Source organism: Cyrtonyx montezumae, unplaced genomic scaffold (assembly GCF_038088225.1).
Source record: "Cyrtonyx montezumae isolate F1298 unplaced genomic scaffold, pur_monq_1.0 scaffold_8, whole genome shotgun sequence".
NCBI lineage: Eukaryota > Metazoa > Chordata > Aves > Galliformes > Odontophoridae > Cyrtonyx > Cyrtonyx montezumae.
Window position 1 is genome coordinate 72,997,214 of NW_027072089.1, and position 144,179 is coordinate 73,141,392.

At 34.6% G+C, this 144,179-nt stretch overlaps 1 protein-coding gene across 3 annotated transcripts; it reads right to left on the bottom strand.

The window, feature by feature from the left end:
- Window positions 1–46,443: 46,443 nt before the first annotated feature.
- On the bottom strand, window positions 46,444–97,247 carry CDH10 (cadherin 10). Of its 3 annotated transcripts, XM_065751968.1 has the most exons (12): window positions 97,017–97,247; window positions 79,789–80,083; window positions 73,503–73,622; window positions 72,672–72,839; window positions 64,494–64,681; window positions 61,884–62,137; window positions 58,677–58,813; window positions 57,099–57,220; window positions 50,401–50,509; window positions 49,642–49,662; window positions 48,250–48,501; window positions 46,444–47,475 (listed from the first exon to the last, which is right to left on the bottom strand). In XM_065751968.1, exons 1-12 carry the CDS (start codon window positions 97,245–97,247, stop codon window positions 46,982–46,984), a joined length of 2,391 nt encoding a protein of 796 aa, XP_065608040.1. In that variant the 3' UTR covers window positions 46,444–46,981. The 3 variants fall into 3 exon arrangements, with proteins under 3 accessions (XP_065608040.1, XP_065608041.1, XP_065608039.1); XM_065751969.1 differs by lacking the exon at window positions 49,642–49,662 and having other exon boundaries at window positions 46,444–47,469; XM_065751967.1 differs by lacking the exon at window positions 49,642–49,662.
- Between the last annotated feature and the right edge of the window lie 46,932 nt (window positions 97,248–144,179).

The following is a 144,179-nucleotide window of genomic DNA, read 5'->3' on the forward strand; positions in this document are numbered from 1 at the left end:
AGGAAAATAAAGATATATACATATTTGTGCAAATCCCCTCTTCTAAGGTTGCAAGGAATTTCAAGTCAAAACCAAAGCAAAGAAACAGAAAAACACTTTTTTTTCTGAATGTTGAAATAATTCCAAATTATTGTCTAGTCTACTAAAACTAACTGAATAATCTATTCACAACAGTTTAAAGTTATGTATCAGAACTGCATTTGAATGCTTTTCAGTTAGATGCCAGTCATGACAGAGTGTAACAGAAGAAAAAAAAATTGATCAAGCATCCAAAGAGATTAGCTGGACTAAAGGAAAAAATAGCTTCCTATTATAGTTTTCTTGATTTATACTAGGAATATTCCCTGAAATTGAATGCATGTCAGACAGTGTCTGTGTTTGTCAGAATTTTGATCAATGTTGTAGATTCTTGCTAGTAATCTTGATCAATGTTGTAGATTCTTGCTAGTAATCTTTGTTACCATTGTATTTGTTTGGTTTACTTCACATTCATAATATTTACGTAAGTGACAAAGTATCTGAAAGTTGTCAGTAAGTAATACACTGGTTTTTTTTTTTTGTTTTCTTTTTTTTTAATAATCTTACTAGGAACAATCAAAATGGATTATGTTATACTTACAAACACTTGTTTAATAGAATGCCAGAGAAGGAATTATTCTTGAACGATCAAAAAATAAAATCTCATTCTAATGGAATAAGATTCAAATGTATTTTGAAGGATGAAGAGTATATTGACGGAAATTACATGTCTAATTTGTTCGTGCAGATGCCATATGCAAACTGCATGATATGTATCTTTGAATGACAATGTTATGTTGCTTCTACTGCTTTAACTCGCAGATAAGAAAATAAAAGAAACCTCTACTTTGCTTTCATTTTTTCATGTACTGTATTTTTCCTTTATCTGTTCAAAGACGAAAAAGACAAAAAGGGCACGTAGTCTCTGAACCCCTTGAGCAGAATAAATTTTCATGATAGACATTGATTTTATTTATTTATTTAGGTCTTTTAGACTAACTGAAAACAAAACTCAGATTCTTATTTGAAAGCTAACTAAATTAATATTGATTTTAAAAATGTGTGAGTCTAGACCTTAAAATGAATACATCAGTATTTCATTACTGAGAGCAAAGTAAATCTAAACTTCTAGTTTAATGTAAGAAACAGCTTCTAATGAATAAAAACTTCCAAACTGTATGTTTTACCACTTCAATCTATGAAAATATTTTCTGACTGGCAACTGCATACAGGCTGATTTTCTAAAAATATACAGATTTTTAGATCTCAAGTTTGCTGGGTTTATGTTCTTCTGTTTGGTTTGTTTGTTTCTATTTTTAAATCAAAAGCGGTAACAGAACATGAAACATTATTTTAAAGTTTTCCAGATATCTAGGCCGCAACAGCTTAAAACCAAACACTCATATATCCTACAAGCACACTTGAAAATGCTCTTCTATATATCCGTAATAGTGTAGACTAAAAAAGACATCAGATCTTAAATGTTCCTCCTACAGCTGTAATTGAGCTATACTAGAGCTATAGTCCAACCACAGAGCTTTCATATTTTTCTTTAATATTTTACCATCTGCATCGTCATTTTGAAAATATATATATTAAAAAAAGTCAGGGGTAAATATAATATATCCTATTGTGTTGTAGGGTACTAGTAGACAAGCTCAAAAATGCAATTAATCATTTTTAAATACCTCTGTGGTTGGAAATTTCAGGAAAAAAAAAAAAAGATTACTTCATATAACATTTATACTTAGAATTACATTCTCCTGTTGATACAGGAGTAAAGGGAGAAAAAAAACTTCTGTCCTCATCTTCCAATTACATGATACAGAGGCTGAGGAGAGCCCTTGTAGGCATATTCATCATCTGTTGAACTGATACTTTGCTAAAGGGACAAATGATATTTTTCAAACTATCAGTAGATTTTTTAGATTTTTTTTCAGAAGTACTAATAATTTAAAGTTCAGTTAAATGGAAAGTGTCACTTTCATTTGACTTAATGCTACTGATAATGAAAAGATTTACTTGACTCCATTGTTTTCTTGGGATCCTCAGTTCTCAACAAGAACATAGCTATTACACTGTGAACTGATTGTAACCTTTTACATTATCTGTATACCTTTAAGGGAGGTATGAGCAAAATGCACTGTGCATTCATCTGCCAGCTAGCTCTGAGCAAAATGTAATTATACCTGCTTCAGTTAATGGTTGCTAATGAAATGGTCTAATTTCTGCCTTAGAGAGTTTATGTCATGACAACTTGTTGCAACTCTACTTGAATTTATCCCTCCTAACTTCTATATGCAGTATGTAATTTTAAACACGCCATCTATAAAAGGAAAACTCTCTAAGAAAGAGGGTAAAATACCTTTTTTGATGAAGCCTAGTGCTTTCCAGTGAAAAGCAGGGAAGTACAATCACGTATCACAAAAGGTTGCCTTGTTTGTATTGATTCTTATAAATGAAAATACCTCCTTTGTGATTTATTATTTCATTTTCAGGTAATTCTTGCTGACAAACTTTTTTTTTTTTTTGTCTTGTTCATTTATTTTTTAGTATCTTTCAAAGTAAAACTTGTAATGCAAACAGGACATATGAACATGTCTTGATAAGGTCACATACAAGAAATGTTTATTTTACAGACAGTAGCTGAAGGCTTAAAATAGTTTTAAAATAACCTTTCTCAAAAGCAAGTCAAAAAAATGTCTTAATTAAAACAAATGGACAATGTTCAGTGCTTTGATAGTGCAACTGCAAATGTGTTTTAAACAGTTCTTAGCATATATTATCATATATCGAAAAAGGAAAACTTAGAAAAGCAAACAATTTGGAAGTGGTTTACACTGTCTGGGGAGATGAATACAGCATACAAAAGCAAAACTGTAATAATTGTTCTACAAAATTTTATTTTCAAGAAATTGTTAGCACAGATTGATAGCATGTGAGATAGATGGCATGTGAGAGAAGTCAGATGTGAACTGTAATTTAGATAAACAGCCCACGAACTGTGATCATAAAACAGGAGAAAACTTCTAATGAAACCAAGAGATATGACGTGAAAGTAAGGAAATTATGTTTTAAGATACAGTCAATGCTTTTGTTAAAAAAAGAGCCAAACTATTACAAATCACTTAGATATTTATGCTTGCAGAAGTAGACAGACAGAATATACTTTATAAGAAATAATTTTATCTACTACTCCTGAACAGAATCACTCTAAGTTTCTTGTGTGTGTGCAAGTGAAACATGAACCACCTTTTAAATGTTCGAGGCACAATTAGTCTTGGAGAGGGACAAAAGGTACCATTTACACTTCATGTACTGAATAAATATTATTGTCATTATTAATGAATATTCAGGTTCAATAGAGAATTACTTTTTAATATGGTGGTTATAAGGATACTGTTCCATTTAATAAACAGCTTTTACTTCGATGGCTATAATTTTAGCTAATATCCTGTGATTAGCTTATGAAGTAATTAATATACCTACATGCTTAAAAGGCATTCATTAAGTATAACAGGAATGGAATGATGATAAGCCACTAGTAATATTTCAACCTTCTGTGAATGTGAAACTGTAACAATTGTCAAAGTAGATAGTAATTGCTATCTAGCTAAGATTTAGTCAAAATCAAATGGAAAAAGTAATGCTGCTTTCTAATTTTTAAAAATTCTAAGTTTGAGGAATAGTTCTAAAATATTCTGACAGGCAAATCTAAAAGAAAACATTCTGTAAAAAAATGTCTGAAGTTTGTATTTTTCAAAGTGAATTTAGCTTAATTATTAAAAGGTTCATGAACTTAACCTCTCTCAAGGTGTAAAAACATGCTGGCATAGATAATTACTTTACTTCACAATATTGTATTAGAATTAGATTTCAGATTCTAATCCAAGGGGTCAATAACTTCATTTTCAACTGGGAGAAGTCTTTATCTCTGAATTTCAGTGAAGAATGCAAATCAATTTGTAATTATAATGGTAAAGAACTACAAAGTGAGAAGTGATGGAAACTGGGGTAAGCATACTCATTTGGTTTACTTAACACAATGATTACTTTGATTACTTAGTATTACTTGTTCAGGAACAGAACAAGGTTTAAAAACCTCTAAGGATGGCTGACAGAGAGGTAAGAGTAGTCTGTTTTGCCATCTAGCATGGAAAAATGGGAATATGCTTAACATGTTGCAGTTAAAGTAGGGGTTATATATTAAGAAACTATTTCTAACACTCTTCTAGTGATTAAAAGAAGTATGCACAGGTGCCTGTGGTATTTAAGATCCACATTTGAGACCTTGGAAAACTCTAGTCTTTTCTACTGTATACACTTCCTGTGAAACCTCATATAAACAAAACAAAACACAGTGTAATCGTCAAAAGCAGAAAAATAGATATGATCTATGTATAATTCATTTTTGAAACTCATTTATTACGTGTACTACTTGTTATATGTGCAGATATTACTGAAAAAGGTACATATAAGTATTTAATGAGAATCAGTAATTTCAGCAAATTACATGAAATACAACGGGTTCTTCTGCCAGAACATACCTGATGACTTTGTAGAAGAACTTGTTCTTATATGCTGAGAAAACCATTCATAATCCTAAATATATTTACTCTGGTACTGTTTTGCCAGACATTTTGATTACACCAAGTGGGGAGGGATTGTGATGACACGAAGCTGTGAAGAAGTGTTCTTCTTCCGGAGGGTAGAAAGGCATTACAGTGGGATCTGGATAGAATGGATCAGTGGGCCGAGGTAAACCGTATGAATCCAATATTGCCAAGTGTTGAGTCCTGCATTTTGGTCACAACAACCTCAGGCAACACTACAGGCTTGGGGAGGAGTGGCTGAAAAGCTGCCTGACAGAAAGGGACCTTGGTGCGCTGATGGACAGTCGGCTGAATATGAGCCAGCAGTGCGCCCAGGTGGCCAAGAAGGCCAATGGCATCCTGGCCTGTATCAGGAATGGTATGGTAAATAGGACTAGGGAAGTAATCCTCCACCTGTACTTGACACTGGTGAGGCTCCACCTCGAGTACTGTGTACAGTTTTGGGCACCTCAATACAGAAGGGACACTGAGTTGCTGGAGCACATGAAAAGAAGGGCAACAAGTTTTGTGAAAGGCTTGGAGAATATGCCCTATGAGGAGAGACTGAAGAAACTGGGGTTGTTTAGTCTGGGGCTGAGAGCCAATAAGTCTGGGCCTTATTCCTCTCTTCATATACCTGAAAGGTAATTGCAGTGAGAGTGGGGTTGGTCTCTTCTCACTGGTGACAAGTGACAAGGGGAAATGGCCTCAAGTTGTGCCAGGGGAGGTTTAGTTTGGATATCAGGAAAAACTTCTTTACAAAAAGGATTGCTAAGCACTGGAATAGGCTCTTCTGAATGTGTCTCATCGTCTCTGAATGTGTTTAAAAATTGTCTGAATGTGGTGCCCAGGGGCATGATTTAGCAGTGGGTTGTTAGAGTTAGGGTAGTATGGTTAGGTTGAGGTTGGACTTGATCTTGAAGGTGTTTTCCAATCTGAGCAATTATATGATTCTGTGATTTAGATCATTAACAATCACATCCATCTTCTGGGCCATCTTAACCTGGATATTTTTCAGTGGCCTGATATACAGGGTAGTCATTCAGACACTGCTGTTGACAAAACAGAGGAGATAGTGAGTTGTGTGCACAGGAAGAATGGGTAACCATGGGTGAAAAACACTGGTAAGTTCTCAAGCTGGCTTCATAATCAAATAGAATATGCATTGTAAATAAATTCTAAGTCCCTAGCCAAATAAATTCTAAGTCCCTAACCTTACATAGAACAATAGTTAACAGTACCTGTAAGGAATACAGTTTCTTATTAATTTCAGAAGAAACATATGCCTATAGCATGAAATGAATACTATTCACTATTTTCATTGTCTCATAATCTCTGTTGCCTAGAAAAATGAATTATATGTGTGCAATATAGATAGCCTCCAAAAGATAATGTCTCTTGATTTTTCCTGCTATTATCTATTAACAGGAATGCTTCATTTTTCTCGTCAGTTACAGAATTATAAGTTATTTCACTGATTTATCTGTTCAGCAGTTCTACCTGATCCCATTCCATAAAAATGAGCATTGCATTTCTTTATGTCAGATTATATGAATAGTACAAGTTATAAATTGTAAACCTGATACAGAGGCTGAAACTTTTTACTAAGTGAATCCTTGTTTACTGTCTTATTTATATAATTAATTAATTAATTTTAAAATTTAATATTAAGTAATAAATTTTAAAATGTATACATTTATATATACATTGGTATAGGTGGATTTTATTTTGTGAATACCAGATTGAATTTTTTTTCATGGCATTGTAGAAATCTTAAAATTTGAATGATTCAGTGTCTTTGGAACATATATTTTTTTAAGAATTTCGCATTCTGAAAATAGTTTTTGTACAGCTTTCATTGATCTACTGCTCGTGGGCACCCTTGTTCATTTTGGGAGTTCAGCCATTTCAAATCCATTTTGAAGTTGGCTGATTATGGGACATAATTCCATGTTCAGTCAGGCCTTTATGTTTAAACCAGCTTTATAGCACTAAGCCATTGGCACAAATCACATGAATGTTAGTCATCTATAACAAGCTTTAACAATCGCATTGTTGCACAGCTACAGTTCGTGCACTTCTATTGTTGGGCACTGAGAGCAGAACATTTCGTATTGTACAAAAATTTCATTCTTCTTTCATACACCATTGTTATTCACTATAATTCTATTCATTGCTAGAAGTTCTTATTGAGCAGCACTGAATTAAAATTACTTAATGGTATGATACTGATTACAATATTCTGTCCTCTATATTCTTGATTTAACTTTTTTTTGTTGTTTGTGTGAGTGTGTGTGTGTGTGTGTGTGTGCACGCTATCAAAGTTCTTCTGAGTGGAGACAGTGTCTCATTCCTTTACCCTTGAATGAAGTACAAGAGCAGAGCATTGTTATGTGCTGATAAGGCATTTTTTTGTGTGTGTGAATTATTCTTAGGAGATGCCTACTGACATAAAGGGAGCATGTAATCAACATCCTATTTTTTTTTCCATATAAGAAATCACAGAACACACCATATTAAGGTTTAGCTATGCAAGCTAAAATCTTTGACTGATAACAAAATCTTGTGAAATATAATTATGTTTTAAAAACATCACTGAAATGAGAGTAAATGACATTAAAATTGTAAGATATTCCTGGGAATCCAAATTTTAACGTGTCAGTGGTACAGTAAGAAACAGAGCTACTCTGAGAACTGCTCCATTATTTGGGTCAAATATTATTTGAAAACCAAAACAAAACAAAACCTTTAAATGATAGAGTAATGTAAGCAAACAGATAATTATAATGGTCAGTGATCATAAACTGAATGTGCCATTCAGCATGAGTGTAAATAAACAGTAGTTATCTCACTGTTTTCTAGTGCTTGGGTTGTCTTTTTCTTCTTGTTAATAGAACATCCAAAAGATTTAAAAGGGAGCTTCAGGAACAGCTATGCAGAGGATTTATTTGACTTTGTCATGTCATTTATAGTACACCTCTTATAAACTATAAAAAGAACAGGAAGAGTACAGTACCAATTTTTAATCATGTTATCTCTAAAAATTAAAAAAATGCCATTAATTGCTCAAATTTCAGTGTAGAAATCTCAACTCTTGACATACAAGAAAATTTGCAGGGTTAGTTGAAGGACTTTGAAAGAAACATTGATCATTTATGTTCTTTTAGTGGGAGTAAAGGGAATTAGAGGAGTATGTAATGGAACAGCAAAACCCTAAAAGCAATGAAGTAAGAAAATGAGTTCCAACAGTATCTGCTGTTCATATAAGTTCAAAATAACATTAAGGGTACAAGAAGAATGTTACATTGTTTGAACCAGGAGCATAGTGAATCCTGTAAGAAGAAAAGTGCTGGAGGCATGAACTAATTGCAGAAATTTTTCCTGGCTATGGTATATATGAGGATTGTAGAAAAATATTTATCAATTTATCACAATATTTGATTTGATTCAACCAGAAAATTATAAATACTTGAACTACTAAATAATACTGATTTTAATTATATTTCAGCAGTTATTCTCAACTCTGCTTTGTCTGTTCTTCTCTTATGTGCTTAAGGAAAACTGAAATAGAAAGGTAAATGTATCTCAGAGATGATTTTGTAAAAGAAAATAAAACATTCTAAAATTCTTCAAGATAGTATGCAGTTGGAATGTAGAGGAAATAAAACTTAATATTATAAATTTGTTATAGATTTGTTACCTATCTCAAGATAGTGATAGATAGATATTAGTTTTTTGATTGTATTAAAAGATGGAATTTTGAACAGTGGAATTTGGGAGAAAGGTCAATATCTTTAAAAAATTTAACCATATTCTGTACAATATTCTGAGCACTCTGCTTTGCTTATCTAGTTTCATATAGTTTCTGTGCACTGTTGCTATTGATGTTACCTTTTTTGAAAAAAATTCACCCCTGCTATGGACTGAATTGCAAAGGAAACATGTACTTGTCTTTAGTTTCAAGTTCACCAATAAAACTTGAGATAGTTTGATTATAAATAAAAAATAAATAATATTTACCCATACCATTCAGTATAGAGATAAAAAAAATTGATGCTTAATGATATGTAAACACAGATGTGCAGCCCTCCATGCCTACCTCAGTCATCTCAAGTCTTTGATCTGTTGGATAGGGCACTGATAACTAAGGCACAAAAGATTTTAAACTGTATAGAGAAATAAACATAGTAAATTATTGTTTTTTAACCCAGCAATTTAACATGCTATTCTATCTTTTTGGACTTTATTTTGTTTTCTAGTGAATAGAGGTAAATGAGCAATCGAACAATTCATAAAAATATCTTGATCATCATGGTTTCCTTCATCTTCAAAATACGATGTTGGAAATGTTTCCATTCCACACATTCAAAACAGTCACAAGAGATTTATTCTACCTCATATTTTTTAAAAAAAGGAAAATCAACAAGCAACACATTTTTTGATAGAGGAAGGGATTTCAGAATGTATGAAATACCTTTTTAACCTGCCTCAGCAGTTTCATGAATTTAGCATATCTTTGCAGCCTTCTATGTCTTTCCTGACTGCATTTGATATCTTTGTTGATATCTGTTGAATAGGTGATGAAAAAATGCAAAATTCTTTTTATAAATTCTGATTAGAATGATTGGTGTTTTTGATTAATCTGTACAGAAGTGATATTTTTTATGTACTCTAGAAGCCTTTTGATTCTCTGCTATATTTTTTAGTCCAGGCTTTACAAACAAGCAGCAGAGGGTAATTGCTTTAAAGGCTACTGCCTTGGAGTTATTCTAACCAACAAGCTGGCTTCGTTTAAAGAAAACTGGTTTGTTAAAGGGAAATTGTCAGCAAATTGATTAGTTTCAGTGATGATTCTGAGCACGTTTCTTATCAAACAGATAAAGAACGCAGAAAGGAAATAAATGGGACTATTTTATTTTCAGTCATGTTCAGCAGCTGAATAGCTGAGGAAGACTCTCTGCATCCAGATCTAGGGATAGGTAGAAATCTCTACAATAGTGTGAACACCAGTGCATACACTGCAGAACAGGAAGGCCTTTATCCTGAAAGGGTCTCACACTTCTGTTGGACAAAAAAGAATAAAAATACTGCATCTCTCACTAGCAACCCATCAAGCAACTACTCAGCCAGAATTATCCCATTAATCTTGTGAATTCATTCACTAGGTTTCCAGGTAAAAGTAGTTTGGATGTCCCAAAGTGGTGATGTATATGTTGAAAGTCTGATATCTTAGTTTTTTGAGGGCACTTCCTTACCAACCCATGCTTAGTTATTTTTAATACTTCTAAATAACTTATTTTTCCCCTGCACATTTCCTATTCTGTCTTGTAGCTAGCTTCACTATTAGTTCTCTTCCTTATTTATCTCCTTGTTAGACCTCCTGTTAATCTGAGATCTGCAGAACAGCATACACCAAACACGTCATTAGCTGAGCAAGTGAAACATCTCAATCCCAGAATAATATTCTGACAGAAAAAGTGTAATTTACATTGACTCATCATATAGTGAGTAGTTAAATTAAGTGTATGATAAGTGAGCAAGAGATATTTCAGCAGGAAATGCAGCTGACAGGGGGAGGTGAAACAATCTTTGAAAGGAAGTTACAATCTATTATCCACTCATCTCAATTTTTCCATAATCTGAAACTGTAGGATCCAATTTATAGCTGAGGTTACTGTTTTCCATCACAGTGTTACTATAAAAATGAGTGATTCCATTTAGTTTGACAGATTTGTCCAAAATTATTTTGGGGGGGACCATTGGAACCTGCATGAAATGTGAAACGTACACTTTTTCTTTGTCTGTTACATGAAACTTTTTCATTCTAGACTATGGAAATAGCTTAATGATTATACAAGGGGTGTGCTGAAAGTAATGACTCCTATTTTATTGTGTTGGCTCACAATGTCAGAGGCAGATGTTAGTGGTATGGCAACAGAGGTTGAACCTTCCTATAAGTATTCTGTTATGTTTTGTTGCTGTGTGACACACACAGCAGAGGGGCAGTCTGACAAAATGACATCTGACGTGAAAGTGGATATGAATCAAAGAGGTGTCATTTACTTTCTCCATGTGGAAAAAAGTTGCACCCACTGACATTCATGGACCCTTGCCAAACATTTACAGTCACTAAACAGTGGATGTAACCAGAGTGAGGTGGTGAGTGCCATGTTTCAGAAGTAGGAAAAGGAGCATGAAAGATGTAAAACATTCTGAATGGCCATGTAGGTTTTTATGAGCATGGTATGCAGGTTCTTGTTCATTGCTGCCAAAAATGCATAGCTAACTATAGTGACTATATTGAGAAATAATGTTTTGTAAGGAAGAATTTGCCCTATTGAATACTGTAGTGCTCCTTGTATCTCTTGTGGTTTCCATGGAAATAAATAGGAAATATTAGAAAAAGTTACGGAGCAAAGTATTCAACAACTACATCTATTATTTTGTCTTAAAATTTATTTCATATAGTTTCAAGTATTAGTGATTAGAAATTATAAAATACACACTTGTCATTTGTAGTTTTAGATTTAATACACAAAACTCTCAGGCTTTGTAGTTGAAGATACAGTAAATAAAATTTTTGAGGAATAAAAAAGTCAATTCTACTTTTTTCATATTCTGATCTGAGTTTGTAGTGAGTTGACCCTATTTTGATCTTTGATAACTGAGCATGAAATCATATTAGGTCACCTATCCCAGCTATGTCTCCTTTGAGCCTCTTGCTCATCCTCAACTAGTAGTGGTGAAGAGAGAAAACTGACTGATAGCCTTAATGCTCTGCAAGTACAGAGGTAAGTATATACATAAGTATAGACATAAGACTGGTATATTATTAGCACAGTTTTAATAACGAATGTAAATGATAGTACAATAGTATGTACATGGTACATTACGGATTACTATGAAGAATGTTAATTTCATCTTAGCCAGACCCAGTACAATATCTTAAACTTCTGGGTTGCTAAAACTTCTGACAACTAAACCTGTATCAGTGAAAGTCCTAGATGGGCTCTGGCAGGCAGACATTTGTGAATCTGTTTCATTGAAAGACAGGGCTCTGACAGGAAAATGTTAACTCTGGTTAGTGACTGCATACAGTCCTTTAGATATAAACTGTTAACTAAGTCAGGGACTAAGACTGGGCCTAGTTGTACCAAGACTCCTCTCTGAGGAGTTTAGTAAGCAAGAGAGTCCCTTCTGAGCCTTGTGACCCAAAGAGTGGGCTTCCCCAATGAGCTACTTGACAAACTTGTACCCATAACATAACATATACTTTGGGAGAGATTTTATGTTATGGAAATAAGGATTAAAATTGAAAAATCAGAGCAGGATAATCTCTTGTAGCCACTGAATCCTACTGTTTCACAGAGATGTATATTCAGATAGGGCAGATGGGAACATTTCTAGAAGCATCTGTTCCCCATCATTCTTCTACACAGCAACCCAGATGATGTTGAAAACTTGTATGTAAATCATGCTGACAATTTGTTCAATGTCTTTCATGCTGTGACTGAGGTTCTGGTTTCACCATCTATCAGATAGAGAAGATATTTCAGTCCTGCAAGAATGGCTCCAACTGTTTTGTTGGCCAGCTATGGAATTCATTATATCTGTGTAAAACTTTATCTAACTAGAATTGACCTTTGTATTATAGAAAGAATTATTCCTTTCCCTGATTTTTTTTTTTTGTGAATAGGAACATTAGATATTAAAGGTTATACAGAAAAAGCCCAAATTGCTTTTGGTGATTCTTAGCCTATTTCTTTTCTTGTTTTTGTTTTAGTGACATTAGCAGATATTTCTCTGACCTTGTGTTTTAAAATTACTTTCATCTCAAGGATGTGACATGCAAGGAGGAAATTATGCATGTATTATTGTGTGAGTGTCAGGGTTTTTAGTTTGCAAATGACTGCTATAAAATGTTCATAGACGGAGAAAGTTGATTTATACCACATATCACAATTAAATCTGCGTCTTTCTAGTTTTGTATCTTAAATGAAGTAAAAAGATTTTAATATTGTATTAAGGGGGATAGAAGAAAAAATGTCTAATGTTTCTTTAATTCATTAAGTTCTACAAATAACAAACTAAAACTCTAGCATTTAATAGAATAGCATAATGCTATTATATGTGGTTTAAGTGTCTTCTTTACAGTGAACTAAAAAAAGTACACATTTATGTGGAATTATATCCTACTTCAAGATGATGCAGTAGTACAGATATATTAGGAGGAAAGTACTGCGTAGCTCTTATGCGGCAATTAAGAGAAAACTTGCAGGTTAGAATTATGATATATGTAGACCAAGCAGTGGATGTGATTGAGAGTGGGATACTCATGGTAAATGCTAATGAAAGAATCAGAGAAAGACATTATAAAATGAATATTTACTCCTCCAAGTTTGTGTAATCTTTGTTGTATTAGTATTCTGAATACCTCCCAATAACATTTAGAATTAGAAGAGCAAGGAAACAACACAATGTCCATACATTTTTAATATATCTAATAACATGAATTCTTCTGGTCATATGTATGCATCTGTTATCATTCTGTGGCATTACCTATATGAGGGCAATGAATAATATGTGATCGTAAAAAAAAATAATAATAATGCAAAATCCCTTTTTACTACTTCACAAGTTATTTTTATGACCCCTACTTTTATTCAGCTAATATATAGACATTATAACTTGATGTCTTGCTGAATAACAGCCCATGGCTTACATTGTTCCAGGCTTGTTTAAATCACTTCAGTAGAGATTTACTTTTAGAAATTACTTCAGAATTCCAGTAACACAATGGGAAAACAACTTGCTGTGTATTTTCCTTATTATTATTATTTTTGTATGTTTTTTTTTCCTTCTGTAATACAGCTCAGTTCATGCAGAGAGTTTCACCATTTCCAAGCATAATATGTAAGAACAAGATATGGAATATCATTTTGGGACAGAAGGTTAATGCAATATTATAGCTGTATGACTGACTAATCTATATTATGTGCATTATAAGGAACCACATAATATCAGTACTCTACATACAACTCTGAAAACATTTTTGAATTTAAGAAATCATAAGTTCTAATGCTTCCAGTTCCAATCAAAAATATTACTTCAATCATAATAGTCTCAGTATTCCTAAAATCTAGATTGCAGAGATGTTTGCAAATAAACCATAAGGTGTACTGAATCCATGGAATTAGTAGAGCTATTTAAATGATATTATATATTTCATTTTTGCAAAATGATATAGTATAACATGCAATAAAAACATTATTCCATTGAGGAATGTAGAAAGTGGACTAGGCACATAACATTCTGGACATCTATGTTTTTGAGAACTTAAATTTATGTACTCTAGATTGAACGTTAGTTCTTGGCCCTACAAAAATGAATGCAGTTAAAAACAAACAAACAAACAAACATATTCAGAAACATACAAACAAATGACAAAAAAAAAAAAAAAAAAGATTTCCTGCAGGTAGAGGCTGTTAAATTTTTACTTCATCGTGATACTCAATTTCTCAAAAAAAACCTTATTAATTTTCATTAATTTCTTAGTGAATATATTTTTCCTGTCCTTTTTATAAATACTATTTAAAATAATAAATAGCAGAAATGCATTCTTTCCCACAGCCATGCAACAGTGATATAGCATCTGAAACTACAATGTTAACGTTTAAAATGTGCACAATGAGGTGAAAACTGATTTTGTAGATGCCTCTCTGCATGGGAGAAAATCCATTGTTTGCTATTCACTAATGTGTTTGAAGTATCCAAGCTATATTCTGATTCAGTATATGTTTACATTTGGTATAATTCACTTACTGAAGCGATAGCTACTCAGCTACTTTGTATAATTTACCATTCAGCAGCAAAAGCTGTGCAATACAATTTTTCTGTACATACTATTGTTTATCATTCAATTTAAATAGTTTTTTAAAATTCTTGAATTTGTAAAAAAAAAAAAAAGGTTTTCAGAAAGAGTATCATGGAATTTAATGATAGATATTTAATGTGGAAGCCACTATTGTAGTGATTGCTACAGCTTTCATAGTAGCCAATGGAACATCCTATGTTATGTAAGACAACTAAAAGCTTACATATATCAATTGTCTACAAAAATCTGGAACCCTGAAGCAGACATTTAGTGCCATCTGAATGCACACACAAATGTACAATAACACCATGAAAGAGCACCGTTTATTTTAGTTATTCTACTTCGAATAAAGGATATATTAGTAAGAAATAATTCACTGAAGACATAATTTGTCAGCTTATGAAAACTATCATTTATGTTGCAAAGAAACTGTGTAGGTAAATATTAAGAATACAACAAATATTACTTAATTTTATTGGGTATACAGGTTTGAGCAATAAGTAGGTAGTGATTTTTTCAGCCCCAAGACCTTCATCTTTAAGAGCATAAATTGGAAAAGACACATTCTTTATTTCACTGTTGCTTTTACAAACGAATTGAAGATTTTAAAAAACTAAAATGTAAGGAAATCAATAGCTTCAGGGTTAGTAAATTAGGTCACTGTTAAAATATTTATTAAAGACGCTGAGTACATTTATAAATGTATATAAAAATGGATGTTAAAAAGGATCCAGTAAGCGAGTCCCAGAGAGATCTAGACAGAGAGATCAAAGGATTTGATTTAAAGTAAATAAATAAATTTATTAAAGCTTCTAAAATCTTTTTGGCTGGGTATCTTGAGGAAGCTATTGATAAAGCAGAAGTATTATTTGTTCGACTATTTCTTTTGAGATGTCTTCTGGTAGGTTCTTTTAAGCAGAGCCTTTAATATGTCTGTCATGACTGATGAAAAAGCAACTGCTAAGCATGTACTGATGTTTGAATTTTGAACACATATTGAAAGTTATAAGCTCACATGTTACACAGCTGTGCACTCACATTATTCACCTCAAAAAGCAGTTTCACAGAGTCTCCCTTGTGCTCCCACAGCTGCCTCTGTTAGGGATCAGTTTGACATTACAGGTTCTTTCCATGTAATATCTACAATTCTTATCAGAAACCTCTTAATTTTTATTAGGCATTCAAATAAAATTTAACTTTATGATTATTTTAATTTTTGTAAAGAGCTGGCATTAAAATGAATAATGAAGCACTAATTACATTCACATAAGAATGATAGTGTCATTATGGAGGATACTACATAATAATATTGTACTATATTATTTAAATTATATTTTTAAAATCAAGTAGTTTTTGGTTCTTGAAATTTGGAATTGAATTTTTACTTGAAGTTGCTATAGCGTGAGTCGTTATATAATTTTGTAAGGAAAAACAACAGAAGAGGTTACTAGAAGGGTGATTTGGGAATATTATATTTTAAATTGCAAGTTACAAATACAAGTATTTGTGAGATTTAAATACTGACTCTACAATGGCTTTTAAAATGGTAGAAATTGAAATGACTCATTTACCATTGCATATGTACACTCATCACAGAGAAGAGTTGTTTACTAACTTTGGGCAACTGGTATTGTTACTGAAAATGTAAACACCATGCTCTCCCAAAACACACATCATATATTTAGAGAGAAGACATTGTTTATTTTCTGCACAAAATGCCAGGTGGAATATTTCTACAAATCAAGCACATCTCCTTCTGCTCATTCAAGTTTTTTATACATGCAGCACTACATTGCTCCATCTTGTTAATAAGGAAGAAACAAGCTCCTATTGCCTACATATTCATAATGTTAAGCAAGCATGAAACTCCATCCTCTTTTGGCTGCACTCCCTGGCCATCTGCACTTGCATGAGGTTGTATGGTGATTTCATGGAGCCCACAAAGGTCATTTGTGGAGTGTTCAACATATGTATTTTAAGCAAAGTGGTATTTATTATTCATATTTCAGGGTAAACTTTAAGAAAATACTTAGTTAAATTCATATAGATAAAGAATAAGACTATTTTATATTAAGAAATTCTGTGTTCAGATTCAGAGTGAAGGATAGATAGAATGATTCAGACAAGAAGAACAAACAGTTCTGTCATAACAGAATTACATAATGAAAAATTATTTTGAAATTCTAACAACTCACTTCTCATTTGTTTTTGAGCTTTTAATTCATTGCCCTTTGCTAAAATTGTTTAAAATGTTCTGTTTCTTTGTTTTGTTTTGTTTCATTTTAAGTAGTCTTCCTTGAGAAGTTAATTTTATAATCTCAAGTGGTAATTGAACTGTGCTCTCAAGATAGTAATGTTCCTGTCATGTTCATGATTGCTTTATAATCAAATTTTATCTTCAGTTTAGCCTCTGTCAAGACGTTTTTTAGAAGTGTGAAAAGTTGCTTGCTTTTGTTTACTTATTTCTTTTGATCCATGCTCCTGTAGCTCTGACTGTAATCTGTGAAAGCTCTTCAGTTATTTGATTCTATATCTGGCACTGTAAAACTAGGCTATAAAGAATGTAGGATGCAATGAATACTTCTGGAAAGTTTATTGAAGATGTTTACATTTATTTTTAAAATGTATCACTCACAATCAACCTACACAAAAAATTCAGAGTATATTCCAAGCCTGATTTAGACTAGGGAAAACGTGAGAACCCTACTGAATTAGAGGGGTGTTCTGGTAACTGGATGCATAGAAGGTGGAGGTATGGAACGCCTTCTGTCTTCACTGTGGGAACTTCCCCTCGGGACTTCTAGACTGTGGGATTAAGTGAGAGGGTCTGGGGAATGGAAGGCTCCCCTTTGCTGAGGGAAGAGATGGTCCAAGAGTGTCTATGCAACATCAGTTTATGTAAATCCTTGGGCCCTGATGGGATGCATCCATGTGTACTGAGGGAGTTGGCAGAGGTGATTGCTGAATTGCTTTCTATAATCTTTGAGAGGTCTTGGAGAATGGGAGAGGGGTCTGAAGACTGAAGAATAGCCAGTGTCACTTCAATCTTCAAAAAGAGTGAGAAGGAGGATCCAGGTAACTACAAGCCAGTCAGCCTCACCTCCATCCCTGGAAAGGTGATTAAACAGTTTGTCTGGATGGCGTCCCCAGGCAGCTGGAAGAAAAGAGAGTTATCAGGAGTAGTCAGCATTGATTCACCAGGGGGATGTCAGGCTCAACCAACCTGGTGGCCTTCTATGATGTCATTACTGGCTGGGTGGATGGAGGGAGAACAGTGTATGTGATTTTTTTCAGCAAGGTATTTAACACAGTCTCCCATGTCATCCTTATAACAAAGTTGAGGAGGTGTGGAATAAATGAGTGGATGGTGACGCTGGTTGAGAGCTGGCTGACTGGCAGAGCTCAGAGAGTTGTGATCAGTGGTGCAGAATCCAGTTGAAGGACTGTACTTAGTGGTGTTCCCTCAGGGGTCCATTCTGGGTCCAGTCCTGTTCAATCAGTACAGGCTGGGAAATGACCTGCTGGAGAGGAGCTTTAAGGAGATGGACCCTAATGGTTGACAGGTTGGCCATAAGCCAACAGTGTGCCCTGGTGGCTAAGAATGCCAGTGGGATCCTGGGGTGCATTAAAAAGAGTGTGTCCAGCAGGTTGAAGGAGGTGATCTTCCCCCTCTGACTTGGTCAGACCTCACCTGGATTATTGTATCCAGTTCTGGGCTCCCCCATTAAAAAAAGACAGGGATCTCCTCAAAAGAGTTCAGCAGAGGGCTACAAAGATGATAAAGGGCATGAAACACCTCCCTTATGAAGAGAGGCTGAGAGACCTGAGTCTGTTCAGCCTTGAAAAAAAGAAGATTCAGAGAAGAATTTATCCACAACTATAGATATCTAAGGAGCAGGAGGCAAAGGAACAAGACTGGATTCTTCTTAGCAGTGTGTGGCGATAGGACAAGGGGAAATGGCCACAAACTGAAGCATAGGAAGTTCTGCACAAATGTGCATGGGAACAGTGAGGGTGATGGAGCACTGGCACAGGCTGCCCAGAGAGGTGGTGGAGTCTCCTCTGGAGATGTTCAAAACCCACCTGGACACCTGCCTGTGCAACCTGGGCTAGGGAGCCTGCCTTGGCAGGGGGGTTGGACTTGATCTCTAGAGGTCCCTTCCAATCCCTACAATTCTTTGATTCAGATTCTGTAATTTTGGTATGATAATTCCTTTTTATTTGTTTTCCTGTCATTCTATATCTTTAAAAATGTTATAACTACAATGCTATTTAGTATTTAACGCCTTGATCTTGCATCTAAACAGGATGCAGGAGTGCTTCTTATTCTGCAGAACATTCATGTCTGGGCTTAAATATGATAGGTCTGAATTCTTCTTCAGTCCAAATCCATTACATTCAAATTACTTCATATTTTTGTCGTGACATTACATTCTTCTCTGTAACGGTTTTCATTACTTGAAACTATTTATACAAATATATTCCTTCAGTAACATTGTTTTTAATTTCAATAATACATTTATCCATAGATGTGACTGCCAAAATCTTTATTTCAGTTTGTTTTATTGTCCTGATCAAGGAAATTAAAGCAATTAGGAAATCATTGCATGTAGTCAGCAGTTTGTTGTAACTGGGTGGCCAAGAGTAGGATTTCCATCACTTGTTCTTTTCCTAGAATATTAATAAGAGAGTTTTGGGGGAGCTGTGATACTTTCAGCCAAATATAGGGCATAAATGATGTAGAGCTAGTTCTGATACAACACAGGGAGTCAAGAATGTTTTTTTATTATTATTGCAATAATAACCAGATTGTGACTTCTTTACCTGACTAAATAAAAGGAAAGGAAAATAATTTATTTGAGACTTAAACCTATTGATACATTTAGTAGATAATGGAACATGTTTGCAGTATTTCTATTCGTCAGAGTTTTTGTATTTTTTTTCATTAACATTTCCCTCGGGAAAGCTTGAAAAAAGAGATACTCCAAAGGAACATTTCTCTGATTATTAGAAGTAAACCTATGCACTTGAAACAATGTTATACAGACCTTGCTAACATTGAAGTTCATTTTATTTTCAAGAACAGCTCTGAAGGTGGGATAAATACATGCATCAACATGGATTGAAATCTATGAAATAATGTTATCTGAGTCTTATTGCTAAAGGACTGGAATATAATGAACACTTGAGGATTTTTCTCTTGATTGGGAAATGAATTCCTACCATCAGGAGGTGTGAAAACTGGATGAAACCTCCTCCTCCTCAAGTTGTTCCAGCTTAAGAGATTGCATATGGTTGAAGAATTCTGTTTGAGAAATATGAGAATAGTTAAGGTAGAAATCATTATAGGGTATGTTAGTTCTATGGGTTCAGTTTCTCTGAAAAATGAGCAGAACAACTTGTATCTAGAAATTGTGTACTTTTGACATAGAGAAAGATAATTAAACTTCAGTTTTTTCTAAGTTCTGTTTAGAACAGCTTATAATTAGCATCTTGTGGTAGAGCTCTATTATCAGAAATCTTTGCTGGTTTTCTAAAGCAATAAGACCAGTGATATCACTATGTCTGCCTTCTATATTTCACTTCCCATCTGTAGTTTTTGAGCTCATTCAGCACTTATAACATAATGCCTCAAAGACTCAAAAGTCTTAGAATTAATATATTTTAGAAACTGGAAGACCATTGGAATCACAGAAACATATAAACACCAAGGTTGGAAAAGACCTACAAGATCATTCAGTCCAACAGTCCACTTTCCACCAATAGTTCTCACTAAAACATATCCCCTCAACACAATGTCTAAATGTTCCTTGAACACCTCTGGGGTTGGTGAGTCTGCCACCTCCCTGGGAAGCCCATTCCAGCACCTTACCACTCTTTTTGAGAAGTAGTATTTTCTAACATCCAGTCTGAATCTTCTGTGGCACAACTTGAGGCCAATCCCTCTAGTCCTATCACTATGACACAAGATTAAAGGCTATAACTCCCTGCCTTCAGGTAGTTATAGAGATCTGCAAGGTATCCCTTAGCCTCTCCAGACTGAACAGCTTCCCCAGCCATTCCTCATAAGGCCTATGCTCCAGACCCCTCTCCAGCTTTGTTGCCCTTCTCTGAACAGGCTCCATGGCCTTGATGTTTTTTCTTGCAGTGAGGGGCCCAAAACTCTTCATAGTACTCAAGGTGTGGCCTCACCAGTGCTGAGTAGAGAATAGATGTATTCATATGTGACCTCAAGAACTGTGCTTTGCCTGTTGCTTTGTGTATCTGTTGCACTAAGGTTATAAGTCTGACAGATGGCTCACTGGAAGAAACTCGTTGAGATACAAGGTTCAGAAAGGAACCCCTTGTTTTCTAAATTCATTCTCAGAGTAGTCTGAGTACATCTAGACTCAGTCCAAGTCCGAGACTTGGGGAAGGTCTGATGTCTGAAGGATTGTGTGTAGCTGGTTATCACAGGCAACATTTTCCTTTCAGAGCCCTCTCGTAGACTTTCACTGAAACAGATTCATAAATGTCCGTGTGACAGAGCTCCCCAGGACATTCACTGTAACAAGTTTGTACAGCCAAAAATAAATGATTTTTTTTGAGGAGACAGATAACAGATATGGAATTGCCTTCTGATAAATGAACTAGTTATGTTAGCACTAACATCTCAAGGCTAGCCAGTAATTAATTAATAAATCACTCTGGTATCATCCACAGAGTAGCAGAGATGTGATATCTTACTGCGAGGGGCATTCCTGCTGACTAGGTCAGAAGGATGGATCAGATCTGTTCATAAAGCCCAAGATGATGGAGTGTCTCCTCTCAACAAAATGTTAGAGGGCCTCTTGACAAGGTGGGACTGAATCATCTGTGCTGATAGGTACCTTAACACGGTTTGTTGTGTTAACCGGGTTTGTTGTGTTAACCGTGGAGTGAGAGGGATTGACAGCGAGGCACTCAAGCCAACATTAGACACAGAGGTAAGGTTGCTCTCCCATCCTTACTGAAACATCTTTATTGGAATAGCATAGGGCTGTGAGGCTCCTGCCTCACACCAATCATCATTCAGCCCCCACAGTCCCTAGTCCTTAGGCAAGATGTTAAGATCTCTAGTCTGCTTTGTGCTTTGGCCAGCAAGCAAGTTGCTCAACTCTAGCCTTTTTTCAAGCCCAGTGCAAGATAACCACATTGAATAAATCACATTCTTGCTTAAGCTGCAACTTTCTGCTGATTTGTGTTCATTCTATATTTTGACACAGTGTCATGGTTTTATGATTTTTGTTATCAGTAGTCCACACCATAACATCACGTAGTGCACTGGGAGTTAAGGAGTTAATGTTGCAGTTCTATGGATACACCTTTGCTTCATTCACACTTCCAAGTCAGACAGCATTTTGCCAGACCGTCCCTCTGCTGCCTTCAGTTGCATGGCAACAACATGTAATAGAATAAATCTACGCCATACAATCATTATTCACCTCCAATTCCATGGGCCCACGTAATAAAGTAATAAGGATTTGACTTCTCTTGTAAATTAGGCTTCATAATTTATTGCCCTTGAAAAATATTGTTTATTGTTAGGAAAGAAAAAAGCACTGCACAGCAGAGTAGCTTGTCTGCCATTTGAATTCTGTAGCAATGAAAGTTTAAAAGAGAAATAACTTCAGTTTCATGTGTGATTTTGTATTTCTGGTCCACCAACTAAGACTTTCAGTAGCATTTAGTAATGTTATGATTTTAATTATGTTATGATTTTAATAGACAGCAGCTGATGCTGTAATAAACCCAAATTTTTAGAAATATCTACCATTTTATCATTACATATGATTCTTCCTTTTGAAAGTGACCAGAGAAGAGCAAGATCAAGAGCTAATATATAGGATGTAGCTTCCTTTCATCATGAAATAATTTGTATGTCTGTTTACTGACAACATGCCATATTTTTCTGTTATCCTCATTCTACAATTGCCATACTCATCATATGGATGTTTTCGCCAACATGGTTGCAGGACGTAAACTATGATTGTTTTTGCCTCTGCTCTTTTCTTTAGATAAGAAGTGTTTCAAAGGAGAGCATGAAGGATGTCCCATCTGTATAATTGAGTGCTTTTGAAGGAGAAACTTTATAACTATGTATTCACTAGATAGTCACCTGTTTAAACTCTAGAGACACAAGAAGCAGATTGCTACCCATCTGCTCAGAAAAGATAAAGTCAACAGGGAGACTTCATACTGCTCGACACTCTATTAACAGCTTTTACCAAGTAGTGTTGCAAAAGGAATTCCTTTCATGAAGGGTCAGAGTGCTACAGGCCTATCTGGGTTTTTCAGCCTGCCCAGATCCTGGACTTCAGGAGAAGAAGGTTGTCTCAAACTTCTTGAAGCTGCATGTAAACTGCAGCTAACAACAGGATCTCAACTCTTAAAAGGCTAATTTATAATCTGAGATTTTTGCAAAAATCAGGGTCTGTGAGAAAAAAATAAAATAAAAAAAAATTGAAGACCTGAAGATTACGTCACTAATTTTTGGACATATTCAAGATATGAGCTATCAAATAAAAATAAAAAAAGACTAAAGGACTACTTTGTTCTTTCAGATAATCTTTAGATTCCTGTACCATGAATGAAGAGCCAATATAACATTTCTGTGCTGTACTCCAGAAGAGTAGCTTCCTCTCCACAATCTAATAACTTATGCACCATTATGTGCCCTTCCCTTTGAAAAACAACACACAGAAATTAAGTCTATGTGAGGCTTTTCTTGTCCTTTCTGCCAATTTTTTTATTTATTATTTTTGTATGTTTGTGGAGTTGTTATTGAAACTATTTAGACAAATAAATCTAACATTAAAACTTTCAAAACTCAACTGTGAGCTTCTTGAAGAGCACTAGTTCCATCTTAATATTTATAAGACACAGTTAAGGCTAAGCTTTCTTTTTCATAATTATTTCACTTGAATTCCATTGTGTTGAGGCTGTAGCTCTGAGAGAAACATTTAAATGCTGCCACAGTACAGATAACACATTAATAAAGAATTACTTGATCTGCATTCTTGGAAAGCCAGAGGATGAATATTCTTGAACTCTATATATACTTTATAAATGTGGGAAATGTTCTTCTAAAGTCTAATTTTAGATTGCTCACTGAATAACCTGGATTATTAAATTTTTCTAATGATTACTACTATTTTTTTTCTCATTCTTAATTTTTCATGAATCTTGTTTTCAAATGCCTGCTTTTTTTTTCCTCTAAATCTCTCTGAATCTGTACTTCTTAACAGAAATTAGTGCTGCATTTGAGACTGGGCAAAATTTTACAGTATTTATTTTTATTATGAGTAAAACATGGATAATTTTAAAGGAAATTGTTTTAAGATTAATAGCCAAAGCTGTCTTGTAGCACAAATATTCAACATCCACTAGGCTGCTATACTGCTGTTCTTTATTATATGAAGTAACCATTGACATCTCTCCACTGCTCCTTATAGTGCACGTTGTAACAGCTTGTTCTGTAGTCAAGCAAATATTTAAAACTTCATCATCTTATAAACATATTCTATATATCTGATTAAAATGCAGTAACCATTACAGAAGTGCTGTATATATCTTACTAGTATTACAGTAACCATTAGGAAGATATTCTATATATCTTCTTAATATAGCAATGACCATTAAGCTATTTTAATATTAATAAAAGTATATAAAGTTGTCACTTTAATATACAACTCTAGTATCTTTTGTATGCACCGTACATTTATTGTAATGCTACAATAAAAAAGAAAATATTGGTCAATAAATACGGCAGACTTTTATGTAACATGAGGAATAGTTTGAAGGAATTCTTACAATTCAACATAAACCTGTATAAAGATGCATGCTGAGTTTAGGTAAATATAAACAGAATCCAGATTAATTAATCTGTGAGAGTATTTGCATAGTTATTTAATGGATTTTTTTATTCCCAGGCTCTACATTTAATCTAAGATTTTTTGCATTAATTCTTCTTGACTGTCAGGGTGATGAGACACTGGAACAGAATGCCCAGAGAGACTGTGGATGCCCCCACCCTGGGGTTCAAAGGCCAGGCTGAATGGGGCTTTGTGCAGCCTAGTGGAAGGTGTCCTTCCCATGGCAGGCTATGTTAGAACAAGACAATCTCTAAGGTCACTTCCACTCCAAACTATTCTATGATTCTGTGACTCTACGACTGGAACTTACACTGATACCATCTTTGAGCAGCTAGAAACAGCTGTATGTTAAAAACAAGGAGAATTGAAAAAAAAATCTTATGAGAAAATGTCCTTTCCACCAAATTGTGATTTTATGACTTTGTACCTCTATATCAAAACTGAACTAATTTTACAATTCTCTACATCTCGTTGATTTCTACTTCCCATTTCCTACCTCATACATAAGCTATTTTTCTTTTTGTTTTGGAAATCAAGACAGGATCTTTCTTCTTGGTAGAAATACTGAAAACATCCTTTGGTAGACAATTCTTCACACTATAGAGCTTCTCTGAATTCACTGATTTTATTTTTTCTGCAGATTGGAGTATTAATAGATGTATTTTTTTATTATTCTCTGCCTGGATATTCATTTTCATGAAAGCTGTGGAAACAATATCTTTTGAAATAATTTATATTCTGAAGATGCAGCAAAATCTGAACAGCTGATTTGCAAGCTACTCGCAGGGAATTTACATTAAAAAACCTTGCTTCTGTGTCTATATGTGTGTATGTGTGTGTTTATATATGTGTTTATGTGCACAGTTCCCTTGCAAAGTGAGTCTACAGACAAAAATAGCAAGCAAAAGGAATGCTGATTAATGCATTCTTAGGGCTTTGAATAATATACAAGTTCTGTTATTCACATTTTAATGTAGAGCTGTCTACTTAGACCTACACTATAAAAGAATCCTTATTTCAAGAAGAAAATATATATTTATCAATTAACTGATGTGTGGAATCTTCAAAATATGTATACATATTTATATTTATTGCTAAGACAAAGTAAGTCTCTGATTCTTCAATTAACTTGTGAATGAATCTACCTTTGCTAACCTTAATTATCCTATGAGTGGCTCAGTTCCTCCATAATTAAACTCTATTTTCAAAGTTTCCAAAGAATGACAGGTTGTAGCCTGCATAAGTGTTTCTTTGCAGTTTTTTTGCTTGCCAATTTTCAGTACATGTTGAACCATGTTCAACATGGGAACATTTTGTAAACATTGAGCTACAATTTCTATAATAATATTAAAAATTAAAATTTTTCTTTGTGTGCATTGAATGTATTATGATTAAAAATCATTTAAAAATATTAAGAAAAAACTGTAAGTTCATAAGGTATCTTAAATATTAGCAAATGAGTTCCAGAGTGTCACAGACAAATGTTATTTCTATAGTCTGGAGCCATCATCTGAAGTTGCTACTGTGTGCCTGTAACTAGGCCAGTACTAATTCACTTCATTAAGTACTCAGACTCTTAGAATAGACTAAGACTCTTAGAGTTCTTTACCTATATTATCACACTGAATTTAATTCCTAGATTAACTGTTGATATCACATTTATACACTTATAACTATATACTAATATTCACTGGGGGTGCCGCAGATATACAAGTCTCATCAGAGAACTTTACAAATAGTATCTCTGCATAAGAAAATTGTAGGATATATATCCTTCCTTAGACTGTTTTAAAATATTTAGGAAATAGTAAAGCATTTTAGTATATTTAATTACATGTAAATTAAAAGTATATTGACATACAATATATAAAAGCATTTCAGATGTGATGGAAATTATATTCTGATCCTGTAAAGTGTAAAGAACTGTATGAATGGAAATGGTCTAATAATAAATGGGAACATGAAAGGAAACAGAGAATTTGAAAATGGCAAATGGGCTAGTAGAGATCAGCAGTCTCACTGGATTGCTGGTTTTCAGCAATTTTTATGTGCCAGTTTCCTACTTTGCATTAACCTGCAATGTTAACTTATATGAATAAGAGTTCTCATAGCTTTGTTAAAGCCCAAACTTTGTCTTTGGATGCCCTTTTCTCTAGAAAATGATTGATGAAAGATTTCAACTATTCAGATATTGCATACCTAAAATAACTTCTATAGATGCATCCAATGCATCTATGCATCCAAGAGCCGTTGAATATACCATTTTAAGTGATTTTGCACATGGACAATGAATCCAAACATTCTTTTCCATGTAACATTTTGGATGAGATGTGAAGGTGAAGAGAAATTTAGAAGTCTGTCCCATACAGAGAAAGAAAAGGTAACATTATGTCCTGACTACACACCCTATACTTATAGAGATTGGAGAGGAAAAAAAAAAAAGTTGGAAATATCTTACAAGTAATTGTTAGCTACATGGGAGATACAGTCAGTGAATGTTTGATCTAAAATATTAATTTGGTAATAATAATAAGGAGACTGTAATCTTCCCACTCACATACGCTAATATCCTGAGATGTTCTAACTGTTTGAAATATAGCTGTGGCAGAGAAAGAGTAGTATCCATTCTATGAATGAATAGTTTCAGAAATTGTCCGAGAAGATAATAAATGTATCTAATTTTAAAGAGATGCTGAAATGATCCTAAGTAAGATACAAGCCTAGCCTACTTTCTCTCTCACATTTTACTTAGAATACTTTACGCTAGATAATCAGCTAATATTAATCATTCAGGTACTATGAAATACATAGAAGCCCTAGGGGCAGTAGTGTTACATATATCTTACTGTGACAGAACTGGTGCAGAATAGCTTTAAAATGTCTGTATATAGTGTGTATGTCACCTGGATCCACCCTATGAGCATGTGGCAGACTAATCAATCCTTTGAGTTTGCCCCTTCTCTTATTACCAGTGTAGGGACTATGGAATGGAAGCAGGAAGAGATGAGAAATAATGACCTTAAATGTAATGTTAACTTATATGTTAACTTTAGTGGAGAATTCTTCCATTTATATTAGGACTGTCATATTTATAATCATGAATGAAAAAGTATTTTGTTTTTAATGTGAAAAGTACATTGCTCATCAAGCTACATGTGTCATTAATTATGTGTTAGTTTCACCACTCAAACTACTATTCTTTTGCAAGGATATTTGCGGAGAGCTGCATTTTCTCAGCGAGAACTGAGAACTGACAGCAAAAGTTTTTCACTTGCTGTGTAATCCATTTAACGCTTTTTTTATTTTGTTGAGCAGTCTTTTCCTCCATATATGTTAAATCACCCAAAGCATATGGAAATAGATGGTGCCAAAACTGACAGCTGCTTGAAATAATGCACATGAAAACCCCTAATTTTCATGGTGTTATGCTATTTGGCTTGCTTGTTTCATTGCTTCAGTTAATCATCACTCATAGTTACAACATCCAAGTATGTGGTATTTCCCAGGTTTTTTTCCAGATTGAAAACTGAGGCCTTTTCAAGTCACAAGCAGGTCAGTTTTATTTAGTATAGTTATTGTCCAATCATTTTGTGATGTGATCTTCACAGGATAGAATAGTGATCTAACCACTTGTTAGTTTTGTATCCATATATTTCACTTTTAAAATATAATTTGTGTGTATACATTAAGCTGGATTTTAACTTATTTATCCTAAATAGAATAAAAAACTCAGACATGCTACTATGATTTTTATATATTCATAGAATGATAGAATAATAAAATGGTTTGGGCAGGAAGATATCTTGAAAGACCATCTAGTCCATCTGCTCTGCCATGAGTAGGGACAAAGCCCCATCCAACCTGGCCCCATCCAACTTCCAGGTATAGAGCATCCACAACTTCTCTTGGCAACTTGTTCCAGTGCCTCATCATCATTATAGTGAAGAATCTCAATAGAGGAAAATTTCAATGAATTATCAGCTATCATATGTTCAAAGAACAGCTTGATAAAGATACACTTTGGCACATTCAGCTTCAAGTAATTAAAGATTTGAACACTAAACTGGATTCTCAAATTGTTAAAGAGATCGCATGTATTTAAAAAGGGAATAAAATGAATTCTCCCTGAACTAACATGTCTCAATCAGATGAAAATTCAATGCTCTTTTGGCTGTTCTAATTAGATACATTGCTCACATTGAGATTAATGCTTCAAGAAAATATTTAGATGCTGCTAATTTTAAACTACTGGAATTATGTAAGAAACTGAATGTTCTTGGTCGTGTAATAATCTCATGGCAGTTCTTAGATCTCTGTGACAAAGAAAGGACTGTTCTGATTTGGTGAAGGCCTGCATTCAGTGGAGAAGAATTATTCTGGGTATTAGCCCAGAAAAAAACAGTCTCTAAAGAAACTGTGCAATCAGCACAGAAGGCAGAAGTATTTTATATGGGAGAATATTTATTTTATTAATTTATATATATATAGTGTGTTACACACTTTTATACACAAACACAAATGATATGTATGTATTATATATATAAATAGATTTTAAAAATTAAGTATAACTGACTATTACACTATTACAAAATAATTTAAAAATTTGTATACAGAGCTAACATTCTAATTTTCTACAGATCAGAATGACAGTTGTCCCTATCAGACTTACAAGAGGCTATGACTACATTTTCAAGACTTGATGCAGAAGCACTAATGCTCTGAAGACTTTTTTGACCTCTTTCTGGTGGAACTTGGTTTCATTCAAAACATCTTTGCCATGACTGCCTTCTTCTATTCTGTCATTAATAATTCATCTGTTTTCTTCATGATTAAACATCTTCTGCAAACTTTCGTCTTATATGTACATGTGGAAAGAAAAACATTGTACTGAAAGTGATGAAAAACATATTACAAGTTAATAATTCATTTCAAAGTTCTTCTTGAGATGCCAGCTTCTCCTTTAAGGAAGCTGCATTCTAACTATTGCAAATATTTCAAACATACATTGTGCATATCTCAAACAGATACTCGGCATTATACCATATGCTAAATGACAGTGTTGTATCTCAAGTTCATCTGAGCAATCTTAATTACTGATCTCAGAGGCAAACTTGCTGCTGCCAAAGATTTCCTCCAACAGAAGAAATTGCAATAACTGTAAAGATCCTCTGATCTATTTTTTTCCTTTCCGCCTTCTTCCCTTCCCTTCCCTTCCCTTCCCTTCCCTTCCCTTCCCTTCCCTTCCCTTCCCTTCCCTTCCCTTCCCTTCCCTTCCCTTCCCTTCCCTTCCCTTCCCTTCCCTTCCCTTCCCTTCCCTTCCCTTCCCTTCCCTTCCCTTCCCTTCCCTTCCCTTCCCTTCCCTTCCCTTCCCTTCCCTTCCCTTCCCTTCCCTTCCCTTCCCTTCCCTTCCCTTCCCTTCCCTTCCCTTCCCTTCCCTTCCCTTCCCTATCTTTTAATGTTTTTTTGTAAGCAAATTCAATTGAAAGCTGGACTAAAAAAAAGAATGAAAGAAAAAGAAATAATAGTTTTCTGCAGAGTTGCTGAGAAAAATTTACTCAGCTTTTAGTAAATTATTTCACAGCCAGTCTAACAAGTGCTTGTCATCATGAAGTTTTTGACAGCATGATGTAGAAATTTACAAGTCACATGAGAGGACCTTGTAGGAATAAACGTCTATTTTTAGTGTCAACTGTGGTGTAGATAGGCTCATTTGTACTGTTTAACTATGATCCTGTTTTCTAGATAGTGGTTTCAGTACCTTATGTAAACAAATAAGTGCTCCTGTTATGTTTCAGGCTTCTTGTTTGCCCTTCTGGCAAGTTTAAAGAGCTCTTGTTGATGCATCTCTGACTGCATTGGACAAATCCACAAACCAAATGCTTCAGTATTTTGCTTTTCTATCTAGTTAACATGTAGAAATATTTACTGACATCTTTCCTATGTTCATTATCACTGGCATTCTCGTGAAAGGTTAATGTTTCCACATGCTCATTTGGGCTCATTTAGCATCAAAAGCATGTACAACTCCAACTGTTCATTGATACTGCATCATAATGCACATAGTTTTTCTTTCTTTCTTTCTATTTTGTTAAAAAAGAAGAGAAAAAGAAAAAAAAAAAAAAAAAGAAGGTAAACTCATTTTATGTTTTTCCCTAGTTCTGTTTTCCATCTCTACTGACTAAAAGCAAAAGTCTTTTGTTGGACAAAGCTACAGTGAAGTAGAGCCACAAACAGAAATCTACCAAATTCAAAATGAGTATATTTAAGTAGGTTTCCAGATCTTGGGGAATCTTAAGTAGCAACAGATTATAGTCAAGTGTTTAAAAAAAAATTTTCATATGGAGCATGAAGCCATACATATTCAGCTTAAGGAGTATGGTCACCCTGGGCCCAGTGGTTTGTGTATTCATCTCTCTACTTTCAAACGGTTGGACTAGATGATCTTATAGGTCCTTTCCAACCTTATGAACTTATGAACTTAAACAGATACGTGTGAAAACTATTGTCTTCATCAACAGTCATTTGCTCATTTCAGTTTAGTGCAAAAAGCAATTATACTTGTTAGCTTCTGTTTATCTAATTGTGATGTTAAGATACAGTTAACAAAATCCAAATCATATGTAATTTTATTGTCAGAGATAACTGCATGTGCTGAGGAATTGGAAAAAGTAGCTATCTAAAGGTTAGGCAGTAGCAGCAGCCAATCAAGCATGAATGATATTAATCTATATGTCTTTGATTTAGCATATTATTATGAATTTTAAGACAACTATTAATGCTTTATTTCTTATTATCCAGGGACATTTTTAAGTTTCTTAAGTTGGCACTTGGTCAGTTTTGAAGAACCTTCTTATATGCACAGTCAGATTAAGATCTAGGCAATTTCCTAAGGCAAGCAAGAAAGCAGAGAAAGTTAACAGCAGAAGCAACATAAAATGAGCTGAGAAAGCTCATAGGACATGTCTGATCAGAACTGTCTCTAGAAGCCTTAAATTGGATGTCATTTTCAATTGAAAATGTAGTAAGGCAATTTTGAGACCTGATCCTAGAAGGTACTGTATGTATTACAACCTTTGCAAAATGCTCAGATGACATTCATTGTTTCTGGCCTGCCTTAAAGAGATGAGTACAGTTCTGTCTCTCTCTGCTAATATGTTGCTTACACTTTGAAAACAGCAAGATGTGAAACAAAAAGGTTAGAGACATGGGACTCACACTTGCAACTTGAACAGTTTAAATACAGATTGGGCTTCAGTTATTGAAGTCAGTGCGTAATTGTATGCATCTTCTAGTACAGAAGAACTCAAGCTAGTTTGTGGCCATTTTCCTCTTGATCTGTCTTTCAGGAATTTCTCAGATATCATGCTTTCTGCCCCTGGAGTCAACCAGGGGGAGACAGCACTGTAAAGGATCTTGATGGCTGTAGTTAACACAAAAGACAAGGTGGGTTATCTCAACCTCCACACTGCACTGATGTGGCCATATGTATTTTGGAGTGCTGAGCTTTATTCTCATAATCCTGAAATGCAGAAAGGATATGTTCATGTAAATTTCTGAACAGCACATAAGATTTTTATTTTCAGACGCTTCTATGCTGTAGATATAGAAAGCTTAGAAGACAACTAATGAAATGAAGATGAAAACACCAGCAGCAATTCCAACCAGAGTGCAGCCTTGTAGCTCAAGGCATCAAATATATTTAACATGCATCTCCTCTCAAGCAGATTTTTGCTTTTTTTCAGGGAAACACGCTTCTACCATTCATGTGAAGTTAATGTCTTCCCATGCAAGTACCTGCATACTGTTAGCACTATTGAAATGGTTTATTTATTTTCTGTATTTTGGTCCTAATTTATTATGTTAGTATAATTTTCGCTAAAATTTATCTTGTCTTTGTAAGTTTGAGAAAATACGTATTTTAATGTTTGATCCTTTTTGTACTCTATAGGAAAGTCACAATATATAGAAGTGTAATCAAGAAGCTACTGGAATGGAGTTTATCCTAAATTCTTTTTAATTGCTGAGGTAAATAAGTTTCATACTCACATTGTAAGAGACTAATGTTTTATACCATTGCCTCAAAGTTTGCTGATGAACATGTCCGAACATGTCCAAGCTAGTCCTGGGCAAGGGTTGTGAAATCCTTTGTCTAAGGAACAAGCAGATGGGCATGTCCTGGGGCAACGAAAGAGAGATAAGCTGCAGCTCAATGGCTGCTGAACACTCTTTTGTGTGGTACTCATCTCTGTGGGGAGATAGCCATCTCAGGAGATGCTTGCCTGGCAGGCTAGCATGGGATTTGCCACATGGGCAAGAGAAATGGAGGATAAAAGAGGGATCGACCACCATGAGATTGTTGTTGTTTTTGTTGTGTTGGTGTTCAAAACCTCATGAGCTGATCCCTGCTGCTGAACTCCCTCCTGGGCCTGCTGCCTGAGACATGCTGCTTTCTCCTGGACCTCGCCGCTCCTTCGAGGTGTTCTACCATCTGAACCCTCACGAGCTGATCACTGTTCGCTGCTTCTCTGGTGCTGACTGACGCTGTTCCTGGACTTTCCCCATTCTGTTTCTCCTGTGCTGACCCGGTGCCGCTTCTCCAGGACAGCTGCTTGCTGCTCAGGGCTGCCCGTTGCTGCTGCTGTTCTCCCCGCTTCTGCCGCCCCTGCTCTTCTGCCTCGGACCGTCGGAGCCGCTTGCAACCGGACCGCCCCTAGGGTCCTGGCTGCTGACTTTCCCTGCGTTGTAGAATCCTTGCTTCTTTCCTATCTTTCCTATCACTCGCCTTCCCTTCCCCATCGCAGTATCCGCCTTCCCCTTCCCCATCTCCCTGGTTTATAGTGGTAATAAACTGGTCGGACCAACATTTGAACCGTTGCTTCTTAATCTCATGCTGGGTATACACATAATCTAAGAACCTCGTTGCCCTCCTTTATATTGGAGCGTGACACATATATAGTGTGTGTATCAAGACAAAATAGTAATGCTTGGCCTAGAAAAAAAAAACAAGAAAATTCAATAAAGATGCGGGTTTTTCAATCTTAAACAAAACTGAAGTTTTATTTAACTGATGTAGAAATTTTTTCAAACGTAATTGTTTTGTTTGTAATTAATAACAAAATAGAAACAAACTTTCTATAATTTACTGTCTTAGAACATACATTTTATGCACAAAGAACAATGAAGGCATTTTCAATTTCATGACTCAAAATCTTGCTCAAAAAGCCCCTAAAAACAGGAAACAACATCCTCACTCAGTGACAGATGTGCATGTATGACCTCTGGTCACCTGCGTTCCTTGTCCATCTGTTTGGGTGGCACAAGTAAATTGTAGCCTTCCACAAGAGTATTGTGGTTGGACAAAAATAGGTTCAGAAGTAACAGTTTCTATTAAGCTACATGTGCCATTTTTCCTCTAGGCAAGCATTGTATGTTAGTAGATGCCTCCTGCATTTAATCACATCTGTTCAGTTCTTAGCCAAATCTAGTAAATGATCAGAATAAAAGCAAAGCAGTACAGATAGTCAAGCCTTGCAGAACATGTTGCATAGCAGCGGGTGTTCAAGAATGTCAGAATTCAGGTCTTGACTTGACTTTAATAGATAAGGTCTCCCTCACAAAATGATGCCATTCACTTTATAACGCAAAATCTTGCACATTGACAGTTAAAAAGAGAAGCAGATAAAACTCCGAAAAAATGCCTGAGATAATGAATTAGCATGAAAAGTAAGAAGTTCATGGGGCATGACATTCACAGAAGTAAACCTCTTTTCAAAAGGTTTAACAGAAATAAAGATTTGTGGTTTTCAAAGGAGAATCCTGCACGCTTTTTTTTAAACAACAACAACAACAAAAAAAGAAGATATTTAAAGAAAAAACCTCTAATGTTTACCTGTGAAAAGCATGCCAAGATTTCATTTTTTTCTGTTAAAATCCAGAAGGAAAAGGAGATCTGCTTCACTGCTACAGTCACTGTGATGCCAGAAGGTGAATTAGCTAAATCAGATGTTCAATTGCCATGTTTTAGAATGCACTTTATCTTAGATGGTATTCTATACAAAATTATGTTTTGTTTCAGCCTGGAAAATATGCCTTCTGCAACCATTGATGGAGCTTCCTTAGAAAATTAAATGTCCTTTTTTCTAGACTATGAATGTCATAATGAAGAACGAGTCACATTTAAAGAAAATGTGTTTCAGGAAAGCTTTCAACACAATTGTATTTTAATATCAGAGTACTTGAAAAACAGTCTTCCAAGTGGTTTTCCATGGAAAGATGCTAGCTTTTGGCATCAGACATAAGGTTTGACTGACCAGGAATGTCTAAATACTGAATAGGATGCCATTGCCAGCTGGAAATGAGCTAAAACATTTCTGAGACTTAATCCAGAAGATTAAGAGATCCAGAATGCTTAAGAGAATCCCAAATTGTCATTGTGCAGTCTGTATACTGTGCAGTCCATAAGTCACTACAGAAGTATATTTTCTATCTATTTTCATGGAAATTACAACAGATAGAAAAAGCATAACACTGTTTGATAGAGCAAATTCTCTGCTACAAAATATTATTTTGCAATACAGTCAACACTATTAGCTATGCATTTTTTCCAACAACAATCAAGATCCTGAGTGCCATGCTTATAAAAATCTCTACCAGCAGAGGTGACTATTTCACAGATGCTATGATGGTGCCATTGCTAGTTCATCTTTTGTCTTTCTATATATTGCATGTGGTAGGACAGTGCAGCCAAGACTGGCAGTGTGCTCCAAGGTCTTCAAACAGTTATGGGGTCTGGTGGTATGGTGTTGCAAGAGAATGATTGTCTTCTTCTCTGTCCTTACTATGGAAATCTGAGCCTTCAGTGCAGTAGCCAGAATTGTCCAAGTTTAAGAAAATCCAGAAGGATCACTACTTTACTTCTCCAAAAGACAGTATACATCACTTCAGCCACTGAGGGATGTGTCTTGAACTTTTTCTTCAGTAGGGAATTCACATGTCACCACTCCATGGACTGCTGCTTTGACTCCAGCTTGTAGTGCTGACACTACATCTCATCACCAGTAATGAGAAGGTCCAGGAAACTGTCCCTTCAGCCCTGCATTGGTACAATAGATCCTGACAAAGTTCCATATGGTGTTCATTCTATTCCTGTGTAAGAATTCATGAGACTCAGTGCAAATTTTCTTATATTCCAACATTGTCACCATTGATGTCAATACACTGAAGCTGGTAATCAGTTCCCTGGTCATAATCTGCCAAATAGCATGGATGGACTGATCAAGACTGCTCTTTGTTTTGAGATGCGACAACTATGTGTCCATTCAGATTGTGGCTTGTAGTTCTCGTCAATGTCACCACTGCTGAAATGTACTACTCACACCCTCACTATACTCACATCCACTGATTATTCTCCATCAACATGTAGGAAGAATTGGTGAATGCCACTTTTTTCCACATTCAGTGAGACATGTTTGATTCATATGTGCTTCCATATCAGCCACTGTCTTGTCAGATTACCTCTCTGCTGCCATCTGTTACATGGCAACAAAATGTAATGGCATATTGGCAAGAAGGTTTGATCTCTAGTGTCTTAGCACCATCCACATCTGATGGGATGTCCTGTGGGCCAATATCAATAAAATGAGAGACGTTAGTTTCAGAGCAAAATGTTCTCACATTCTTAGACATGTCATTAGTAAAAACAAACAAACAAACAAAAACAAACACTTAGGAGAGACTTTAATTTTGTCCTTTTTCTAATTCTTCTTAATACTTTACAAATTAAATTTGTAATGCTATTGTGGAACATCTAGTACTTGTGTATCCTTTATATAAAAGACTTATAATAATACAACTATAAAAAACTATGATTCCAGCAATCTATTAATTAATGTGGAAGGAATTAATGCTCTCATTACGTGATTGAGCCTAAAATATTTAGTTGAAAGCAGTTTGGTAGCACTGTTGTTTAACCTGGCTTCTGAAAATACTGATGTCCAATTGTAAAAAAAAAAACAAAAACAAATAATAATACTGTGAGGAGAGAGAACAGAGCCACAGATCAAGAGGAGGATATGAAGCTCATTTGAAAGGTACCCTGATTTCCAAATATAGTGATAGATTATGCTGTGATTTTATTTCCTTGCTTGGTTTAATGGGTTGCCCCAGCAAATATAAACAAAAAGTCTAAAAATGCTTCATTATGTCCTGATCTGTTATGCCAAAGGAAGAACTCAATAAGTTAAGAAAAAAGTGTAATAAGTGTCTCAGCATAAGGTAAGCTAAATATTTTCTATCATAATGTATTTTGATCTTTTTCCCACTTGAAAACAGTACTGAAGTAAAAAAAGTTGTGATAAACGTGGTGGTTTCACTATAATGAGCAGCTGAACTCCACTACACTGCTCTTTCACTTCGTCTTCTCAAAGGAAGAGGAGACGGAAGCACAGTGAAGAAAGTGTTCATGTACTAAGACGAGGACAGTGAGATCACCCACTCATTATTCACAATGGTTAATTTTATGTTTATAAAATGATTATGTCTAGAGAAGAAACGTGAAGTGTTCTAATTCAAAGTCCTGTGCAATTTGTGCAATTTCTTATACGTCTCTGAGTAATATAAAAGTATGTCTTGGACAATCAAAATAAAAAAAAAAACAGGGAAGGGAAGGGAAGGGAAGGGAAGGGAAGGGAAGGGAAGGGAAGGGAAGGGAAGGGAAGGGAAGGGAAGGGAAGGGAAGGGAAGGGAAGGGAAGGGAAGGGAAGGGAAGGGAAGGGAAGGGAAGGGAAGGGAAGGGAAGGGAAGGGAAGGGAAGGGAAGGGAAGGGAAGGGAAGGGAAGGGAAGGGAAGGGAAGGGAAGGGAAGGGAAGGGAAGGGAAGGGAAGGGAAAGAAAAAAGAAAAGAAAAAAGAAAAAAGAAAAGAAAAGAAAAGAAAAGAAAAGAAAAGAAAAGAAAAGAAAAGAAAAGAAAAGAAAAGAAAAGAAAAGAAAAGAAAAGAAAAGAAAAGAAAAGAAAAGAAAAGAAAAGAAAAGAAAAGAAAAGAAAAGAAAAGAAAAGAAAAGAAAAGAAAGAAAAGAAAAGAAAAGAAAGAAGAAAAGAGAAGAAAAAAGAAAAGAAAAGAAAAGAAAAGAAAAGAAAAGAAAAGAAAAGAAAAGAAAAGAAAAGAAAAGAAAAGAAAAGAAAAGAAAAGAAAAGAAAAGAAAAGAAAAGAAAAGAAAAGAAAAGAAAAGAAAAGAAAAGAAAAGAAAAGAAAAGAAAAGAAAAGAAAAGAAAAGAAAAGAAAAAAAAGAAAGAGAAAAAAAAAAGAAACCCTATATGTAATGTTTATTGAGCAACTTCATCTTTGTAAAATTAATACTTCTAATGATATGCTGAAATTTGAACTAGCTGTACTTTAATAAGAAAAAATTGACATTCCAGTATACTGGAAATGTCATGACATACGCTTCTGAAGTCCTTTATTGGATTCCTACATACTTTTTTAAATTTCTTTTGCTCATCGTGTGCAGTTATTATAGGAGGCAGGAGTTTAGTTTGAGACAAGTTCTTGGCAATGTCATAATACTTAACTTTTAAGCTACTGTCAACTGTTTACGGGCAGGTTCAGCCTGGTTCTGTGACGATTGAGATGGGGACTCATGTACCCATGCCCTGGGAAAGAGGAAGGGGAAAATGGGAAAAAGGGAAAAGAAAAAGGAAGACGGGCCTAAAAACAAAACAGTGGCAACAATCTAAGGAGGAAAGGTAATTTACTAAATAAGATATTGGAATGCTAAATAGCACAATATAATACAATATAATTGGAATTGAAGCTAATAAATCAAATAAATTGAGAGAGAGAATGTTCGAAAATCTGAAGGCCTTATGCTAACACTAGAGGTGAGATGGCTATGGAGCACCTGCTGCTGGGTTCATCTGACAGGGAAAGAGCCAGTGCCTCGTGACACGTGAACAGTTTTTGTCTTTCCCTCTGAGCGGAAAATGGAAAAAAAAAAAAACAAAGTAACGCTAAGTCCTCTGGGGTACGTAGTTCTCTTCTGAGACAGGGATACCCATAACTATTGATGATCCATGGAGCTGGAGCATTAACTCTTTAAATCCCAATCCACTACATGATGTTATGATGTGGAATACCGACAACAAAAATCATAAAACCGAGGCACCTATTTCCTGTTTTTACATGTTTTATGAATAATACAATTTGCTGGATGTCACATATTTTTATTTGAGCATACTAAAGAAAGTATGACTGAAATACACTGATCTTTGCATATTCAGCAGAATATTATGTATTCCATAGGCATTAGAAATACAGGGCTGAAAGGCAGAACTTTTTTGGTATATAGAATGTACTACAGATAGATATGCCTTGAATCTTCCCTCAGTGGCCTTGGTGTTATTTTCAAAATGTATGTCTTTTAGGAAAAGCACTTAATGAAGTTCACAAAATGATTTGTGAATTGTATAATTTTTGCCATCCTTCACTAGTCTTCTGGATAAAATAACACCACTCTGTAACCAAGTATACTAAAATCATTTAATGCAGTGTGTTATTAGCATATATATAGGTTTGATTTTCAAATAAATTATGAAATACTAACTATGTTTTTGCTGGAAAATAACAGTGTCAGTCAGATATAGGTGATCTTCAGTCATAGAAATGTCAGACAGAGGTACAGATAATTGTCAATCTTATATAGCTTTTTTGGAGAATAATAAGTGAGAACAAGTTGTATTGTTTTGTTCTGATTGTTTTCATGAATCAGGACAGACTTTGAAGTTCTTGTTTTCATGTTTCTTTTCTGCTCTTTTCCCTATCCATATGACATAGAAGTAAGTCAATGAAATTTTCCTTTGTAATGACACCAGAATATAGTAGAAGAATCTACTGCAAAGGCTTTTCAAATTTAATTCTCTTCATGCCCAGAACACAGATTAGTTTATTACCAGTTATACTTAAGAAGAGAATTAAGAAATATATAGTCCTGAGTTTAAATTTTATTTACAATTCTTCATTAAGGAACAAATGAGGGAATGGTAGACTTTTAGAATTAATAGATAAGTTGATTTTTGCCTTGTACATAATAGTTTCTCAAGTACAGTGTAGTGTGATACAAAGTTATTTATATATTTTATCTTTGCCTCTTTTCACAGTGTTCTGAATGGTGCATGACAAAATCCACTCTATCTGTGAAAGTGATGGAAAACTCAGATACCATGAAGTAGGTGATTTTGATTATTTTAGATTGGATGCTGTTGAAATAACACGAATATTACTTTACAGTAAATCAAATCCCATTGCCAATCTTAGGGCTCTACTTTATTTAACATCAAGGTATCAAATGGTTGTAGAGCCTAAAAGCTTTGAAATAGGCTACGAATGTCATGATCTGACTTTTGTGCTTGTAAATACTGAACTGAATCTCTCAACTGTCTGAGGTGTATCCATTGCTTACAGGGGAGAAAAAAACGAACTGATGATAGAAGCAAATGTCTGCCATTATCAAAAGTAATGCAGTAATATTCTATTGTTAAATTATTTTAATAATTTTTCCTATCCTTACACAGTTCAAGAATCAGAGGAGCATACTGGTCAGCTTCTGTTATTTTATAAATAAAATTGCATTTATTCAATTGCAGTACAAATAGATGATCATTCATTTCATACTGTTTGGTAGGCAAAAACTGGAGTGCTCCCCTCTCCTGCCTGACATTTTCGTTTTAAAAATGAATTGCTTTTTACTCAATAGCTTATGTAAGATAATTATTTGTACATTAAATGGCTTAGAATTTTATAAGTAGATGACACTGACTAGGGGCAGTTATTTTCAGTGTGTTTACACAGGCAGTATGTGCACATAAATGTTGATTAATATTGTTTTTATTTATATTAATTAAATTAATGGATGTGAAAACAGAAAATCTTAGTCTTCACTGAAAATGAGAAAAATAATAAATAGCTACAAAGCTGAAGCTTTGCTATCCAAACTGTGTATATTCTTGTTAGCTTTGTAGATATTTTTTTCTCCTTAACAAACTTTGAGAAAGATATTCTCTTCTTTTTCAGTTACAGCTTTTTAAAGGTACTTTCAAATCTGTTCTAGCTGTTTTCAATAAAACTTACTGCCATTCATGTTAATTGTGTTACGGTAAACATTGTTCTGTAAAACATGCTTTGCTTGATGATGAAAGCAGTAACATCCTTTAGTAATGATGAACAATGAATCAGCTTTATAGTGTTGGAGCTATATAGAGTTTAACCCTGAAAGCAGATACTCAGATGCTTGTTTGCTCTCTTAACTAAAATACACTCTTTCAGTTTACAAACATGTTTTATGTCTGCAAGAATAATGTTGTGTCCTGAGCCAAACATATAAGGCTAAACAACTTTTATCCAACTAGTTTCACTTTAGAAATTTGATATTATTCTGATAGTCAAGTTGAGTACAGGGAACTTTATATTATTAGTCAACACATACCTGTGAATCAAATCAAAGAATCAGAGAATTGTAGGGATTGGAGGGGACCTCTAGAGATCATCTAGTCCAAGCCCCCTGCCAAAGCAGGCTCCCTGGTTCAGGTTATACAGGTGGGTCTTGAACATCTCTGGAGAATGAGACTCCACCATGTCTCTGGGCAACGTGTTTCAGTGCTCTGTCACCCTCACTGTGAAGAAGTTCCCACGCACATTTGTGTGGAACTTCCAGTGCTTCAGTTTGTGGCCATTTCCTCTCATCGAATCACCACATACTGCTGAGAAGAGTCAAGCCTCATCCCTTTGCCTTCTGCTCCTTAGATATTTATAAACATGGATCAGATCCCCTTAGAGTTTTCATTTTTCTAGACTGAACAGACCAGGTCTCCTAACCTTTTCTCATGAGATAGGCACTCTGGGCCCTTAATCATCTTTTTTCTAAGAATACATGGAGATTGATCTGACTAATCTGCTAGAGCAAATCACAGCAAGAAAGCATTCATAGTTTACTAACTAATCATGTTGTGTATTTCAATACTGTATCATAACTATCAAATCCCATTTGAGACTGAGACAGGTCTCCAGAAGAGACTACAGTGAATTTTGAGGTGCATATCCCTCGAGTACAGTTTTATCTCTCTCTTCTCCTGTCTTGCAACCTAATTGGCCAATAAGAGATTTCAAAATATACAGGTTTACAAAGATGATTCCTTATCTTGCTGCAGGCAAAATGACATCCAGCTTCTCTCTGGATCTTGGTCTCCCTTAGGAATTGGTTTAATTGTCCTTTATTTGTAGTGGTCACTAGGTACAAATAACAAAGTTTCTAATACCCCTAGCATTTGGATATCTCTTCTCTCCTGTTGGGTACCACCTATATTTTCCATCTGTACAAAGCATTTGATAAAGCAACTGCTCTGAGTTTCAACCTGTAATTATTGGATGGTTAACCATATCTAAGTAATACCTCATATGGACATAATATTTGGTGGTTTTAAATACTTACCAAGTAACCTCCTGGGCTCATGAATCTGACATGTCCAAGGGAATTGTGGAGCTACTTTCCAGAAGAAATAAAGTGTTAAGTCCAGAGATCCAGTCTTTTGCTCTACTTAGCTCAATGATAATAAATTAATTGACATCAAAAAATCAAAAAGACAATCTCCTGTTCAACATAACACTGGATGTGAATCTTGTACTTAAACTGACTTTTGTGACAGCATTTCCTCTCTCTCTCTCTCCTCCAGAACTATATTATCTTAAAACAAAAGAAACACACTAAATTACCGGGGCAAGGGGCTTAAAGTTCTGTGCCTGGATGGGAGAAAGTTCAGGAAGGTGACTCTTTATGATAGGAAATGTCAGCTGTACTTGGAAATGCCAATAAAATACCTGGAACTGAATTAAAACTAAAAAGAAAATGAAAATGTATGTCCACATTTGAAGTGAGAGACGAGTACCAGATGAAGGTGCCCCAGTACTGGTAGGAGAGGTTGCAGGGGGTGGCCTCTATAAGAAGACAGGCCACAGTGTGAGGAGAAAGGACTGTCAGAAAGGAGATGTTGGGGTCAGATGCCAGCCCCGTTCCCCAGCCTGTGTCCTGCTGGAAGGAGGAATGGAGGAGTGAAGCTTGGCCTGGGGAAAAAAATGTATATGGTGAGGAATAGATGTTTTACTTTATGTCTTTTTTTTTTCCTCATCACCTAAACATATTGTAATTATCAGGAAGTCTAACTAATTTTACACAATTTCAGTCTGTTTTTTCAGTGGTGGTAACTGATAAGTAATCTTGTTTAACTCAACTCTCTCAGCTTTTTAAAATACTTGTTTCATCTCTTGTCCTGTAGTGGAAGGTTAGTGAACAGCTGGGTGGGTGCCTAGCAGATGGTCAAGGTCAATCCATCACAGCATGATAATCATAAATGTGCTTTGCTGTTCTTCGTAAGAGGCCTCAGACCGCCAGCTTTGCCTAGGAAGAACTTGATACAGCGGAAATGAATGTATCATGGGATGATTATTAAAAACAAACAAACAAACAACCCACTTTTGACTTCTTAGTCTTTATCATCTCAGCAGTTACAGTCTTTCTGTGAAGAAACTTAACATCTCATGTTCAATCATGTCAATTATGTAACTTAGCTGCTGTCCAGCCAAAGAGAAAATAAGAACAGTGGTGTTTTGAGTTGATCTTTCTTAGTCAATAACTTAGGAATGATTAGAGCGAATGATCACAAATTCTTTATGAATATTTTGTTTACATTAGTAAATATCCTTTATTTATTTATTTTTTTTTTAGGAAAAAAAACCCTAAAAATAATAGCAATTGATTGAGACATCAGAATGTGTTATAGCACTGACTCTCACAAGTTTTCTTTTTGCTAGGTGTTTTTCTAAAAAGCTTTAAATTACTACTATCATTATATCCCTGATATATATCAGAGAAGCAAATTTGAAATTAATTCAAATCTTTATGAATGCTTAAACTATGAACGAGTCATAGAATAGACAAGTTTGAAAGAGGAGTCTGGAGAAGAGGAGGTTCAGAGGAAACCTTATTTCCCTCTGTAACTACCTGAAGGAGGGTTGTAGGGAGCTGAGGTTTGGACTCTTCTCTCATGTAACTAGTGATAGTTGATCAGATAGTGATAGGGATTGGCCTCAAGTTGTACCAGGAGAGATTCAGGCTGGATGTTAGGAAATACTACTTCTCCAAAATAGTGGTCAGGAGCTGGAATGGGCTGCTCAGGGAGATGGTAGAGTCACCAGCCCTCGAGGTGTTCAAGGAATGTTTAGACATTGTACTGAGGGACATGGCTTAGTGAGAACTATTATTTGTAGGTGGTTGGTGGGACTGGATGATTTGTGGGTCTTTTCCAACCTTGGTAATTCTATGATCCTATGAAAAATTATACCCATAGCGTTATTTATTACACAATGCAGTATGGAAAGAGTTGCATTTCAAAGGAAAAATATGATGATTTTTAGCACACAATAGTTGCTATTGCACTCCAAAACCACTTTAGTACAAAGGCTGCAAAGGTAGTTCAGGAAATGCCAATACTGAGTTTGTTTGCTCTTATTTCTTCCTTCCTGTGTATTTAGTTTTTAAATGCATAGTCATATGGTGTTTTTTTCAGGTTTCTGCTTTACTGAATGCAAACAATAGGCAGAATGCACTTCATATTTGTAAGTACTATTATCCTTGACCAATAAACATAATTTCATTTGCACGGTATTTTTCAATACCACATAGCAAGTAATATTTAAACATGGATAATTTGGAGGAAAGAAGATAGACAAGTTTTCTTTCAATAATACACTTTTCTTCACCCATTTCTGTTGCTAAATAAACTGCTGTTTATGGCAGATAAATTTACTATAATATCCTTCAATGTGTCTGATGGACTTTCATCCAAAGAAATTGTCAATTTAAATACAAAACCTAAGTATATTAATGTTAAACCTACTGACTACAGTCACCACCATTAGCCAATATGCATAGGTGAGCTTATTGAGATGCTCTTCATTTTGTGGTGTTATAGCTGGGCATGGCCATCTAGGATGTAGCTAGTCCTTTACATCACTGTCATCATTGATGAAATGCTCACATCCACTGTTTGGTCTCCATAGACATTCAGCAAGTGTCCAGGAATGACAATGGATGCCATTTTTTTCTGCATGGATAAATTCAGTTATGTACATTTGCTTCATACACGCTTCCATATCAAACACCATTCTGTCAGATTGCTCCTCTTTTGCTGACTGTCATATGGTGATACAATATAACAGAATATCAGAGGAAAGGTTCCACCTCTACTGCTGTATCACCAAATCTGCCTTTGACACTGTAGACCAAAATAATAAAACAAGAGGCATTACTTTTGGAGCTGCCATCATATTTTCATTTATACTATTTATATGATATTTCTAGTATGCTTATATTTGGTTACATATTTCTGCAAGGTAAACTGCTATTTTATTTAATAGGGCATATGGGATTAAATTTTAAGTACTAGCTTCAAATTCTTCTGAATGATTTTAAAATAACCTCTTTAAAGACAGTGAGAAACAAATGCCTAATATTCAGAAAAAATTATTGTGACACAAACCAAAATAATAGTCTTCTTTTACATTTGCCTATATATATAAGAACCAAGATACATGCTTGTTTGTTTTCTATTTTCCAAAGATCCTTACTGATTTGCATGTAGCAGTGTAGATTGCACTTATTTATCCAAAATCTGTTTTGAGCAAAAGATGACAAACAGCTGTACTATAGTCTATTTTATCTTGTTCTGGAACAATATCTAAATATCTAAGATATTTCTTAATATTCTAAGAAATATTTTTCTTCTAAGGAATATCAAAATTAAGGTATTTCTGAGTGAAATGAAGAGAAATCCATAATCTTCAAAGTTTCTTAATGGATTAAGTACTTTAATTTAATACCAAGTCAATAAAAATTATTCTTCATTGCACAAAAGTAGATTGCATAATATCACTATATTGAGCTTTCAACTACACTGCGTTTATAATCTCTCAATTTAGGAGAAGAAATATCTGGTATAATAAGAATGCAGCAATGCTCTTTACGAAAGACTAATGTATTTTCAATATTTGTTGATTTTATGCCAGGAAGAACTTAAGGGAGACAGAAAAGGAGAGATTGTCCTTCAGATGAATTTCTATCACATTAAATAAGTAAATGTAGGCTCTACAACATCCTGCTTTTCCTCTGAAATAATCTAATATCAGAAAAGTTTATACATCCCAGAGTGCTTGTTTTCTAAATGGGTTTGTATAATCTAAAGACAGAGGGAAGAAAAGATATCTTAAAACATCTTGGAATACCTACTTTATTTTGTGATAGAGTGTGATTTCTGTTATGGTTGACTAGTCACTTGTTTTTCTTTTTACTAGACTATTCCAAACCATCAGAAAACAGTAGATTTGTTGGGAGTGTGTGCTAGTTTTACTGACACTTTGTCAGTCTTCAGCCTGGCAATTTTAAAGGAGATTACTTTACCCTTAGATAGTTGCTATGGGATTCAGTGTTTTGTAATCAAGTGATTTACTCTCAGAAAAGGTTGATGCTTAGAAATCATTTCTTAAATGTCTTTTTTATGCTTTCTCCGTTTCAATTACAGATCACCTCTAATGATGCAGTCATGATCACAAATGTAGGATAGAACAAATATTCCAAGTTTTCAAAGTTAATTCTTTCCTCTTATGGATTAATTTTATCAATATGTTTTGAGAATTGTATAATTCAAGACAAAATAGCACTTCATCTTTCTACATAAGGTATCATGAATTCAGCTCAAAAATAAAACTTTTCTTAAACATGACAACTGTAGGAAGTGACACTTTTGAGGAAGCAAATAGATCTATGACTTGATCCTCTTCCCATGAGCTTATGCACTTCTGCACTACGTGCATACAGCAGACAGTAGCATAGAGTCATTGACATTTGTCTGTCCTGTCAGTGAAGAAATGTCATGCTTTCTTCATGAGTGGAACTGATGGCCAGAAAAGGCAAGCAAGTATCAACGTAGTCATAAAAACTGGTTTATTTCTTAAAAATAAATACAAAAATATAAATATAAAACATCGGCAGATAGAATTTGATGAAATGAAGTTGCACAAACTTTTTTGTTTTAAACCAGCTGCATATTACACTTATTAACACCACATGTACATTTTGTTTCAGTTTTAATGTACAGAACAGAACATACTGGGTTTTTTCTTCTTTGCCTTCTTAAAAGCTGCACTTGCAAGGATAGGACATGTATCTAACAGAAGCGGCTTGTACATGAGGTTGCTTAAGGGATTATCACCCTGTTCAAATTTCTGAATGTAAGATATTTTTAATTTTAACTACTAAAATGGACAACACTGAATTTCCATAGCTTTGGCTCTTGGAAGGTGATTAAATAAAATACTCATGTGTTCCAAGTGGCATCCTACTAGAAAGAATGAATGACATAAATGGACAAATTGAAAACAAATTCTAAAGGAAATCATTGTGCTGAGTGGCAGGAAAATTTTCCTGAATGTTAAATACTGTTGAGTGCAGAAGGTGTCTGTAAAATTACTTCCGCTCAAAGTAATCAAAAATGTAGCCTACTGTAGGTTAAGAAGTGTCTTTGTCGCTTTCTCCTCCACCATACATTTCAGCAAGCTTATTAAACCGAGGGCCCCATTCTCGGAGGTAATCGTAGTTTTGATCTCCTTCGGTAGTGCCTGACTCTAAGGAGCTCAAGGATTCAGCTATTGAATCGTTTCCCTCATAGGCATAGGTTGCAAGCGAGTCATACGGTGGTGCAGAGGGATCAGTATCATGCTCTTTTAACCTTTGGTTAATGAAATCTCGGACGTCTGTGTTATCTGGTGCTGAAGGAGTCCTCCGTGGTACAAACAATGTTTCAGGGATAATGTCTCGTCGAAGCTTCTTATCTTCGATAGCAGCAGGATTCCTCAGTGTGCCAATATCAAAGGCTTGTGTGTCTTCCTCTCCACCGCCTTCATCATTATAACTCACAATGTTGTCTCTGATGTCCTCTTTAGACAGGATCAAAGGCTCTTTCTTTCGTTGCCTCTTCAGAGCAGCAAACAGCACCACTATAACTTTGAGGGAAAGAATGGGTAATGACTGAACAGATTTTAATAGCAATGCTATCAGGTACAACAGCTTTATTTCAGCTACCTTTCACCAGTTCATTTCTGCCTGATAAACAGATAAACATCACTGTCTATATCCCAGTGTCTAAGTAGAGACTGTATTGAAATGTGCTATTTTGCACAGAAAACTATGAGCTTTGTCTATGTGCTCCTCTGGTAAATTTGATGAGCTTCAAAAAAGCCAGGTTTATTCTGAAGAGCTTTTCCCATTTTTAAGCATGGAGCATGTTCATACTGTTTTCAATCTGAACTACAGAAACTGAAAATGGAAGCTTTAGAAAACTGACAGCACAAAAACTTTTGGATAGGCTGATTTAATTCGGCAAAAATATTATTCACTGGCTAATTTTGTGTGAAATAGATACTGCATTATGACTTTTAGCATCTATTTAAGCAAGAGATTATCTCAAAAAAGTTAAAATGAAAGGAGTGGAAGTGATTTTTGATTGTGTTATTCCTTCTGCCTGATACTCTTTTTTAAAGACAACAAAATAATAAAAATGCTGCTATTTGCACACTGGTACATTTAACATTCTGAAACATGATTTCAGTTTTACTATGTCCAGTTGTCAGGCAGCTTTTAGCTTTTTTTCTTTTACTTTGCCATTGAAAAGCTCTTGCAAAAGAAGCAAACCTCATGATTCTACCAACCTGCATAGCTTTGTAAAATGTATCAGGCCTGAAGTATTTCCTCTCAGGGGAAAGCTACACTTTTCTTACCCAGCAGGATGATGATGCAGAGGAGAATGGCAATCAGTGCCCCTGTGCTGAGGCCAGCAGGGAGGAGCAGGGCCTCCGCGTTGCAGGACTGCATGTTGCCCCGGCTGTCACAGGCACAAACTCGGATAGTAAGTGTGCCAGTGCTGCTTTGGATTGGATAGTCGTTGTCTGATATCACCACAGGTAGAAGGTAGGTACTTATTTCGTGTCTACTAAAGCCATTTCTTCTTGTTAAAATTCTGGCAGTGTTATCTAGATAGATTAAAATATAATATTATTTTGCATAGGAAAATAAAGAGTGCATCACATATAGTACATGTAAAGTTTAATACTTTAGGTTACTGTTAATATTCTGAAAGTGGCTAGTCCTCATTTCATAGTGATATTTGACTTTTCTAGTGACATTCCCATTTAATCAGAAAGCTATTTATAATTTTTTACATACAGCTGGCCTGCTCCTCTGTGCCTCTGCAGCACCTCTGAGTGCGATTTGAAAAGAGGATTTCTGAAAGCTTAAAATGTTTTATGGATTAATGCATGCAGTGCACGACACAGTTCCATTCCATGGCTAAAGCGCTGAAATGAAGTGGCCAACTGAGAAAAAATAACCTTCCACTTCATGCTGTTTAACAAGCACTCTGTTCTGAAAGATTCCTCCTATGGATCTTCTGTGACAGCACCCAGGGGAATGCTATCAGTAAATACAGGATGAGATTTTCCACACCAAAACACTTTCAACATATTGTAGAACAATGAATTATGTACCTTAGCACACAGAGTAGAATTTTTGTTGGAAAAAAAGACAGTTTTGAGAAGTGAATTTACTAAATTATGCTTGTGGTTCACAAAAATAATGTGTATGCAGAATACTTCAGCATCAAATCTATTTGTCCAGAAAAGAATAAAGGTGGTACAGGGAAGAAATGAGTAACAGGAAAAGATTGTTCCTTCTATTGTCAAAGCCACCTTATAGTTACAAAACTGTGACCCAACAATAGGGTTGCTACCCTCTAAGTCCAAAAGGGAGAAAATACAGATTTAGTCAATTAGAAAGAAAATATCACTGTCATTACACAACTGAATTTGTCAAGGTAAATAGTAAATGTCTTGCCAGTAAAATTCAGGTTGAAATGAAATAATTAATACAAAAGAATGAAAATAATTTCATGTAGAAGAGAAATACCAAGGTCAATACCTCTGCATGGTCACTAAGATCCTTTTATACAAAAAAAAATTAAATGAATAATTTTTCTTCATAGAAAGAAGAACTGAACTCCATGAACTGAAATAAAAACTTCTCTTTTACTACGTCCTTGATTTGCTTTCAATATCTATATGATGTTTATTTTTCCTCAGCATAAAAAAAGATGCATCTGATATGTTTTTAAGTACCTTTCTCTGCTACTGAGAAATCTATAAGGCACCTAAGCATTCAGCTTCAACTATTCACTTTTCCTAATGATATAATTTTTCTTTCAATAAAATCTTCCTGTGATTCTGTGATTCTTCATGGTGTTTGCAGCCTTTACTTCCTTTAATCTTCATCATTGATACAGGATTATTCCCACTGCCAAATCAAAAGATTTTAATGTATTTATATGTATTATGATATCTCCCCTTGTTTACTTCTTTTGTAATCCAGATCCCTCCCTGTTCAACTGATAGTAAAGGACAGGCATCTCCTGATAAATGTGAAGAAAGAATGACCAAGGAACAAAGTATAGTCAAAGTGGCCATGTGTTAGCAGCCATAATTTTCATTCATCACCAGAAAGATTCAAAATAGAAAACCAAGTGGCAGAAATATGACATAAGGCTAAAGTGAAACATCTGAACTTGGAAGATAAAGCCATTTTTTAGCTTTTTTTTCTCTCCTCTCCTCCCTTTATTTGGCTAATCACTCCAAGCCAACATTTACTGATTTTCTTTACAATATATCCTATTTTTTTCCAAACTAAGTTTCATCTTCCCTACATATATAAAATATAGAAGTCCCAAACCACAAGCATTCAAATAAAGTTAATCTTGTTTTTAACAGTAATTTTAAGACTTCTCTACTTACTGATAGACAATAACAATAACTTCAAAATATTGCAGAAATGTATATCAGGTAGTAAACATCAAACTTCCATGGACCAGGAATCAATTTTACCTTCATTGTCCTGAACAGTGAAATTAGGGTTAACAGCTGCTAAACTGAAGAAAAATTTTTGTCCGCCAAGAGGGTCATCTTTGTCTACTGCACTTATGGTCTGGATAAGCTGCAGGAGAAAAAAAAAACAACAAAACAACAGCAACAAAATAAAACAAAATGCATCTAAGTTTTATGTCTGATTTTCTTAAGACTAGAAGAGTTAAGAAACTTCATATTCAAACTATATGTGTATTGATTCAATACTTAAACTGTAGGACATATGAACTGACCAAATTTTAAACAAATAAGTAAGCTTTCTAACAAGAGCATCCACATATACTTCGTATGGTGTTACATGCAGACATGTAAGATGGCAAGTGCCGAACTAACTTAATCCTCCTTTTTGTCTTTTTTCAACATATAGCTATATTTTTTATAACTACATATGAGTTACGTAATCAAAACAACATTTAAGAGAAGAATTCAAAGGAGTTTTTTTGCATTTGGCATAAAAATGTTATTTCACCAAATGATACTTCTGATAGGAAAGTTAAAGTTTCAAATTAGATTTTAAAATAAGAACATTTCTTTCTAACACAAGATTTTCCTCTTTCTTACTAAAGTAAAACAGATATATGTTTTATATAAAACATTCTCATAATTAAAAATGCCACTTTCCAAAATAAATTACATTTTTTGACATCTCCATTGATTGTGTTTCAGCATTATTTTAATTATTATTATTTTTATGTGTTTGTTTTATCCCATTGCAATAAAAAAATACTTATGAGTAACATTTTTGGTGGTGTAAATGTTCAGTTCAACTTGAAAAAAATAATTTCTCTTGCCTAGGTTTCAGATGGAGCTGAGTTGATTTTTCCTTCCTGGTGTCTGGTGTGATGCTACGCTTTCAGTTTAGGGGGAAAACAGTGTTGATAACACTGATGTTTCTTGCTGCTGTTGAGCAGTGCTACACAGAGCCAAGGATGTTTCAGTTTTTCAGCTTCTTGTGGACAACTGCTGCTTGGGGACTGACTGGGCATCAGCCAGATGGTGGGCAGCAATGGCTTGAGCATCACTTCTTTAGTGTATATATATAATATGTATTATAGAGGCATCTGCAAATAGGTCCTGATTATCTTGCTCTCCACAAACCCCATTCTCTTTGGAGTTTTTGTTCATAGGAAGTAGTAATTCTCTTTTTGATGCTGGGGGTTTGCTGGTTATTATATATATATTATCTTAACTACTATCCTTTTTTTTTTTTTTTCATCTCTCTTTATCTGTTTTAGTAAATAGTATTTATCTCAGCCCACAAACTCTTTTTTCTTTAATTTGCTCTCTCATCACGTTGGGAAGAGGGGGGGGGAGGGTGGAGGGGTGGTTGAGCAAGTGAATATGTGGTCCTGAGCTACTTTTTGGGTTAAATCACAACAAATCTTTAACCTAGATCTTTTTTACTCTTCATATCTGATCCATCATTTTAAACTGCAGTGTTTTTCTCAAGCATGCAATAACTTCTAATTTTTGACATTACTTCTTCCCTGTGGCATACTTGTTAAACTCTGTTTTTCTTCTTCCTGTTCTTCCAAGTGCAAACATTTCTCTTTGTTTTGCAGGCTTTGTCAGGACTGATCATTTTTAACATCAACAATTGCACTGTTCTCCTGCTTGCTTTTACAAATGCATGATTAACTCCAAACCTCCCTCTTGTACATCCAGAATGCAGCAACCTACTTCTTCACGAGGCAGAGACTGTATTTCTTTTAATGCAGCATCTTGCATGCTTTCTCAGCCAGGGTGTTTTCTTTCTTTAAATGTATTTTATCACACAAACCTCCAATAAATTTGTGGGTAAACAAAAAGGATAAAAGAATTGTCGAATTGTATTTTCTTTTCATGAAAGAACCTTTTAATTATTTAGTGACTTTATAAGTAGCTAGCAAAAACATCTTTAGAGATTTTCACAAACTTAGAGGTATTTTCTAAGTCAAGGAAAAAGAAGTCAATTACTTCACAAGCGAAGTCCATGGAAATGGTCATTTGTGGGTGTTAGACTGATGAAAATCAGGTAATCCTCTTCAGATTGCCCATACCCATAGTTATAATGAGTACGTAAAATTTTTAATGCCTAAAATGTTTCAGAGATTTTTAATCTACTACAGCAGTACAAACCAACATTCAGAACCCTGAATAGAACAACAGACAGCAGGAAAATAATATCTACCAGTCTATTATTTCTTGTAGTAATTGAAGTCCTCTGGTAACTTCCCTGCTCAAATACTCATCCTGTCTGAAATTCAGATAATTTGCTTACATTAACAATAAAATGAAAGTCTGGTATGAAGTACACCTCCCAGCTATATTACTGCTTTTTGTTGTTAAAATAGCTCTTTTTTAATTTGTTTCCTTCTATGTCCTTTATTTCACAGATTCTTGTCAAAATGAAGACGAGACACTGATAATCCCACTGTCAAACAGCAACTGTTTTCAACTTTTTCATACTTGCTGTTAGTTCCTCCTATTTTCCAAGTCTAATGAAGTCTTTGGTTGGAGTCACATCCTTCCATTCCACAGTATTTATATCTGACAGTTTTTTTATGTTTGAATCTTATTTTCCAACCTAGAAACTGGTATTTCCAGGAAGTGTTCTCTTACAGCTTTTCAGTATATGTTGTGACTGTTTCTCCAGTATTTAAGCCATGTTGGGGCACAATACACATTTTATGAGAAGACCTGTTCCACAAATCTAACCTCTTTAAGAACACTCTACCACTGTCTTTTGTAGGTAAATCCAATAAATCAATATTTTTCATCTCATTATTATAGAAATGTTTATGGACACAGAACTGATGGAAGTAATTATGAATATAATTCACCATGAGAGCTGTGTTGCTCTATCTTTTCCTTTTGCACAGTTGCTATATAGCCACCTGGAATACTATTTCTATTTTACTTAAGACAGACTTACTCTTGAAACTTCAAGGACTCATGTAACCTTTAGTATACTCTCATTTACCTAACCCAGAACCTTTGGGCAGTTATGAATTGCAAGGTAACTATTTAGAGTCTGTTAAAAATAAGCAAATTCTCTTGAAGAACAAGATGACATTTCTGATTGGGTACACCTGCTTGTTTGTAATCAGTCTCCCAGCAGCCTTTTCCCTTCTTAGTGTCTTCTAAGTAAAAATCAACAACTGAGTAGAATTGAAATGCCAGCCTCATAGGTCACCTACTGTTCGGTGTTACATTTTAAATATAGAATTTTTGTCTCAAAGCATATCTGCTACTCATAATGTACATTTTTATTATTTAATTGGAAAATCAAACAGTATTGAGACATTAAACCTTTCAATTCTCATTTTCTTAAATTTGCATATACCATTTCTGACTTTTGTTTTCTTTTTTAATGCAAAAAAAAAAAAAATCTATCCAAGCACTTATGACTAGTTATAAATCTTGTTCACATATATGGAACACTAAAGAAGAAAATAAATATGATCAAGCTGTCAAACAAAGTTGCTAGCCACTAAAAAGATGATAAAACAGTAAAGTTGCTGCATTGGTTGTTTAATTAAAAACTATTCACCTTTGTACTTTTTAGGTCTTCTGATAATGTAGTCTTTTGTGGTTTTGTTTGTTTTTTTGTTTGTTTGTTTTAAGTAAACTGTTTGCTTTTAAAATTTCTTTAGAAACAAATAAATGAATGATCAACAATTAAATAAATGAATGATTATACAATACGTGCTATTAAGGAAAAAGAAATGTTTGGAAATTATGTTGAATTCCATTACAAAGGCTTTATTTTACTGAATTATTGAATAAAACTGTTCAAAAAGAAAATTTTGACACCATTAAAAACACTGGAATATATAAAATATAAGGAAACTGACAGTTACCCAAACCCATCTGTAGAGAAAATGCTAAGTCATAGCCTGAAAGAGTGATTGAGCACCTGGTGGGAAAGAAGGGCCAATCCAGAGGAGTTGAGGTGCAAACAATGTCCCTGAGTGACCAGAAGAGGTGGAGACAGGATCTACCCCATCCTAGACTCATTTAAGAGTTTGCAGTGGAGACAAGGGTATGCTGTTGAAGATCCTTGCCTACTAGAGGCCTCCTATGGGTATGCAGCTGTTTCCTTTGTTTCTGTGTCTATTACTGCTGTATTTGGGCTTATTCTCCCTTGTTGTTGGTTAGAACTTTGCCACCCTGCTATTATTGTTGTGCTTTACATCATGTTATTATATTATGCCATGTCTATGCAATGTTGTTGAAGAAAAAATATTCCCGATGAAATGAAGGTGTTGGTCTTTTTTTTGGTTTTGTTTTATGCATATCAAATGAGTTGATAAGAAACACTGTAAAAAGAAGTAGTGAAAAGAAAAGAGTCTGTTTATATAATCTATGAGGAATTAAGATTCAGGGGAATAAAAAAAATCATATATTAAATATCATTGAAAGGGAATTGCTGATGAGCTAGGCTGATTTATGTAACTTTATGACAAAAGATGGTTGGTATGTATAAATCCCTGGTAAAATGAAAGTTAATATTAGCAAGGTTGCACAATCATACCTGAAGAAGCAAATAGCTGAAAACACAACTTTCCTAACTTTTTCTGACTGAGGCTTTAAAACCTGCATGGAACCATCCAGTTTACCTATCTGCTACCTCTAGCTCATGAAGGAAGTCCTTCAGAGAAAGGGCATGGTCATTAAAAAGACCAGAGCAGTGCTATGCTCCTGTGGCTCTCCTGATCCCTTACTACAAAGCCTGTGCTACTGGCTGTATGCTTGTTACTCGATTTTCAATTTTACATATGTTTAGAATCCCACAGTTGCGTATGTTTATATACAACAAAATGACCAGAATAACAGAGGATGGTGAGCATTCCAAGGAGGGGTGGGGGTGGGATAGGGGTGGGGGAGAAAAAAAGGCGGGGAAAAAAAATAAAAAAAAAAAATTGAGGAAAACTTAAACAGAAAAGAAAAACAGCTTATGTGGGTGGTTCCAAACTGCACTTAGTATTGATTAATTGGAGTCAGTCCCTCAGGGCAGACTGAATTCCAAAATAATGATGCATTACGGATCTACCTGTAAGCAAGAATTACATTCAAATAGATTATTTGTGTTATGCTGAGTTATACTGTTCTTCTCTCTTCCTGTGAACTGAACATTTAAAAACCAAACTATTATAAATGATTATAACCTATACTACATTATTATAATTATATAATATAATACGTCTAATATTGCCACTTCTAATAAGGAAGACCCTTCTGAGCTTTCTAGTTCAAATGAATATGTACAGTTTTGTACACTCATTTAGCTTCTTAATTATCGGACAAAAGTCCTTAGTGTTTTTTTTTACTGACCACTATTTCTAAACGTGAACAGAAAACCAGTCACAATGCAGAGATAACTTTGACATTTAATCTTAAGTTATATTAACAATAATACTTTAGGTGACTCAGAAAATGGAGTTCCTCAAAGCACATTTACCTGAAGGCACAATTTTTGTAATATATAGAGTGCTGCTTGCATTGTCTATAGTTAGTAAAGTTGGACTAAACAGATTCTAAAGCATTTGACAATACAAGATATGTGGATTTAGTGCATTTCAGTTTATCTTTCAGCCAGAGGTGCTGGTGAAACTGGAAGAAAAAAAATTACTCTACATTTTAAATTCAAATTCTACATCTTAAATATGAATAAATTAAAATCTTATTTTTAGCATACATGGGAGATAATACAATTGTCAGAAATCCTAGATATTTTATCAAGGATTTCAGCTTTAACAGCTCTAATTATCTTAACATTCTATTAGTAGCAAACATTCCTCAGTATTTTTACGTATTTAATAACTTATAAATATGAACTGTAAGTTCATTATTGTAATTTCTGACTACTGTTGTTTTAGAGAAAAATGGTAGCCTGAGTGCAAGATTTGTGATGCGAACTGAATGCTATACCTGTAGAACTGAAACAGTTAAGACAATCTAGTACTTCTCCCACCTGAAATGCTTGCACTGATGTTCTACTGTGACCACTTTAGAGCATTTATTACTGTCTGACTGTGCTCTGGGACATGCTATGCTGTAATAGGCAGACAGCTCATAGCAGTTCTAACAAGCAGCTGCTTATTAGGGACTAGATATTAAGCTTATTAGATATTTTTAGCTTAGATTTTTGCTTAAAGTATGCTTTTTGTAGTCTGTAAGAGGCAAATCAAAATAAAAGATACTATTTCAAGAAAATATATATTTTGTGCTTTATTTAAAAAAAATATTCTAGAATAATGAAAGATAAGAGTGACACATGCGTATGAGTGTAATCACCGCTAGCACGGATTGAAATGTATGTGAGGTTTGCCACTTCTGAGTTATCTACTAAAAATTTAATCATTTTTTCAATGAGTGTAACACTTTACCTTCTCCAAGAAGGTAACAGCAATGCAAATTATGGCCGTATTTCTTGGGCTGATTTAAATAAGCAAAAATACTGCAGAATTAGGTTGAGGAAAGTGGTAATTCACTCAATGATGCTGCTGAAATAAATTGGTATTTCATTCTAAGTCTCACATACAAAGCTACTTGACATTCTCATTTTCAACATTTGTAAGGTGTTTTGGACATAATTTCTCCCAAATAACAGGTAAGAATACAGCTGAGTACTATAGCAAGATTAGACAGTGGAAAGTGTTTTTTCAAAAGCATACCTGTCCAGCTCTTGCATTTTCACAAACAAAAGTATCATAAAATACAGCAAACTGTGGGGCATTGTCATTAACATCCAGTATTCTTACGTAGACAGGAACGCGAGTAGTATCTTTGGGGTTGTCTGGCATGAGAAAAAGAAGACAATGTTTTTAGTATTAAGATGAATTTAATCTTCCAAATTTAATGAGCAAGATATTTAAGTTTAGGTTTGAATCTGTAATCTGGTCAGAGAGTATATTTTATTTTCTTTTTTTTTTTTATTTGTTTGTTTGCTTTTAAATAAAAAAGGAAAACACTCAAATCTAGTGAGTAATTGACTTTTACATGAAGATAGCGGCTGCCACTGGTGATGTTCCATCTAAATATAGCATAGAGAAAGTATGTGATTACTATAATAAATTTATTCAGTGGACTCAAGTGTATCATTCTGATAAAAGGTTTTGAATTATAAAAATATTTACAATTGGTTTAACATAGAAGAGACGTGTTAAAGCTCTCCTATGCCTTGATAAGCTGGGAGAAGATTTTAAAAAGTCAATGAAAATATAACAATAAAAATCAGAATCAAATAGTGATATTATGTTTAAACTGCCTTAAAACACAGATGTAATTTCTCAGACACTAAGTTAAAGCCAAAAACGGTAACTGCTTCTGTTTTTTCAAATGCTCAAACATTAGTATTGTTTAGTGTGCCCTCCCTTGCAGATCAAGCTAGTCTATCAAGAATCTGAATTAAGGCCTGAGATTAAAAATGCAGTCTTCTTGGAATTAGAAGCTTAAAGACTGTCTGATTTTGCTACTTCAGTGGAATAGATAAATAACTATAGAGATGATTCAAAATTACTTTGGATTCTTTCTTGTTTGTTTTTGGTTTTATTTCCCTTTTAAGCTGCAACAAATAAAACAGTAAACATTTAGGTGGAGATGATATCATATTCATGTAATTTATAATGTTATTGCTGGAGAGTGTGATGTTAATCCTTTAACATGCTGAAATGTTTAAACTGGCAGGTTTTGGACACTGTTTCCACAGCCTTTTGTACCTCTGTACTAACTTTCCAAGATATCTGTGAGGGTATAATTTGACTAGTCAAAGAAATGTTTTACCTTAGTGATCGAGTGCAACCTAACTAACTTACAAGATGTATTGATTCTAAGAGATGTAGGTTTAGGTAAAATAGGTTTGTTTTTTTTTTTTTTTTTTTTTTTATGAGGTAGTGAAGAAAATATAGAGATAAAAATTGATTACCATCCCAAACTCTGTTACTATAACATCAAAATCCTGCCATTTTCCTCAAAGAGAAGGAAGGAAACAATTACTCCAGCATTTTATTTGAGTAACATTTCAGAAGTAGCTTGGATATTATTGTAGTGTATATCTATCTATATACTTAACAATTATATCCAAGTTTTATAAGTAGCTTGGTCACTGTTAGAAAATGATGAGGAAAAAAGCTACAAGGAGATAACTGCTGTTAGCTAAGCTCAATTTAATTCCCCAGAGTATCTCATAGATTGGAGTGGGAGGGGAAACACAGGCTAAGGAAATGGAACAAAAAAATACCAAACTAGCTTACTGATTTCAGCTGCTATAACACTGAGATTGTGCCATTGTGATATTTCACGGTCCAGTGTCTTAGAAGTATAGATGGATCCATTTCCAGAATGAATATTGAATATCCTGTCAAGATCTGTGTGACGATCCAGAGAGAATCTATATTCAAAGAAAGAAAATGTTTTTTTCCATTTTTAATCAATTAATAATATTTGTTTCCCAAGTCAATACAGCTTTTAGGTTCTATACATTATATTAAAGAGATGGCTTTTCATAAAACAAATATTTACTTTCTGTAAATGAAGTGCTTCCTTTTTTTTCCTCCTGATTATTGGTAATTACTGTAATGATTGTATCTAAAATTGCATATGCAAGTTTATAAAAATTCTCAGGGTTAGTTCTCTAGAATGAGTAATTGAAAGATTTCATAAATATGATAATATGGTATTTTATCATCAGAACTTTTATAGACACATATGAGGATCACAGAAAAGTCAAAATTGCAATATAGGATTAGAGAATTGTTGTAATCTTGAAAGGTAAATTCTCTTTGATGTGCAGTTTTCCAGAGTCAGAATGACAGCTATTTTTTTGAGCTCTGCAGAAGTACTCTTATAAACTTTATTTCTGTGCTTCAGGATACGTTAACTTACCAGAGGTTGAACTAAAAAAAATCCATAAAAATTAGTTAATATGCAGAAATTTCACTTTAATGAATGTTAAAGCCTCCTCCATGGTATTATAGGTGCCAAACATGTTCAGGCAAAATTTATTCTATTGAAAAATGGCAGATGTGTCAAACTATGATCAACAAAGTGTTCTTTCTTTCATTTTTTTTTCTAATAATCAACACTGCCTTCAAAGTTAAGATTCTGCCTTTGATGTAAGGTAAAATGTAAGATTTTTTGGAGGTAAAGATCATTTGTCTAATTCTGGCAGTATGGGGACGATTTATTGTGTAATGTGGGAAAAATATTATTCATTTTTTTATGAACTCTTATGACTGACCTCAACATTTCATCAGATGTGACAGTTTTTTCTTATATATAACTGTATTGAGAAAAAATGAAAAAATCTGTAATATGAAAATAATATCAGTAACATTTTTGATGAGTTTTATTTCTTCATTTCACTGCTTTCAACAAAATAAATATTTTAAAACAATAAAAAAATCAAAATGAATAAAAGCAAAACAAGAACAAAATGAAAGTAGAACAGCCAAAAATCTAAAACTACGAGAAAGACTTGTTCCAAATATAGGCAGCTGGGTGAGAAATTAAGTAAATTAGAATTTAACAAAAAACTTTTATATTTTTCAGAGGAAATTATATTTAAGGCTATTCTGCCAACATGGTTAAAAAAACTGATTTCCTTTCACCATGATAGGTGCATTAACGAGGAAAATAACTGATTTTGTCACTAATCTTTTTTATTTTGATAGTGAATCGCTTTTCTGTTTTCCAAAATCTATGCCATATTGTTTCATAATATTCTATGCTGTTTCGTGTTTGATATCTATCATGTTAGACAAAGACAAACTTCTACCCATCTCTAATGGCCTTCAAATCCTACTGGAATTATTAGTTTTAAAAATACCTCCATTCATTTTATACAAATAATAATTTATTTAAAAAATGAATAAAGAAGATGCAAGAACTAAATTTATGGGACTTCGAGCTTATTAATGGAAACTAATATTTGAAAAGAAATATTTAGATGAAGTTAAAGCCTGAATTAATTCTACAACCTGTAGCTGTGATTTCTTTTTTTACTTCAGCATTAAAATATACAAACTGCTGTAATGTCAAAATAATTTGAAATCTTCAAAGTATTTTAGTTCAAATGTTAACTCATCATGTTAGGGGTGAACACGTATCATGTTGCATTTAGTATTGGTGTTGAAAGAAGAGAAGCTTATAAAAGCTAGCTTTAGGTACCTAATTATTCTTTGAAGTTGAGAGACAAAGCAAATACTGAAGAGAAGAATTTGACCTACGCTGTGGAAATTGTTTTCAAGCTCCTGTCTTTAACTGTGTAGCACTGAAAGAAAGTTTTAAAAAAAATCCTGTCTACTATGAAGGACAGTGCAGGGTTTTTTTTAGTAATAAACTAAATCTAAATTATGTCCTTCATTGTTTGTTTTTCTCCTCCCTGCATTATTTTCATTTTGCGACGCCTACCTCAACATCAACAGAATATAGAAAAATTGTGTGAAATACTTTTTAAATTGCTATTCTGCATAAGTATTACTGACGAGGGAAATACAGTCATAGAGTTGTGTCAGCAACGAAGTGAGTAAAAGTGCCAAGTTTGTTCCTTTTCCACTCACAATTATGAAACATAACTGCTAAAATTGTCACTTGTTTCATGAAATTAGAGCACATAAAGATGCAATGCTAAGTTATTCATATATTCTACAATTTTAGAGGCTTGGTGCTTTTGTCTGCTTCTATACACATAAATCACCACAGGAGAAAATTAGGTTCAATTTCAGTTCTTAATACAGTTTTTCCACCTGGGCCTCATTCAATTGCATGTGACAATTGACTTCAAAGTAGGTAAATAAATATTTATTTATTTATTTTGCCAAATATAGTTTTTATACTTTGTTAAGCATTTCAGGCAAGTCATTTCCAACTCTGATGGACTTGTCTTATCTGTTTCTTAAAACTTATGTACTCTAACAATAACAAACAAAACAAAATAGTTAACTATATCCAACTAGATTTGGTTTAGCACACATGGCATTAAGGTATAATAGAAGATATATTTTTAAAGATTGATCTTTGAATGTCTGTTTTCTTAGGGTATTTGAGTAAGCAACAGGATAATTCTATTCTGTGTAGCAATCACATTGGCAGCTTGCATAGCAAGAACCAGGGCTTGGAACTGCATACCTTCTAGAACTAACTGGTGAAGGAGGTTAAATCTCTCACTCATAGACTAGTTATGCAGTTCTTCATGTTCTGAAGCAAGTAGTCCTGAAGAGCCTACTTGAAATCAGTGTGTAATTTTATGCTTTCTGAGATAGGAAGTGCTAAGAAGCATTTACTCTGGGTCTTGTGTATGAGCGTTCCCTGATGTGTCTCAGGCTTACACGTAGACAGAGTTGAAAATGATGCTATCTAGTTGGCATGCCAGTAAATATGAGAAAAAAACATTATCACCTACTATTTTTCTTAATATTTTCTTTACCAAATTTCTTTCTTTACAGAGAATTGGAGATTACCTTATAGGGCTTGAAGCTGAATCAGGATCTCGTGCCATTACTGTTCCTATTATTGTCCCCAACTCAATATCTTCATGAACCTCAAAAAGGTAAGAAGATCTGCTGAAGACAGGGGCCTCATCTACGTCTTCAACTGAGATTTTCACAATAGTTGTATCTTTGAAAGGCCCGAGGTAGTAGAAGCGTGGGTCCACGTGGATATTCTCAGCTTCTACTTTCAAGGTATAAAGCCTTCTTGTCTCATAGTCCAGTGGCTAAAATTGAATATGATGATAAACTGTTATGTTACATATGAACAAATGTTGACATGTATACATAGCACAGCCAGGAGGTTCACTGGTCTTGTTCAAGCTGGGAGAACCCTAACAGTTCATATTTTCCAGAGTAAAAACCACTTTCCCCACTGAGACAATTTCAGTTTCATCAAGGGGAGTTTGTGTGCCTAAATGTTACTTGAACTAACAAAGCCACAAGTGCAGAAAGATATTTTAGTGCAAAATTACAAGTCATTTGGAGGATATTGCAGTTCTTTCACAAGTACAGGAATATAAAGGTATATAAGCATTTAAGAATTTTTAAACTACAGATTTAAAATACTGAGATTGCTGAACAAGATAGATGTTACTAATATTTTTCAGAAATTATTGTAGACACCTCAAAACTGTACTTATTTTTATTGTCTATTCATTCCAAATCCATCTACTTAAAATAATGTGCTTATCTAGTAAAAGCTTCTTGTTCCTCATCACTGAATTTCACCAATTAAACTTCAGGGTTTTTTTTGTTTTGTTTTAAGTAATAAATTTAACATTTTTGTCAGTGGTTCCTTTTTTTAAATGGAAGAAGGGAAAGTTTAAGGTTAGAAACAATTGTGGATACAACAAAAAAAAAAAAAAAATCTGTTTTTTTTAAACGTTTCCAGCTGTCATTGATGAGAAGTATTAGCTAATTAATGCCATTTCCTTAATTCCCTAAAAATGTCATGGAGTTATCAAACTCATTTTCCTTTATCAAAATGGATGATAGAAAACTTGTTTCTTTTCTCTTTGTTCCCTTTAAATGCAAATTATTGTTCAAGCAAGATGCTAGGAAGACAGCCTAGAAGATTAAATGCTCTATTTAAGAGCAGAAAGATGCAGTCCAGATAAAGAATTGTGGTCTTTATGCTGCTCTGAGCTTACTTTAAAAAGTAATCAGAATGGAAGAGAGAATGTCTAAGAATATACCTAGGAAGTGTATCACAGTGTTGTTACTTAAGCACAATGTGTGACTATTGGTGTTCTCTATAAAGAGCAGCATACTGCTATTAAGGGGTGCTGTCTTTAAGCCTAGAGTGGAGGAAGTCACATTAGTCCAAATATATAAAATTGTGACACAGCAACAATGAAGTTAAGCAATTATTTTATCTATCTTATGCACTTAGTTTTAGTAACTGATGGACTCGGTGGAGGAAACACTTGCAGTTTTTCACCAGTGAAAATGAAAATCATGTTAAAGTGGGTAAACAATAAATAAATAACGAATACTTTCATGATAGAACAATCCGAGCAGATTTTTTTTCTTGCTAATTAATACAGTTGTCTGTCCTATTTGAATGATAAAGTACTTATCAATAAAAGAAAGCATCCTGGAAATTTTAGAATGTGTCAGGAAACCTCAAGCAAGAAAGAAATACCCTAAGCCTTTGCAAACTTCTAAGAGAAGGAAAAATACCAAGTTAAGGACCAGATGTTTTCATACCTCCATTAATAAACTTCGATGAAAGAATACAGTAATGCAGGTTACAAAAAGGAAGTTGTCATCTTTGCGGAACTTATCTTTACCTTGGTTTCATTATCAAAAGATGTAGAGAGGAATGCAGTTTATAGTACTGTTTCACTTGTTATGTGTCATTTTAGGTGTTAGTTTGTGTTAGAAGTACTGCATATATTCTTTATAAATGCTCAAAATCCCTAAGAAAAAGTCTGGGGCACTTCTGGAGGGGAAATGGTTGAGGAGCAGGAGATTAGCGTTTCCGACTGTGAGGTCATATATCTATGGAAGTTCTTACAAGACAGAACTAAAGCTAGCTCTGAAACCATTATGCACACCACCAGTATGTACTGTTTGTGTGTTCTAACTGACCTGTTGGACACGGGAATAACACAATATGGCTTGTGACAGTTTCCACAAGTATACTTGTTTTTTGGTGTACATATGTCTCCTAAATTGACTCTGAGTGAATGAAAATCTCATAAAGAAGGAAAGTTCATGTTATTCAATAGAGAGTTAACTGCATATTCCTTGCTGGAAAAAACAGCTTGAATGAATAAATCTATATTTAAAATCACAGAAAAAAAAGTTAGCACTGACATCATGAATGGTCTATTTCTTGTATACTTAATTAGCAGTAATGCTTTAAACCTTTATCTCTGTGTCACTGTGATATTGCTGCCATGTGTTACTTCTAGTTCATTTTGAAAGGAAATAGTACAATTCAGACACCAGTGGGGGGATGTTTGCAAATGTTAAGCAGTTAGAATTGCCAGTGCATGATCTAAACACTTTCTTAGAACACTCGTGCCATAACACTGATGCCAAAACCAGTTAGTGAAACTTTTTAATAAGTACCTTTCGCACAGTAATTATGCCTTCCTGTGTGTCCCTCTGCGTCACGATATCAAACATATCTGTCCCATCACCATCTATAATTCTGTACTCTACTTCTGCATTTTTTCCAGTGTCTGCATCTGTGGCTTTGATGCTGCCAATGGCGGTCCCAACTGGAGAAGACTCAGGAATACGGAGGTGGATGGTACCTGTAAAAGAGACAAAGAGCCACTCAGGAGCCCCAGAAGCCATTACACATTCTTTAAGTGATACTATATGTGTCACACAATAGCTAATTACAGATTTTCTTTTATTTTTCATTCTAGGAATTTTCCTTTTTAATGCATTTGAGGCAAAGGATTATGCAGATGAAAACTTGAGGTAAGGGTGAAAATTGTAGGAAAAAAATGTCAAAAAAAATCATTGCAAAATAGTTTAAAAGGCCTTCTATTTTCTATTTCTGTTTTCCAGAAAAAGAATCAATCATATAACTCCTTTTCTTGTTTGCATAATTGCTGGAACAGAATGGGAAAGATTACTCTGATTCCTTGAGGTCTTACTCTCCTTGACAAACTTTTTTTCCACTTAATATCTAATGTGAGTTTTTTGGGCTGCCTTTTACGTCTGTATTATCATGGAAGCAATAGAAAGACTAAAACTTACCTGACTTCTCCAGCCAAGAGCAAATTGAAATTTCAGCTTTCAAAGTTAGGTTATCAGGTACAGTATAAAATAAATAAAAAGTGGGAAAAGCTATGAAAATCCACAAGCAAGTGACCCAGAAGCAGCATGTGTATACCTACTTACAAACAGGAAGTATAGAGAAGTTGATAAAATTACTACTTTCCTTTGTGTGATAAGAAAGAATTATGGGGGAGCAACAGCAACACAATCCCGCGAATCCCATTTTTCTCAGAAAAAACAGAGGTGAGAATTTTCAATGTCTTTTAAAGAGTATGTTGTAAGGCAACTGTAGAGTGACAAATGGAATATATCTGTTTTTGAGGAGACTTGAGTGAAAAAGTATTGGCTTTTTTTTTTTAGTCATTTTAAGATTCTCTTATTCTGAAGAATTACTTTTTTTTCTGTGCCATTGGTTTGTAGTTTGCCATCATAAAAGAAATCTTAAAAAAAAAAAAAACCTGACCCCCCCCCCAAGCACATTAATATGTACTTTATTTATTACATCTTGAATAGAGAATACTAAAATTTAATTTCTTAGAATTGTATTTCAGTGGTTTTTGATATCAAACTGGTATGTTTCAGAATTGATTCTTTGAACATAAACATTCTGTATTCTATTTATGTGAAGTCATTTCTGTGCAGTTGTTTTTTAGTGTTTCAGTCAAGTGATTTATCTTGCATTTGCACTGACACTTTCATTACCTTTCTCTAAAACCTAAATCTGTGTACTCTGCTACATTAGTGTTTAATCTCCGTGTAATCTGTTAATGTTTAAAAAAAAAAGGAAAAAAAACCCTCTGCTCCCATTTAGTGTTTATTCACCACTGTGAAAGACAAAAGTGAAAGACTGCTCTTTTTCCAAATATTTTATAATCAACCTTATATGTCAACCACTCTGTTCATTTATTTTTGTGTGCTTAAAACTACATTCCCAATCAATGCTATGTTGACCCCCACTGTAATACTCAACTTATTAATTTATTTACAATGCGCTAAGAACTCTTAAGTTGAAGTACAAACAACAGAGTGGAAATAGTCTTTCAGATGACAGATTTCTGATTGTATTCATCACCTATTTTAAAGTTTATGGTGAAACTATCCACTAAAAGAAATCTGCACCACCATATAGAATACTGCCTTTTATTATTTTTATCACTGATGACTGCAAATCATTTAGGACATTAAGTAGGAGATGTAGTGCAGCTTTAGGCACTATATCAGAACATAACTACACAAATTATATTAGTCTTGCAAAAACCCTTCTGTTTCATTGTCCTTCTTCCCCTAGGAGAGTTATGTACTGTTTGCATTAATTCCAGTGAGCGATGTTCTTGCAGTGATCAGTCAAGACTAAAAATGGGAGGATCATTGAAGGGGGGAAAAAAAGCATTTTCCATATGCCAAGGAGAGCAGAAGCAAGGTAGAAGATGAAGTCTATGTACTCGTGTTAGTTTGTATAATATCCTTCTGTAAAACAGTTGGAAGTATAACAATTCAAACAGAGATTCAGAAAACTATATTCTTTAATAGCCCTTCTATTCAGAACCTTGATGAAATGGTTTTGCAGATGGAACAGGAACGCCTCAAGGTGCTGCACTCTTCTGATCTGGGAATAGTAGAGTGCAGCACTCAATGCAAACATGATGATCACCTCTCACAGGGGTCAGGCTGAGAGGAAAAACCCAGAGAGGCCTTTCTGTGCTGATGCATGATGCAGACAAACTGCCTGAGGAGCAAGAGACCTACCCAGATGTTCAGTTGTGGGAGGTTCCAGAATCTGGTGTGAAGGAAGAATAAGGTGCCATGGGCATAAGTGTGCCTAGACTGATGAACTTTTTGAGCAGGTGACCAGATTGTGAGGGCTGATGTGGCTGCCAAGCCACTGTATGTCATATTTGAAAACTTGACGTTGCTTCCCAGGTCCCCCTAAGCAATAGGCTTGGGGTGCTGGAAACTGATGAGGAGGTGAATGGGGAGGCGAGGATGAGTCTGCCTAGGAGGAGGACTAGGGCAAGGCAGTCATTCCCATGTCTTGAGACTGCCTCTGCCAGGAAAGACAATGGTAACTGTGATAGGTGATTCCCTTCTCAGTGGAACAGAGGGTCTGATATGCAGACCTGACCCAACCTGTATAGAGGTGTGCTGCCTCCCTGGTTTCCAGGTCAGGGATGTCACTAAAAGCTCCCAGGTCTGGTTTGATGCTCTGATTATTTTCCATTATTGATAGTTCAGGCAGGCAGTGGTTTAACTGCTCAGGGAAGCCTGTTAGCTACCTAAAGGGATTTCAGGGATTTAGGGAAGTTGATTGAGGGAGTGGGAGCAGAAGTGGTGTTTTCCACTCTGCCTTCTGGAGTGATGAGGGATGCACAGCCATCTAGGAAAACTCAGGCTCTAAATAAGTGTCTGAAAAGCTGGTGCTACCACAGAAACTTTGGGTTCTTTGATCATGGGGTGGTTTACTTGGACCCTGGCTTGATGGCTGTGGTCAGAACTTGCCTGTCTCTGAGGGGAAAGTGGATCCTAGGCTGGGAGCTGGCAGTTCTTGTTGAGAGAGCTTTAAACTATGTGTGAATGGGGAAGGGGAGGAAACGTCCTTCATTTGGGTGGAGGGAGCAATTCAGAATTGATGATGGGGGAAGATGGTGGAGGTCAATGGGAAAGAGAAGGGCATAGGTATGTTGCTGTTGTAGGTGAAAGCAGGAAAATAACTGTGTATTGTTCTGTAGGATCTTGTGAGGACATCCTGGAGGAGTTACCATTGCAAATTCCCTGCCTGAAATCTTCTCCAGTCCCTTTAGGGATACCTGTACCTGTTGCTTCTCTAAAGTGTCTGCATACTAGTGTGTGCAGCTTGGAAAACATACAGGGAGAGTTAGAGGTCTGCATGTGGCAGCAAGGCCACAATCTCATAGCGATCAATGCCATGGTATCATGGAGATCATGGAGACATGGTGGGACAGCTTACATGACTGGAACGCTGCCATGGATGGCTATGCACTTTTTAAGATAAACAAGATGGTGAGACAGGGTAGTGGAGCTGCTCTTTATGTGAGAGAGCAGCTAGAATGTATTGAACTTCAGATGGTGGGTGGTGATGTAGCAGTGGAGAGCTTGTGGGTGAACATTAAGGGGCAGACTAGTGTGGGGGACACTGTTGTGGGGGTGTATTATAGGCCACCTGCTCAGCAGGAGGAAGTTGATGAGGCCCTTTTACAAACAACTGGAAGTAGCTTCACTATCTCAGGCACTGGTTTTCTTATGGGGGACTTCAATTATCCAGATATTTGTTGGGAAAGCAACATGGCCAGACCAGTGTGCTCCAGATGGTTCCTGCAATGTGTTGAAGATAACATTCTGATGCAGGTAGTGGAGGAGCCAATGAGAACTGGGGGGTTGCGGGACTTTGTTCTTACTGAGGTTGGGCTTGTTAGGCAAGTGAAGGTTAGGGGCAGCTTGGGATTATGTGATTATGAGATGGTGGAGTTCAAGATCTTGAGTGGAAGAAGCAAACCAAAAAGTAGGATTTCTACCCTGTATTTCAGGAGAGCTGACTTTGATCTCTTATGGGACTTTCTTGGAACTATTCCATGGGTTATGGTGTTAGAAGGCAAGGGGGCCTGTGAGTGCTGGTCAGCATTTAACAGCACTTCTTCCAAGCTCAGGACTGGTGTGTCCCTGTGAGTAAGAAATCAGGCAAGGGAGGCAGGAGACCTGTGTGGATAAGCAAGGAGATCATGCATAAACTCAAAGGGAAGAAAAAGGTCCATGGAGCAAGGCTGAAGCCAACCTGGAATTGGACTTGTCAAAGGAGATAAAAGGCAATAAGGAAGGTGTGTGGGTTTTTTTGTTTGTTTGTTTGTTTTATTTGTTTTTAAATGTGTCAACAGTAAAAGAAAGACTAAGGAAAGTGTGTGTACCCTACTAACTGAAGTAACAGAGGATGCAGAGAAGGAGGAGATGCTGAATGCCTTCTTTGCTTCTGTCTCCACTGTGGAAACTCCCCCATTAGGACTCCTGGACTGTGGGGGAAAGTAAGAGGGTCTGGGGAAAGGAAAGCAGCTCCCCTTTGGTGGGGCAGAAGATGGTCCAAGAATGTCTATGTAACATCAGTGTAGGTAAATCCATGGGCTTGCATGGGATGCATCCAGATATGCTGAGAGAGGTGGCAGAGGTAATTGCTGAACTGCTCTCTGTCATCATTGAGAAATCTTGGTGAATTGGAGAGGTTCCTGAAGACTGGAGGGTAGCCTATGTTACTCTGATCTTCAGGAAGGGCAATAAAGAGGATGTGGGGGACCTACAAGCCAGTTAGCCTCACCTCTATCCCTGAAAAGGTGATTTGGCAGTTTGTTCTGGATGCCATCTCCAGACAGTTAGAAGAAAAGAGAGTAATCATGAGTAGTCAACATGGTTTCACGAGGGGGAAGTTGTGCTCAACCTACCTCATGGCCTTCTGTGACATCATTACTGTCTGGGTGGATGAGGGGAGAGCAGTGGATGTAGTCTATCTTGATCTCAGCAAGGCATTTGCCACTGTCTCCAACAGCATTCTAATAACAAAGTTGAGAAGGTGTGGAGTAGATGAGTGGACAGTTAGGTGAGTTGAGAACTGGCTGAGTGGAAGAGGTCAGAGGGTTGTGATTGGTGGCAAAGTCCAGGTGAAGGCCTGTACTTAGAGGTGTTCCTCAGGGGATGGTGCAGGGTCTGGACCTGCTCAACACCTTCATCAATTACCTTGATGAGGGAATAGAGTTCACCCTCAGCAAGGTTGCTGACAACGCAAAGCTGGTAGGAATGGCTGACACTACAGAAGACTGTGTTTCCATTTAGTGGAAAGGCTGGAGAGCTGGGAGGAAAGCAAGCAGATGAGATTTAAAAAGAGCAACTGTTGACTCTTGCACCTAGGGTGGAATAACTGCATGTACCAGCACAGGTTTGGGGATCACCCGCTAGAGATGAGCTCTGAGGAAAGTTATATGGGTGGTCCTAGCAGTTGACAGGCTGGCTATCCTGGGGTGCATTGAGTGTGTCCATTGGGTCAAGAGAGGTAATCCTCCCTCTCTGCTCTGCCCTGGTGAAGCCTCACCTGATGTATTGTGTCCAGTTCTGGGATCCTAAGTAGAAAAAGATGGTGATCTCCTCAAAAGAGTTCAGCAGAGGGCTACAAATATGATAAAGGACATGGAACATCTCCATTGTGAGGAGAGGTTAAGAAACCTGGGTCTGTTCAGCTTTGAGTAAAGGAAGACTCAGAGGGTCTCTGATACATGTCTACAAATATCCAAGGAGTGGGAGGCAAAGGGACAAGGCTGGACTCTTCTCAGCAGCGTGTGGTGATAGGACAAGGGGATATGGCCACAAACAGATGCATAGGAAGTTCTGCACAAATATGCTTGGGAACTTCTTCACAGTGAAGGTGATGGAGTACTGGAACAGGCTGCCAAGAGCGGTGACGGAGTCTCCTTATCTGGCAACATTCAAGACCTGCCTGGATGCCTACCTGTGCAACCTAGTCCAGGGAACCTGCTTCAGCAGGAGGGTTGGACTCAATGATCTCTAGAGATCCCTTCCAATTCCTACAATTCTGTGATTCTGTGTAATGAAGTGTAATAAGGCTATGTGGAAGGTGTTGCACCTGAATCAAGACCATCCTAAGAAGAATTGTAAAGTTTTCTGAAGAGGGCCCAGTCTCTACCTTATGCCACAGAGGAATCAATGCTTTTTTGTTGTTGTTTGTGGAAGCAAAATGTAGTATTTTAACATTCTAATTTAAGTTTCTTTGTAGGAGAACTTTTACCCTATCAAGTTCTATAAAAGCATATGAAAAATCTGAAAGTGATATTAGGTTTATAAGATGACTATATTCTTATCAAATATAAGTCTATTATTAGTAAGACAGAATAGAAATCTCAACAGGCATCAGTTCTCATAGTCTCAATGAGTTATATTTTGAGATTAAATATGAAGATTTTTTAAAACTTCTTTTACTTGTAATAGTGAACTTACATTAACCTTCATTAATAATAATTTCATTAATTAATACCAATAATAATTTCATTTCTAGTGAAACATGTTTATATTTGACAATAGCTGTGCTAGAGAGAAAAACAAAATAAAAACTCGCCAAGAATTGAAGTTACTTTATACAAAAATTCCCATCTGATTCATATAGACAAGAGAAAAATACACATAAGGATCTGGTGTAACATCCTAGAGTTATCTGAATTCAGAGCATATGGTGTTGCTACCTCTTAAGTTAACACGGTCTGGAAAGTTGATTCCACTGCTATAGGTATTTATTTAGCATAATGTTTAAGAAACAGAAAATAAAAAACAAAACACGAAAGCAACAAGAAAGGAAGAAGAACAGAGAACAGGAAAGGCCTAACTGCATATTTAATACTAAAAAACACTGGAAATACAGAAGGATGTAAAATGAGATTAACAATAAATTCTGTTCAGAAGAGGGACTGTGCAGCAATGAACAAACTGTATTCAGTTGCTTGTGATTATCCTATTTGAGTGTATATTAAATCCCGTGCTGATAAACATCTTAGCTAAATACATATGTTTTAATTATAATACTAAATTGAACAAAAGTTTTTGCTCCACTTATGCCATAAAGAACACACTAAAATCAGAATCATTTGCAAGTGTTTCTGTTATTTTGAGCCTGGAAGATGATTATCAGTAACTACTGGATTTAGTGGAGCTGTACAGAAGAAAAGGTATTTCTTGAGTATTATCTAAATCATTTAGCAATTATGATCAAACCATTTTGCAAATATGTTTTCAGTATGTGCGCAATGTTTCAAATATATTTTAAATACCAACTTTAAATAATTTCTCATTACATAGAATTTCCGCATTCAGTAGAGACTAGTAATGGTTTCATATTACAGTTTAGGGTTAAAGTGCCTACATAGCTGCACTACCAAAAGTTAAACATCAGAATAAAACTCTTTGGTCAATATAAGTAATAAAAAAGTGAAATGCCATTTACTTCACTTTGGGAAATCTATCAGATTTTGGAGCACTATAACTATGGAAGTACAAATCTGCTTGATTTCCTTCAAGTAATTCCTTTTCCAGGTTCTCCACTGATTAAGTATTTAAGCAGATAATACAACTCAAACATTTCTGTATATCTGCAATAACTACATGTTTTATTTTCTGGTAGGAAATTTTCTAGGAATTATGCAATAGGTATGAGGGAAAGTAAAGCATTGCTCTAATGCTCATATCAGTTCACCTCTCACCGTATCCCATAGAACTGGAAGGTATCCTAGGCCTGCTATAGCTACAGAAAAACATTTCCATGATCAGCTAACAAACAAGTGCTGTAACATTTAATATTTTAATAATAGTGGATAAATCAGTACATAAGCCTTTTTGTTGTTATTCTTCATGTCTTCCCTGTAATCTAGATTTTCTCTAAATTAAACCAGATGGTGATTGCTTAACTCCTTAGTTTGAAGCTCTTATAGTGCAGGACAACAATTAAATGCAGCTTACTCTGGGGGAATCGAGGTGGATTGTCGTTGACATCAGTCAAAGTGATGTTCACAGTAGTGGTCCCTGATAATCCACCCATCTGGCCTCCCATGTCCTTTGCCTGGATAACCACTTGGTACTGCTCCCTGTTTTCTCTGTTCATATTTGGCAAAGCAGTCCGGATGATGCCTTAATTAAAGAAGAAACAAATCATTAATCATCCTTTTTTTTTTTTTTTAATATGCAGCAATCTACTGCATTTGTTTGTATTAGTCTGTGAAACATATCTCTAAAATTTTTTCACTAAAAGTAAAATAATGTAAAATAAAAGTAATAAGTGAAACAAAGTTCACTTATGAACAAATTTATGTTCATAAGCTTCATAAATAGTCTTCAGTACAAGTTTCCTGTTTGTTAAAAAAAAGACTCCCTGCATTCTACATAACTCTCTTTCAAGTTTGCATTTCATGTTTACGATGATTCAAAACACTTACACAAGACAAGGTTTATCAAGACACTTATGCAAGACAAGGTTTGTGGGCAGAAAGAGGACATAATTAGACTAACTAAAACCATTAAAAACAAAACTCAAGCAACATTTTCTAGAACACAAATCCTCCTTCTTGTCTTTATTAAAATTGTTCTTACTTAGTATAAGGATTTGTAATAGCCATTTCAACTGTACCATTTTAACACTGCTTATTTTTAACTAATAACACGAAACATGAGTTTTTACATTTATAATAAGAATTAAATTACAATGTAGACAGCAAAATATTTCATTTCAGGTAGCTTTTAAATTTTTCTTAAGGTGAACTGTGATTTTCAAAATGAAAGAACAAGATTCCTGACCTGTTTCTGGTTCCACAGAGAAATATGGCTGTCCTTGAAGTATGCTGTAAATGATTCTGGCACTGTTACCATATGAAGGGTCATCAGCATCCGTAGCTGTGACTTGCACCACAGAAGTACCTTAAGCATCAAAAGTCCACTTAGTTTCACATGGTACTAAACAGAAATCCAAGAACATTAACTTCCATTTGAATAAACCCAAACAACAGTTTCAGTTGACGCTGGTTGGACTTCTCAAATATGTTTATAATCTTATAGTCATCTTCAGATTCACATTTTCCTGCTCCATTCTATATGAATTAGACCTAAACTTCCATAATCTCACAAGCATAATTATGATACAATTAATAAAGGTAAACAGTAAGGATAAGAATTCAATCACTGCTACCTTGCTGTCATGTGTTCATACTTAAATACTCACTTTCTCTTAGTGGTAGACATCTATTGCAATAAAAACAATTCAATTCCCTGGAACAACTTTTGTTTTCTTTTATTCTCTTTTGTTTTTTATGTCAGTGTGATATACAACAATGCACACAGACATGTGACCAAAAAAATAAAATAAAAATGATTAAACAGGTCATCAGTTCTGCCTATCCTCCAAGCAGAAATACAGATATTAGGAGAAGAAATACTACCCATGTGGTCTTTGAAATATCTTGTTTATCTAAGTTAGATCCCTTCAGCTAAATACTGCTCAATATTGTCAAATAAAGCACATGTAAATTCAAGCAACATGGAAGAACCATTTACTCCTTCTCATAGCTAGGTCTACACTACATATTTATTTTAACATGCATAGGAAAGCAAATAGAAGTAAAATCTAAGCTTCCCCTGTTTAAGAATTCACAAGTTGATGACAAATCTGCTTTCAATAAGTCAGTTGTTTAATCTCATGAAGAGTTTGGCCAGTTTCAATGTTATGATTATGTGCCTAACTGTTTAATCAGTGACGAGTTCTCAAATGTTTAGACTTCAACCGGATTAAGACAGAAATGCTTATTTCAGCAGGCCCTAGAAGTACTCACATCTCATAAAGAAGTCAATAATAGGCAAATTCCTGGTTATATTATTATTGAATTTAAAACAGAATGAGTCATTGATTTAACAGAGCTGAGTCTCAAACAAAATTAGAAAGCCTACACAAGTACAACCAAAAACAAAACAAAAGAAAAAAAAAGGAAGCTCTGAATACTTTCCAAAGAAATAATGAGTGCTTTAGTAAGCATCCAGAGTAGGGCGGAAACTGAAAATGAGAACACTTGATAAATAAAATACTGTTAGGAGAGCTGTCTTAAAAACTTGGCCAATGTCTGGTTCACAAGCGGCTCATATAGGCCACACTAAACTCTCTCAAATCTGTTGAAAATATTTCTGTTAAAAAAATACAGAGGCCTTGTAGTTGAATATGGAGTATTTGACTGAATCTGAAATGCACTGTTTAGACCATCCTAGCATGAAGCAAATTGCTATGTTAATACATATGCTAGCTCCTAAACAATACTTACTCTGAAATAGCAGACTGGAATTGTGTAAAAAGAAAAAAAATTAAGAACAAATAATATTTGGTAACAAGTTCTGCAAGTAAAAAAAAAAAATACAGAGAAGTGCTTCTTTGGTGTGATTTCATTTTTTTTTTTTAGTTACACAGCTTTCAGAATACACCCCTTTCTCTTTCCTCCACAAACTGGCAAACACTTTTGATACGCAAGCACAGACTAACATAGGATTTTAAATTTTGCTTGGATAATGCCATTTTATATTCACAAACAACAGTGAAGAGTCATGATCATGACTCAGTACAATGTTTTAATGAGAAAACTCTGTATTGGAGACTCATGAAAGGTAATATTTTGGATCGATTATATGCAACTAAATTATTTATTGTTCTAATTTTTGCCTTTGTTTTGTATGTTCTAATTAGCAGTAATCATTAATAGGAAATTATTTGTATGATTTATCTTTTATTAAAATAATCAGAATTTATCTTGAAAAATAACAAGCACATTTAATAGCTTTAAAATAAACAAGCTATTCTCCATACCATCACGTGAAAAATACATAATGAATGGTTAGTGCAATGCTATTTATCTTCTGCCCAGTATTTTTTCATTTTTCACAACTGTGTTTCTCAACTGTGGTCCATTTTAATGTATTTAAAAAAATATTCCCCTCTATCATGATTTGTGTTTTAAATTTCAGTAGTTCTGTCCTCTTTATAGGAATAGTTCCAAAACTATTTGTAAGTAAAGCTCTTTCATTTCATTTTTGTTTACTATATAATGGTGTTGAAAACAAAATAAGTAAATAAAAGCACACCATGTCAAGATTTGCACATCTTCCCATTTTATACAACTTCCTGTCATAAACTCAAGACAGTCATTCATTCACATAGAACTTTCTGTGTTGTTTTTGATAATTGAAGTTTAAATAGGAATAATGATAACTGGAGGTCAGCAAGCTTTTAATCTTTACTTCAAATACCATGTTTAAAACAGTCAGATATCATTTGAATCAAAAGACGTTAAAAAAAAACTATCTTCATTAGGTTTATACTGTGCACATCAACTGTCAAACTAAATTTCTTGTTTTGCATCAGTTCACTGAAGCCACTGAAGACCACTGATAATTCAATACTATTAGTCTAAAACGTCAGAAATCTCAAGGCATTGATTTTGATCACTCATGTTTGCAAACCACGACCTGTGGTGTGACTTAGCCCATGCCATTTAATCTGAATCTTTCTCACTGTCTTTTACATGAGGATCTTCAGGATCTAAAACCTAATCTGAACTCTACAGGAAGACATAAAGGACCCAAGAATAATAAAATGAAGAATGTGGCACCAACCATGGTGTTACTAAGGCAGAAGTAAGACATCATCCTCATATTCTTTCAAGTTTCATTATACAATAAACAACACACGTGGTGAGTTTGGCAGTGTGCTAGGCCAGAAATAAGCTTCCATTTGACAGATTATTGCAATTGTCAGAAGGCATATTTGAGAATATTTTTAATTATACTGTTTGAATTTCCCTAAGGTCTGATACTATAACACTAATTAATACACTTGGCCCTTTTAAATGGTTTCTTTGCAAACATCTTCAGACAACATACGAGTATTAGTGATTTTAACCTCACCATATACTTATGATATAGAAGATATACAAGTATTAGAGAAGGATCATTGAAGATAATTAACAGGGAGTAAGGGGGGAGAGGAGGAAAGGAGGGTATGTACAACAAATATCTACTGTAGAGCTTAATTTGTAACTTATTTCCTTACTCCCAAGTGAGTTATGCACTATTTAACTACAAGTGCCCTCAGTAGTGCATTATTCATTCAAGTAACAAGTTGAATTAGCAGAAATCTCTGCTCTTCCTAGTAGAAAAGGAGGAAATATAGATATGTTCTTCTCCTGTAATGAAGTATTTAATTCAGCACAATAACAGAAGAGGAAAAGGCTGCAGATTCAGAGAAACCTATGCAAGCAAACTCTTTGGTTACATGGCACTTCTGTAACTTGGAAAATAATAAGCTGGAGACAAGGAGATCTGAATGTTTCTAGTTCTAAGATGGTCCTTTTAAGATTGTTTGTAAAGTATCTACATATGTAATATAATCAAATCTTTGTCATCTCTTATTTAACTTAAAATTGTAAGTTGTAAAATACAAAAGATTTTCATAATTATCTCACTGAATAAGTAAAGAAAAATCTTTGTTAATTAAAAAAAAAAGGGTAATGAGAAATGCTATGGCAGAAGAAAAGATCATGCTCTAGAAGTTGTTGCAGCAGCACTAATGAGGGATTGAACAAAAAGCCTGGGGAGAAACACAAGCAGTAATACCTCTAAATGCTGTCTGAAGAGAAAGATAGAAAGATAGCCACAGTTCGGGCTAACTGCTGGAGACAAAACCTGTAGGTCACATGTAAACCCAGTGGGAGATTATACTGAAGTGTATATGTATCTGTAATGCAGAAGTAGAAAATAACTGCTAGGGAGCATGGCAGCTAGAAATGCAAAGTGCTTCTGTGAAAAAGATTCATAAAATATTTCTTAGCACTGAAGATTTACGATGAAATAAGGATGAAGAATGATTAGACTGTATGTAGGCTACAGATTAACAGAGAAGCAAGATCAAACAAAAGAAATGATGCACTGTTCTGGAAAGAAGTCTTGATGATCAAGAAGATACAGAGAGGTGAAGAAGGGGAAGAAGATTGTAGTAAAAACCAGGAGATATTTGGTATAAGAAAATGAAAAAAGTGAGAGAAGGGGAAAATATCTGGATATCCACAGAAAAATTTCAGGAGAACAAGATGTCTTCAAGGCTATTGGCATAAATGTGAGATCCTGAAGTTGGCCCATTTATCCCTGCCTTTACTATGATTAATGAGCAATAAAAGAAGGATGAACAAGGCAACCCTAGCCTGAAATTTATCTCTATACTCCTTATATCTATAAGTCTTACACTTTCTTAGCCCACAGTCAACATGAAAAAGAAAGTAGAAGCTCTAAGACATTTTTTCTTTTAATCGAACTGAAATCTTGACATATATCTCAGGAAAATTCAGCAATGTTCTTCCAAGTATGCTTTTCCTAAATGTAACTACATTTTTCAAAATGCGTGATTGTACAAATCTGATCAGCAAAGCCAATGAAAAAAATTGGTATTACATCTTTTTCTATATTATAACAATAAATAAGGAAGCCTTTTCTGTTTTCTGAACATGGACTAGGCTGATGGGATTCCAGTGCAGCCAAATATAGAATCACAGAAATCACAGACCAGATCAGGAAGCTGAAAGCCCCATCCAGCCTGGCCTTGAAAACCTCCATGGACTGGGTATCCACAGCTTCTCTGGGCAACTTGGTCCAGTGCCTCACCAGCTAGAGTAAGTGTCTAATCTAAATCTACTCTCTTTTTCATTTAAAGACATTACTCTGCCCTGATAGAACTCCTTTACAGCTTGCTTGTGAACCTCCCTTAGGTACTGCAGGCAATTTAAATACTATGTGCTAAAATCAAATACACTTGTTTGCTTTCCTTCTGTTTCTGAATACTAAACACTGAATGATGTAAAATGATTAAAAAGTCATGATTCAGTTTTTATCATGTTTCATCACAAACCACAAGACAAATATTTTCTTAAAAATTGAACATCATTAGAATTATGCTTCCATGCAGTGCAGTAGAGCTTTGCCATTATCATTCATTAATGAAATATTTTCTTGTTCTTTAAGCATTAGCCAAAGTAGAAGAACTCTAACACCTGTATGTATAAAGCATCTAAAAGCACTATTTGATGTAGTATTGAATGCAGTGGCAATAATTAAAATAGTAATAATAGAAAAAAAAAGTACTGAAGCTACTGTAGACATTTTCTGGATATTTAGAAATTATTTTATTTATTTAGAATTTATTTTATTTTGTTTGTTTTTGAAAAGACTATTTTGAAAACTCTCAAAACACAGCCTAAAGATAGTTTTACACTAAATAATAATAGACTGAATTCCAAAATACTGGAAAAATATGGCATGATACAGGTCATAACTTTGTGGATAAAAATCCATTCTGTTTGGTTCATGTCAGTATTTTTGATAAAATGGACAGAGAATAGTGTTTATCTTACCCTTAATGCAGGATCATGCTTAGCAAACTGAGTTCTGTTTTTTGCAATTCAGTGTTACTCAGTTGTGGAGTCATGATGGACAAAAAACTTTGGAAGTCTTTAGGCAGATATACATATCAAGGAATGGCAGGAGTTTTATTAATGTTGAGTTCTTGCTAAGCATTCAGCCTGAAACTGAATGCAAAGATGAGAACGACAAGCAGGCAGTCTACCTGCAGGCAGTTCAACAGTACATAAGCAAACAAAGCCTTTCTTGGCCACAGGAAGAGTGAAAGACGAAACAGCTCACCATGTAGTGCTTATCATCACTGAGCACTTCCAAAGAAATTAAAAATTTGTTAAACATTCAACAAGTTTATTTACTGATCTTATTCTAATAATTCTTCAAGAGGAAGGTGGATCCATCATTATTTACTTTCTATTTATGTTCCAAATGACTGCAAGTTACTGTTTTAAACGTTCTAAGAAGAAATTACCTCAAACCACATCTTTCTGGATGAAATTCTAGTATTTGACTGAGCAAGCCAAACTAAAAAGTAATTATTCCATAAAGAACAATTCCAGATAAGACTGGATTATCAGAAGATGGGGAAAATATCTGTCAAATAACAATTAGAGCAGCCATTTGTGTTGCAGCATAAAGCACTCACCCACTACTGACATTTCAGGAACACTAGCAGTATAAATTTCTTCTGGAAACGTTGGTTCATTGTCATTGATGTCATGGATTTTGATGACAAACTCAGATTCAGGTTCCACTGGTCTCAGAGTTCTTCTGTTAATAGCTTGGGCACGCAGGGTGTAAAAGGCTTTTTCTTCCCTGTCAATTCTCCGAGTGGCATGAATGTCACCTGTTTTCTCATCAATTATAAAAAGAGTACCAGCCCCATCTCCTGACAAAATGTATTTGAGGGATCCATCTCCTTTATCCTGGTCAGAATGAAGCTGAAGCAAAAAAAAAAAAAAAAAAAAAAAAAAGATTTTCTTTTTAATTATTTAAAAGTAATGATTTTTTTAAATTACAATTATTATATATAAAATTATTTTGAATGCATCAAACCAGCTTCATGCCGATAAAGCAAAATCATTTTCAATCACTTCTGAGTAGTAGCCATGTTATACTGAAGCATTTGTTTTTTAACTTAGCTCCAAGAATCTTTTAACTTGACTATGGTGGCAGATTTTAGTTTTGCAGCAACACCTGTTCTCTGCTAAGAAACCTTTGCACCGCAATTCTTAAAGAAGATTTTTATGTTAATACTGACCTTTTCCTTCCTTGAAGAGAGCCTATTAAAAATTCACAACCTGCTGTGCTAGTTGTATGTTCGCTAAACAGTGAAAGAACATGGCAGGGTACATGACAATTAAGGAAAACAGAACAATTGGCTCTATGTCATAGTAATTTTAAATTTTACATATTGTATTATTCATATTTCCCCTAAACAAGAGACTACTTCATTTGAAATCATTATCTTTTTAATTCCATCTACAAATGTAAATAGCCTAAAGGAAATTTACAGATGTATTAAGTATTCAGTATTGATTAAGTACCCATTATCCAAGTAATATAGAGGTAATATAATTAATCTATTAATGACCTTCAGTACAGGGTTATTTCAGTACGTCGGTATATAAAAGAATCCTATTCTACCATATTACTTTTTTCAGTACAGTATTGTAGTTGGCTTATTTGATCTTTGGATACCCTTACCACAATTTCTCTCATTACCTTTATGTACCAGTACCTTTAATACATATTTAACTGAAAGAATCTGGCTTACAGATCTATCATCACTATGAAATGCGTATTTCATTTTTGGATTCAGCAGAAAGTTTATGTCAATCAGAAGTTTTGATTAATTTCAAAAGATATTTTGAATGCTTTTGATTTTATGCGTGCAGCAGCAAGAAACATCACGTAGCATATAAACAAGAAGTTACCTGTGTAGATTAACTGTGTTCATAAGCTTGTACTTCCATACAGAAATGATAAACATGACCAGTTTAAAGAGATTTAGGGAGTTGCATTCATTAATTCTCATGTATCACTACAAATATATGGATGCAGGAAAACATAGCTATAAAACTTTCTTATTTAATTCTGCACTATTTTGATACATATTTCAGTGCATGAAATTAGAGCGCAAATGTCTGTTTTTAAAAATCAGATTTCAAAAATATCAGAATGTTCAAGACTTTTGACAGAATCCATTCCTTTCTTAGTTAACCAAACACACGTGGTATAATTCCAATTAACGTATACAAAGATCCTATATAGTTCTCCGATTGATTTTTGTTAATTCAAGATCGTATTTCAGGACGTGAAAAACAACACAATATTAATATCACCCTTGAAAAGAAACCCTGGATTTTTTTCTATTTTACTGTGGCACCCTTCTACTGTTTTCCATCCTGTTTCGAGTCATTACCAGGGGTAGAATATTAAACTGTTTTGTTTTTGAATGTGACTTTCCTCACCCTTTGTGCTGAAACCATCCATAGAGGAGTGGTGGGATAAGATCCAGCGAAACAGCAAACTTTTCTGCTATAAACTTTTTCAAACACTGATTCCTAGACACTAGCAATATGTGGAACAGAAAAAGCTCATGCAAGATCTTGAATCAAAGCATTTATGAAAGAAATTTAGAAAACAACAGTTGATATTGAACTACTTTGATGTGCTATATAAAGTTTCTCCAACTTCCTTTCAGTTTCAAAATAAACTTCTAGAAACACAATAAATATTCCAAGATGGCAAATTACAAAATATATAAAATAAGCAATGTTTAAAGTGAATGTACATTATATAATCATTATAACTTTCTTCATTTCATCCCTGAAAAAATAAATAAGAACCTCATAAGTTCATAAGGTTGGAAAGGACCTATAAGATCATCTAGTCCAACCTCCATTAAACATGACAAGTAGGAGGAAATTTTTGCAGGTGAAGCCTATCTTTTTTTTAATCCTTCCACTTTTCTCACTAACTTCAAACCATAGTTTTCAAGACATTCTCACTCTCCCTCTGGGAAATCGATTTTTCCTTTCAACTTTAGTTCTTTGCCCGCTTCTCAGACAGCACATCTCGGTTGTGACCTTTCACCATTTTAGGATACATTCTTTGCATGGACTGTATTTTGCAGTATTTTGCAGTCAGTGGCCCACTTTATAAAGTATTCTAGTGTAACTCAAAAGCATACTAAGAACTTTCTTCTTAAGGGCTTCCTAGGGTACCACTTTATCTTCAATAGTGTTTTACTACTGGGAGGTCACTTGTGGCCCATAATCACCAGATAAAGCGTTTCTGTGGCAGAGTGATGCAGGACAGTTACAGGAGGATTCTTTTCCTCAGATATCTGTACAACAACAACAAAAAAAATGCCTCCTCAAGTATGAAATACTGGGGTAAAATAATGTTAAAGAAGTTTAAATAGGAAAATTGTAATTTTCCCACATGCTTCAGAAAGTTAAGTCTGGGAATATAAATTCTTATAAATTCAAGATAAATGGCGATGTGATAATAGGCTGAGGCTACAGTACCTGTTCTCTGAAAATTCAGAAGCCATCTAGTAGTGTTCGGCAACACCCTTTTTGTCAAATTCTCTACTATAGTCCCAAGGAATAGTATTAGTCAAAAATGTCAGATCTTTCATGAAAACATTGGGAGAGTGATATTTAGAAAAACATTTCTGGAACTTGTTTAGTAATCTAGCAGTCCTGAAGAATGCATTCTTGTGCCTGGGAACGTTATCTCGCATCAGGAACACAGAAACAGCATACTGAAGAAAACTAAATCAGAGGACAGAAGAAAATCTCCCCATAGTAAGTGAAGCATTTGAAAAACTATATTTAGACCCAATCAAGGAGGTAAAGATAATTTACCATATTTGTTTGATAAGTATTCAAGGTAACATCAACACTAATGATTTTTTCTCACTTCTGCTGTTGCTGTGTATAGAAAAAATTCTTTCAAAGCCAATTTGGAAGCAAAAAATGTTCTTTGTGTGCTACTTAAAAAATCATTAACCTCATCCCTCCCTCATATTCCAAGCGTACACATTTCTAAAATATATATTTAATAATTATATTTATTTCTGTTAAGACTTCTGAATGTTGAGACTTCCACATAAAGCCAATAGTTGTGCTTTCTAACAACATATAAGACCAACCTGTATAGTTCAGAAGACTTAAGCTATAGCACTTTACATTTTCTAAAGATTGTTATTCATTTCACTTTTAAGAAATAAGCAATATTGTTCTTTTTTTGTATGTACATAGCAGTCCACAGATATTATAGAACAACTTAAAATTCAGAACATTTCAGAAGCTCTTGGAAGATCAGGAAGCAAAACAATGGAGACATTGTGTTAAAAGCAGTTTCCAGAAATAATTAGATCAGTAAAAACGCATTCTCTATATAAGCAAGGAAAGAACACCTCACTTCATTTGTTTGTTCTGCTTTTCACTTCTTCACTCAATCTATATTCAATATAGATACTGTTAGATGATTCAAAATGGCTACAGATAGCCCTGTACACTTGGCATCCTTGAACACCAGATCTTTACCCAGGTCTGAAAAAAGAAAATTAAGAGTAGCGTCTCAGTCAGGATTGGAAAGTTCTGGAAGTGTACACTAGTATTAAGGGAAAAAAAAAACTTTTGTTTTGCAAATTTTAGTATAAAGTGTTTCCTATAGATATTTTGGAAAATGGACATCTGTGATTCATATCAGCCAAGCTGAAAAACTGAGAGACATCTGTTTCGCTTTGCAATTTCACTGCACAAAACATCAGCTGTGAAGCTGTGGTTTTGTTTTAGTATCTGTCACTGATATTTTGAAAACTGTCATTTCAGTGAATTTCTTATTGTTTCTTTTACTGTTTCTTCACAGAAAAAACTCCCCATTTCAGCTGTTAGCAGTATGTATAGTTTATCTGCTAGATTAAACATACATAGCCCATTTCACCATAAAGTAACTGCAAGTACTATGAAACACAATTTTGTGTATTTGGTCATCTACTTAAACTAATTGAATAGGCTTTTAAATTGAGAAAGATTAAAATAAAATGAAAATGGTGTTGCTAATTAAAAGATAATCGAGGTCAGGGAATTAAGAGCATTCTATGAATACTTTGGTAATGCAATAATGCGATGGAAAGTACACCAATAATAGCAAGATGACAAAAGGCTTTAAGTGTAGTAAATGAAGATTGTAGCAGCCATGAGCGGAGACATTAAGGAAAAGAAATATTTACCTTCAGAAGACCTCAGCTAGGCAGGAATCACCAACAAAATACACTTCCCCCCCTGTGGCAATATCTAAATGTGTTATGGAAAGGGGTGTATCCTGACTCCACCCCTTCCAGTCACTCAGGTGCATTGCATGCTCCTGAGCTCCCCTGGGTTGACCCTGCCATCCTACCAGGTGTTAAATCACTGGTTCAGACCATGACTTAGCATTTCCACTACAACTTCAAAAAGAAATTGAGGTATCAATCCAAGACAGAGAAAAATAACTTAAAAAACCTGTAATTTTTTAAAGTTTCAGTTACAATAAATAACATAGTCAATTCAGATATATTACCTTGTTCATTAAGCTATGTACAAAAATACAAGGTATATACAAAAATGTTTAATGAAAAGGTGCCAGAATCAAATTTACTCAGTATCTTTTGATATTTGTAAACAATTCCTCAGAAGATGTTAAATGAACAACATAGTAATTCTCCTTTAAAAATGACTTGAAAATTATAGTGTGGGAATTTTATGTTAATTATCTTGCAGTGATTCAGATCAAACTTGCCAATTACAAGAGAGACTTTTTTTTCCCCTATGATTGCCAGCCAAGTCTGAAATCTCCAAATTGCATGTTTTTGAGCTTTCCTTCTAATACCATACAAAGTTTTAACCCTATTTTTATTCCAACAGCCAAGAGCTTCTAGTGTAAAAAAAAAAAAAAAGAGCAGATCAAGTTAGTTAGAGACATTTTATGATATAAAATACTAATGGTACAGGTAATGATTTATGACTATGCCAGATAAAGAATAAAATCCGTATCCCATATTTGTATTTGAAATGCAGAAATCTCTATAAATTTTCAGCGATCGGTATTTAGATATCTAGAGATATCTAAATACCTGGAATATGACTGAACATCTGGAATATGACTGTATTAAAAAAACTATAGATTAATCTCTACATTGAATTCTGTAGTTGTTAATACAGTTCAGGTCATTTTTTCTACTTGGTTTTAATATACCATACTGTTTAGGAAATTTTCCAACAGAGATTAAATTTGGGCAGCCTTTGTGAAATTACAAGAATACTCCGTTATCACCTTACTAAACATGCTTTTACTCTCCTACTTTAGAATAATATCTTTTAAAGAATATTTTATATATTCTACAATATATTTTTCCTATTTCAGTCTGCAAAATATTTGCCAACATTTCCATTTCATCCATATATTGCAATAACAGTAGAACCTCAGAATGTTCCAGAATTAATCAACCTTTTAGATTTTATTAAAACAAGTTCTGGATTTCCCTTCATTGACCAATTTCAGGGCCATAATGTTACCTTTTAATTATTTTCTAAGTAATCGTATTAGCCATATGTTGACAAAACACACCTTTGGAATTGTTCACAATTTCACTTCAAGTTTTCTGCTGCACAAATTATAATATTACTGAATACTTCCTAGAATAATAATAGTCTCTCTAAAATATTCTGACAGTGGGCAGATTTGATCTGCAGAGAATAATTGGCACAGAATTCCCACAATGGGGGTATTTATTTTAAGCTCCGTGAACTGAGCTATTAAATGATGCAGTTGCTTAGTGTTAGCTGCAATTATTCAAAAAGACCTTCATAGTTACCTAGCTCACTCTTATGTCCTTTGCATGGTCTCTTAGTTTCCAGATTTAACTATATTGGCTGTAAACCAGCTTTACTCACCAAACAGATTAACTTTTTTCAATTTATCCTTAAGGTAACATTTAAAGCAACTCTTTTCAGTAAAGCAAGATTTGACACTAAGTTTTAATGAGACATGTCACACATTTAATTTTCTCACTCTGTCATATTGCTAGTTTTCAAGTCCCGTATATGTTATTTAACAGAAAAGTGAAAAGGAAAATGGCAAATTTCAAAATTTTTTATGAGTTCAAGAAACATGAAGCAAGAGCAAAGTAAAATGCAAGCACAACAAGTAACACAAGATAAGGAAAGAAATTATTTTGCTTCCTGAGAAGAAGCAAAAAGCAGAAATGAAAAACACCCATGTGCAGTGCATTTTTAGATTATGAGTTGACATTAACTTGAGTCATTACCCAAAGGAGATAAAAATCATTGTTATTTGTATAAATAAAACTTACAATCATTCCTTGCTGACCAAGATTTTTGTTTGTTTCTTTTAGTATTTTAAAGTGCTAAGATATAAATTAATATTAATAATTTTTTTACACATTCTTGGGAAAGTAATATATATCAAAAGGATTTTTCGTAGTCTTCTACAAACATAGCAACCATGAGATATCTGAAGGATTCTCAGGTTCCACAGACTGTGAAATATATCAAATATATTACTTCATCCCCAGATTTACATCTTTGCATATTACTGTATCTTATTCTATATGGAGAAGGTAGATGCTCTTGTTGCTACATCAGCTTCTAATAATCAGCTAAGAAAGGTGGTTTCCTTTTTTTACAGTGCATCACATGAGCAATGATCGAAGTTATTTCTTAAGCCAAGGTCTTTATTGGATGTTCAGAGAGCTAGATCAAGATGTTTTTGCTTCATTAGACTGTTACAGCTTCTACTTCAGAAAATTCAGAAGCTACCATAAACCATGAGACTAATTGAATTTCATACACCAAAGGCTTCTTCCATAAGCCAGTATGCATGTTTTCTTCCAATATTAATGTAGTCCTATGTTAGATGCAGACAGAATGTAGAGAATTGGCACTGCTGTGCCCTTATGTTCTGGTAACTTGGCCTAAAATCTCCAGTAGATGGCTGCATATTGATAGGACAAATTGAATTCTTACAGTAAGCAAACAAAAGCAAAGAAACAATATAAAGCCTATACCTGTTGTTTCAGCCTCACATTCATTAAAGAAGTGGGCTAAATTAAGAAATTTTCTTCAGCCCCTATTCAGCTTGATGTTGCAAAGGCCTATTTCAATTAGTTTCCTGTAGACAAGCCTGTCATCTCAGAATGGAAATACATCAAATTAGATTTTTCTCATGCTTTTCTTTTGTAGATGTACATTTTTTACATTTTATATCATTTGTTTGGCCAATTCTGGACTGAAATGATAATCTGTATTAAGTGTTGTATAAGAAAACTAGAATGATCCCTGTATTCCACCAAAGAATGTCCAAGCAAGGCTGTGATAAATGTGCTAAACAACATATATTCTAAATATGTGCTAAAACAACACATTTTATTCGCAGAATTTGGAACAGCTTTTTTTCTTCTTTTTTTCTTTCTTTTTTTTGTTTGTTTCTTATGTGTGCATTTAAAATTCTTTTATTTCACTGTTTTGTTTTTAAGGACAAATCTCTAATCCTCATGTTCTTTGCATTAATAACAACAATCAAAGAAGTAATTGAGAATTGATTTTAGGTGATGCTTTGTCTTGTTAAGAAGAATCATTTTGTTACAGCTTATATATGTCTTCTTAAAGTACCCTATGTTTTAACCAAAAAAACTTTAAAATAACATTAATTACTCATTTTTATATATCTCAGTGCACAATTAGCACAAATACACCTTAGAGTACAATTTGCATTATAGATGCAACAAAGTGCAACACAATCTAAAAGAGTGATGCTTAGTCCATTTTGCCTACTTTTGAAGGTCATATAAAAACACATTGTTTCTAACTTTAATCGCTATAAAATGTAGATTGGCAAGAGCTGTGAAGAATGTCTATGTTTAATGTGTCTGCATTTTCTCCTCATGAATATTCTACAGTATATTTGACTCCAAAAGTTGTATACTTGGGCAAAAACAAATATACCATAAAGAAGTGAATAACAGCGTTTGCCAACCCTAAAAGTGCTAAATGTCAGCTAAGATGGGAGGTGTATGAAGCAGAATTAAGAACTGAATTGACATTTTCTTGTTAAAGGACTATTTTAATGATCAAAAAACAAACACACACAAAAAAAACAATAGTTATTCCCATGATAAGACAGCATCATGGTAAATTTAATCCCAAGGAAAGGTGGATAGGGATGAGAGTGTGGATATATTTTTAATTTTTCTTTTGGTCTCAAGAAGTTACTGATGAATCTGAACTAATGCTAAGTTTAATAAAGCATTTCAAACAATGAGAAACAGAGATATCTTGAAACAGTCCTTACTGACTTCATTTCATATTCCAAATAGGTCAGTGGAGCTGGTCATTTAAGAGATGCCTAGTTCAGGAGAAATGTACTGATATTTTGAAACATTACAAGAATATTCAAGGTATTACAGATAGATGTGTGAGAGGAGACATTGAATATGCATAAACCCTTAAATCTAACTCACATTTTTATTTTCCCATCAGATTTAAGTCACTGCTTTCATTGAGTTGTTAAATCAATTACTCTAGAAAATAACATTCTCAAGAAAAATTGTAACTATATACCTATTACTAATTAAATACGCTGTTTAAAACACTACTCGCAGATGCATTACAGTTACATAAGTAAATTTATCTTAGTTTAATCACATCTGTATTAACACTAGGCAGGTAGTCCTAATTAAAATTTAAATTTAAATGGCCCCATAAAAGCAGCATCAGATTGTCAGATGCCAAAACCAGATCTGGATCTAAGTTTGGTAAGATTAATACAGTCTTATCTTATCTAAACTTCATCAGTCCAGTGAACTATATTTGTCATTCACAGACACTGGCTATTACACTGTTAAAAAACAAAAAACAAAAACAACCAAAAAAACCCCCCCAAAAAACTATACTCTATAATAATTCCTTTTCCTGATCATTTGCTTTTCAAAAAATTTATTGTGCATACTATTACTTCCAACTTCGGTAGCTGGTTGATAGTCCAGGTCAAGATTTCCATACGACATTTGCTGGTATTTGTAAAACATTGATAGTACTCTTTATGTAACCTTCTTTTTCCTAATTTCCTGTAAAACATACAAAATACATTATGTCCCATGATTTTTTTTTAATTGCTCTGCTATAATTGTTATTTGTACCAAAAACTTCAGTTATTTTTGTTTTATCTACATAATCAAAGAGAGATTTTGCATTCCCTTCTCTATTCCAGGATTTCACCATTTCATGAAGGCTTAGTACTTGGCCTACACCTTAATACTTCCTTCTTTCTTCTCTTTACAGTATAAAGAATTCTACACTATGCTGTACTTGAAATAGTATTCCTTGCTCCATCAGGGACTAAATTTTCTATAGTATGTCATTATTCCTTCCTAGTGAATACATTATTGAAATCTGTACATTATTCTTAAATGATAAACTTAGTCTAATCCCATGCAGCTCAATGGTCTTCTAGTCATTACAGTTATGTTATTTGGTTTTTACTTGCAAATGTGCTACTTCTGACTCATGGATTTGCTATATAACTTGATCTAACAAAAGAGATAATTAAGCAGCCATTTTGCTTATTTTCCAACTGCATTATTTATGTAGCAGACTCACCTTCTGAATGGCCTAAGAAATCCTGTTGATAGCTAAGGTATTTCTAAATCCTCTGATAAATCATTTGTGGAGCATCTATAATATTTCAAACCAAAAGTCTAACATATATTTCCAGTTTTAAGTGTTATTTTCTCGATAATTTTTAAGAAAGGACAACCATGGTACAGCAAAATATTAGCAATGAAGTATCTCAAACTTTACATCAGGGGGGAATGTAATATATTCATGTCTTCCCACCAGTGTATTGAGATACATAGGAAATCACATTACAAAAAATGCAGGATTGAAATAATAATACACAAGAAGTGGAGACAGTATCTACCTCTTTGTCTAAATAAAAATGACACAAGAAAAATTAATTCAGTGTGAGTCTGTACTGACTCTGAAACAGTAATGCTAAATAGAGATAGCACAATTGTACTGAAGTCACTGATGCATGTAAGAAAACATGAAAGACACAGAGCTGATGTGAAGGAGAAAAAGCATCTCTACAGCCAGAAGAAGTTAATAGAAGACATTGACAGAGTTGCAGTTGAGCACAGAGATTGCTATAAGCTAAAATACTGTCAAAATAGAGATCAATTTATTTTTCCCTTAATGGCCCAGTCCTCCTCTAACATCCTCTAAAAAATAGCTATGAAAAGTTTCAGGAAGCAGAAATAATTTAGTTTGAGGAAGTATCAGGAAAATGAATGATGTGCGGAAAATGTTGGTTGTTTACTTCTGAGAACAAATGCTGCTCTGTACAGAAGGGGCTTCAGATACATTGACTGTACAACTATAGAAGAGAAGGCACTGGAAGGTTTGATAAAACCTGCCACAACAGCCTTTCTGGTTAAGCTTATATTTAATTATCTTCAAAGAGAAAAACACTCACAAACATAAGGCCGCTTCCAGCAGGAAGGCATTTTAAAAGGGTAAACTTCAACTTTTAACTTCTTAGAACTCTTTCCCTCATGGGTATTTTGTTGCAAGCCACTGATTTTCCCTCAGTATTACCCGTGGCTCTTCCTTGTTATCTGTTTATACAGGATATTTAAAAGGTCATCTGCATTTGATTTAAAGAAAAAAGAAAAAAGAGACAGAAAAGCCCCTAAAGCATTATCCTTTGAACTGATGTAGAAACTATTGGCTATATATACATTTATTGTTTCAAACAATGTGTAGGTCAAACATTTCCAAACTCTTTTTCTATTATGTTCTTTATTTCCTTGATTGAATGAATGTAGTCTGATGAAGTGGACTCTAGTTTTACTGAGCTATGACTTTGAATATAAATCATTCCAGTCTTTCCTTTGTGGAATATTTTTCTTTGACAGCCAGATATCATTTTAAAACTGAAAGAGAAATTGAAGTGAAAAGAACTAGAGTTCAGACCAAACTGTTTCACTGTTTCTCATACTATTTTGAAGCATTACGCGATTTTGAATGCAATGCATAATCTTACACAACCTCTGAGTTTGGATTAAACCCAAGTGAGCTGTAACTCTTATCTATGATGCAAAATGAATTTTACTGGTTATTTTTACCCAATGGAAGGATGTCCATAACTATCTCTCCTCTAAATTTTCCTGATAATTCATCAACAGTGTTGTACCTTGAGCTTACACAGAGTTGAACTGCCTTTTTTCAAAATTGGATTTGCAATGGCAGATCTCTGCTATTAGGAGTATTAGGAAAACAAAACAAAACAAAACCTATAATTAAAATAGTTTTCTCAGAGACTGAGAAAGGCAGTGGCAGGAAACATACTTCACTGATTAGGACCATAATGACCTCTCAGCTTCATTATTATTTATCCTTAAACTAACACCAGACCCAATCAATTTATTCAATGGATTATTAATACCGTAACTACTATCTCTTCTGCACTTGGAAGACATCTCTTGCACCTGGAAGTCTGTCTTACATGTACCTTACAGTGTGCTGATCAAAACCACAGACAATCACAGAATAAATATCTCTAATACTTTGTATCACAGTTCGAGTTGTCAGGTTCTAATTCTCTATTATTAACAATGTAGTTTGACTACACAATCTTCAAAGGTCCCTTCCGATTCCCCTCCCCTCTCTTCCCCTCTCCTCCCTCCAACATAATAAAATAGAGCACATTATTTTAAAAGCAGCCTTCATGCTATCCCGGCTTGCATTTACCATCATAGCTTGTAGCACAGAAAACTATTAGATTGAGCTGCCAGCTGCAACACAGAGGAAGAACCAATATGCCGATACTGGTTTCTACTTATATTTGCATTAGTTTCTGAGAAGACTTAAAATACGTTTGTGAATGAAGAAAGCATATGAAACTAATCTGAATGATGTAGAAATTCTTGGAGCAATCCATCCTTCCTGCCCAACAGTTGTGAAAGTCTTGGATGTCAGGCATTCATAACAGATTAGGATTAACTCGATTATAAGCATGCTGTATGATTATACAATACTGAGATCTATTAGAAAGGAAATATAAATATATATATATATATATATGCATATATATACATATGAGCTAAATATGTTACTGCATGGGGTGTGGCACCAGACACCCTCTTGGGGGTTGTGGGACTGCAGTGCAAGGAGAGGCCATGGCTGCTCCATGCCAGGCACAGCTGACTTCAGCAGCCCCACCACAGGTCACAGCCGGGGAAGACAGAAAAAAAAGTATGTTTTGCCTATGAAGATAACTTGTGAGTGCTCTCCCAGTCTTTTTAAATCTAATCTGCCTCCCTGTCCTGTTGAGGGCAGTGACAGAGCAACTGAGTGGCTCCTGCTGGATGGCCAGGATCGACCCATCATAGTTATCCCTTTAACCAAACCTTAATTCCTACGAATTCAGAACAGTAAGAACCTTTAACATAGGACAGAACATAGGAAGTACAGTTCAGTGTGCTGCCTTAGAAATTAAACATACTGGTAGCAGCTGGTGAAAGATATGATTGCCATAGGAAGTTTTTTAATGCTTGCTAAGAGTCACTTTGACGAGAAAGAACTAGAAATTTCATTTAATTTCCAACTAATTAATAACTCTGTTCAGCAGAATTTAATATCTCAAGCTTCCTCTACTTTGTAGTTCCTTGAAGAAGAGGCAATTTTATTTTCCTTAGGGGAACAACAATAACAAAAAATTATTAAAGTAACGATGATAACCAAGCAAATACTCCAACTTGTCCCCCAAAATACCATTTCAGGTTTTTCAGGAACAATTACAGTTCCTCATTTTCCATTTCAATTAAAGATCATTAATAGTGTCAAATGTAATAATAGTTATGGTCCCACGGAGGCCAAGGGGAAATAAAAACTGACTTCTGAAATTACACAAACTATGTATAAAGCTGTAACTATCTAAATGAAAAACATCCTGTACCAAGAATAGTGTTTTCAAGCTATTATCAGTATGTACCTAGGACCAAGATATGTATAAGAAATTTAGTGCCTTATATTTCTTTTTCATGCATTATACCTTACTTCTGTACTTTTGAAGCCCTGTGGGCACAGTGGTTGCTACGGAACACTGCCAGTTAGCTATCTGTGTGCATGTGATGTGAGCCTAGAACTGGCAACTGCCACAGGCTTCACTGACAATGAAGATTTGATGCAGATACAAACCATTGTGTTTCCCCTCTTTTAACTGTATCAGTTGGTGAAAAAGGCATAGACAACAGTTTAGACAACAGATTTTCCCTCACAGCACCCACAGAGGTATTGTTATGCTTTGAGAGCTTTTCTTCTCCTTTCTTAGTACATACAGTAATAAAAATAAAGAATTCCCTGCCTTTCAGTTCTCAAACTAGATCGTCTCTGGTAAGCTACTGCTTGAATGAAAAAGGATTACTCACATTACCTTTACATTTTTCTAAGTCTTTGTGGTTTCATTTTGCTATTCTTGTATATGTATCTTCTCCTGCCCTTGCCTTCTTTCCTTCAGACCCAAGTTCTATCTCCTCTAATCCCTCACTTCTCAGTCTGTGTAGAAGCCCAAACATGTGCTCCCAGAGCAAGCTCTCATATTCCTGTCCTAACTTGGTACCTTAAATAATCTTCATGGCATATATGTTAAGACTTGCTGAGAAGCAAAGAACATTCTCAGTGTTGATATCCCTCAAGCGTCAGCTCCACCACAGTGCAATATTATCCATGATAAAGGTTCTATTGGTCCAGTTTGCTTTCTGCATTCAGTAGTCACATCCCAAATGCCAGATCAAACTTTACAAATGATAAATGATCTAAGTTCACTCTGGCAGTAGAATTCCAGATACAGGTGATTACCATTTATTCATGCACTCAAAGCTTAAGAATGCTTGTGTGGGTGCTGTGAGGGAAAATCTGCAGCCTGAGAGAGGCCCATGGAGGAGCAGACAGTGGATGAGACTGGGAGGAGGCCCTTGGATACCTCAGCAGGAGCATCCTGGGCCAGAGCTGCAGCAGTATGTTATGATGTGTATACTCCAGTACATTAATAATGGCTCCAGTAAGTTAGTAATGGAAATTAAATTTAATTAAATTAAATTATTCTTAAGTTTGTTCCAGAACAGCAACTGGCTATTGATCTTCCTGTCTTTACCTTCATACAAGAGCTTTTTCATCATATTTTCTTTCCTTCTGATGAGGAGAGGAAATGAAAGAATGTCTTGATCCACATAGGGCAGCCACCTAATATAAAACCATCCTCCCTACATAAAATAATAAATACTGACCTGAAGCAACCGGTGAATGTTCTGAATGTTTCTGAATGTTCAGTCAGTTTTGCTGACTTTCCTGTTGAGACTATGATACTGTTTAACAGGCATGGATGAGTTAAGGGACTCTTCACCAGTTACTGGATTACATATCTCATTCATTCAGTGAACTCCATTTCCATAATATTATTCTGGTTCAGCCTTTTCAAGCTGACTTAACAAGTAAATAAATGAATACACAAATTCTATTCTGAATTTTAGCCACTGGTTTCAAGAGTAATGTGATATTCAACAGTTTTCAATCTCCCTTGACAGATATATTGATACAGTATGAGAAATTTAAGAAAAAAATACAGCATTTATGAGCTCAGAAAGCAAGCAGATGTAAATTCACAAATCCAGATGAATCTGGTAATCTCACTTTGCAATTCATGCTGATCCTTTCACTGATGCATTTGCCATCTATTATTCTCAAATTTTTATAAAATGGTAGCTTATTTTAAAATATTCAGTACTTATTTTGACTAAAACCTGCTAATGACAAACATTCTCTTCTAGTCATAGGTCACAAATAATTGATTTCTAACTTGTCCTCCTATAATTTCCAAACATTACCATATTGCAGAGAATTTAATAGAAAGGTGGCATTTTATCTAAATCTAAACCGTCTATCCAAATCACTTTGGCTTTGGAGAAAATCAGATAAAAAGAAACATCCAGAAATGCACTGATTATGCAACCCAATTGATGGGACAGAGTGCACCCTCAACAAGTTCACCGATGACAAAGTACAATGAGTGACTGATAAACCAGATGGATGTGCTACCATTCTGAGTGATTTTTATACGCTGACGAAAAAAGAAAGATCTGTGTAGGCCCTCACAATATTCATTAAAGAGAAATTCCAAATCATGCACCTGGGGAGGAATAACCCCCTGCACTAGTATGTGCTGAGGACCAACTCATTGGAAAATGGCTTAGCAGATATGGATACAGTGGTCTTTAAGGACAGCAAGATGATCATGAGCCAGCAGTGTGCCCTTACAGCATTGAAGTCCAACAGTATCCTAGGCACATGAAGAAAAATATTGCTAGTAGGTTGTCTGAGGTGATCCTTCCCCTCTCTTCAATAATAGTCAGGCACATCTGAACTGCTGGGTCCAGTTCTCCAGTAAACGAGAAATAGAGCTTCTGAAGAGGGCCCAATGAAGGGCCACTAAGATGATTAACAGTCTGGAACTTCTTTTATATGAGCCCAGAGAATTTAGACTGTTCACCGTGGAGAAGGGAAGGCTATGTGAGAACCTTCTAATGTATAAATTTTACCTAATGAGAAGGAGCAAACTGGAAGAGCCAGACACTTTTCGTTGGTGCACAGTGATCAGAGAAGAGGCAACAGACACAAATTGAAATACAGGAAATCCTCTTCAAATATAAGAACAGATTTTTTACCTTGTGGGTGGTCACTCACTTGAAGTGTTTGTTCAGAAGGATTGTGGACTCTCTATCTTTGCAGATATGCAAAACCCAACTGGACGCAAGCCTGAGCAAAGCCTTGTTTTGAGTAGGATACTTGGACTAGATGATCTCCAAAGCCCTGTTACATTGTCGGCTATTCTGTTATTCTGACATTTTCAAAAAGGCAGCATTTCTCTGCAGTATTTTACAAGTGAAATACCATGTTGATATGAAAATCTGGATTATAGATAAAGAATTTTCTGTTTTTATCATCAATCAATGTTACTAACAGGTACCCATGACTACTACCACTAATTTCCATTTTCAAGCAAATTGCCATTCTGGTTTAATTATTTACTTTCTTGTACCTCTTGGAATATTATTTGGCATTATATCTTACGTATGTTTTGATAAATTACATGGCAAAACAAGCTGCACAAGAAGTTCAGACTTCTGCTGTACTTCATTTCTGAACCACCTCATTTCTTTTACATATTTTTAGATGGAAACTACTGAGTGTAATTTATCACGATTAAAACTAAAGACAGATATTTTTTTCTTTAAATAAATTGCATTTTTCAAACATAAGCACAGAAAAAGAATGTGTTATTTTGACCTAAACATGAGATATTCAGATAAATACTTGAAAAAGAATTTGTAATAAACAATAAAAGACTATATTTTGATAAAGAAAATCTGAGTGGGCTATTGGTAGGACAGATATGCTAAGGAGTACCAATTTGTCCAAAATGTCTTGATTTGTTCCATTGAAATATTTCTGAATAAAGCTATAATACTTTTAGTGAATCTAACTGTACAAACAATGGTAATAACGGGAACCTGCTTTGGCAGGCGGGTTGGACTCGATGATCTCTTGAGGTCTCTTCCAACCCCTACAATTCTGTGATTCATTACCTAGCAATCTGTTTCTTATGCTTGAGTATAAAAAACAGAAAATAGAGCTCTGTAGAAGGATGAGTGTCCTGATTTCAGCTGAGTTGGAGTTGATGAAACTAGGACAACGAGAAAACTTGACAATAATGCAGAAATATTAGTGAGAAACCTACCTTGCCTACATACTGATAATCAGATCCTGTGTATTCCTCTAAAAGGAAAAACTGGTTCCACATCCAACCTCGCTTCTGGCGGTGAAGTGCTTTGCCATCGCTCCCTGATGCGCGTCGCACAAAGCCTTTGGATCTGAGATCAGGAGTCCTTCTGAACAGCATTTCTGTATGGCAGGGATGCAGCAGCCACATCCAGAGCAGTAGGAGTAACAGAACTTGCTGTATTGTCATAATTATCCACTGCTGATACTCTTTGAGCTGGTCAACAACAGAGTCTACAGTTTGTTTTTCCCGACTTGCTTTCTATGTTTCTAGTTCCTGACGCAGCCAAGCCCTTTACAGCAACTCATCTCTGAACTGCACATAGTAACCACATCCTGAAAGCAGAGAAAAGACAATATAAGTTGAAATGTATCTACTCACTAGTGTCCAACATCCCATGCTACCTTGCAGATCAAAAACACTGTGACATTGAAAGCTACTTGGTTAGGAATCTAAAGGATATCTTTCAAGAGGCAAACATCACAAATATACTTCTACTTGAGAAAGAACAAGTGTTCACTCAGGTGATAAATTTCCCCATTAAAACTTTACAATTCAGATAATTTTAAGAATGTTCTTTATGTAGACTGGGGGATTATTACTGCTGGAACATACAAATTAGATACTGCATCCTTTACTTCAGATGTTTTCCACCTGATTTGATTGACAAGAATTCCAGTGTTTTATTAATCATACTATCAAGAGGACTGAAAAGCTAACAAAAAAGTAGTTTCAGGAACGAGGAAATAGTAAAACACCAGTTCTCCAGGGTCTTTTAAATGGCAAAAGAGAACATCATATGCATCAAAAGAAATACAACATGACAAGAAGCAAACTTTTAAGTATAAGAAGTTATTGAGGTGATCATACTACATTTAGAGGTGCAAACTTTCCCTTTAAGTGTAGAATAGATTTCAAAAATTAAGGCCTGCCTCAGAAGTATCCTGAATAATTTTGATTTTGAAAAACGATGAAATAAATCTTATCCTGGGAAGAGTTACAGCAGAGAAAAGTCAATCTTCTAAATCATCTTTGCTTTTTCTCCACTTGTTTTCTCTATTGTGCTTAAGATTTTCCTTCTTCTAACAGTGCCATGATATATCAGTTTAGTAGGACAAGTTTCATCAGCTACTCTTCAAAACTAGCATTTAACAAGTAGCACTTATTGCTAGTGAGATCCTTTGATGATTACTTCCTGCAGTATCTCATTAAAAATTATGGTTTGTCTTCTTGATAGGATATATTTTCTGCAAATTATAATGTTTTTAATCTATTTTTTTTTAATGTCCACAGAAAATCAGATTTATGGACTGGATTTACAGTTCCCTGTATACTCCTTCAAATTTGGCAGAAAAAAAAAAATAAACTGGTGAAAACCCTGGGTTGTTTTTTAATCCTCTTTTCTGATTTTGATAGATCAATAGCAGTACACAACCGTCCTATGTGTTCTCTCATTTTAATAGCACTATACTCTAGCCAGTTACCATCTTAAATGTTTCATTTTCCAAATTGGAAGAATATGAAAATTTCAGACATTCTTCTGGCTCTTCATTTTGATATTAATGTAGTATATATTTCCAGTACATCTGTGAAGATTTAAAGGGTTTACAGCAACATGTAAGGGATTTAGAGTGCAAAGCTTATAAAATGTAATGGTTTTGTATAGATAAAATAATGTGTGCATGTGTAATAAACTAATGACTGAATTAGTTCAGTTCAGGAACCATCTTTTATCTTCAGAATTACGTCTGTGGATAACACTTTTACCTCTCCTCCAAGAGGACTCCATAACTTGTCACAACCATTTTCAAGGATTTCAGTCCTAAGGTTGTTCCCACCAACAGCCAATCATTTTGTTTAAATAAACAACAGATTATGTATCCTATCATTTACCTCATCTTCTATGCTCATAAAACTTTATTAAAATTTACATTATTTGCGAACTCTGAATTATATTCAAAATAAGGGTCTTAAGTATGCCACTAATAAGATATGCTAAATTGTATTATCATCACAGAATCATAGAACGGTTTGGGTTGGAAGGGATCTTTAGGATCATATACATCCAACCCCCCAGCTATAGACATGGACAATTCCCTCTAGACCAGATTGCTCCCCATCCAGCTTGGCCTTGAATTCTTCCAGAGAAGAGCCATCCATAACCTTGCTGGGCAACCGATTCTATTGTCTCACCACTCTCAAAGTAAAGAATTTCTTCATAATACCTAGTCTAAATCTATCCTCTTCCAGTTTAAAGCCATTAACATGTATAAATGGAATTTGTAGTCCTCCAAATTGGAAAGTATTCATCACAAATCATATTTACATTCTTCTGAAACAAAGATATAATGAGTGAGAAACTATGATTTACTCTCAGACACTTATAAAAGTTTCTTCTCAAAGACCATAGGAATTTCAAACTTGAAATTAGCTTTTTGGGATTTTATTAGTTTCTGTAAAAATTTGAAAACTATTTTTATTTATTTATTTATTTTTAAAGGAGGTATAATAGTTTTTTCTTTGAGATTTTTTGTCTTTTTTCTTTTCTTTTTTCCTTTCCTTATTGCCATCCCTATATACAATCCACTATTCACACATTATTATTTGATGTGGAGGTGTTGTTAAATTCCTCTTGGGAAATAATGCTTCAATATTAGGGGCTGTTATTGAATTTCCTTCTTGTTAAATTAGGTCAGCAGAATGAAAGCTCAGATGAAATTTGTTAAAGTTACAGAAGTAGCTAATGTACACAGACTTGGCAAGCATGGCTCCTTAATGGATGTATGTACCAGTAAGATTTTTTTCCCTCCTTTGAGACTCTTGTTGGAGTTCAGCATCCTGTCATAAACGTCTGACAGTCACCTACACTAAAGCAATAACAATTATCTTTAAAAATAACATAACATACAATAAATCCTTTATTTTACAAAACAACTAGTTGAGAAGTGATTAAAGCAAAAAACAAAAACAAAAACAAAAACAAAAGTCACCCCTGAAAATAAAGGAAACTTTTGAAGAAAAATAAATATAGGAAACCTTTTAATATGTAAGTACAGAAAATAGACAGAAGTTCCCAATTTGTAATACTTTACTTATTTTATTTTTGTTATATATTGCCAGAATTAGATTAGTCAATACATGAAACTAAAAGTATCATCTGCTATGAAATTCCCCGCAAATTTAATTTTTAAACTGACTAAATTTTGGTGAAATTTGTAACTTAAAAGAGTGTCTGAGAACACAGCACTAATTTATTCTGGCTTCAACTAATTTTTTTACAGTAGTGCAGTAATTTTAATAAGCATTAATTTTTTAAAATGAAACTCTTTAACTAGTCTTTCTCCTCAGATCTCTCTTTCTTCTTCCAATGGACAACTTCTCAATTTCTTCCATAACATAAATGAAACAAGAATAATAAACATCCAAAATTATATATTTTTAAAAATACCAAATATATACCAAAATTTCATTTTCTGTATAACATGCTTCTAAACTATATTAAATAAATTCAAAGAAAAGCTGATCCCTACCCTGCTCCTGTTTATACGGGTTTCTATTAAAGGGTTGTTCTTTATTATTATAATAGCTTTTTTTTTAATTGTTGTTTTTAAATAATATCCAGTGCAAAAGAGATGGATCAATCACTGGCAAAGCTATTAATTATTTCACATTTAGCTAACAATTTAAAAATGGTTAAGCAGTTCTTACTTTCCACAGGTTAATTTCACTGTTTTCAGGTATAATTTTCTCGAAATTTGAAAAAAACACACCTGTGTTTTGTTTACTTACTCATGAAAACTATCTAATGATACGAAAAACATATTTCGTATCACCTGAAACTCATGAGATTTAATAGACACATAAAATTGGACATTAATACCTTTAATTGATATATTAAAAGAAACATTCTGAAATGTTTCAGATAGTTAGCCTGAAGACATTTATGCTCTACCCTTTCTGTTCTCTCCATTTCTGTTCTCCTATTTCCGTTGGGAGCCACAATCTAGTCAACATCTTTAATCTTGTCTTTTAGCCATTTATTTCTGTTTTTTATAAAAGGAAAGAACTTTTGAAAATGAAGATGCTTTGCAACAAATCAGGTTAAACTACACTGGAATTTTAGGAGAACAATTTTTAATTTTATTGCAGTGGAACAAGGTGGAACATGCTCTGGATTTTTTGTCTTTTTTTGTCTTTTTTTTCTTGTTCTGCAGGGTTGACAGCAATAGAGCTGCTTCTATATATATTCATGGTGAGAAGCATTTCATATTTTCTTCTTTACATCTTGCAGTCTTTGTCCTCATTCCAACCACCATTACAGAGCTACCACCATGAGCTACAGACCTTTAAAAGTGAAGAAAAAGCCCCATTTCTTGATCAGCCTTGGAAGAGCATCAAGCTTAGCTACATGCATTCTAATAATTTCTATCTTTATTAAAATAGGGAAGAAAGTTCTAATGCTGTAGAAGCAGGTACTTGTTTTACACATGTTTTCAAGGGACTTTTTCAAAGTACAACAAAGTATTTATCTCTGTAGGTGTAACTTATGAGTATAATTTATCCCTTAAGGGAAGAAGATAATATTTTTATAAATGTTTTTTGAGAGTACTTTAAGCAAACAAATGAGCTCTTTTAAATGATCAATTCTTAATGTATTCTAATCTCATAATTCCTTCTATTATAGATTTATGTTCTTTGCTTTATCTATTATATCCCAATGAAATCATCTAAAGCTGTTCATAATATAATTGCCTAGTTCAGAACTAAGGAGATAATTGGTAAATTGTCAATGAGCTGCACATTTTGTAGCCTCCAGCAGAACACTTAAACAGTGCAGTGACCACCTTGCAGTTATTAAATTATAGCATGAATTTGCAAAGTAGTCCACAGTACCTTTGACCTTTAGAACTCAATAATCTTTATGAGTCCTGTGATACTTGATCCAATTAGGATTTTGAATTTGAGTATTCAGAATCTGATGCTAAACAAAAAAACCAACAGCTAACTTTTCTGGAATTATGTAATTTAATTAGTTATAGTAATCCAATTTTCCAGTCTTCAAAGTTATTTCACTGAAATGTGAGATTCCTACATTATTTTCATAGTTCACAGGAAGAACAGACAGAAAACCAAGATGAAACAAATTACAAGGAATTACTTAGCATTATAACTTTTCCTACAGAAGTTCATCAGTATTATAGGCACAAATGATTTCATAGACTCAAACCTTATGTCTTATGTTTAACCATATGTACATACATATGGGTCACTCTAAAAGTAATGCCTCCTTTTTATTTCAATGAAAATTGCAACAGATACAAAGAAGATAATAACATTAATAATTTGACAGAGTACATTCTCAGCTACAAAACATTAGTTTTCAGCATAGTCATCACCATTACCTATGCATTTTCACCATTGCTGAACAAGAGTCTGCATGCTGCACTCATAAAATTTGCACCAGTGGAGGTGACCTGCTGTTGCTACCAAAAAAGAAAGATGGAGAAAGTGGTAAGACTGTACTTTGCAGAATTAGAAACAGTGTTGAAAATAAGAAATTATTCTAATTATCCATCACAACTAGTATAAGCAATTTATTTCAGTTACAGTGCTAAAGATTAAACACTGAGAAATCCAAGGATAATCAGTAGCTAAAATGAGGTGGGACTGAAGCTTGAGAAGAACAGACTAAATGAGTTGCTTTCAGGAATGAGTTACATACAGCTAGTGTGCACAGAGCATTTACCAAAGTCCTTTTTTAGCTCTGTTCTGTAGATCTCCATCCCATATTTTTCCATATCATTATTTCTCATTATGTCTTCCTGCAGTCACCAGTGGCCATCCTATTCTCCTAAATATGAATATGTATTATTCAGATCAGCTCAGACATATCCTTTTCCATTTATTTGATTTCATCTCAAAACCAATTGCAGAGTTCCTGTTTTCTGTTGAAAGCAACTCCAATTATTTTGTTTTCCAGCCAGTGTAGCACACTGTTCCACATAAAATGACACAGTACTGGTGACACAGTTCCCTCCTATTTAGGTAGAGTGTGAGCCAGTCTTCTGAGACTCTACAAAATATTCTGGAGTCAAATTTATGCTACTCTCTGCTATATTCTCCTAGTTTGGAAGTGAATTTTGCTCTTTCCTACTCTTTCCTGACTTCATCCTATATACCTCCTAAATGCTTATCACTGTTTTGTTTAGTGATGGCCATGCTACCTTTTAAAACGCCCACATTTCATTCTGAGCAGACTCCTTTTATAATGGCAGACTTCTACTTCATCTTTCAAACAAGCAACAACATAAAGAATCAAACAAAAAGCAGTAATGCGTTTTAGTATTTGACTGTATTTTCCTTTCTTTCTTCCCTTGTTTACTTAATAAAAAATTAATTGTTCTTATATTTAGTATTCATGATAAGGGAGAAGTAAGTGCTGGTGTTAGTGGAAGAGAATATAGCACTGGTACACAAGAGCAAGCACTGAAGAGTATAACAAATAGAATTTGTAAATATCACAATTCTTATTCAAGTCAGTCCATCTTTCATAGGCTATGATATTTTTGTTGTTGTTTTTAATAAAAAGATCAGAAAATTATGTCTGGATGTGGCAAAGAGCCAAAACTGAGAGACCACTGAATATCTAGAGCTGGAAACTTAATATTCTTTCCCCTTATCCTGAAGGGTTTTTCTGAATAGAGTGAATGGTAATGAATAATGCTAAATGGTTACAAAAAAGACATGTTTTTCCTTCAGGGCACATGGAATTTCAAATTTCCTAGTCTTTGCTGTTCAGTGCTTTCACCTGCCGGCAAACTATCAGCTTTATTAGAGAAATAGAATAAGCACAGAAGCGTGCCAAATATCTAAAAACTCACCATAATCTCATCAGGAGTTTATATCTTCAGCTCAGGCTGAAACCTTACAGCTTCAGAGAGCACAGGCAGTTCACTAAAGCATAAAGAATTGGGGCACTGAGAGATCGTGCCTGCTTAGAAAACTGTATAATTTAATAAAGGGTTCATTGATGTCTACACAGTGGCTCCTCAAACTTGTGTTAGTGCCTGTGCCTGCAGCATGGATAGTCCCATTCCTCCTAATTAGATGATAGCAGGAGGATTACATTCTCTCTTAGCAGACAGGAAGGGATGGAAACAACCATTTCTCACAGAAACTCACATCTGAAATTTAAGAAATAACACTAAGGAAGCTAGTTCAGTCATATCAACGTACCTCTCAAATTTATTATAATGGCAACATTAGTACTGAAATAGGCAGCTTAATATTCAGAAATCTCAGAAGTTATTTATGTGGCAGTACAAAATATTTATTGAATGACAAATATTTATTTGCTGTGTATTTGAAAATATGAAAATTTAAGCTAGTTTCAACTTGTGTTCAATTAATTCTTTTAATATACTAAAGAGTTCTACTGTGGCTATTTGTTCTACTGTGGGAATTTTTTCTGTTTAAACTACAAACAAAAAAATACATTCTGAGTTGACTAAGATTTTTAGAGCTGGAATGAAATTGTGAAAAAAAGGTAGGTATTGGTAATACCTTTTACAATACTAATTTCCTCTTAATTTAATCATCACCAGTGAATCAGAATTATGGAGTATACTTTATAATTAGTTCAGAATTTGTACTGTTTTATCCTATGGTGAGAAAACCCTGTTAAGAATACACCTCATATGAGTATATTTTACAATAATCTATGCCTAACATTATATCATATACTGTATTGAAATAATGTGTTTAACTTAAACAAGATTAAGCACTGTATATCAGGTGTTTGCTGGAGGCAATATAATAATTTATATATAATTTAATATATATTTATAATATATAATTTATATAATTTATATTTATAGGCAATATAATAATTTATATTGCCTATGCGATGTGAAGATATTGGCAGTATCTGGCAGATACTAGATAAATAGAAGATCACACAATTATTTTGCTCCAAATTGCCCTTTCTTTAAATCAAAATACAACAGGCTGTGAGAAGCATCTTTTCAAAATTAGTTTGGCACCAGCATTAATTAAAGTTCTCTAATTCACATAATCAAAACAACCCCTTTTTTCCACAGTTTCTTCAGAATGTGATTTGATTAATTTTGAAAGTAGATACCTACTCCCAAGTGCCACATCATTCTCACAATAAGGCACCATAAGTGGGCATGATAAACTGTTGAATGACATGGTCAACCTTCAGTGGTGAGGAAAATTTCTCTTAAGAATGCCTCCACCTACTTTAAAACTCCACCAACACTGTAATTATACAGACATTCAGCCCTTCCCATTCAAAAAATATCTCTTATGCATCCAATGACGATGCTATATGAGAATATAGCTATATGCTGATCAGATAAATAAGATAATGCATATTCTGACACAGCACCACATTTGAATCAAAACTGTTCTGAATTCAAGGCTTTTTTTTGCAATATCTGCATGTTTTATACAGTCTCTTTTACCATCTCAGTCTTGAAGGTAAGAAACGTTTGCTAGGCCAACACAGTACATTGAGCTGGATCAACAGCACTGCGGAATAAGAGATAAATTTTGGTCATTCAGAAATGTTCTTGGAGGAAATTTGTTGAACATACCATTTTTTTGTTTGTTTGCTTTTTTTACATGCCTTTTTTGGTTGCTGGCTATATAGAAAGAGACACGTTGGTCTGTTGGTTGTCTATACTGTTGTTTGACGATTACATTTTTGGATGTTGAACATAAAGCCCGAGAAAATGATAAGAAGATTGATGTGTTCCAAAGATAATGTAATAAGAATTACTAAATTTATTGCAAGAGCCATTGTGGAAACCACTTTTCCGGTCCTGATGTCACCAGACATGTAGAACAGTGATTGACAAAACAAATTCTTAAAATTATTCTTTCATGAAAAAAAAATAAAATCAACATATTGAAGAACATTTGTAATATCTACCTCAATAATACGAAGAGGAAATCTTCCCAGCAAAAACACATCTCTGGAAAATTAGATCACTGAGTTTTTCACTACAATGTAACATGCTTAACATATCGTGCTGTACAGTGTTTGATAATTACAAAGGTGGAAATTGCAACAACTATGCATTAGAATGAGCTTACAGAGGCAGAAGGGCTACACCCAAATGCCACAGGAGACACTTTTTTCTTTTTTTTTTTTTTTAATTTTACTTCAGAACAGTCATTCCATCTTTGATCATTTGCTTCCAGTTTTCAAGGGAAGCCAACAAAATACTTTTGATATGCTTGAAACTAAACATCAAAAATCATCTGGAAGCCAAAAACAAGAGACTCAAATGAATATCTGCTTTTACTTAACTTTTCAGTTTTTCTCTTTTTCCATCTAACCTTGTATACCCACAGGTTATAAATTACCTAATTCTCTCTTTCCTCAACTTGTGTTTAGTCTTTGAGTCTATTGTTCCTAAAGATCTAAAAAAGCCATCTATGCTTGAAAGAATGTAATATTTTTCCGAATACATCCAGAGAGGCTCGTAAAACACATTGCCTTTCTCCAAAAAGCTATACCTCATCTGTAATTCCTTGGATTATTACAGTTACAGCAACACTAACAGTCCTTAAAGCATTCACTGTTGCATCATCCAAGATATAGAGAAGTATATATTTTTTTTCTATTACGTTACAGACTAACATAACATCATTATTTTAGTTTTCTGTTGTAGTCTGCATGAGCAAGAAACTCAGGTGAAGACATACAAAGTAATAACATCAGACCACAGGGGAAGTATATGATGGACAGTGAGGTAAATTGTATCTTTTGAAGTTTCAAAGTACAATACACTAATGAACCTCATAAAGTTCAATAAATCCTAGTGAAAAATCTTGCACCTATGTTGTGGCCACCCCCGCTATTAATATGAGCTTGGAGATGTAAGGACGGAGTACAGCCCAGCCAAAACAGACTTGCAGGTACTAGCAGATGACAAGTTGGACATGAGCCAGCAGTATGTCCTCACAGCCCAGAAAGCCAATCACATTCTAGGCTGTATGAAAAGAAGTGTGGACAGCAGATCACGGGAAGTGATCATGCCCTTCTGCTCTGCGCTGGTGAGACCTCTCCTGGAGAACTTCAACCAGATGTGGAGTCCTCAGTACAGGTCAGATATGAGCCCATTAGAGGGTATTCAGAGGAGGACCACAAAAATGATCCAAGGAATGGAACACCTCACCTATGAGGACAGGCTGAAAGTGCTGGAGCTCTTCAACCTGGAGAACAGAAGGCTCTGGGGAGATCTGTTAGCAGCATTTCAGTATCTAATGGGGGGGGGGCTATAAGAAAGCAGGGGAAAGATCTTTAGCAGGACCTGTTGTAATAAGACAAGGAGAAACAGTTTTAAACTAAAAGAGAGGAGAAATAGATCGTAAATAAGGAAGAAGTCTTTTACAATACGGGCAGTGAGGCACTGGCACAGGTTGCCCAGAGAGGTGGTGGATGCCCCATACTTAGAGACATTCAAGGTCAGGCTGGACCTGATATAGCTGTCGATGTCCCTGTTCATTGCAGAAGAGCTGGACTGGATTACTTTTAATGGTCCCTTCCAAATCAAACAATTCGACGATTCTACTGAATAGTCTTTCATTTATCCTCCTTGGTGAAGTTTCTATTTTTTATCCTACACTTATGTACCCTGTTTCAAATCTGTTTGATGAGATCATTAAGTTTATGAATTGTAATGAATATAGCCAAGTGAAATCATTCAGCTGCTCAGTGAGGGGTTGTCTCTGTAGACAAAACTATTAAGTACTCTTCTGTAGGATAAAACTATGTTCTGAAGAGCTATAAATACACTTGAATTATTGTGGTTGCATAACTTAATAGAGCACTGATGTAATTGAGCTGTGATTTGATGAGCAGATAGATAATGGAATAACAAGCAGAATGTCCACTATTTCCAGCAAGAATAATAATGTTTAAGAAAAGGTATCTATGCTATTATGAGAGAGAGGATATGCACACCAGAAAGTGTCCATATATCAACTTTCAAACATATATAAAATAACACTCATTACTGGCTGTCATTAAAATTTGTCAGACTACAGATGAAAAGATGAAGACAGAGACCTACTGAAACATGAATACTAAGGATTGATAATTAATAGGATAACGAATCATACAATGTTTTAGAAACCAACAAAGAGGCATACAAGAGAGACCTTATTCACCCTAATGAAGCTACCCAAAATTGAAACTGCTTAAACAATTTTTGCTTACCTGTACATACATATTATTTACTTTCTCAATTTCACTGTCCCACATAAAGAAACATGTGCATCAAATGAAATATTGAGTGGAGTTTTGTGGGTAAGCATGAGCAGCACATACCTTCAGAAGGTGCGAGATCTGAGACAATTTCAGGTAGCCATTTGTGACAAGTGCAAGAGAAGTTGTCAGTGGAGAATGAATAGTTAAACAATGCCATTATTGTCAAACAGGACAAAGTGGAGAGTGAGATAAAGAAGGTCTGCAGAGAATCAGCACCCTCAATTTTCTTATCTCCCCCCCAACTCCCAGTCCATGCTTAGTAGCAAGTAAGGAAGCAACAACTTCATCCAGTACAGCATGAAGATGTTCCAGAGTAGAGCAAGGAAGCAATCAAGAAAGTAGCTCTGAATCATGGTAAACTTTAAAAGGAACTATTTGTATGTGTGCATATTTATGCTTTATCTTGGGAAGTGAAGATCTTCCAGTGCAAGTGAAAGAAAGTATTTCAGTGATTGGACTAAACAAAGCCTGGCATTTTGTTTGTTTTTAAGAGAGCATTGAAAGTGAAGAAACTGATTTCCCACACTTTGGCAATGACCTGCTTTTCCTGGTGGTCCATATGGGCTGCCTTGAAGAAGGAAAATGACAGATCTTAAGAAAAGTGTACTAGATCTGAGGCTTTGAATTGAAATTTCAAATGCATTGGCTTGAGCAGGAGTGTATTTACAAAAAGGAAAAAAAGAAAGCTTTACTTGTGGTATTTTTCCCAGTTTGTCACATATCAAAGCATTAAGCATACTAAGCATTACAAGTTGTAAAATACTATATTAGGTAACTATTAATGCAAGAAAGGAGCATTTGTTAAAATATCTCTTTTCTTCCCCAGCATACTTTCACTCCAACATGTGAGCTCATTAACTCCAAAATCATTCACAGATTTAATACAGATGGCAGCTAATCAGGTAGAGATGTTAACTGAGGCCATTCATCTCCAGGAGACTATGTTGATCACCAGGTCTTAGGATCTTCACCATGAAATTATTCAGTGGTGTGTAGACTTTTTATAATAGATGAAACAGAGGAAAAATAATTAAATAAATAAATAAAAGGGAGTGACAGTCATCCAGTACTCATTCTATTCAAGAAGGCCTAAGAGGAAGAAAAATCAAAGCCAGGCAGGATATTGTGTAACAGTTGCTAATCTGTGTTCTGGCAACATCTCACTGCTCCTTCTTCCTGCTTGTAACACCAATTAGTTTCTCTAGGAACAAAACTAATAAATAAATAAATAAACCTGAATAAAAAGATGTTTTCATTTAGTATTTCCCAAGTTATTAACACATTTTGGAAACATAGTTTGAGATTTGTAACACCTAATTTCTCGTGTTTCCATCACAGATAATTCCAATGGCCATGAATTTCAGGCTACAATTGCTTTAATTAGGGACATGAAAAGTGAAGAAATCTAAACAGGTGAACACTTGAATAGACTGGTAATGATCCTTCTGACAAAAAAAAAAAAAAAAAGACCTTTTTTTTTTTTTTACTGTTTTTCCTCTAGTGATAACTAGAGACCTGGAGTGATGATAGATCTGAAGCAACATACTATTAAACTCATAGACTGTAGCTAACAGAATATACTTTTTACTGCATACTGTTTTTTAAGTTGTAGTTGTTTTTTCATTTTGTTGTTGTTTGTTTGTTTGTTTTCTTTTAGTAGACAGCAAGGTACCATCTGCACACTGAATTAAACTCTCTTTTGCACCATTCTTTAGTCAAAAGAATGAAGGTGCAATGTCATTTGCAGATGATTCAATAAATTTAACATCCTATTTATTTATTACTGACAATTCAAACAATAAAAGGAATTTTCTACACTTACTGTGAGGCATTTGATATATTATAAAATGGTGACTGGAGGGTGAGACTTAGGGGAGGATTATTTTGGCTACAGAAGTTATCCTGTTGTCCTTACTGTTTTTTGTTTTTTTTTAATTTTTGCCCAACAAGATATCAAACCTGGAAAACTTGAAATAAATAGTGTGAATTAGCAACTGGCGTGTAATATATAGTAACGACAGTGCCTATCAGTGAATTATTTGAAACTAGTATGAACTAGAGAACTTCTATGCCTTTCACTCAAAAACAGATAGAAAAAAGAAACTAGTATAATACTAAAATTTATCAAAATATCTGATTGTAGCTTTACTCTTCCATCTCGTCTATTTTTTTCCAGCTTGACCTTTTTTATGTTATTCTTAGTTCCTAATGATTAGAGTGATCTATAGTTCCTAAATAATTACAGACAATTGCTTTTTATCTATGATTATTTTCTTCCTACCCATCTATCTTAGAAATTTTCTGTGGGTGGCATGTGATGGAATTCTGCTTGGCATATATATTTGATTAATAATTCTATTCAATATTCCGTTTCAAGTAAAACTACTTCTACTCTGCTTCTCTGCTAAATCTCCTCTGATCAAATTGATCAGTTATGCTTCATTTGTTGTTTTATTTTTTTCCTCTATCACTTTTACATGGCTGTTGGACATAAATGATCATAGTATGAATTATCCTATCAGTAATGACCATTGGCTCTTGTATCACATCCAGATTAACTGTTCCTAACAACTACTTCTACTGCAAAATAGAAATGTAAAGCTGTAAATGCCACTACTATATAATGCCTATCCTTGTCCACACCTTATCCAAAAGGACACTGCTATTCCACTCAAATCAATCTCTAGTTACATCCACATTAACCAGCAAACAAAAAGGCGAACACTGGATATTACTACTAATAAACTAACAACTCAAACAGGCTGCAAGACAATTTAAGGATGCTGCACTACAATTGCGTTTGTTTAAATCAATATACCCTATCTGCTATGAATTACGTGATTTTATGTATGAGGAAGTTGTTTTATTATTGATGCAATACTTTTAAAATCGTTCAATTATCTCTCTGTTTTATTTATTTTTAGGTACTTTGGATCTGAGATGAATAAATGACTACTATATTTGGAAATTGGAAGTTCATATTTGAATTATAAATTAGAAGTCAAGCCTTACTGTGTGGATTTGTAGTTTGTTTGACATTATTTATATATACATAAATATGTATATGTTTATATATATATTTTTTAATCTGTCTGAAAAATAACTGTAGAAGAGATCTATAAGGCATAAAATTATTGGAATTCTTTATGTCTATAAACTACTATCTAGTCTCTGACTTTTGTGTCTGCTTAGAATTAGTTACTGTATCATCAGAATTTGTACAGCTATTAATATAAATTCAGCGTATTTTTAAACAACAGCCTCTTTTCAAACTGGAAACAGTCAATTATTAATGATGTATTGATCTTTGGAGAATACTAACCACGGAAAGTTGTGAAGGATGTTTACAGGCCTTAATTCTACCTTCTACTCTATTATATGCCATGTTTCTATTCAATTTTTATACATGTGATGGCGTCTCAAGCAATATGTACATATTTTTCTCTACAGAAAGTTCTTCTGTAAACTTACCAGAAGTCTTTGAGAGCAATTGAAAAGAAATCTGTCATGTAAAAATCTCGAATAAGTAAGCAGGAGAATGCAGAAAATAATTATCTAATTCCAAAAGTCAACAGTGTACTCAAACAAAGTGGCTTCTCAGTGATAAGCAGACTTCCATCCTATCCTTTCTGCATTAGTGTATAAATAATTACGTAAGTACTGCCTAGTTTTCTGAGAAAACTGTCTTAGACAAAGTTGCATTGTTAGCACATCAAGAATTTGCCTACTTAAAAGCAGACTCCTTGAAATCTCTCAAAGAAAGAATCATTTCATTGCTTGATTTTAGCAAATAATCTAATGGGAATATACATCCATTTATGTGTCAAATATGGATATTTGACACATAGAGATATATGATACATATATTTCAGTGCAACGAAGTATAACGTTGCAAAATTCCAGTGAAGACATTTAATGTAAATTTTCTTTGCTGAATATTTAGAATAGCAAACAAGAACCAGATCAGCCCATTTTTACCAACAGATTCCTTCAAAACACAAGGAGGGGGGTGGGGGGAGGGGTGGAAATCATCATAAAAGTATGCAGAACTGTTTATCATAGACAGTCTCAAGCATTTCTGGGTTACAGGGTTACCAGGAAAAACTGACTCTCACATCATCTAATAATCATCTATAGGATGGCTGGGAAAAAAAATCTACGAAGATACACATACAAAAGTACACGTACAGACACAGTGTACCCAGACAACTTTTACAAAAATAAAAATTCTAGGAAGTGTCAGTATAAGACATCTTGACTTTGTGACCAAAATCACAATTGAGGAAGAAAATACATTTCCTTCTAAGGCATACTGTAACTTAATTAGAAACTAAAGTTTTTTTTTCCTATCTGTCTGTTATTATGTTTATGTGACTGAGCTGAATATCTGTCATGCTGCTCCAATAACTACTTTTTGTACCTTCTGATAGCCATTCATGGACTCAACTTCTCAACATGGAGAAGCAAATGCTGAACTTTTAAAGCTTCCTCTTTGCTGCTAGCTTTACATTAAAGCAAGCAATTTTAAGAAACTCATGACTTTAGACAAAAGTACAAAGAGGACTATTTGAGACCCATTCACAAAGGTCTGAAAAACAATGGTTCCAAACTGGATGAAAGATGATTCCTAACAAGCTTTTAAAGTCACATAAATTGAATAGCAGTACTGGCAAAAATGGCAAATGATAGTAACCTTTTTATGACTCCTTCAGTTCACTTCAGCACTAGTTTTCCTCCTATGCCATTCCTAGTCAGTTATTTGTTGTATTCTGTAATTTGAGCACAGATTTTCATTGGCGTATTGACTTCCCTCTCTTCTCCTAATGTTTTCATTTTATTCCTGATGTTTCTTTTAGATGTCTTCCAAACATCCATTTAAGAAAGGCAGACTAGAGTAAGAATCTAGAGCCAATAAAAGCATTATCTTACTACAGATATGTTAAAAAACATTTTCTGCTTCAGCAACAGAAAGCCAGCTATTTTAGTGACTGAAGTGTACTTGTTGAAGATGTTCATTGATGTCACTCAGAGCACAGCATGATATAAATTTGAAACATACATTAGCATATTTAAAGAAACTATGAATATATTTCTCAAACTGATAGGAAACATAGAACTGCAATGTTATTTTATATATACGTACACTTTAGCAAAGCTTTGGATAAAATGCCAAGCAGCAAATTACTCCCTCTTCTTAATACGCTATTATAAAGTAAATTAGATATATCATCTCCAATAATTGCTATATGAAGAAGATTGAACAAATCAAGTGTAAATTTTTCCTCTGCCTATGAATGCATTTGCTGTATGTTCACCATATTACTCAGTATTCTCTAAGAATGCCAGCTGTATAATAGGAAAGCGAAAAAAACCACATCATTCTCATGGACGGAAGTTTAAAAAAACGTCCATATGCTGTAAATGATGATGAAAGTCATTTTGATACTGTTGAAAGTTTTGCACTGGCAACTTGTGAGGTAAGACATCAAACAACACCTGACAGACATGAGCAACAAGTCATGTAGATAGCAGATGGACTGCAACAGCAGTACTGCCAATGTCGTTTCCTTCCTCAGTCCTCACGGCAGACACTACATGTTTAGCCCTTCTGGAGGTGTACAATTGGGCAGCAGCCACTTGGAAGCTTCCATTCCTCAGATTTTTCCCAGCTCCCTTTCCACAATATTCTGCATAATGAATATAGAAGCATTCTTCCTCCCAAAACCTCTCTTCAGGTCTACAATTCTCAATCGCCATTCAAGGGAAGGAATATAAGTACCATCCACAGCACCAACATCTCTAATGACACTTTGTCTCCATTTGTTAGTAAATTGTTTTTATTCATTACATCTTAGAGAACCCCCTCATTAGGAAGGAAGCATCAGAAACATAATGTTCTAGAAATACAGTAATGACTGGTGATAATAATCACCAGTCTGTTTTGGCTTCCCCACTTCGGGAACATTTTTCACTGAGCTTAGGTAAAGTTCAGTTCTTTCTTAAAAGGCCTGAAGGGAAACAAGGAAGGAAGATCGAGTTACTAACTTAGTAAAGAGGAGTTTAAAGTAAGATGAAACAAGGGACTGCTAACAGAAACATGTAATTTAGGTATAAACGGTCACTTTCTGGAAACCAGTCCAAGTTATCCTCCAAAGTAAAAGGAATAGGTGAACGTAAGCAAGAAGGATAAAGAAAATGCTGCATTAGTTATCAATCATCTTTGATGTTTATATAGTAATACAAAAGACATAGTGAGCAAAACTAGAAAACTGTGAAGGGTTTTTTTTTAATGTAAGTTGAAAATCATACAATAAGCATGATAGTGAAGTGGTGGAGTATCCCGTAGGCCTGGAAGATTAGGATGATATTACACACATGAAAGAACAGGGAAAAAAATAAAAATAGGAGGTGGGTCTTGAAAGAGACAGTATACCACTAATAAAAACATACCCTGTCCAAAAGTATGGCACAATAATTATATAAGAATAGGCTTTATCTAGTCTACTATCTTTTAATTCAAAACATAAGGCAACAAGTATTTCATAAATATAAAATATATGGTATTGCTAAATATAAGCATACAGGAAAAGCCAGCAAAGAAAGTGATAAAATGGACTCTGTCAAAGTACAAAATGAGAACTCAGGGACATCTAGAATGGCATAATTCACTGAAAGCATTAGCAACAGGGGATGATTAGAAATATTGGTTCCATGATCAATAGAGAAGTGGAGCTTTTTCAGATAGAATTTAGGAAGTTGGAAAGTGCAGTGTCTTTTTACAGCAGTACTGTCTGTGAGGATAAATTTAGAGCAAGTAGCTAATTAATGTTGGCAACAAGACTGTATGATTTTAACATTAAACAGGAAGAAATCAGGATAAAGGAGTTGAGAACTCAGATGAAAACAGACAGCTTTTGTAGTCCTGCCAGCTGTGCAACAAACTGTACTTGTAACCAAGAACCATAAGCTCCAAAAACAGCTCCAAGGTGGCAAGTGAAGTGAACTCCTCTTGAGTGAAAGGGAGTGGCACTGGACAAGGTATGCAAGCCAATTGTACCGGGCTGCGGGACTCTTCATTCAGTGGCAAGATGTTCAGAAAGCACAGCAAACATCCATCAGCACATGCTTGTGTTGTTAAAATGAAATCACCTCAGTGTGGGAATCGTGCATGGCTCAAGAGCCACATACTGGCCACTGCAAATTATAGCTTTTTAAAGTGTTGTGCCTAATGAATTTGCTATTAGAACATGAATTGTCTGTAACAGTTTCAGAATAATTAGAGAGTCTCTTATTGAAAAACTTATTTTCCACTCCAATTCCACTCTAAATTCTTTCTATAATTGAATAATTATCAAGCCTTGTGGACAGAGAAAAACTGTTAAATGCCAATCCTCTCTTAATGCTACTGAGGCAAATAGATCACTGAATATGCAAAATAGATCACTGAATATGATCTAACAGTACCATCTGGATCCTTAAAAGAAACAGACATACAGAGAGTACCTATAGGAAAAATATCTTCACCACTCATGCAACAATGGTAAGAGCTCAGATTTAAAAGTAAACCCATTTGTGAGAACTGCACCTCAAGACATGTGGAGATGCTAAAGTGAAAGAGAAGCTGTCATAACCACTGTAGTACAACTGAACAAGCTGATACCACTAGGTCCTAATAGAAAAGCCTGCAAGAAGGGAGAGTAAGTTTCAAATTTCAAGTATGTAAAAGGCTTATGCAAAGAGACAGAGGATAATCTGTTATCCATTTCTACTGAACATGACAAGACGTAATGGTTTAGATGATTTGTAGCTGGGAGGGAAAAAAAAGCCCAGTGAATGAATTTTTTTGTAACTTTAATGATAATTACATCTACAGACAGAACTAGCACACATTTACATAGTACAATCCATCTCCTAAGACCGTTTTTGGAGATTAAATTCCCTTTCCACCTCTATCCATCCATAATCTTGTAAGTGCTATACCCAGAAGACCAACCCTGAACTTCATTTATTTACATTGGAAAAAGTATAAATGTCTTATATAAAATATTTATTTTCTGATATATTTTATGTCCACAGAATAACTACAAACAGAGTACGAGAACGTAATTTTTTGAGACAATCCTGATTACACAGATCCTAATTTAGGGAAAATATAAAAATAAAAAAATAAAAGGAGGCCCGTTAACCTAGATTTAACATAAAATAAATATTTCTAGCTGGCATCTACAGCCCTCTAGGGATTAGGAATAATTTGAAACACTAAATGCCTACTCATATTTTGTTTAGTAGTAGCTCACTCTGTGTCTGCGCTTTTAGTTATCACTTCAGAATATTGGATTTTCAGAGGTACCTTTCAGCATCACTGCAAAACATAGCCCAAGGCTCTGAACACACAATGGTTAATGCTTATTATACCCACTGTGTCTTCAAGGAAAGGAAGGTGAAATGGTTTCAAGTATGCAGAAGAGATGCAGTCTGAAAGAGTAAAAGCAGTGTAAGTGCCAAAATCACGTTGCTATTAAGGATGACCTGTCTTTAATATGATGCTTGATTCTTCTAGATATTTCAGCCATTTCAAATTACGCTTAGCACTAATGTGATTTGTCATTCATCATCACATATAAAAATACTTCATTTATTACATTTTCAAAGTGACCGAGGGAGGAAGAAACAGAGGAAATATATAATAACTTTTAATATGAAGACAAAATGTAAAAAAATAAAATCCACATTTTGATGAATTCCTAAACTTCTCACTCATTAGACTTGAAAGATCTCATTACATTTTTGGGGGTTTTATTTTTGCATTTATTTATTTATTTATTTCCCATGTTTTATACCATGGGATACGTTTCAGAACCAGTTAGGTGTTCAGGCTTCCTGTTTCCCTTGATCCCCCATATGCACTTTTATTCAACAATTCCACAAACAATTCTCACAGCACAGGCTTTCTAAGCAGATGGAGGGATTTGGGGCAAAATAAGTGAGTCTCACCAGAGTGTCTGTATGAAGAAGGAATCCAAGTGATTATGTTTAAAGCAGCCCAATTAGTAGGAAAAATTCCCAAGACAAAAGTGAGACAGAATATCGTTCTCTACATCTAGGCACTTATTATTATAGTATATATATTAGTTTGTATTTTATCTGTAACAATTGACACGTTACCCATTGCATAACATTTGAATTATATATATATATATATACAGGTTATATGAATAATGTGTTACTTGATGGCTCTAAAGGAATTCAAGGAAGACTTGATTTTAGGTTTTCCTTGGTTACAGTCATAATGGCAGTGGTCTGTTCCTAGGTCAAAGGCTGATTACAAGTTCAACAAATCCCATCAGTTACAGAATTATGACTTATTTCACAATAATTCAGTAAATATTGTTTGTACATTTCCTGACCATCTGCAAACTCCGAAAACTTCTAGAAGTTAATGGCACTTGAGACTAAATAGGGTGATATTCAGTAACCACAAGGCCCTCTCTGTTCTGCAAGCAAGGAGAGAGCAGACAGATAGAAAACCAATACAAAACAAAAAACAGTACTTTACCAACCTATTAATAATTGGTAAGTGATTACTTTCATATCATTAATGACATGTTGTTAAATAATATCTATTATATACTGATAACTATCCAGGAATTACAGCTTTACAGCTTAAACATAGAAAGAGACTGGAGAAACACACAAAAAAGATCTCTGTTAGCAACATCCTAGGTATATATTACATCATGCAGACTAGTGTCAAATATCTGTGGTTGTCAGGAAAAATGAATTGAGAAGCAAATAATATAAGATGTACTAAACAGAAAACTTGATATACAAAAGGAACATCAAAATAACAGCACATGCCGAGAAAGAATGTGAGCGGATAAGTTTTGAAGACAACTGAGCAACAGTTTGATGTATGTTTAGAATTTTGGAAAATTTATGAACAGAAACATAAAAAAAGCAAAATACAACACACATGAAAGTTCCAAGGGTAAAAAGTGTAAAAGTAAAAGCACAAAACTGAAAGATGATTTCTCTTGTAGTTTGATATCAGTCTTACAGAGAAGATTTAATAACTCTAAAGTATTTGACATTGTTTGACTTATAACACTAAACCTTTTTTGTGAAATAGCCTTTTGATTATATATTTGATACAGTTCTACAGATCACTTTGGGTATGAAATTTTTTGCTTCGTGCACCCCAAAGCAACAGAGAAAAAGAATGATCAGCTCTGCATAGGTTTTTATTTTGTTCTTCTCTTGCAGAAGTTTTGGTCATGTACACTTTATATATAATTCATTCATTCCAACCTATGCACTTCGATACTGAGGCAGAATGCTCACCTTGGTCTCTAATTCAAATAAATAAACTACCTGACAAATACTTATTGGTGATCACTGAAAGGTTATGGAAAACAAAGCAAAACAAAAAAACAAACAAAAAAAAAAAACCAACAACATTGCAATCAAAGAATCATGTACAGGATGAAAATTGCCCTTTTCTTAAAATCTAGGTGAAAACCAGTAAAGTATCTGAAAAAAAATAAGGAGTCTCAAACATACACCATTTCACTTATGCTACTGATAAGAGCACTGCTAAGGAAAAACTAAGACACAGAGAGATAAGATTGATGGTTAACGCAGTAAGTATCAGAAATACTGATACATAACTATTTTATTTTCTGCAAGAAAATTAAGGTCTGAGAACAAGACACAGCTTTCATTAAGAACTAAGTTGGCCAAAGCACATGTAACTGTACATATCTTCTCAGTGTTAAAAGCAAGTATGCATTTGTATGTACGACCAAGTCCTGTCAGCAGCAATGGGAATTCAGAACAAGCTTAAGTCATATGCAAAATACTGGGGTCTCCCATGCAATAAGTCATATTACTCTAACAATACATCATAGCCCTCAAACTTTTCGGTACATGCTCGAAGACATAATGCATTACAGAAAGTGGCTTTTGGTTCTTCTCAAGAACCCATTGTCAAGCTCTTTCTTCCCATTAATTACGGAAAAAGGGTCAGAAACTTGCTAACAAGAAGCAGCTTCTGCAGTGCTGCTGAGCCCTGCATCTTCTTGCTCCTCAGACATGTGGCTTTTACATGAGAACAAATGCTTGACGTTTCAAGTGAGGGCTAATCACCAAGAGCACCTGACCGTTTCTGTTAACCAAAATGCGTTTCAGAGAAAGTACAAAATAAATAAATTAATTAATTAATTAAGATAAAAAGCCCACACAGAAGGAGGCAATAAAAATTAACACCTATTTATCCCCAGGTTTTCTATTTTAATAGGGAGCAAAAAAGACTCTGATATGGTCTTTTCAAAGTGTAAAACCACAAAGAGACAAGAATGTGAACTGACCGGCAGAAAACTCTAGAACTGGCCATTGTTACCATACCTTTCCCATGTTAATCAGCTGTCACAAAGTATTTGAGCATCCAGAAAATAGCTGTAGCTTCGTCTAAGACTGCTTGAATATCTACTGAGATTCTTTTTTAATATATTTTTACCTTAACCTGAAGAGAACTGGGTTGAATGCTGCTGAAGAGCTAGAGCTCTAGATACACAAGGGTGTAATTTATCCAAAAAAATTCTTTCCTGCACAGGATATTGCAAGGTTATTCATGAATTACTGTTAAATCAGGGAGTTAAATAAAATTTTTCATCCGGGTTTTTGCTCTCATTTTAAGGAAATACAATTTATTTCGTCTTACGTTTCCTCAGTTCTCCTTATAATACTCAATTGACAGCTATCTACATGTTTCATACTTTGCTCTACATCAAAGGGTGTGATATAAATCTGTTTCAAGAAAACAATTTTATTTCTGAAGCATACAGTCTTCATTACACCAGTCTGTTAATACATAATTTTTTGTCTTAGTGCTATGTATTTGTACTTCAAACACAGTTTGGATTATATCTACACTATAAAATTTAGTGAAGTTAAGTACCTTATTTGCAGACAGTGTACATACCATAGAATCACAGAATGGTTGAGGCTGGAAGGGAACTCTGGGTCCATCTGGTCCAGCTCCTTCTCAAGCAGGGACACCCAGAGCAGACTAGGACTAAATACAGGCTTCTGCTAGAGATCTCCGAGGACGAGATCCCCACAATCTCCCTGGTTAACTTGCACAGTACTCTGTTCCTCTCACAGTCAGATATGCTTCAGGATGTTCAGAGGGAGCCTCCTCTGTTCAAGTGTGTGCCCATCGCCTCTTTTCCTGGTGCTGGGTGCCTCTGACAGAAACCTGGCTCTAACTTCTTCAAACCCTCCCTTCAAGTGTTTTTAGCCATTGATGAGATCCCTCTCAACCTCCTTTTCTCCAGACTGAACAGTCCTAGATCTCACAGACTCTCCTCATAGTAGAGGTGCTCAGCTTCTCTGTTCACCTTTGTGAGAAAACAGATACATTCACTATGGCAAAGGAAAAATCTTTTAATCTAATGACAAAAATACATACCCTAAAGTATCAGTATCACTACACTACTCTTATAATTAAAATAGCACTTCCTGCTCTGCTCTGAGTACTGTAATCTGTGAATGGCAAAGTCATAGCAACAAACTCAGACTATTACTACGGGTACCTGAAAAGATGGCACACCTCGGTACTGTGCATAAGAACAGCACTCGTGGTTGCTGCGATCCTGTGCTTTTGTGACCTTTTTATCTTGCTTAAAATTTCTCTAGGCAGTCAGGCCCTGAAACGTGTCAGTTACATATTACTGCAGTTGTGCAGCAGAATGAATTTTCTTCCTTCAGTGCCACAGCACATTGCTTGGACTAGCTGGTAGTCACACTAGACATAAATAATTTTGACAGTCAGAAGAAGAACACACTAAATATACAAGTTCCACAGATCAGCAATCAATCTTATCTGACGGACTAACCTCAGAAACAGTTTTAAAAAACATTTTTTCCTCTTGATCATCTAGACAAGTTCTATGGCAGTCACTTTTCAGTCTCCCTTTATACTCAGGATCTAACAGTTTTCAGCATAAATAATGTATTTACTTACCTACCTAAAATTCCAACTAAATGAAACACACTGGGACTGAAAGACTAAAATCTAAAATTCAACAGGTGCAATTTGCAGTGGGGACATGCAAGGGATTTGAAAATAGTAATGAACGAATTCTAATAATTTCATTTATTCAAAAAACAGATTCTGAGATTGTACTAGACAGATTACTTGGAGTTCCTGACTACAGTCAGAAAATCACTAACAAGTTTTATTTTCTTTTCACCTCTATAAAATCAAAAGCAGAAATAATCACTTTGACAGTTTCCTTTTTCCTCTCTAACTTCAGTAGAGATGTTGATAGTTTTTATCATTTTATCTTTACAAAACACTTCCCTAACCATCCATAGTCTCTTTTTATCCCTTACATCTATTTTGATGATCCTCTTTCAAATCTACCTGTAAATTCTTAAGCTCATATCAATTTTATCATAATTCTATCCTATATTACCATCAGTTTTTAGATAAATATATTAAAAAGCAAAATTAAAAGTACATATAATCCTACATTTCCACTCTTTAATGTACTTTAAAACATAATACATCTGAACTTTGTTGGCATTAAATACCACTGCAGGAAAAAAAAATTACTGTACTGCACATACACTAATGAAAATGTGTAATCCAGAATAAGATATTTAGAACACAACATTTTGGGTAAGAAACTTCCTAGAAAACTTTTTAAGATCTCTTACAGAATGACAAAAAAAAAGTACAAGTACTATTTTGGATTTCAGCATGATTATTATTGCAATACTCTATATGTCATAATATCATAACATGTTGAAAAAAATTTTAATCAATATCAATAATGTTTTTATTAAAAATATATATAATATGGCATATGTATATATGCCTTCAACTCAGGTTTCTCTTTTTATTCTCCTGAGGGAATTCATTCCAAGTGAATGCTCTGGAACAAACAGCTACAGTTCTCTCATTAATTCCTCTAACATTTTTTCTTGTATTTAGAGCATATCATGCAAAGAACCAAGAGATACAAAAAGAGACAGTGAAACAATCAAGTCAAGACAATTTTACTGCAGTGAGAAAAAGAAATTAAAATGAACACAGGCTCACAAACACAGACAAAACTTTTGAAACCCTGAATCTTACTGAATTAATGTTGTGATTCTCCTCTGTCTTGTAGTTAACAGACAGCAGCTTTATCTCTAGCTAACCTAGTTAAACCTTAACAAAAAAATTGCAGGAACTCTAACCACCCAAAAACCCCTTTCAGTCACTGATTTATAGTACTCACTTGCTGGTGCAGCATATAACTGTACATCAGCTAGTGACTGCCTATTAAAAAGCACAGCAATGACGAACATTTAATATATACCAAATAATTGCTGGAAAACATATATTGTATTAGTGTCTTTATCATAATCTTTATATTCCGTGTAAGTTCAGAACATCCACAATGTGTATTGTCCATATGTACAGAGAGTGTTGCATCTTCCAATACAACAGTATCCAACTGGAATACTACTTCAATTTGAAAGCTTTCAGAACATGAAAAGTGTTCTAATTTGGTACTCATTTTTATAAGATATGCTCCTTCAGCTAAGTTTAATTTGGATATCTAAATGCTATTATGAAAGATGGAAAAATAAAAAAAGTACTTGAAAATGTTTTGGGTATTTTTTTTTTTTTTTTTTGGTTAATAGCACAGGACTGAAATTCAAAATTTCAGAATTGGTTTTCTAGCCCTACAACATTAAAACTTTTCATTTTTATATGCATTCAGATCCTTAAAGTGGAAAAAGGAGTAAAATAATAGCCCACAAAGTTACAATCTACAATTGGTCCTCAAAAACCACAGGGTTTTTGTGGACATAACATGGATCATATTGTAATAAATGCCTTTCAGGGGAACAAAACATAGCAAAACAGAAGTTTAAAAAGTCATCCTTTCTTTTGAAAGAATGAGAATCCCTGGCTTGAGTAAAGCAGTGTTGACAGCTTGATTTTCATTCCAGTTGCTAACAAAGATTTTTACATCTAAAAACTTTCAGCAAGACTGGAACTCAGAGATAAATAAGTAAGTAAATATGGACTATCATACAGAAAATTCTTTATGAGATCAAGTGATAATGTAATTTGTACTGATTGCAGACATCTACAAGCATTACCTTCAGAAAAGCAGGTATTACATCATTATTCATTCAGTTCAAACTCAAAAACACTGATCTTACTGAGCCCCAGTGAAAAACACAAGGAAAAAGAAAAACATTAATGTGATGCTACTGCTTTTACTGCACTCAGACTGCTATGAATTTTCCAAAGACTAGACTGAAAAATGAAATCAAGAATGCTAGCATGAACCCTGTCTTTTTCTAAACATTACTGAGGATGCTAAAGTGAATATTGCCTTAAGGTAGCTAAGTATTCTACAGAGATCTAATGAACTAATACAGCAAAAATCTATTGGAAACTGCCTTGAACTAGTTAAGCACTTAAGTATTCTATAGAATTCCAATGCATTAAAGGACTAAAAATCTATTTCTCTGTGGTAATTATAGTCATTTTTTGTGAGACTTCTAAAATCAATATTTGTACTAATGTAGTTGAAAAGATCAAAAAAAGAAAATAAAAAACAATCCTTTCCACTGCATGACTCTAATTGATATACTTGCTATGAAAATTCATACATTTTTTGTACTTTGCTGGTAGGCTTAGGAACTTCAGTTTTCTTATGATTATCATTGTACCACAAGATGGCAGCAAAAGATTAAAAATATCAGCATTTCTAAAGTTTCCCTTCAGGAAAAAAAAAAAAAAAAAAAAAGGAACAAATTTTTCAGTCAGTCACACAGGAAAAGACAATATTTGGATTTCAACAGAAAGTTATGAACATCATTCTGGTTACCTTGACATACTGCTGAAATGTATAGACCTACCACAAGATTAATGAGTATTGAGAGAAAGACTGTTTTACTAGAGCTTAATTTTCCTACATGTTGCAAAGAACAAAGAATGAACACTTAGAATGTTATATTACTGTTTCCAGACAGAGAAATGAGGACACGCTCAAATGCATAAATACAAACCAAACAGACACAAGAAAATCTCCATCCTACAGAAAGAATAGTATTATGTGTTAGGAAGAGGCCCTGTAAAAACTAGCAGGAAAAGAAAAAAGGAAAAAAGAAAAAAGTAAGAAAGGTGTGTGCAAAAGGAAAATTTTAAACCGTGGTTAATTCATTGGCAATTACTTCATGCAGTATATTTTACTTTTGTATAGAAAACAAACAAAAACTGTTAAATAACTTCTTAACCCAGGAGGAAACCAAGCGTCTGAATTCACGGAACTACTAATTCACTGGCAAGTTTCTGTATGCTGTTGTAATTGTTTCTTTTGACAGGAAAACACCCTGAACAGTGTCAAAACTACAAAGGAATTATTTTCGTGTCAGAATTATCTTGAGTTTTGTTGCTAGTATTTCTAATTGTACAGAAACACATTAAGCTAATTCCAAACTTTATTTCTGTGTATCTTTTCACTGTAGCTCATACATTTTAAAGCACTGCTGAGCTAGCCTGGAGAAGTCAGCATTTGACTACACATTCATTGAGATGAATTGTTTTATTCTGTTTTCTTAAACAGAATGTAATCCTAACAAGCATATATTTTCCTCTTGCAGTCATCATTCCATTGTGACACTACATTTTTTTTAATGTTATTGCCCTGTTATCAAGTTTTAATCTTCTATAACAATAATAAAAGGGTGTCTGAACTACTCCAGAAATTGATTTATAGTTGTGAATAGCAAAATTTTGCTTGGATGTTCTTTTTGAATGGGGAAAAAAAGAAGGATATTAACATGCTGGAGCTAGAAATGAACTCCAAAGGGCAGAGTAACAAGGAATCATACACATAACTAAGATGATACCATTGTCATGCACTTCTGTAAGGCAAGACTGTGTTCTTCTTGACAGAGTTGGAACAATCTAAATGGTTAGGTGTGGGGCTGATCCACCTAGGCTGCCATTATCCCATTAGGTCTGACTTTTACAGATGTCCAAGTGACAAAACAACTCAGACTTTATGTACAAGTGCAGGTAGTTACTGCTTAGAACTTGATGGCTGCGGTCATGGAGGAGGTAAAAGGTGGGTGTTTCCTCTCTTGGTTATACGTAACCCCAAGTTTAGCAAGAAGTAGCTGCTGTGACAACACTTTATTATATTATTATTATTATTTTGATTCTATAACATAGTAGACTGAATTACTTTGAGCTTTATCCTTAATGTTTAAAATCAGCTAAGTGGGTCCTGTTAAAACTAAAAACCTAACAAAGTCATTGGTTGATGGTTGTTTGCAATTTCTGTTCTAAAACACAAGCATAGCAAATAGAATTTAAAGCTCTAAATGTAACAAATTGAAATTCTACTGTAACTTTTTAGACATCATTTCAGAACTTAAATAACTGATCTCTTCTTTGTCACAAAGTTTTAGGTATCCAATTTAGATCAGTTCAAGCCCAGTGACCTTTCTCATTCACATTACAGATTCCTGAATTAGCTTGAAGATTTATTCTCGTCAAAATATAATGATATTATTGCTATAATAGTTATGTCTTAGTTCATTATTCTTTACTAATTCCCATTATTCTAAGCTCAAAGAGAAAGCTAGAGGAAACCAACTCCAATTAGAGTGTATCACAAATATCAGTGTGGGTTCAGATGCCTTGCTGAAGATGATAAGAGGAAGAACATAGATATGATTCTGTCTTCATTTTACACCTTGTACATATATATCACACAAACACTTAAATTTTAGAAGGCAGATAAGTCTTTTAATCATCAGAATAACTGTTATTCCATTAAAATGTCTAAATACTGTAAATAAATAAAAAAGTAATACTATTACACACTAATAACTTTTTTCTCGAATTAGTGAAATCGGAGTACTACTTCACTGAAGACTAAGATGAGAAAACTGAAAGAACTAAATTGCAAAAAAGAAAAAAAAGACTAAGTGTATGATTTAAAAGGGTAATGTTACGGAGGAAAATCCATCTATCTGCACGTCTTCCATCCACAGGTGCAACTATCAGGAAAAGAACAAAAAGGATCTAGTAACAGGTAGCACATAAGCCTGCAAGCTCTTAATCACAAACTGTCAATGAAATGTGCCCAAGTATTAAGTCATGGAGAGAACCAAATGCACTTGATAAGCCTGGGGCACACTTTACTTGCTTTAATCAAGATGTCAGCTTCCGTGATGTCTTGACCATGAGCACCAAACTCCTACCCAGGGGAAAGAGCACATCTCAGCATGCTAATGACAGAAAACCTTCATCCAACAAATGAAAAAGATCATACTTGTGTCCTACTTCTAATGGACGCTACATATTTCTGCCAAAAGACTCTGGTAAATTTCCCAAGGAAAAAGGAAAGAGATAGAAATACTATTTAAAACTTGCTCTTGGGTGGGGAGTAGCAGTAGCATATTTGGGGAACTTGGTTATGATATGCTTAAGCAGATCTTGACTATCTTTCATGGAGTAACTATGTTTCTTACTTAAAAGAGAGCAAAATGTTTCATACAGCTGGAAAATAACTGGGTAAACACTGGTAACTCACACAGTACTATAGGTCTGTGGTATTATTTACCATTTAATAAAGGACTATTCTGATGAAAGACTAAGAGGTTGAATGCTGCTAATCTCTGCTGAAACTCCCTAGGTTCTATGGAGCTGATAGAGTCATTTCTATGACATTAATAAAATATCGTTTTGTATTGGTTAAAGGTAAATATTAACTGCAAATTGTTATAAGATGGCCAATAGATGGTGCTTTGATTTTTTAGGTGAAACTTCTGAGGACAAGCTAGTAACTCTACACAGCATACTTTGCAGGATCAAAATTTTAATGTAAAAGAAAAAAAACGTACAACAGCACTGACATTTAACAGATGTATATACCGATATGATCTATAGCATGATGATGTGCACTTATATTACTGGGTGTTGGTGGTTTTTTTTTTGTTTGTTTGCTTGTTTGCTTTACCACATTCTGTTTGCTTTTGTTACTTTGCCTGTATTTTTCTATTTGTCTTGAGTTTTGTTTTGCAAGTACTTCTAACAACTGACAATTTCTTACTGAAAATTCAGGTCATCTTCTGAGTAGCCTCCATGTAAGAAATAAAAGACATTAAGACCTAAATCTTATTCATTTCATTAGCATGTGTACATCTCCAGTGGATGGATTACTTGGGATTTTTATGTTATATTGATATTCATGATATCTAAGTCTCCTTTAAACTGATTTGCTGATTACACATTTATAAATGCATCTGTATTTCTTCAAGGAGTTATGTACCATTACACAGAGAGGGGCCCAAATATAAATTTGTAGATTCACTCTTTATCTCCTGTTTTCAGGCTCAAATATTTCTCCAGCAAAAAGAGAAAAATCAAAACATGATTATAAGTCTGTGTATATATACAAAAGGACAAAAAACTTGAGGATTGAAAGCCATTTTTTTAAATTTCAAATTAATTATTGTAACACTATCTACAGATTTCACACAAGACCAAAAGTAACATAGATCCTTATCTTCGCCCAAAGAGGAAAAAATATAGAGTACAGAAAGATGACAGTTTTTCACCTTGAAAATAGGACTTGTAGATGTAATGTACTACAGTCCGAATCCATAATTGAAATTCTTATGTCTGTCATGACCACATCACACAGCATTTTAAGGCCTAGTGATCAACAATATTTTTAAAGAACATCGTGAGAATGATAAGCATAACAAGAAAAACGTAATATTGTGCCTGTTAAACCAGGTAGATAAATCCAGGAAAATCTCAAATGCTGTAATGGATAAAATACTCTCCTTCCCCACCTTGCTCACAGCAGTTTTCAAAGCAGAGTCCAGTTCCCTTTTTAGGAGACTTCATCTTCATTAGCAGTACTGGTACAGATCTTAGCAAGGTTACAGAACTCCTGGCCCCAGAGAGTCCAGGACAGATATCAAAGACAAGGATGTAAACTTATGCACAGCAATGCTATTATTGTTGATGGAGTCTCAGATTTCGTGCATTACATGCATTTATAGCTCCAGTTCCTCTCCTCATAGAAAAGGCATTGAGAAATGAACAGGTGACTATTTGATAAGAAAAAGGAATGCATAGATTTGAAAATGATTTTTTTTTTTTTAGCTTTTTTTCTAAGGTTTCTTTCTCTTACTGACTTGACTATTGCCACCATATAATTCCGAATTATTTTCAAATCTAAATTTTTTACATCCTCATTTAAAACATTTTAGTTTTCGTCCATTTACTTTGTTTTATGTCTACGATATGAAGCATATTCAAGAAAATCTTGATACAAAACTCTCTGTTCCAGAACTAGTAAAAGTAATTTCTACACTATTTTTACCTACACAAACCAATGACAGAATGCACAGTGTTTAAGTTTTCCTCAACAAAGGCATGCATCTATTTATGCTTAATACTAGGATAGTGCAACAACTAATAATATTTTCACTCACTAAACAGATGTAAATATCATATGAAATACTAAATGTGGTTGATAAGCACAAAATAGCAGCTCACTTATATGTATTTATATTTTACATTAATATGGGTGGCAGGGGATGAATACTTGTTGTATTTTGAGCTTTGTTCTTAGTGCAGTAAATTACTTTGGTACCTATTCTTTATGTCATAAAATCCGGTATTGTAGCACTGCAGATTTCACGAGGATTGCATTCATTTTTAAGGATCATGATCTGATCAGGCTAAATGATGGTATGTCATATTCTTTATACTTTAATGCAAAGTGCTGGAATAGAATAATACAATAAAATAAATCCGTAATGTGGCAGATGATGGAGCATCAGCAGTAAAATCATAAAACAGCACATACGTATATAGAAATATATGTCAAACTATATGCAATTCATAAATTAGATAGTATTTCAGATGTTTTCTTGCTCTTGTAAAGCAGAAGAGTGAAATTTTACTTTTTGAGCAATGGAATTTTGGAAATATCTATATTCAATTGTGAATGATTAGCTTTGTGTAAGCACACATACACAAGCTACCTGTTTTACCTAATTTCTTAATGTTTGAAACATGATTCAAAGTTCACCTTTAGTTACTGTTAAGAAGTTGCCATAGTAAAGTTCAAAATAGAAAAGTGTTTTGTTAAGAATAATGTGTACACTGGAACAGCATTTAAAAGAACACCTGCCATGTTCTTTTCATTATGTCCACTTACTTTCCTAAGTCTCTGCACATCCTTAGTGCAGTCTGTGGGTACAGATGTAGTACTGCACACTTCCAACTTGAGTTTATATCTCAGATTAGATGCCCTGTGACAGTGAAAGCTGGAGAACACCTCTGAGATACTGGTAGAGATTCATATCCTCTGCTGCAAAGCCTTTTTTTAATCAACTAAGTGATTAACTTGATTAGCTTCTATTGCATATAATTTAGTAGAGGCATGACATCATAGTATGAATTTACGCTGAAAGTGAAATAATAAAAAGCTGATATAAATTGACAGAAATTGTGCAGTATTCTGCTTGAGAGAATGAAATCCCTGTACTAAACAAAGATATTCCCTGTTTTGCTTTTTCCTTATATACACACACGTACTTGATGTAATTGGTTTGATGTTTAACAATCAGAAAGACTGCATGTACAAAAAATGCATTAAAAGCTTTAGATGGAAGATTTTTGGCAAATCTTCCAGTACAATCTCAACCAATAAGCCAGGAAACAGAACGTAAAAGCTCAATATCCCTTTGGTTGGATGGTGTTTTAGCTTGCCCCCAGGTAAAAACAGAATAAAGAATAAAAGTAAAAAATATAAAAATAGAGTTCTTGGGTCCAGCCAATATTTTCTGTGTGTTGTAGTGCATCCTGATGAGTGTAACAGTCTGCTTTCCAGAGATGGAGTTTACCATTGCTCCATAGTAGAAGTTCTAAACCCACAGACATAAACATGCTGGGCAAGCCACCACACCAGGGACTCAGAACTGAAGAGATTTAACTCCAGGGGAAACAAATCAAAGAAGAGTAAACAGAGGAGTTTCTTTGAGACTGAGTGTGTTTGGGGGAACGTTTAGTCCGAGATAGAGTTCAGAATACCACTGTTTCTTCATTGTATCCTGCATTTAAGTTACTCCAGAAGTTGGACACTAGAGGAAAGCACACTTTGTCAAAAAGTAAGTGTCCACTAGATTTGAGAGAGCAGGATGGGGAGAGTGTGTGTACCACAAAACGTGGCCAACCAAGTTTTCAGTGAACCATACAGTGTGTGAGTTTTACTGGTAGCTGCACAACATTCAAAACAATTAAAGATGTTCTATGGTGTGCTTATGTGCAGTAAAGTCACTTTATAATGTTTTACTTTGGAATACTTCAATTGTTAATAGGAAAAGAAGTTTTGCTACTGAATTTCAATACTTCTTTCACTATAAATGTCAACTAGTATGTAATTAAATATCCCATAATAACTACAACAGTAATAGAGAATATACGTTCATGTGGCTCACAAAAAATTCACAGGATGTTTCTTAGACTGTCATATTCTGCCAATTAGCTTGTTCAAATCTTCAGTCCTTTTCCATTTCAAGCAATTATGGAGTACCAAATAATGAACTGTGCAGTTTTTTTTTCAAGTGTATGAGCAAGAATATGCTGCAGTCCTAGTGGTATGTGTTGGTGTCTACAAATTAGGCTTTTAATAATGAACTGATTAAAAATACTATAATAATAGCCAGAAACTTCACCCAATCTGTACACTTCAAAAATATTTGTTTAAATTTGACCCTTTGCACAAGTGCTGCAACCTAGTGGTATGATAAGATATAAAATTACACTGCTTCGAGGGTAGTGAATTTTCACCTGTAACCTGGATGTGAACGTGATTAACAGGCATAGAAACTAAGTTATCTACAGACAACTACCTAGATGGGACAGATTGTCTTAGTCATTTGTTTCCTTGTGAAATCATGATGAGAGTAGGAAATGATCGTCTCAGAAACTATGGTAGTTAATATTTTCAAATTATTCATTTCTGATTTTACAGTGAGATATCTAACAAGGAAAAATTAGAAATGATACAACTTAACTGAAATTTTTATACAGGTGGGCATGTATATGTGTGTACATTTTGAATATCTCATTACATTCAATTAATGCTCTAACATATAGCATTATTTTTATGTATTTTTCAACTACATTGAGCACAAAACAGTAACGACAGCATTTACGGTATGTTTCACTACTTTATCAGTTTATTCACAGATCCTTTGTTTACTGAGAGCATGCAATTAAGAAGTTCTACTAGATCTACATTCATTTGCTCTAATGAAAAGACAAGACCATTACAGAGCCTGTAAGTTCATACATATCATCCCCAAAACTATATGTTGCTATTTTATAGCGAGATGTTGTAAATTATTACAATTGTGTAACACAACACAAACTGTTAGCAATGTGAGCAATCAAGATCTTGTCCAGTGCCATTTAAAGAAACAAGAAATTCTCAGCATCTGTCTCAAGTTTAAATATCTGTATTATAATCAATACTCCTCAGATGTTACAAAGTTCCTACTGAAGAATATATCATTTTGACAACACACAAAGAAAACACGGTCATAAAACTTAACTGAAGAAACTGCTACAGACATGACCTTTTCATTCATATTACCGTTTAACAAAGTGTATAAAAATTTGAGAAGAGCCCCTTCAGGCACAAACTAGATTATCGGTTTATAATCTAAGTACTCCTGATGCAAGCCCATATACTGAATCTAAAAAGCTGTTTTTCAACTCCGAGAAAAATAGCTTATTTTCTCTATTTGCCTTACCCAGTTCCCTAAGTTCATTGTTTCTTTCTTTGCCTCCTTGAAAACAGCACAGACAAGCATTCCATTCACAAAGTATCCAATTAATATACAAGTTTGAGTAACGGGAAAATCTCAGTAAGTGCTTGTTCCAGACCCATTATATTCCTGGTACATGGCATACTTAAAAAGGATTTAGATATTCAGAAGTACAAGCCAATCACCCATCCCTCCTTTCCCACTCCAGTAACATTGCCATGTAAACGCGAAGCCTACTACCTCAGGAAAAGTAAAAAGAAAAAAAGAAAAAGATAATTCTTCACAAACCCTCTTTCTCACACCATGCACATACTCACACACTCATTTATGCAAGCACACAAACAACAAGTTGTATAATATAAAAGAAATCTTAAAAGCAATGGATGTACAGTTGGGTTAATGCAGTGGCTTTTACTGAAATGAAAGGTGAAGATTATAGGAAACAACTCCATTTGTGTGGGAAGCAACAGAAATGATAGGTCAGTTTTAAAATGCTGGTTGCTGTATGTCACTGATTGCACGTGCAGATGCATTCTCTTAAGCTGAAGGACTGTTAGATTTTTATGGCTGCAACTGGTATCATGGGCAGTATTAGTCCATGGCAAATTTCTCATGCAGCTGACAATGCCACCAATAGTTAGTAGTTGGGAACATGGATTTAGACTTGTACTGTGCTGCATTAATTTAACACCACATCAAATATGGATTTTATTGCAGCAATGACAATAAATGCTCACACAGGTGCAGACTAAATTTCTCCTTCCCTTTTCTCTTTCCCCCCCCTTACTGAAATGTCAAATTTGACAATATTTTTCCCATTCGTGTGTGCATGTCTCTGTACCTATCTTTGAAATATTGCCTGTATCCACCCTCTATCCGCCTTCTGCAGGGATTTCCTTTGTTAAAAAACATTTGCTCTAAGTGCATATAATTATTCTGAAATTCAATTCAGGGCAAAATCAATAGCACTGAATGCTGTAGCACACTTGCACTGGCATAGAGGAAGTGTGGGCACATACGTGCTTCATGCTATGTCCATAACAGTTACACTGTGAAACACTGTGCCTTTTTCAATTCAAATAGTATTGTTGCTGTCCCCATTGAATTTGCAAGAACTGCATACAGACTGAAACCACTGCTCGAAAGACAGCCTGTTTACTGATAGAGAAAAAGAGATTTATGAAACGCTTAGCAGACCAATCTTGAATACATACGATACCAGTTTACTTTGAAAAGAGAATGCACAGCACCTATTTCCTATCCCTCGTCTCATTACTCCTGAGGCATATTTATGAAATGTAAAAAGTTGCATACAGTAGAACAATTTGATGCAGTGCATTAAATACCATGCTGCTCATGCTCTAATGACAGTGATAGTAACTACAAGAAGCTTAAGGAAGCACAAATAAGAAAGGCTCCTACCTTTTATTCTGCTTCTGAGAAAGTGAAGTAGTGTCCACCGCAAGAAAAACTGAAGAATGAGCTATTAGAGTCCTTTTCTTGTTGCTTTCTGCTCTTATTTCCTAAGACTGATCCCACTTGGATCTAACTCAGGCTTTTTCTCCCAGCATCGCTTAACTCTGGACAGCAGAGAACCAAAGCTGAGGGGGAGCTCTCCCTCTGACTGGCTTTCATTCAGAGCTCCTGATTAAAAAAAAAAAAAAAAAAAGGAGGACACAGCACAGTACTCACTCTTCCCCACGCACGCACCGACACACAACACGCACACACACGCACCGCGGCTCGCTTTCCCAGGAGGAAGGCAGCGCAGAGCCCGGCGCTGCTGCCGGAGCCGCAGCACTTACCGGGAACGCTGGGGACCGGGAGCTCAGGCTGTGCCGAGCACACAGCGATTTGCAACTGAATGCAGTGGGAGGGTACAGCGAGAGGAGAGCTTTTTTGTTAAAGCCTGTCGCCCTCCCTTCGCTGACAGAATGGTTCTCTGTTTTTGGAGCCTAAGGTAATCAGCCTCATCTACTTAGCACGTAGCGACAATGCGGAGATCACCACCACTTTCTGTGGTATGCTTTTTCCTGATTAAAAACCACTTGTCTATACCACAGGTGATCTTTCAGTAATGTTTATAAAATATATATTTATAGAAATTAGCATGGTGCTAAATTAAATTACACCATCAGAGGGCTCAGAAACCACCACGAAGGGTAGTTATTTTCTTCACTGAACTATGCTATTAGAAACATTTTTTCTCCTGCTTCAGCAGTTTTTGATCACTATAAAACAAGACAGGTTCATATAATACTAGGTATTTTCCCATTGTGAGAGGTCATCTGAGAAAAATGTCAACATTTCTGCAAATGCTCCATTATTTTTTCCCCAAATGATACTTGCGATGCCTGTGTTTATTTTACTTCAGTCTCCATATTTGGACTCTCACTTTGCAGATGTGTTCCCTTCCATTAAGCTAATCTGAGCTGGTGACACATTTCTAGTATAGTGAACTGGACTCAGCACAATCCTTCTTGGATCATGCTGAGCAAAGTCCTTTCACTTGTGATACTGTTGAGAGTACCTAGTACATTAGTTGGATTTCACAAATATTCATGTAATATTAAACCAATGGATGTCAGTATTGCTCTATCCAGAAAGTGTCATAAAGTTCTTTCTCTGGTTGTAAAAAAAAAATCTAAAAATGAGAAAAAAGTCACAAAATCTTAAACAGCAGCTAAAAAAATGTGAGTGAGGATCACATGTTCTTATTAGGCTGCTTTTTTTTGTTTGTTTGTTTTAAGATGTCTGAAGAAACCTAAGGACTACAAAAACAGCAACAAAAAAGATCATCATGCTGATTATCACTTCCTAATGTAAGCAACTGGTATTAGAAATGGCCCAACACCTGAACACAGCTGTTTCAATAGAATGCAGATGAATATTTAAGTAGTACACAACACTGCCACAAAACACACCATCATCACAGACAGAAGCAAAGCAGCAAAATTTTGGGAAAAGCAACTCATCTTGCTACAGCTTATAAAATAATTTCATTTTGGCAAATTTACTACAATAGATTTTTATTCTTTCAAGGAAATACAATGACATTCATTTGCTTTGACTATACTTGGGCACAGAAATATATTCAGTGCAATGGTAAAAATCTTTCTATTTCTTTCTTTCTTTCTCCCTTTCCCATTACTCTGACAAGAAGAAAGTTAGAATTGCCATATGTCCATCTGAGCCTGCTTTCCAAAGAGCTTCATTCAGCTCTTTCACAGGAAAGGAGGTTAGTGTAGAATCTAAGTTGAGCTTTCTTATCTCTGCCAGCATTTGACATTACACTATGAAAAAAGACATTCACAGATCTGAGTGATCCATGTGGAACTGACAATATTGAGACATCTGCACTGTCTTCCAAGTTGACCCATTTATATGTGAAAAAGTGGGAACATAAAACTCCATTGTTTTATGCAAAACATCTCACCTTGATCTGAAGCTAGAGTCCAAAGAACCATATTTTCTAGATCTAGGAGCTGCACTTCTACCTCCTAAAAATTATCAGATTTGGTCAGGCTTGGTCCACACAACATAAAGCTCAAGACTCTTAGGATAGTGGTTGCACTTTCAATTTGGCACTACAAATATAATAAATTATAGCGAAAGGAGACGCATAGATGTAGAGATTAATGCATATGGCTAGGAAGTAGTTGTTTAAAGCTGGACTGCTTTTTTGGATAATGAACAAAATATTGAGTGTTGAAAATTAAGTTAAAAGCTTTAGTTCCTCTTAACATTTTGTCTTCTGTCATTTAAGTTGTAAATATGAAGTCAGAAATAGAGGACAGTTAGTGTATATGCACAAGAATTTACTTCACTATTGGGGTCATACATGCATACTGAGCACTACACCAATTACGAATGGAAATAAAGATATCTAAGAGATTTATTCACGAACAAGACTTCCAGAGTCACCCAGTGTGCACTTATTCTCTAACTTTCAGAGTATATTGCACATTTCTGTTAACATTTTGTAACATTAAAATGTACCAAGAGACATATGAATTTATTCAGGCATAGTTTCAACAAATCACACTTGCACCCTTAATTTGGTCTAAACTTGGAATTTACTGCACAGTTCTAGAAAAGATGTGCACTGTCACTCATTCCTATTTCTCTTAGTATAATCAACTATTTAAAGGTAAGCTTTTTAAAAAGAAACAAAAAAACAAAACTGATTGCATATGGATATTGAAGGCAAAACAGTTATTCATCCATATCCTTACTCATGCACGAAGTAACTTTAAAATAACATGAAATCATAGTCTATTTATAACACTGCTTAATGCTTCCCATTAAAAGAGCCCTTTTATAGATGCTTATAAATTTACCAAACAAATTATTTAGGATTACATTTTCTGTGTTGACAATCCACCTCGGGCAGAAATCATTTAAAAACATTTCAGCCAAAATGATAGTAAGAATTCAGAGAACGAGGAAAAATTATACCGCTCAAATTTTCTCACAGAATTAAACAACCTTCATGCTTTGAAGGCAGAATGTGAAACTCCACAGGGTACAGCTGGCCTTTGAGTCAGAGAAGCTTACCAACGGGGACAGATTAGGTCAAGTAGCATTAAGATAAAGGAAGAGTGGTAGGAGCAGAAGGAGTGGAGGCTGGAGGATGTGTTCTTATTGGTCAGCAAGTGAAAAAAGGACATATTATATCTTATAAAGAGCCAAGGAGGAAGAAGCAGTAGAAGAATAAGAGTAAAGACAAATTCATGCATACCAAAGTAACCAGGCTTAGGGAAAAAAAGGAAAGAAAAAAAAAGGAAAAAAAAAAAGGAAGAGGGAAGCAAAAAGTCAGAAAGAAGGATTCAGACTGTACCAAGAACTGACCAATTGATTATACCACTCTATCTTCAAAATGGGCAGCTTCATCCTCTGAAATTTTAGTCTACCACGATACCCATTCAGTCTGTAGTGGAGATTATTTCCTTGCTTTTCATTTCCAGCTGGAACCTTGGCTGATATCCTAGAAATCAAAAGCAAATTTGTAGAACGATGAGGTGTAAGAAAAATGAGAAAAAACATAATTAAACCACATTTTCCTGAGTATCACATCAGGAAACATTTACCAAACACATTAACATTTTCCAGCCAATGCTGGCCCATGCAGAGTAAAAAGAGCATAGTATTTTCTCAAGAAAAGAGAGATCAGAGCGTTGTTTTTAAAGACATCAGCCTAGCAAATGAGCTGGCTGGAACATGGTGATCCCATTTCTCATCATTTTTAATAATCTATTAAACATGGAATGATCTCCGTAAAACTGCACATAAAAGTCAATCAGTAAAAATCAAGTACTTTAAAATTAATAAACACCAGAATTATTTATCTGTGTATAACCTACAAATAATAATTATAGTGTGTACATGAAAAGACTTTCCTAATTTCTCTCCATCTCCCTTCATACAGTACCTAAAGCACCGTTCTTGTTGCACAAGATGGAATAGCCTCTGGGTAAGCTATGGAAAGGCAGCAGTTTTCTAGAAAAGATCATCTTTTTGGTTGCAGAAGCCAGAAAATGTGTTTCAAATGAAGCTGCATGGCTAGAAATATAGAAGTTTTGAAGTGAAAATATTTCCCTTTGAACCAGATCATACTAATCCTGTCACTTAATAAAGTGAAGCGTTGTTCGTTGCTATTTTTCTGTTATGTTCATTTATTTCTAAGTTTCTCAGTAAAGAGATGGGTCTGATTCACAACCATAACACAGTGTGCTTATAAGAGCAAACACTGTGGAAGTCAGGTCTGTGTCTTGTATTTGGTGAACTGTCAGCTTGTACTTCTGACCTGCAGCCTCTCTCTATGCCTTAAATTCTATTTTGTGAAAAAGGGTCAGCATCATAGCCCTTCAAGAAATGCTTGAGAAAGTTACATAAATGTACGCTTCAAACAAGGCCAAAAACTCTGCCATAAATAATTTTAAAGCATTGTTTTTAATTAAGAAAATATTGTTAATTACGTGGCATTGACACAATTGTTCAACAACATATCATGATGCAGGATAAGCAAATGACTTCATAATTTCCTAATTTCTGTAAGCTTGAATATAAGATGTTATTATTGTTTTTAACAATTACAATGTGTGCACCCATATTTGAAAGGACTTTATTTGAAGTGACTGTGAATGTCCGAAGTACCATGGAGACATAAATATGATAACAAGAGATCCAACGCAGATTATTTCTGAACATAAGAGATGAAAGGATGGACAACATGACATTAAAAAATAGCCGCTATGAAAAAAAGTAGAAAATCAATAGAGATGAATAGTGGGATGAGACAGCAGCAATAAACAGAGGCTCCTATGTCAAGCAGCTGGAATGCTGAGGAGAAACACACATAGTACTTGGAAGAAAAGGCTGTTCATGAAGGTAGCAAGAGCAAACTATTTCAGAGTACGTGCACTAAGCAAAAAAATATATGTACATATATCAAACAGAATAGTGCCAGTCCAAAATGTCACCCTCAAAAGCAACATCAGCAACCTATTCCACTTGGTAATGTTCATATCGGCTGGAGCTCCTGCTCTGACAATAGCACTACTTCCTCTAATTCTCCAGGCAGCCCTTGGCAATGTTTGTGCCAGGAAGCAGCCTTTTATTATAAGTCTCCTTTGATCTATCATGATAGAAAATAACAAGAGCATTTTTTTTATTTCTATGAGTTTCTAGTGCCTCATTTTGACACAAAAACATCTATTGCAATTATTTGGAAGCCACAACATTACTGTTTGAAGTACCATAGAGGTCCTTCCATAGTAGGAATGAACTAATTTTTTCTTCATCAACTAGTTATTCCAGAATGTACGCTTTCTAGCGTCTACTAAAACAGTTTGTATTAATAAATGGTCTAGTCCTGTATAAGACTGTTCAAATGTCCTGGAGTAAAATTTAGTTCAGTAGAACAAAAAGAGATTATAGTTATATAGAAAACATCCATAAACACGATATAAAGGATACATAATAACTATAAAACACTACACACACAAGCTGAAACTAACATGAATGTCAATAAAACAGCCACATCATATACAAACTTGCCTATGATTCCTCCAATGATTACAAAAAAAATAAACCTGAAACATCCATGGAGGTAAATCTTTATGGATTATGGGTAGCATTCTTCAAATTCCTTATAATATTTGTAGCAGCATGAGCAGAAAGGAAGGTTTCTGTCTCTTATTTTCTTTCCAGTGACGACACTGAAAAATATAAAAACTACCACAACAACCTGTTTGATTCCCTTCCAAGATCAGTAAGTTCATCTATGCTCACAGGTAATTAATATTTTTATACATAGGGTTTATTCAGATGTTTGCTTCATCTGCATGGTTGTAATTTTGCTGTACTATACTAATGGTTATTTATATATCTCATCACTGGTAAATCAAGAGGTTTAGTGCAATCCTCTTTCACTTAAATAACAACGTGCATGCATATGTAAATGCAAGTAAGTAAGCGAATGAACAAAACCCCCTCCTCCCTTGAAAACGTATTTGGAAGAACAAAGATTAAATGTATCAGTTTTGCATTTGGCAAATGTAATGCTGATATTTTAAGAAAAACAGCTAAACAGTTTGAAGTTACATTTTTTCCAAGAACAAAACGAAATAAAGCATTTGATCTATATAATACCAAGAATTAAAACTGTAGACTTCATGAAAACAAACAAAAAAATGACAATAAACCACAGCCCTGCTAAGAAAACAAACAACAAAGAAAAAACAAAAACAGATCAACCAACCAAAAATCCAGAAGTATGAACTGCTACATTTCAACACTTGTACAATATGACTTCATCATATTCAAATTGGGAAAAGTTTAAAACCTTATTCATTGATGTGTTCATATGCAATTAGAAGGATGCATATTAAGTTTCTTTCCAGCCTTAGCAGGTTATGAGTAACTCTACTCTTGTGGTTTATCAAGAAGTACACTTTGAAGTTATGATAGCAGAAGAGTTGCGAGATGAAGAACGGGTCTGTTCTTTTTTTAACCCTGATATGAGTCATGCTTTCAGTATCTGAAGTAGTACAGTTGCAAGAATGATTTTGTCCAATGAACAGAGAGCAACAGTAAGAGCACACAAACCACACGAAGCAAGAACAAAACAATTTTCTCCACTACTCCATCTCCAGTTCTTCCCTAACGGATCATAAACAAACTGTAGTTTCCAAATCCAGTCGCAACCAGCATGTCTTTTTCATTCCTCCTGAGTTCTCACCTATACACTGTAATCAGTATTCTAGACTTGTGCTTGCACTCAGCCTTTATTTTGAAACACATGTCCTCAGTAGGGCTCAGAATAGGAACTAGGTGAGAATTCCTTCTCTGGCTGAGGATACCAAGCTATGCAGTGGCTGCAGTTGATAAATACACTTTTCTTATTAGCAATTGATTCAGGTATCAGTTCCTATGCTGCAAGCATTTTCTGGTTGATATCTTTACTTGTACAGGGTTGAACTTAATGGTTAGAGAAGTTTTCTAACAACACATGTGCAACATTTTAAATGTCCTATCAAAATAAACACTAATAACAGACCCCAACATAATGGGCACAAGATCAATGTGGGCTCAAGATACAAACAATTCAGGCTATATTTTTACCTATAACAAAACATATAAACAAAAAATCTTGTTTAATTCAGTTTAGAACAATAAGACAATAGTAGGTACACGTATGTTATCTTGTTATCAATAGTATAATTTTCCATGCAAAAGGATTAAGGAGGAATCAGGAATGCAGAATATTGAAAATTCACTTTTGTATTCCTTTAGAGCAAAAGTAAGCTCTAGTTTAGAAATGCGATGCTCAGAATGCAGAAGCAATCTCAGGGTTCTCTGTAGGGGTGGTTTCCAATGCAATACATAATTATTGCTAAAAATGTTTAACCTTCGTGCTTTAAGCATCCATCTGGGAGGTAGAAAGTGTTAGAAACAAGTGATTTCTTATCTTTTAATTGTAAATGCATCAAAACCAAACTTACTAATAAAAATACACTGCATAAGTTTTTTTCTTTCCTGAAAGATAGAAGTAAATTCCGTACCTTCGACTCTGTTAAACTCTAATATTCCATCTTACTGTAAATTACTTCTTGGTAGCCATCCCTCATCAGAATTCCTGGAGCAGTCCTCCTATTTACATCTCACCGAGTGTACCTGCTTCAGCCTATCATGTCTTAATATAATGTCTTTCCCAGCTAGACAATATCTTCAGTGTTTCCTAGCTTTAACTTTAGAAGTTTTCAAGTAGCTTATATTTTGACAGGGACCTCAGAAAGCAAGTACTCCAAAGTATGAGACTCCAAAGACAACCAGATAGCCTGCATGGGAAGAAGACATACAGTAGGTGAAAAATAAATACCGTAAAGTTACTCCATGATGGAACTGTGAATAAGATCTGAATTTTCTAGCCTAGCTTAGTGCACTTTGACAATACAACCACTTCCTCCTAGTCTAAAAGACTACAATTATTTTTTACCTTTCTGCTTGGACTGTCAGGAGATCTGACCTTTTCACAGGTAATGATGAATTTCTCCTCACAAGTATATCCTTAAGGCCATTACCATCCCCACTGGCTTTAGGGAAACTGAAGTACCAGGAGATACTAAATGCTCTGCCCTCTGCCATTTAGGTTAGGCCATGACAGTAGAAGGAAGAAACTTATCAGCCCCATCAGATTACCAAGACTGCCCTTCCCTTCATCTTTTTCACTTGTATTAATCAGACAATTATATCTAGGTTATTATATCTAGGTTATGCTTGCACTAGGTACTACCTATTTATGTTTCTAAATTGAGATTTGAAGAACAAAAAGGAATAATTAAAGCATTAAAAACTATAAATATCCTGCTTCTTCCAAGTGTTCTGACTTGAAGAGTACTGAAAAAAGAAATCTAATATTTGGTTTTATTAATATATTTAGAATTAGAAATAGGAAAAACGAAAGGAGGGGGATGATAAAGCCAAATTCTAAATCAGAAAAAAAAACTATATAAAGAAGGGTATTAAAAGACTTGTAACAAACAGCATAATTTATACTAAATTATTAAAAGGAAGTTTTATTCTTTTTGCATTCCTTGTTTCCTTACAAGACACTAGAATAAAAAAAAATGTGTGCCTCAGGTTAACACTGCAGTTCACTGTAAGTCCCGAATCACAAAACTATCTCTCTCACGTGTATGATTTACTCTGAGAAAAGCTCAGCAACAGACCACCGTAAGATAGGAAGATCACACTTAAGAAAAAAAATTGCCAGATAATTCACTGAAACTCTGCATTTGTGCTATAACAATGTGGCTGCTAGTGCATGCAGCATCCTTTGTTTTTCACAGTAGCATCTTAAACTTCCCCAGGGTGAACAAACAACTTCACAGGTATAGAAATATATTTGAGAGGACAAAAAAAAAATCAAAACACACTCATTAGGGTTTGAAAAACTATCCTCAATATCTACAGAACAGAACTTTTTATTTTTTATCCTTTGAATTCATCTGTTTTGCATATTTTCTCTTCCCAAACCACGTGAAACTTAATAAAATCACCAACTCCCATATTACAAATGGAAGTCCAGATCCAGATCAGTCAGGAGATTTGCAGTGATTTGGGTATGAAATAACACCATAGGTTACAGTTCTTGCTCAAAGTATTTGAGTGGGATGCCAAAGAGACAAAGAACTCCTGACTTCAGAAAGAAGAATGACTGTCATCACCCAGCAGAAAAGACTTCAGAGTACTGATGTGTGCTCAAGTCTAACTCCAGGGGCAAGTTACCTGAAGTTGACAAATGTTCACATCCAGATTTAGATTGACACAGTTGCCACTTGTCAAACACCTGATATCTGATTCTTTCTGTACTTGAGAGAAGAAACCTATTGGATCGTCACTGAAAGGAGGTCATTTTCAATTGTATGTCTTATACTATGTCCAGCTGAAAGATGTATCTGCATTGCGTGCAGTATTTTCATCATTAGACTTTCTGAAAAAGAAACATGCTGATTTTCAAAAGCCAACTTCAAAATAGCATTATACTAAATCACAATTCAGTATCACGCAATAGATATGGACAAGTCTAATTTCAGAAGAGAACATTATCAGGAAAAAAATATATATGACATCTCAGGACCATGCAAATTCCTTACACTAAAGTTTACTTTTTATTTAGGATGAGAAATCAAAACCAACTAATGTCCAGCTAGTGATTTACATAAAATCATATTACTGTATTGGACGGTTGCCTAATGGATAAGTAGTCACATTATAAATATGCACATATGAAAATCAGTTTTGGTACTAATTAGAGTAGCAACCTTTTTGGCAGACTCAACAGAAAAGGAAAGGAGATTTTGCTTAGGTGACAGCATTGCATCTGATGCCGAAATAAAAATGGTTGAACAAATGCTGGCACAGAAAGCTGGCTAAAAAAAAATTCTACACATCAGATTTTAAATTGTTTATGTTTGATTGTGCTTAAATAGAGTATAAAAAAAACAACAAGACATAGTTTGTTTCTTCCTTGACGGTTTTCATGGCTCAGTTGGAAAGATACAAGGGAAAACATTGTAAATAGCGTAAGTTAAACGTACTTCAACATTTAAAAAAAGCTTTAAGACCATTATGTGTTAAGCTACGCTTATTTATGTGCAACTGCATGTACATTTTATTTTTTAATAAATTGTACACTTTCAGGCATAAGTAAAGATGAAAGTGTTTTTTTGTGTTTTGTTACATATTTTGAAAACAACAGATGAAGTGTTTTCTCTTCATTATTTCTTGAAGCTTAGGAATCGTTACTTTGATATAATTTGAAAAGTAGATGTCAAAATCCAAAATTTTATGGGCTTTATATACATATTTTTTCGCTAGAATGCTATTACTTAGTATTTGAAAAATACACTGATGCACGAACTGGAATATTCTGA

Coding starts and splice junctions, on each gene's coding strand:
- CDH10 (XM_065751968.1), bottom strand. CDS start 97,247: ATGACAATACAGCAAGTTCTGTTACTCCTACTGCTCTGGATGTGGCTG. Junction 73,623..79,788: donor TCCTGAAATGTCAGTAGTGG/GTGAGTGCTTTA, acceptor TTGATGCTTAAG/GTACTTCTGTGGTGCAAGTC. Junction 48,502..49,641: donor TTTCTCAGTAGCAGAGAAAG/GTACTTAAAAAC, acceptor TAATCTATCTAG/ATAACACTGCCAGAATTTTA.